The sequence below is a fragment of the Anguilla anguilla genome, chromosome 6 (genome assembly GCF_013347855.1).
Source record: "Anguilla anguilla isolate fAngAng1 chromosome 6, fAngAng1.pri, whole genome shotgun sequence".
NCBI lineage: Eukaryota > Metazoa > Chordata > Actinopteri > Anguilliformes > Anguillidae > Anguilla > Anguilla anguilla.
Genome location: NC_049206.1, coordinates 30,976,524 through 31,120,227, shown reverse-complemented (window position 1 = coordinate 31,120,227; position 143,704 = coordinate 30,976,524). Strand labels below are relative to the sequence as shown.

At 39.9% G+C, this 143,704-nt stretch overlaps 3 protein-coding genes across 5 annotated transcripts in view; all 3 read left to right on the top strand.

Moving 5' to 3' along the window:
* Positions 1-20: 20 nt before the first annotated feature.
* On the top strand, positions 21-3,166 carry LOC118229846. The gene is made up of 2 exons (XM_035422309.1): positions 21-1,326; positions 2,409-3,166. The coding sequence occupies exons 1-2, from the start codon at positions 518-520 to the stop codon at positions 2,572-2,574; spliced, it is 975 nt and encodes a 324-aa protein (XP_035278200.1). The 5' UTR covers positions 21-517; the 3' UTR covers positions 2,575-3,166.
* Positions 3,167-25,378: 22,212 nt separating this feature from the next.
* Positions 25,379-98,282, top strand: greb1 (growth regulating estrogen receptor binding 1). The gene is made up of 32 exons (XM_035421377.1): positions 25,379-25,651; positions 28,438-28,548; positions 29,171-29,347; positions 30,216-30,395; positions 31,138-31,239; positions 31,787-31,936; positions 33,618-33,734; positions 34,247-34,432; positions 34,740-35,072; positions 35,386-35,514; positions 35,894-36,004; positions 50,198-50,395; positions 51,190-51,370; positions 51,865-52,054; positions 52,438-52,574; positions 53,185-53,524; positions 57,834-57,949; positions 58,962-59,161; positions 63,953-64,042; positions 64,720-65,261; positions 68,144-68,246; positions 68,737-68,892; positions 69,151-69,287; positions 80,968-81,129; positions 82,497-82,701; positions 83,403-83,565; positions 85,157-85,381; positions 87,379-87,514; positions 88,763-88,963; positions 90,468-90,606; positions 96,839-97,007; positions 97,283-98,282. Exons 1-31 carry the CDS (start codon positions 25,498-25,500, stop codon positions 97,000-97,002), a joined length of 5,535 nt encoding a protein of 1,844 aa, XP_035277268.1. The 5' UTR covers positions 25,379-25,497; the 3' UTR covers positions 97,003-97,007; positions 97,283-98,282.
* Positions 98,283-132,931: 34,649 nt separating this feature from the next.
* Positions 132,932-143,704, top strand: part of lpin1 (lipin 1) — a 115,132-nt gene continuing 104,359 nt past the window's right edge. For 2 of the 3 annotated variants that reach the window (XM_035422540.1, XM_035422536.1), the window contains exon 1: positions 132,932-133,099. In XM_035422540.1, the coding sequence (XP_035278431.1) occupies positions 133,031-133,099 (69 nt within the window). In that variant the 5' untranslated portion in view covers positions 132,932-133,030. The remainder of the gene's footprint in view (positions 133,100-143,704) is intronic. The other variant, XM_035422538.1, reaches the window with a different exon arrangement.

Sequence of the window (143,704 nt, the reverse complement as noted above, 5' to 3'; positions counted from 1 at the left end):
AGCAATCGGCATACACCCGGGTAATACGTTTAGTGACATTGTTTCGTGGGCCTCGCGATTAGAGGAACAGATACGGAAGAAGAGTTCAACTTTACATCCCATTGCTGCTGTTCGCTACAACTCTCTGAAGTGCGATAATTGTGGGAAAACGGGCCATAGCACGGATCGATGCAAAGGGAGGGACTATAGGAGAAGTAGGCGTAACACCCCCCCAAACAAAGAAGCAGATAAATGCTTTCGATGTGGAGAACAGGGACATCGAGCGCCACAATGTTTAGCTGCCCTACCTAAGGCGCACGCCTCCAGTGGAGAATACGCAACCTCAGACAAAGAAGCTGGGCCTATCGCGCACTGCTCCAATGACGATTACGCGCATTTGAACCGAGAACAACTTGTCGCCATGTTAAACAGTTTGAAAGCATAGGAATTACCGGCCTCCTTTTCAGTCAGTAGTATAGAAACTCAGGCTCATTGCAGACCGTATCTTAGTGCGTGGGTAGGAGGCCGGCCATGCGATATGCTAATTGATACTGGCGCTTCTGTTTCTATCACTGACCTACCGCTCCCTTGTACAAAGCATTCCATTGATCTTGCTGGCATTGGGGGTAATTCTGTCCGCGCATATAAATCCTTTCCAGTACTTGTGGAATCCAATAATGCTTATTGGACACAATCATTTTTCATTTGTAGGACTGCAGAAGGTACCATCCTCGGTTCTGACGGCATGAGATTACTGAAAGCTACTGTTGCATACTCGCCTATGGCTTTATCAGTTTGTGACGCTTCTCATAAACGCAAGACATTGCCATTAGCTGCTCTTTCCCATACTGCTATAGCATCTGTTGCAACACCTATTGTCCATTCCTGGGATTTGACTAACAAGTTCCAAGCTTTATGTGCAACATTCCCTGCATGCTGGTCTGTGCACAAACTGGATTGTGGAGCTGCACCATTACCACCACTTGAGACTCTGAAAGATAAACAAAAGGAGGGGGGGCAAGAATCGCAGACATATGAACCTGGACAATGGGTTATGATAAGAGCCCCTCATCCTAGATCTTTCCAACCTCGATGGCAAGGACCACACCAGGTCTTACTAACCTCTGAGACTGCTCTTCGAGTTACAAGCATCCCGGTCTGGATCCACCAATCCCGGACCAAACCATGCCCATCACCCGAAGACCTCAAAAAGCCTGAAGAACTCCCTGCCACGGACGACTGCAGCCTTCACGAATCAGGTGCAAACGTTCCAATTTTTTTCACATACTCAACCAAATTGAGCATTCAAGTTATGCTCCCATCCAACATGCTGAATTCATTTGTAATTATAATCACAGTTTTGAGCCATGGTGGAGTAAGTGCTGTGGACAATAACATTTACATGCAATTAGTTCACATGACAGCCAAACATGCAAATAAGACTGGCTGCTATGTCTGTGGATTAATACCACATTCTGTCGCACTTGGTGTTCCAATGATGTCCGTACCTATCGCCTCCAAGTATAACACTGCAGATAGCGATAGCAAAAGTGAACTTGTTACCAGACCTAAACATATATGTGATCCTGAACCCATTAACATTGCTCTGTCTCTTGGCCCATATCTGTGGTGCCTCAAACAAAATGGCTCTATTTATGTTGGAGAGACCCTGGACTGCAATACGGTTATTAACTACCATGATAAACCTGTACAAAACCACACAGCTATGGGAGTCTATTGGGTTTGTGGGAACAATGCCTATTCTGAGTTGCCTAATTCATGGTCTGGTATCTGCGCCTTAGGACATTTGGTCCCGGCCATGAGAATTACATCTATTCTACCGGACCGAGTCAGATATGAAAGATCAACTGACGTCTTTGGAACTCACCATCAGTCTGTTTGGAACAGAGCACTTGGTGCTCTCATTCCTACTTATGGGGTTATGTCCGCTCTAGATCAAATTGGCGACCTCTCCAAAGAGGTAGAGCTTTTGGCCAATAGCACGGCATTAGGTCTAGGCAAAATTTCAGAGGAATTGACAGCTGTCAGAGTGATGGCTCTACAGAACAGAGCTGCATTAGATTATATCCTCTCAGCTCAGGGTGGGACATGTAAAATAATTGGCATCGAATGCTGTTCCTATATTCCCGATAATCAGGATGACCTGAAACGTGTGATCTCAAAAATCAATAATGTTTCCCGGTCCGCACATGAAATATCACCTACAACACCTGGTTTTCTTGAATGGTTATCGAGCTATTTGGGTAACCTTGGCAAAATTGTAGTTGAATACATTTTTCTGATTATACTGGGATTAACTGTACTGGCATTGATAATTAAAGGTGTGAAATTAATTTTCGTACAGTTAATCTGTGGTAAAACTAATGAGCAAACCACACAAGTTGTTCACTATACAAAGACTCCGACAGCATACATAATATAGAACCAAGTTGTAATAACTTGGGAGTACTTGATAATGCCCTCACATGGTATTCTGTTTTCTTCCTCATATGCCGGAGAGGACACTCCCATGACACCATACCGGCGCCGAGGACACCACCCCTCCAAGACCATGTTGCTGCAAACCAGGAGTAAATTGCAAGAAATCCCACCAAGCCTTGAATCGAGCCTTCCCTACCAAACCAATGTCACTATCCATCCAGCCAGCAACAGAAGGACTTTTTTCTTTACAAGTTATGTTCTTGGAGTACATCTCGTTCGCCCGTAAGGGGGACGTGAGGGAATTTTGCCTGAAGTTTTCCTAACACAGGTTTTTGACAGGTTTTCGCCCTCACCCTGAACAATGACTAAATAAATGTAACTGTAAAATTGACTTAACCATGAGATTCATGTTGTGTCAAAAGGAGGGACTGTTAGGATACAGAAAGTTTGTGCTGTAGGAGACAGACAGATTTGTGTATTCCAAAACCTCACGTGCATGTGAGAGTCCGCCATTGTTTTACAAAGACAACCAATAAGACACAGTGGTAGAAATTGCAGCCTATAGGGCAACTCTGTATAACAAACAACCAATCAGAGTTCATGCTGTATTCTGCGCACAAATTTGAATATATGTAAATGTAACTGTATAAACTCCACAAACTCTAACAGTTGAATGGAACATTTTTGTGTGAATCCCTGTTGCTGGCTTTCTGTATAATAAATGCTTCCTGATTTTAAACACTAACTTCGGATCTGCTTCTACCTGGAACGACGGTCACTATTGTTCTTGGCAACATTTCTGGTTACCAACACCATCAAGGATATATGTCACCTTTGATGATGAAAAAGTCGGAAAAATGGCTCGAAATAAGAAACCATCTTCCAAACCTGGACTGGAAAAAGCCACACCAGTTGAGCCTGAAGAGGACAGAATAACAAACAGTGGTGGTGTCAGTTTGGTGTGAGAGACGTCAGTTTGCTCTGAAGTTAGCTTGGGCTTGCACTGTTCACAAAGTGCAAGGTTTAACAGTGGAGAAAGCTGTTGTCTCTCTCAAGAAAATGTTTAGCTCTGGACAAGCATATGTAGCACTGAGTCGTGTAACATCTCTTGAAGGACTCATCATCGAAGATTTTAAAGCCACTGCTATATATGCTAATGACACAATTCACACTTCAATACAAAACATGCCTGCATTCATTGAGCCACCACTTCAATCCTTCAATACAACTTACAGAATTTTTCTGCACAATGTTCAAGGACTTTCTGCTCATATCGAAGACAGATTTTGCAGCTGATGTCATTTGTGTGACAGAAACATGGCTAAAACAACAACATTCTACCCAAGACACTCATCTCAACACCTTTTCATTTCACAGCAAACCAAGGTGCCTTGCATATGATGACACTGAACATATCTTCATGGAACTGAAGAAACAGCAGCATGGTGGTGTTGGACTTTACTTTAAAAATGATGCAGACTGCAACATCACACATTTGCCATGTCTAAACATTGAATGTTTAACATTCAACATAAAGTCACTGCAAGCAAACGTTGCCATCCTCTACAGACCACCATCTTACAGTTTGGTTACTTTCAGAACAAAACTGTTGCATTTGATTCATCATCTAGACACATTCTTGGGAACCAAAATAATAATGGGCGACTTCAATGAAAATCTCTTCATTACACAAACTGTTCAAGATTTCATGCAGCAACATGGATACACCCAACTTGTTAAACAAGCAACTACTGAAAAGGCCACCTTAATCGACCATATCTATGTCAAAGATAACACAGCTTATCAAATTGATATTCAAATAATGCAAACATATTCAGTTTCCATAACTGTATTGTCATTGATGTTTTCCAGTAAATCAATACAAATTCCAGAAAACACATGCTGAATCAAATTATTGCCTCTCATGCAGCCTATGATACAAGACCAATGCCATTAGCTAACTGAAGCAAACAATGAACTCTTTCCGATACATTGATTTATTTGTCCCAGCCCATCGGTGAATAGGCCCTCCTCTCCGTGCACACTCAAAACGTGATCATGCACAGGAGGAAGGTTTGTTGTTGGCTTTTCCCCACAGACAACACAACTGGCCAAATTCCTGAATACAATCAATCCAGAGTTCACAAATGGTTAGTCTCATTAACACCTCTGCACACATTTTTCCCTAACTGATGCATTCAACTTAACTCTCATACGTTCCTCTACCTATGTTCTTAACAAAACACTGTCAATCTCCAAGACCCAACTCTTAAAATAAGTTATTAGCAAGCAGGTAAGGACCCTAGCTAGTAAGGATAGATATAACTTAACATTACAATACAGCTGGCTTGTCAAGGTTAGCAGGCTGTAAAATTTTCCCCTCCCGTGAAAACTGCCTGACTTGTTTACATTTTGGACATATGTGGCAAGTGACTACACCTATCCCTGTTTCAGTCACAGCACTTTCAACACAAGCAATATCGAAAGCGCTATCTAAAACTTTCTTCTAATCATGAAGACATTTTGGGATACATTTTGAAAATAGAAAACCAATATGCACCACAATTATATCAACAAATACCATCTCTGGGCAAACAACACTATATTCTGTAAATACATTGCACTACTTGACCCCATTTCCAGTATGAACATGATTTCTTGACGATGAACAGGGTAAGAGCATCACTTTGAAAAGCACAACGAATAATTACGCATTCTCTTTATATTACTGCACTTTCTGGTTTTCCTTTTTTCTTTCCTTTATCCTCAGGTGAAAACAGACCTCCGAAACCAGCTTCAAGGAACAACACCTGGCTGCCTACTTCAGCATCTCCATAAATGGACCCCATCCTGACGCCTTCCCATATGATAGTGCATTGGAATATTTTTCCACAAAGCCCCGTAAAATAAGATGTTGAAACAAACAGTGCACACTTTGCAACAGGTAGGCTGTGCAGCAGTCACTGTATATTTTCCCATTTATTTCACAAACTCTACCAATTGAGCACTCACTGTATATATGCTTTCCAGTTCTTTCACACAAATTAAAGCTATTATATAGACCACTGTATATATTTCCTTACTTGAACTGTATATATTCTGTTATTTCTTTCTCACAAAGTACTTCCCAATTCAAATATTTCCAGTGCCCCACCTTATATGGTATTATTTCATAACTCATTGTAAAAAGCGTGTGCCTCCCCCCCCAGCCAGCTACCGCTAAAAATACAATCTCATTCTGTGGAGAGGGGCATACAGGGGATGACCAATAATTGGATGGCCCATGTGCGTTATTTTGTATATTACATTTACATCTATTTTCCCTTTGCTCTTGCCATTTTACTTACGATTTTACTCTGTATTTTTTCTTTATTTATATTACAATTAAAGAAATATACTTAATCTTTTTGTGATCTCTTGTCTTTTTTCTTTGTGATTTTCCTTTTCATATGTTTCATTTCCATAGATTTTCACTTGGTGTTTTCTAATCTCTTGGCATTTTGTTCATGATTTTTATTTGTCTTTTCACATTTTTTTTGCATACATTTTTACTTGGTCTTTTTCTCATCACATGCCATTTTATTTGCGATTCCCAGTCTTTTCTGTGTCATTTTCCAAAACACTTTCAAATAATTACTTTTTTCCTATTGCTGGTTACATTAAATAATACATTTAAATATGCATTTTAGTGTTGTAACACTATAGTCCTATGCTTATTGATATGTTGAACAGGCTTCAAGTTAAAGGTTGTTAATAAACCAGGTTTTTAATGAATTGTGAATTCGAAAATGAGATCAACCCTTGTGGACATTACGTTTCTGATCTATTAAGGTAATTTCTGTATCGTTAGGTACCGAGTATTGAATCAGTATCGTTTCAGTATCAATTATCGTGATACTAAACCTGGTATCGGTATCAAAGTCAAAATTTTGGAATCGTGACAACACTAGTGTAACACCTTTTTCAGTTGCGGCATGGAATTACATGGAAATACAGCTGTAAATACACGCCGGGCCACATATGTGTTACAACATCCCATCTAAGTGTTACGACATAGTAAAGGCCTTCACGGGAAGCGGCCAGGACACATCTATGGCGACGCAACTAAGTCATCCGGCAGCGTCTCTTAGCACAAAATTGGCCATAACTCATTAATCTTTCATACAATCATCATGATATTCAGTAGATATGTTGGGTGAAGGCATATGATCACGGCGAAAAAGCCATTTTAAATTCGCTCCATAGTGGGCGCGACGGTGCCAATGCTTGGACCCATCCCAACGCCGCTTGCGGCTTTAATTATTCTTATTTTTCTCTGCTAAAAGTGTCTGAGGCTCAGCAACCATACGTCCTAGAGCAACCAAATTTGGCAGGTGGGTTCCTATCGCCCCCCACTACTCAGGCACAAAAAATCACCTATGTCGGCCAGATGGTGGCGCTATAACAAAGGGTCATATTTTTAAAGGCCATAACTGCCACACCGTAAGTCCAATCAACACAAAACTTAATCGACCGATGCATCTGAATGTGCTCTACAACTTTACTATTGGGACCACCTATGTCCGCCATATGGTTTGCCCGCCATTTGGCCGTTTTTATTAGGTGGGGTGTGGAAGAGCTGTGGCTCCAAATCTAAACGGTTACAACATCTAGTAAACTTCTTTACGGCAAGCGACATCCATGGCGACGCAAGTAATCCGACACCGTAGGGTCTAGTTTTTATCAGTGAGGGGACGGTCAGAACGTCGGGGAAGCAGTGGAAGACAGTGCCAGACATTATTTGAAGACAGTATCGGGTGAGTTCGTTTAGTCTTATTATGCTGAGAAATAGCTAAACCATTTTATTGATAGGTTCTGAGTTTCTGTGCAAACGCACGAAAACACGCTGGTATAATGAAACAATGACGGTAGCCTAATACATATATAGTCCGCTTCGTTCCGTTGCTACCATAAGATAACAGACTATCTTGTGTCTACAGCTGCAGTTTCTCGCTGCAATTTCTAACATTGAATATTCACAAAAGACGCAATTTATGCTGTACTCTGCCAATGTCTAAATAAATAATACGCTACGGTAAAGCTTTAAGAGGATGAATCATTACTTTTCTTTGACATGGATCCATTTGAAGACAATAACGGGTGAGTTCGTTTACTCTTTAAATCCGTCATTATGCTGAGAGAAATCGTATTCTCAATTTAATCTCTAAATTGACTGTAAGGTTAGGGTTGTAACTACTTAGCTGTTTCGTAGGTGACTTAGTTAATGCACTCGTCTTAACTATTGCTTGTATTTTTGCATAGACTGTTGTTGCTGTTCTTGTTTGTGTTAGTGTTAACCAGTTTAACCTACAGGGTCCAAGTTGAACTATGCGGTTGTTCCCTGCACTTGCAACGGTAGGCTACTGCCCTTTAGGGTTTTCGACACACTTGTTCCTGGTTATGGTTATACACTTTGTTGTACGTCGCTCTGGATAAGAGCGTCTGCTAAATGCCTGTAATGTAATGTAATGTGATATTCCGTAGCAACAAGATAAACCAGACATTATCCCTAAAATATGCCAATAGCAGTGAAAACGCTGCTCACTGAATAACGAAATAAACGAGATAAGGTTTTTTTTTTTAAATGATACCATGTCATTATACAGTCAATATCTGGGACTACGCATTTAATAAATATACAATCTTACCATCGGGGTTACGCGTAGAGACGTCCCTTTTGCGAATGAGTGGTCATATATTGTCTTGGACAATCCGTTTGTGAAATATAGGCGCAAATGTGACGCCTGCATCGGCTACCTTCAAAAATAGCTGTGCGTAATACCACACCTGTTGCTTACGGCGTTGTCGCCCTTTTTAGTACAATTTGGCTTGATTGACAACTCATTTATTCAGTAGGTGAGAGTATAAGCTTTCTAACGATGTATAACATGTCTGATTTTGCTTTTGGAATAGCGTTTTATAGGTCAGCGTAACCAAAATTTTTCTTATCTGCCAATGTCTAAATAAATAAATCGGTAGGCTACTTTGCGCGCAGCACGCAGATCGCGAGTTGATATTACGTCTTTCCATTTTTTCTCAAGGTCGTATGCATTCATTCATGTGTTATTATTCTATCTGTCTCTGTGGCGCTCTGAAATGTGCATTCTCTGCTAAGCTGAGCAATGGATTGGAATATGTGTCTGACGTAGTGTTGCAGGGTATACCAAAACTTCAGTACTTTCTCAGTACTTCAGTAGCAATAGGTGTTCCAATTTGGAAATATTTTATTATAGATAAATGCTGTATTGTTATTAAAATATGCTGTTTTTAAATCTATTTAAAGGTGAAAGACCTGTTTTAAAGATTATTTAGTTTACAACTGTTTAATCTTTGAAATATATTTAACATATTTTTCTATTGTTCAGTGTTGTAACACTATAGGCCTATGCATATTAATATGTTGCAGAGGCTTCAACTTAAAGGTTGTTAATGAACCAGGTTGTTAATAAACCATGCATTTGAAAATGAGGTCAACCCTTGTGGACATTACGTTTCTGATCTATTAAGGTAATTTCAGTATCGTTAGGTACCGAGTATCGAATTAGCATCGTTTAAGTTTCAAGTATCATTTCAGTATTGAGTATCATAATACTAAACCTGGTATCAGTATCAAAGTCAAAATTTTGGTATCGTGACAACACTAGTGTGACGCCTTTTTTAGTTGCGGCGCAGAAACACTGCAGCTGTGCGTACACGCCGGACCATCTAAGTGTTACGACATGCCATCTAAGTGTTACGACATAGTAAAGGCCTTGACGGGAAGCGGCCAGGACATATCCATGGCAACGTAACTAAGTCATCCGACTGCGTCTCTTAGCACAAAATTGGCCATAAGTCATCAATATTTTATACGATCATCATGATATTCAGTAGATATGTTGGGTGAAGGCATATGATCATGAGGACAAAGCCATTTTAAAATCGCTCCATAGGGGGCGCGATGGTGCCAAAGCTTGGACCCCTCCCAACGCCGCTTGCAGCTTTAATCTATACTTGTTTTTCAACTGAAATGTATTGACCGAACCAACAACACTGAACTTGAACATCTGTTATTCTGGGCTGATGCATTTATCAAACTTCTCAAAATGGGAATGCTGATATAAGTCGTGCCTTGTTAATCATGACGATTTGATAGATTAGGTCAAGGGGGGTCCTGGTCGTATTGCCACATTAGCCTTTCTACCTTGAGAAGTTTGACCTAGCGTTACCATCCTTGAACTGGAACTGATGGTGAACGCGAACAGATCTACCTTATGCTAACCATCCCTACTCTCAAGCTGTGTGGCTTCTCGATATTTTGCATAAAGGTGTGACAGGCTGCCCTGATGCTAACATCGTCAGTCATCCTGTCTCTGTTTGACACTGGTGAAAAATGAGGAAGACAACATAAAGATCTACATAGGTAACTGTTATCGAGCAACCGACCAACTAACGCTTACGCTAGGTAATAGACAGCAGGCACAGGTACTTCAAAAAAAATGTTGTTAGTACTAGCTTGCTAATGCTAACGCTAGGTTATAGACAGCAGGCACAGTTACTTTTTAAAAAATGTCGTTAGTACTTACCCTCATAGTCGTGGATATACAAGGAAGCATATAGCTTAAACCCTTTGTCCATTTTGCTCGTAGGAGCCGTGGATGTCGACTTGCATATCCGATGCACATCGGATATTCATTTTCGGCAGCTGCTGTAGGCATCTTGTGTAGAACAGCACCATGATCCCGTTTACTGGAAATGACCAGACCCGTTTAGCAAAACACGGAAGTACGTTGTACATAACCCCTATTACCTGTCTGTACTCTGCCTGTTTTTGGACCTGACCCTGCCTGCTGCCTTGTATCCCTGCCTGTTTTTTGACGTCTGCCTGTTTTTGGACCTGACCCTGCCTGCTGCCTTGTACCTCTGCCTGTTTGTTGACTTCCTGTATACCAAACCTCCGCCTGTTTCTCGTTTTGACTCTGCCTACATTTTGGAAAGACTTTTGCCCTGGTGTGTTGCGCCCTGAGACCTGAAAGTGAAATAAATCTCACTTAAGGTCGAACTCTGCTGGTCTGCGTTTGAGTCCTGCCTCACACCCTGACATAAGGAGCATTTACATGTATTTGCGATTACTTTCAAATGTATCTTTAAAAAATATTTAAAATACTGAATTTTCAAATACAAAGTATTTGATTTAATGGAATTATTTGAAAGTACTTTCACAACATAAGGCCAGTAGTGCAACATGTGCTATAACACCAAGCTTTTTAAAGACTTGAAGAGCACTGGATATGCGAGAACCTATCAACTATGAAAGTTCAGCATTTTGTCTAATTAGAAAACAGTATTTTGATGAGAACGTGTCAAGTGACTGCTGACAGCCCCAGTCCAATTGTACCGATTTCCATTGTTAACCCCTTCACGCAAGCCTCGTAGTGGTTTGCACACCAGTGTGACTAGATTGCTCAACTCAAGACATTCATCGCTCCTACAACAAAACTATGAAAATACAAATTCTGTGTTCTAGTTTTATTAGTAGATGATACACAACAACTATACTGAATATGATGTTTCGCAGCACCACCATAGTCATGCCGGTCATTAATTTAACAAGCACCCCCTTCAACTACACCCACCACCCATGACACATTTGACTATAGTGTCTATCTGGGCATTCATAAAAATATTCTTTCACCACTAAAAATTTGTATTTAATCATAGCAACAAGATAAACCCAACAGTAGCACCAATACAGCAATAAAAACACTGCTCACTGAATAACTAAGACATTTTTTTCTTTTATTAAACCATGTCATGCTACTGTCAATATCTGTGTAGGTGCAGTGGGTACAATTTACGGTATTAATCAGTCTCATAAAATTAATATTACCATATAATTTGGAATTTTATTAGCGGTTCAAATACCAATGGCTATTTCTATTACTAATTCAATTATTAAATGAATATTTCAATCTGACAATCTAGGTTCTGAAGGAAATGGTTCTTTTGATAGAATGTTGTGGCTTCAATCGATATCCAAGAAACATGAACCAGACAACTGTGTAAAATCAAACAATGTTTAATAAATGCAGTAAACAGAATTACGAAACACCACTGTAATACCATCTACGATCTAACACAATTATCTATTACTAATGATTATTGTCTCCGTGAAGTTGAATGAGGGAAAAACCATGGGGTGCGCTGGAGTATGTGCGGGTGTACGTGCACATGGGGAGAGAGAGAGAACAAAGGAGGTTACGGGTAGGGGGGTTTGGGAAATGGCGCCAGGCTTCTCTACGGGGAAGAAGAAGCCAAGCGATTTCTCAGACGCCATGGAGACACTACTTTGTTAGTATCAAACATGCATGCACAGAGGTTAAAATGAAAATAGTGTACAGCGCTTGCGCGTAGCCTCAATTAAGAGCTCTAAACTCACTATAATCACTAACCTACACAACACAGAAAATATGAAACAGTCACAAACGAAGTTACATTGCTCAGATTTATGACTAACAAAGAAAGACTAATCTGTGCCCAGATGTTACAGTCTTACTTGTAGTTCAGCATCATGAGATACTCACTGCACGCCATCTCTTTTGTGGGATTGTCCGCGGTCCAATTGACGGTTCAGGAAGCAACAACGTGTGGTCCAGGCGGGGTAGCTGGTCCGGGATCCGCGTCTCTGGACTTGCCCAGGGGAAATCTTGTGGGTACCTTTTCTTGCACTGAGAAGAACCGGTCGTTCTCAGCATGCCACTCCAAGCGTCACTCAAAAGTAACGCTCTCCAACGTAATGTCGAGAATTTGTGAGTTAACTCGAAGGTATGGATAACTAACGCCTAATGCTACAACTGTGATCAATAGTTGCGGATGCAAAAGGGTTATTGTTCCATAAACACAAAGAAATAAAATAAAATAAAATAAAGCTGCAGACTTCTTCTCTTTAGCTGCCGTCAGCTGTGATACCATGACCAGAGAGAGCGAGACAATGGTGAATCCTCGCTTTTATATCGGGGATTGCGTCCTTCCAGTTTTACAGTATTGGCTTACTGTATATTTGAAATTTGCGGTTGGGGGCGGAGTTAACTGTGTTACCCTTGTGGTGGCGCAAGGGTACTGTAGTCTTTTGGAGTGTTCCTTTGTAGTCCATGGTACCAACATCTGCGACTAAAATAGAACCTTAACATTGGTTTTATGCATAAGGATGTCCCTTTTGAGACTGAGTGGTGTCTATATTGTCTTGGACTATCCGTTTGTGAAATATACATGCATTTGTGATGCCTGGGTACCTTCCAAAATAGCTGTGCATAATACCACACATGCTGTTTATGGTGTTGTCATCCTTTGTAGTACAATCTGGCTTGACCAGCAATTATTCAGCCCAATAGGTGACAGAATAAGCTTTCTAACGATGTATAATATGTCTCATTTTGCTTTTGGAATAGCATTTTATAGCTCAGAGTAACCAGACAGCTTGTCTCATTATAGCTGCATTACACATTCAGTCTGTGGTAGCAGTAACAGACGAATGTAACCTGGCGAAATTTTATCAATGACTTTCGTCATTTCTTGAAAAATATTATTATTCTTGAGAAATTCTGAGCATGGCTAAGGCATATGTTTGCTGATAGACCTAGCTGATGTACTGTATTCTGGGCTAAGTTAGAACTAGGGGAACGACACCACTGATTCTGTCTCTGTCTCTATCCACTGGACACAGATAAGATTTCATTGTCCAAATGTAAGTGTTACTGCTGAAAATATTTTGGTTATGTAATTTATTTTTGAAATTGAGTATCTTTAAATAGGTTAGTGGTATGGTGGGCAAACAATATGGCGGACATAGGTGGTCCCAATAGAAAAGTTGTAGAGCATGTTCAGATGCATAGGTCGATTAAGTTTTGTGTTGATCTGATTTATGGTGTGGGAGTTATGGCCTTTTACGCATGACCCTTTGTTATAGCGCCACCACCTGGCCGACATAGGTGATTTGTCGTGCCTGAGTAGTGGGGGGCCATAGGAACCCACCTACCAAATTTGGTTGCCCTAGGACTTATGGTTGCTGAGCTTCAGACACTTTTAGCGGAGAAAAATAAAAAATAAAAAAAATAAAATAATAATAATCCTAACAGATACAATAGGGTTCCACCAGCATTGCTGCTTGGAGCCCTAGTTATAAGATGAATTTTCTAATAATAAATAAATAAATAATAAACAGAACAAAACAATAGAGTTCCTGCAGGACCCTTAATTAAAAATTTTAAAAATAATAATAAACAGAAAGGTAGCTAAATAAAAGATGATGCTACTACCTATAAAAGATGGGGAAACTAGTAACTTTGTAGCTAGCTACCTACCTAGAATAACTATTTTCCCCATCTTTTATTTCTCTGCCTTTTTGTCCAAACAATTCATCCTTAATTTGGCCAATAAATGAGGTCAAACTTTCCTTTTTGAAGGAGGAATAAGGCACAATTTAATTCTTCTATCATGAAAAACCTTGAATAGGACACTCAAAATAGCCTGCATCCCATCTAGACACAACCTTCTACAGGTCAGTGCTGTGATGAGATGAACAGAAAAATAAAGTTGAACTGTGCTCCCAGGCCAAGTCATCCGTGACGCACTCAACCATGTGATATATGGATGGACCAATTGCGGATAGGGGGAGGTCTGTGAACTGGCGGGCTGTTTGTGAACTGCTTAAGTTCATGCTGGGGGCTTGCACACACCATGCCATACAAACTCAAAACATTACATCTTTTTGTTTGTCTCTTGTTCGAAACAATGGTTCCAAACAAAAAAGTTCTGTTTCATTTTGAGTATACTGGCACCGTAAGTAGGCTGTACGCCAAACAATGTGAAAACTATTAGAGAAAGAACCACTGGCGAACATGTCGCCGAACACCATTGTCAGTACACTCAATTCAAACTCCATGTTCTTTGTTTCATGTCACTTCACATTGTTGGGGGCGCAGGAACTTGTTACGCAGATCTTCCAAATTGCTTTGCACAACTCAGAATCATTGACACCCAACTTAATGGAACTTTCATGCCAGGAATTTGAGCACATTTTGTTGTTAAAATCTCTGTGTGAGTTGTAGTATAGATGACAATATCCTTGCATGAGTTCGCCAACTCTTCATTAAAAGCTTAATTCACACTCTGCTACATTAAATGATGCAGTTGATGGTTGAAACGTTCACTGTGACAGTGGCATTCAAAAAATGCCACTGCCACATGAAAAGAATCATGTTTTCACCTTGAGAACTGTATTAATTGTGTTGAGTTGTAATGAGTGGAGCTTTCTATATAGAATGGCAGTGTTTTCTAGATGAAAACCTGAGGCTGCCTATGCATTATAAAGAGTAAAAAGTTTTAACAAATTCTGTGTGAGAAAAGGTGAATAGTGCTTATCAATTTGTTGAAAGAATCCATATTTTTACTATATTATTTTGGTAGTTAATGTAATTGTTTGGGATGTTTTGTGCATGTTAGTGTGTAAGTTATTGTGGAAAAATTGTAATTGTAAACTTGTCAGATTTAAAGGAAATATCTAAAAGCACTCTGTACTAAATAAAGCATGTCACAGGATCAGCTTCAAAATAGTGAACCAGCATTATTTATACAGCTGTCAGAGAACTAAAACTAAGGTAATTGGTTGGGACAAAAACCAGCACAGAGACTAACCCTTCAGGACTCAAGTTGTGCACCCTTGAAGTCAGGCCTTGAGTTTTTCAGGAACATGTGACCTGGGAAACATTTAAACTGCATTTGAATCCTTACTGTAAACTACAGTTTACAGTTTAGTGGTAAACAGTCAAAAATGCAACCAATTATAAAAATAATGCAAGAGGGGAGGTCTGTAAGGGGTATCAATCTTATCCAATGAGTGCAGATGTGGGTGCAAGGTTGTATTTTAAAGTAACTTCAAGCTGTCAAGCCCTTGGAGAGGGTTTATCAGATAATGAAAGCCAGTTGTTCATAATTTGGATGCATGTGCCTGTTCATGTGATTAGCTGAAGAAAACATAAGTATTGGGTCTTTACATATCTCAGTCAGTCATCATTGTCATCACTTTTATCAATTAACAAATGAATTACATGAGCTCCAAACAAGGTTAATATCACAAACTAAAGCTAAGATGAAAACTACGTATAAAAAACATAATTGTGAGCTGAAATAAAGGTGAAAACTTTTTATTTCTTAAAAATGAAAACTGAAATAAAACTAGTAAACCTGCTCTTAAAACTAAAACTCAGCTGTAATTGTAATCAAAATTGTAAATAATTTTAAATAAAACTGAGATTATTCAGATAAGTCTGTAACCAAATTTAAAATCACTAGCATATTTAGGTCTATAATTGTACATCATGACATCATGGGAAATGATCAGATTGAGGGCCTCACCAAAGACTTTAGGTCTTAACTTTGCAACACAGCCTCAAATATTTCCCTCAAAGCTGAAATACTGCTAGTTTTCATCATTTCCCTCTAATTGGGAACTGATTTAGACCTGGGAGACCAGGTGACTGGAATCTCTGGCCAGTGACATAAATCAGTCAAACTATCCGGCAGAAAAGAAAACCAGCTGTACTACTGGATTTGAGGGCCAAATTAGAGTATTACTGTCTGAAGGGGTAACTTTTGAAGGTGGTACTTGTAGTCCAACACTAAAACAATTGATTAAAATAATCAAGGTGTTGAACTAGTGGCTTCAGAAAGTACTGTAGTGATGTCTTTATGTAGGAGGATAAACATATAGAAATATGTATTTAAATACTGTATAGGAAGTGGTTTGTGGAGGGAAACAGTCAACACATGCACCTCTAAAAACAATCAACATATGGCACCTCTAAAAAATCCAGGCAGATTGCCTGCAAACTACAGGGTGATGTTGCATGTATTAGTTGGTAAGTTTCTGTATTTTCAGTTTACCTGGAAATATAAGCCTAAAGAATTGACATCTTCTGTTTATTTTATTATAACTTCTAGTAGTAAAACCTTTTTATATTTTTTATTTATTTAACTATTTATGCAGCATAATACATATTCTCCACTTCTGTTGCATTTCACTAATGCATTTATGATGCTCCTCAGCCAACCAAACCCATACTAAATCTGAAGTAGCATATCTAATTATGCCTCATGAAAATGAAGCTCTGATGCAGAAAGGTGAGCATGAAACTGAATTAAATCGCTATCCATGGTGAGAAATATACATGCACGGCATTACATTGCATTACATTACATTTATTTGGCAGACACTTTTATCCAAAGTGATGTACAATAAGTGCATACGGAAGGTCAATGGACCACTGCAAAACACAGGTCCGATAAGGTACAATACTCATTGTGTAACAGTTATCCATAGCCATGAACACTTTGAGTCCAGTTCACACACTAAGCATTGGCTAGGTCAGAAAGTTATGGTAAGCCAAACTAGGAGGTATGACAATTAGCTACAACATCAAGATAATGAAACAAGAGCAGCATAAGTGCTGGATGGAGATAAAAGTGTAACATGAAGTGCTACAGGAACAATTTAGAAAGATTCAAGTGATAAGAGCGATCCTAGATTGGGAGTGCCCTGCAGAGTAGTGATAGTTAGTTCAGGTACAGTCTGAAGGGATGCATCTTCAGACCACGGTGGAAGATGGACAACGAGCGAGTGGTTCATAGAAGAATGGGGAATTAATTCCACCACTGGGGAACTAGGGTGGACAAGCTCCGTGATAGGGACGAGCGAGAACCATTCACCCAGATGACAGGGAGAGCAAGTTGCGCTGCTGCAGCAGAGCGGAGTGGTCGAGCTGGCGTGTAGGATTGAATCATGTCCTGTAGGTAGGCGGGGGCTGTCCTGTTGGCTGCAGTGTATGCCAGGGTCAGGACTTTGAACCTGATCCTGGTGGCGACCGGTAGCCAGTGGAGTGACCTCAGCAGGGGAGTGACATGTGAGAACTTAGGAAGGTTGAAGTCGGGCAGCAGCATTTTTAATCATCTGTAGTAGCTGTATGGCACAGGCTGGCAGGCTTGCAAGGAGGGACTTGCAGTAACCTATAAGGGAGATCACCATAGCATGGACGAGTAGCTGGGTGGAGTACGTGGGAAAAATGTGGACCGTCGTTTCATTTTATTTAAATAAATTTGCAGAATTGTGTTGAATTGGAACTAATTTTGAGGCATTTTGGTGCTTCTCCAAATGTATGGCACATACAAACCACATACAAGTGGAGGTTTTTCATCATACATTTTGTTTTGTTTGTTTTCTTTACTTACATACACATACACACACACACACAGGCGCACAAAAGCACACATGCACATGTGTAACAGCTAATTTATAAACATGGCCAAGACGGCCAGCATCCCGTCCCTACCAGGGTAAATAGCAGGACTTGTTGCTCCCTGGGTAGATTGATGACCATGAAAAGAAAAGCTTTGGGGAAAAAGGGGCGTAATTGCAGAGGGTTCTGCCCTGTAACCCAGCTTAGCATCCCATGGATTGTTCTGGAAAAAAAAGTGTTACACACAAGCGGCCAAAACCAGACTTCGTTTTTGAAGCTCATTTCCTGGTGTTGTAGTTCCTGGTTGCTCACTAGCGCCACTACGGATGGCTCCAGTATAGGTGTTTTCATATCCGGTTTCCATGGAAGTCTACGGTACAAATGCGATCAAATACAAAGTCAATAATTTTTTCTCACAAGAACAAATAGTCATAATAGGTGTATTTTATTCGTCTTATGACTGTCCATGGGTCGATTTCATGATTTATTGCGTCATTTGGGCACAGTGCCAATATTTGTTCTGGACCAATGAGGTACAGCTTGCGTCACTTCCGGATTACTGCGGAGGACTGAGCTACAGTAGGGGCTACAATCTGTGGTCACTGGGGTGGGAGGTGGCGTCTCTTGGCCTTGACATTGCGGCTCCGACCACGGTCCACCTGTGCGAAGTCAGAAAATGCAGGCATCTCATTTTGTAGTGGTTTCATTATAGCGTGTGCTATTTACAGCTGCACTAGACGACCATAAAATAATCCTCCTCTGAAGTTTTGCGGTAGCCAAGTCATTTTTACTATTTCCTTTAGCCCACTTAACCAAATAATTAGTTGGCAGAAAGCGTAATCAGCTAACGCTTATTTTCTGTATGTGGTAGTCCAGTGACCTATGCTAAAACAGTTCGCAACTTCAGCTACCAAGCCATTTGACTAGCTAGCTAATTGCCCTAACCGGCAAATATTCCATCTGTCAAACGTGTATGACGGCTTGTCAGTCGTGTACATTCCGTAAATGTCTACCTGGGCTATGCTGCACGAATGTGACAAAGCTAGAAGCTAGCAAGAAAATAATAATAATTAGAAATTCAATGTACATTATTTTTGTCTTTATGCAACAGGTGGAAAACTTGCTCTTCAAAGTGCGTTGTCATATTTACACGCCTGTAGATCAGTTATTAAAATACTTGGTAGATTTGTTAATCACCACTGACAGTGTTAATTTTTATTCGGTAAAAAGTGACTTGCGAACGATCGGTCAGCTAGCGTCACCCAGCAAGTAAACACCACAAACGGCGATGGAGTAGTAGCAGTTAATGGCTCATTAACTGACTGTGGCGAAAACCTATGACGATAACTTGCTTGGTTAACAGCAGGTCTACCCGACAGTTATATGAAAATTAGCTTAGTCAAATCACCAGTAGTATACACATCTCTGATTGATTGACCATCAGTGCAGTCGATGTTCTTCCCCTGTAGTTCATATTGCTAATGCGTGAGCTAACCACGGATAGCTTACCTAGCTCACTGGCAAGCTGATATGCTAGCTAAGCATATTCGTTTTGCCGAGAAACATAAATTGAAGATAACTGAACATAATTGTATTATTAATGTCATACATATAACGTGATTACATGACACAGTACAGTCACGGATGGAAATTAAACTCCGTAAACATTATATTTTAAAACATAACGGCAGACAGTCAGCTAGCCTCAAGTTTGTTCTGCAATCGTTCGTTCAGGTTGATGGGCTTTTCCGCACCGGACTGTCAATCAAATTGTAAAAATCACAAGACCGCTTAACTCTATGGTTTTGGCTCCAAATCGAGAACATGGCCGCGCCCGCCATTGAGCTTCAAAACGTGTTTTACAGACCCACGGAGAGGCAATGGGTGACGTCACAGTAGCTTTGTCCATATTTTTTACAGTCTCTGGTTACACATCCCTGGGAGAGACAGTATGGTTGGACACAGGAAGTTGCTCTGTTGTGTACCAGAATATATATTTGTATTATATGAAGAGCACAGATGGAATCCATTTTGTATAATTTAAATAAATAAAATGCCTTTATGATTTAAAGATGACCACACCATGAAATAAAAGCATCATTGTGAAAGTAGATATGTTGCCATGAAATTAAAAAAAGTAGGGGGAAAAAAGAGCTGCTTAGAAGTGTATGATTGAAAAAGTACTATGATGAAATAAAAGTAGTCTTGAAAAAAGCCATTTTGAAATGAAACCTGTTATTTATGAAAGAAGAATATAAAATATAACAATGTTGATGTGAAAATGAAAACATATTTGTGATATTTTATAATAAAGAGTATTATTTAATTATCAAATTATTTCACAATGTATTGACTCATTTATATATTGCTACATTCATTCATGATTGTTCATATCATAAAGGCATATTTATTTATTTCATTTTGACAAAAATGGGATTCCATACACAGGTGGTAGGAAATAAAAAATAAATAAATAAACCTTTTCTGTGGAAGACTGTAGGTTTTATTGTTTCTCTCTAATTCTCTCTTGTGTGCTGTCTGTGTTCCCTGTTCTCAGACACCTACTGCGAAAAGAAGCACAATTATATAAGCCACATGGACACATACACAATTAAGCCCGAGCACGTGTCCACAAGCAGGTATAGCCCCAGATTGCACTGATTTCCTCTCCCAGACCATGACCTGCCACAGAAGGCCACTTCTAAAACAGCAATGTTTAACAATATTTGGGAGAGTAAGGTGCAGAGGCATGTACAGTGATTTAATAAACAATAGAAGGTTGGTATTATTTTATCCTTATTGAAGGCAGCAGAATATGAGACGCTAAATGATGGGTAAGAAATTTGATTGGCTTCAATTCGTTAAATTCTGCCTCTTGAACAAAGTAGTTTTTGTGGTTCTTACAACAGACATTATTCTCACAATCATGTACTACCTCTCATCTAATACCTCATTCTATTATGATTGTTCAAGAACTGTAAATGGCAACACTTTCAGTCTGAAAGTGTTGCCAGATCAAGTTACTAATATAAATTGCACTTTGTGTCCTTTTACAAGACAAATAGTTACGATTAAAAAAATACATGTTAAAACTTGCATAGGTACAATGAAAAAATGTTGTGGTATTGGACTTAAAAGTCTAATAACTCAGAAATATGTAATGAGCCCTGTGACTGTAATGCCTCCTGTTGTTATCAGGTTAGTACTCCCAAAACGAACTCAGTTGGATGTTCACATGCTGCCTTTCAAAATTCAAGCCGATTCTAGACAGTTCCCCTGTACTGCTTTCAAATTTGCTCTAGATAAGCATGGTTTGCGATGTGGATTATAAATGATCAATTTAGTGAACAAACAGGCTGCACTGTGTTGTGAACGCAGAGGAGGGGCCTGTATTTCCCATACTGGGTGAGAAAAAGTTTTCTGGAATGCCAGAGGTCAAAGGGCAGGAGCTTGAAGGCTGCAAAAGGTGCTGCAAAGAATGGGGTGTGGGTGTCTGGTCTCTCCTTTGTCTCTTCAGTGGCCAGGGAAGACCATGCCTGAGCACATCAAAGGGCTGCCTAAGCGGCCTTCTCCAGGCCTGGCCTTTGCCCTCCTCTCTGTAGTGGACTTTTGAGGGTGATGCAGAGGGGGGACACAATGCCTAGTAGTCGGCATTGATTTAGAATCTTCCTAACATCTGCAACACCACACAAGTGCGCGCACACACACACACACACACACACACACACATATACATATATACATATTTACATAAACAGTGTAGATTTTTTTTGCCCCCCTCTAAACCCTTTTCTCCCATTGTATGCTAAACAGGTAGTGACAGTTTCAGGCCTTTTTGAAAATTTGGAAGAAAACCCCAACATGCTGATTAGGTCCATTGTTGAATAAGGATAGAGAATTTGCATTTCAAAAGTAGGGGCACTGCTGCCTTAGACAGCAGGTAACTGAACTGAGAGAAGACCACTTCTCTTTTTATGGCTCACATAAACTGCTTTTGATGTGGATTTGCGTTACTAGGGTTTGCTTTTTTATCTTTTTTTGGAGGTTAAACATTTCTCACCATTTATGTTCATGACATTTTTGTCTTAAATAGTTGGCTCTGCAGTAATTTCGTTTTTTTTTTTTTTTTTGGTGGCTGTGGCACTACCACTCCTGTCTTGGCCATGTGAAATTCTAGAACATATGGAACAGCATTTTACTCATGCCACTCCTTTTGGTTGATGTTTGCATAGGCATCAAGGGAAGCATTTATCGCTGCCTTTCTCTATTTTACCCTGCCCTACCCCTGCATGGGCCAGCACCCAGCCTCTCAGCATTAGTATCTGGACAGGACTCACCATATTACTCCCTGTCTCCTCTGCTTTCAAAAATGAGTACTCATCTTTTACAAATATCTATATTATGGTGACCTCAATAGCTAAAATTGTTTAAATTGTTTCTAATTTAGAATTCATCATTTTTATCAGCAAGTTATTTTCATGAATTTTATCAGAATCATTAAAAATTACTTCCATTAATAAAGTTTTGCCATTAATCTCTTATTTTACCACAATGGTATCTATAACACAATGGTATCTATAAAATACTTTTACAATTTGTCATACCAAAATAGAATGGCATGCATTGTTAGATTTGATTTGATTGATTGATTGATTGATTGATTGATTTATTTATTTATTTATTTATTTATTTATTTATTTATTTATTTATTTATTTATTTATTTATTTGTTTGTTTGTTTGTTTGTTTGTTTGTTTGTTTGTTTGTTTGTGGGACATTCCTGACCAATATCAAAGACATTTGAATTTGAATTGTCTTGATCTATCTCCCCAATTCTGCCTGAGAGTGGGAAGGTGCAAGTTGAGGATCACTGAAGTAAACACCTTGGCAGAATAGATAGGCGGTGACTTCACTGTTTTTTGTTTTGCAGCAGAGAAATACACAAGAGAAATACTCATTAAAATCAATCAAAGCAAATTTGGTTACTCAGAGCAAATTCAGGGAACGATCAGTCCAGAGTCCTCTGCTTATGTTTTACTATATGAAGTTGTTTATTTGGATTAGGATTATTTGTCCTGTCCAGAGGCATCACCTTGATGTATGGAGAGGTGCAGTAAGATACTGTTAGTATCTATCATGTCCAGGTAACGGAAGTATTTTTTTTTGTTTTGTTTGTTTTTTGTTTTTTTTTTGCCTGGGTACTAAGAAGATCATTTAGGCCTTGATACTTGTGTCAATGCCGTTTTTCAAAGCAAACAGCCATGCACAAGTATCAAGGCCCTGCTAATATCCTCTCTTGGGTACAATCAGCCATTTCTTTCCTGGAAAGAGCATGTCAGTTATACATAGGTTTTTGCACAGGGAAACATTTCTATTTTTGAACCTCTATATCTGAATGCTTGTGCTCCATGGGTGTTCCAAGGATTTGCCACAATATTTGTTGTAGTATTGCATATTGGCCACTAGGCACAATATAACCGATAATGTAAAAATTCAGTTAAAAATTTGATTTTGAATAATAAGCTATTGTAATACCCAAAGTGGGATATTGTAACATAAAACATAGATTATGTGAATTATAGCCACATTTAGCACTTGATTTACTAAGACCTTTAGCATGTGCAAAATCTTTCAGCACACATAATACTAATAACACAACCAATGATTGGTGCAAAATAAATACCATGACCAGTCATTGGTTATGTTATTGGTTTTGTGTGTGTTAAAAGGTTTTGCACATCCTAAAGGTCTTAGTAAATCAGACCCTAAATAAACCGATTTTTAAGACAACAGAATAATACTTGCTTTCTTTATCTAATAGCAGTCTCAGATCAAATAATATTAAAACGTCCCACCAAACAGTGAAGAAATTTTGCAATCTAATATTTTTGCCTTCAGCTGAAATACCATTATGCATTCACTTGTGCTGAGATTACAAGAATAAAATACAAATGATATTTCCAAAAAAATCTATGGAATTTCTTTTGTCAACACCATATCTCTGGTGTATTTCTGCAACTATGCAGAAAAAGGTGCGAGTGACATTTTGGCTGGTTGTCCACTATCTATTTCCTTTTTTTCCAAATTATAAAAGAGAGTAATGTGTCTGTGTGGGTCGGCCTGCCCTAACACTTGCTGAGATTGTTTCTTAACTTGAAAATTAAACACTGGAAGAGTCTGTTGCTCTTGCTTGCGTTCCAACAAAACGTGAGTTTTTAACATCAAAAGAGAGGATGCCGGGGGACCAGAGAATGTTATGTCTCTGAACTGGGTATTTGTGCTGTTCAGTCCTGTGTTCATGCTCATCTGTGCTTTGTGTGGCAAAACTGAAGTCAACCAATCAATATATTTCCAAATGATCTGGGATGCTTAGCAACTCAAAAAGTTACAGGAGATTCCAAAAAATATCTTAGCCTATGTCAAGTAGTTTTAGAATTGATTGAACAGACTCAAACAGATTCAGAATCTTTTTACCAGTGAAGTTAACCGCATTACTGAATGTGCACCAGAGACTTAGATAGGGATTTTGGGTTGAACCCCCCAGAAATGCAGATGGGAAGCTTAAAATATGCAAGGTTGATTGTGAAGAGCAGAACCCCCCTCCCCCAAAAATAGGAATAGATGTGGAGAAAACTAGAACAGTCATTCACCAGACATTTTAGTCAATTCCATAGTTGGATAGGTTAAAATGGAGAAAATGTGTTCCCTTTTAAGAATGTTTTATTTATATTTTGGCATTTTATAAATGACATCTTTTCATTCAGATCAAATGAAGTATGTCTTGTTTACATGCCCTTGGTAATATTATGATCTTTTTAATGATTAAATGTGATACTCAAAATTAAATACCTAAAATATGTGACATAGGTGCTTAATATGCACAATTTTAAAGGTACGTTCAGGTACTAGTGTGCAAAATAGCACTGTATCGCACCCGGTAGTGGGCATTATTTAAAGGTCTAAAAAGTAGTAATTTCATTGAGAAAGGGGTTCACCACAGGCTCTTTTAGAAGAGACTAGTTTGGAAGCCCCCTGTACTACAATGCTTCCAGATGTATCTGCTAGAATGGAGCCACCTGCAGAAATGAAAGCACACTGTGAACAGCACCATACCCATGTGACTATTTACTGTGCTCCTGAATTAATTTTAGGAGAATGTAATTAATGAATTAATCACCTCATGATCTATGAGTAGGTTAGCAAAAAGTATTTTTAATACACAAACGTATGGTTGTTTTCTTAACTGTTATAAACATAACTAATATTCTCTGGAACAAATCCTCAGCCTTTGACAACATGTGTTAAAATTGTTTAAATTGTTTAAAAATGTTTAAAACTTTTAGGTTATGGTTATTCCTGTCCCCTCCTGTGTCTGAATTCAGTGGCAACCTGTGATATAACAGGAAGGCAGAGGACCAGACAGTCACAAAAGATCCCTTTATGACCGTTATCTGTTTTCATCCTCAGAGTTAGATTTCTGGTAGCTATAAAAAGGTCTCCTTTTGCTACTTCTCTGTTAAGTGCGATTACAAGAGACTTCCTGTCATTACCCAGTGGGGGTGGGGATGGGGGGACTGCCCACTCTTATGTCTCCTCCCTGGTTCCCTCCCTCCCTCTCTGTCTGTCTCATCTCCACAGAAAGACAGACTGTGACATGAAGAGGGCTCTCTTTCAATAGCTCTCCCACTCATGTTACTATTTGAAGACACTCAGTGCTTAGGAGTAATGGAGTGTTGAAAAAGTGCTTCTTATTTGTGTCTTAGAGAAAAATGGGAAACTCGTACGCAGGGCAACTGAAGACCACCCGTTTTGAGGAGGTTTTGCACAGCTCCATAGAGGCGTCCCTCCGCTCCAACAATGTGATCCCCAGACCCGTCTTTACCCAACTGTACCTGGAGGCTGAGAAATCCCCTTCTCAGGAAGGTAAGAGTTGTCCTGTTCAGTCATATTTATGCCTTCTAATAGTGCCCTGGGACAATTTAGTGTTCTTCTGATACCACAGTAATTTATGATGAGCATAAATAATACAGCCTAATGTTAGTTCATGTACTTCATGTTGCATTACAGTCACTTAGCAGATGCTCTTATCCAGGGCAATTTATATGTTAGTGTAACAGTCCAATGCAGTCTTTCAGAAGCTCTCTTTAATTTTTTTTTTTTTCTTGTAATGCATTTAGAATAGTGGCATGCATTTTTGGTTAAATATTAGTCATTAGTTAATTACTTCATTACTGAAAATATAAAAAACTGGAGAACACGGAATGTTAAACTCTATTCTTCTTCTTCTTATTATTATTATTATTGTTATTACTATTATTATCATTATAATAATAATTATTATTATTATCATCATATTAGCATTGCTTTACAGTTACAATAGCTATGTTAGTCATTTTGGCCTGAAGTAACAATAGTATTTTTTTCTCACTTGAACACCCAATGTATTTGCATTCACGCATCTTGGACAGAGCCACTCAGTACTGGAACAACCTGCCACTGAAATATCCAGTTGTACCAATCATCCCACTCTTACTGATAAACTTAAGACATTGCTGAAGCCAAATCACTAAATCAGTCCTGGAAACATGAGAAACTTTATCCATCTGTGAAACTTCTTAAATATATTTTCTAGTTATGTTTTCAAGTATAACTAAATTTTTGTACTGAAGGCTTGATGGTGCTGTATATTCATGTATAATACTCATTTTAACTGTTCCAACATGGCTAGGGACTATGGATGAAATAAGTTCACTAGCACATACAGTGGTATGCAAAAATTTCAGATTGTGTGTTTTGATTAACTAAGTTAAAAGGAAGCTAACCCAACCTCTGCGGGGTACAAATTACACAGGACATATTTCTGTAAATTTGAATGCACAGTTTTTATTGGGTCTGTTGGGTCTTGTTGCATGTACTGCATGTCTGAGATTCTCCCTACAGACTTTCAATAATATTTAAGTCTGGGGACTTTGAAGACCATTCCAAACCTTAATCTGTCATACCTTTAGTTTAGTTCATGGTTAATTTTGAGGTATGTTCTGGATCATTGCTTTGCTGAAATATCCAACCTCTTTTCAACTTCAATTTATAGGATTGTTGGTATTGCTTTCAACCCCTTCCTTCCGCCTGCACAATATTCCCTGTGCCACCGGCTGCCACACAATTCAAAAGTATAAAAGAACTACCCCCAGGCTTAAGGGTTGGCAATGATTTATTTTCTTCACATGCTTTCCCTGCTTTCCTCCAAAAATATATTTGTTTCTGGCGAAAGAGTTAAATTTTTGTTCATGAGTCCACAGCACTTTGTTCCAAAAGGTCTCTAGCTTATCTAAATGTTGTGTTACATACTTTAAATGTTGACTTTTGTGATGAGATTGCAGGAAAGGCTTCCTTCTGACAACTCTTCCACATTGATCATTTTTGCATAACCAGTGTTGCACAGGTGCACCACTACTCTGATCTCAGATAAACCTTTCTGCAGTGATATGAGGGTTGTGCTTTGCATGCTTGGCCAGTCTGTTAGTAGTTCTATTAGAGATTTTTCTTGGTGTTCAGGATCTTGCATTAACTTAAACAGTTTCCCTTAACTTCAATTTCTTAATTGTTCATCCGACAATAGGATTTTCCAAGCTGTAACTGTTTAGATATCTTCTTATAGCCTTGCCCTGATTTGTAACAGTCAATTATCTTTATTTTCAAGTCATCAGTCAGCTGCTTAGAGGAGACTGTGGTTCCTGAGAGTAAGCACAACACCCTGAGAAGTTTGAAGGGTCAGAATATAAATATATTAAGCATCATTATTGTCTTCACCTGGCATAATTTAAGGCCTAACAAGTCAATCAATTTTTGAGAGGTTAAAAAGCCTAAACTTTTGCACAAGCCACATTGACTATTTTATTGTTTTCAAATAGTTAAATTCAGTAAGTAAATAGTAACTGTGCATTAAAATTTTTCAGAAATATGTAATGTTTATCTGCTTGCCTGAATTTTCATTTGCCATGGAAATACATTTCAGCGTGATGGTTGAATAATTTGTGTGATGAGGCCAAAAGCATTAAAGTAGTCTTAGAAATTTAGAAATTGAGACAGTTGCAGTGGATTGTTGAACACTTAAATGCTTACTCTATCTGAATATTTCATGGTCCCATTTTATATTTCATTGTGACATTCTGCTTCGTATTTGCTGTCAGACAGTTTTGGCAGATATCACTGCCAGATTATATTTTCCAATATAATCACGGGCAATTATTACATGTTTCCTTGTTTTTGCCTTTCGTCAGGACATGCAACCTGCATTGTATGCTATCCAAGGCCACATTATTTCTTAAATTGGTCTGACTGGACTCTTTTGGGCAGATTATTTTATCTTTGTTCAGAATTATTAAACATTGAAATACCCAATTTTTATTAAAGGGTTGAACAATTATTAGTTAAGGATTAAATCCCAGGGTAAAATGCCTTCTCAAATAAGTCAAGCAGTTTAACAGCTTTGTGCAAGCTGTTTGTTCCTTATCCGGCAAAAAAAAGAGCAAATAATTGTAGCTGGGGAACAGGTTTTTGAAATTTTCAAATCTGTTTGTGTTGTTTTGTCAAATGTGTATTGTGTTGATTGAGTTAGCTTTGTCTGCCATTGCAGCTGTACACATGAAATCTGAAAGACTCTCGATTGTAAGACCAGGTGACATTAACTACAGCTTTGTTCCCCTCAGCTGGAAAAGCAGAAAAGGGGGAAGAGGAGGAGGAAGAAGGTGCTGAGTCCAACAGTCCACCCCCGCCCTACCACATGAAGCCTGCTCCAGAAGGCCGCTGTGCTACAGATGGTAAGATGACATACCTGGATAGGCCAGCTGTCATGACCTACAGCAAAGGATTCCCAAGAAAAGATACGGAGACCACTCAAGGTCCACGAAGACCTATGGCAGTTCTTAACAAAATAACCTTTTTTCATTTATTACTTATTTGATACGTTCAGATAAAATAAACCTGATTTTTTTTCTTGGTTGTATTCTGAGTAAATCAGGACATAATTTCATTGTACTAATTGGTTTATATAAATCCATTCTTTCAAATACTGGCATGAAAAACAGCCAATTCTTTGCAGCCTATAGGTGTTGGGTGAAAGTGTGACAGTGAAGCATTTAATATAATTAAAAAGGCCCTTTTTATAAAAGGCCATAAGGGAAGATAAAGCACACTAAAAATAATATGTTGTTTGAAGCTTATTCAGGTGTTTTTCTTGTCATTCCAAATTAGTAAGATTTCTGCTTAACAGCGAAGAAGTACACATACATTTTGGCTCAGGCCTTTCTCAGCATGTGATTTGAAAGGAAGCTTCAGATGTATTTTTATAGCAATTCATTGTAACTCAGTTGCACACACAGGTAGGTGTCCATTCCCTCCTGATGATGCTTGAATTTGTTGGTGGGGTGGCTTTTCCTTTAGGGTTCTGTCAGTCAGGAAAAGACCTACGTCTGGCTTTCATTGCTAGCAACTTACTGGAGGTCCCACCAGGGTTCCTGCTGGTGGGTGCTAGATCTCCCACTTTGCCAGATCACATCTTGGTGTGCTCGGTCGACCGCACCTTCCTTCCAGATGAGAGAGGTCGGAACGCACTTTTAGGTGAGAAAGGACCCGTCCCCGCTCTCATCTCCCATGGAATGTATGAATTAAATACAGCATAATTGAATGAAAAAAGAAAAATATTCTTGGAGCAGCCCTGGATGGATCTAATAATCATCACTCCAGAAAGCGAAGCTTGTGGAGAAGGCACTTGGCAGGCATCGGCAAAAAATGCAGAAGGATCTGGGTCAGGGCACCCTAACCTGGCTCCCACTGACCCAAGTCTATCATGCAGACATATTTAATTTGGCAATTTGGTTTCTATAGCCTATTTATCTGCCAGAGCCGTTGTTCATGATGTCATCCGGTGGCCATGGAAACGGGGCCTTGGAAGAGTTTTTCAAAGAAACACTAATGTGACACTCCGAGTGGGCAGGGCTTAATTTAGCTTTTTTTCCCCTAATAAATAGTGATATCCTAAATGACATGCAGTATCTTATTAGACTACAGAAGAGCAAAACTTACAACTGAGGTAGCAAAAATTTCACAGGCTTTGATGTAAAATCCTACTGTGGTACTGTTGTTCAATGATGCTATTGTATTTTTCAGATACTTTTCTGTTTCTACATCATTTCAGATTTGTCACATCGTTCACATTGCAGGCTTCCATGGTTTTTTGTCATTCCAGTCTTGTCTCATACGTGGGAAAAAACTTTTAAAATCTAAGAAAAAATATATATACAAATATGCATATCCAGACATATGCTGAGATGCGCCCATGAACTTAAAACAAAAATAAATATTAAAACCAGAAACAAGGACAGGAGGACAATATTTTCATATCAGGGCAGTGAAAAATATTTTTGCCTATCCACCCCAATCTTTGTTTTCTGTCTATTACCAAGCCCATCTCTCTCTGGATGCTCAGGGTTCTCTGGAAACTGTGTGGGTTGTGGGGAGAAGGGATTTCGCTACTTCACTGAGTTCTGCAACCACATCAACCTGAAGCTCACCACACAGCCCAAGAAGCAGAAGCACTTACAATATTACCTCTACAGAAATGCTCAGGGGATGCTGGTCAGGGGGCCCCTCATCTGCTGGAGAGGAGGTAACGCATCACCCATTCACCTAAAACTGAGTACCCACCTGTAACGCAGAAAGGGCCAAAAATAGAATGTGAGCCTTGATCGGCCTTGACTTCACTTAAGGAGCTTAATGATAGTGGCTTGTTATCCTAAGCTGCTACTGCAAACATAAACATAGCTGGTGTTGTTGAATTAAGAGAGATGAGAAAATGGAAATGCATATTTATTTTCAGGCTGTATAATCTACTGTGACAGTGGTAGATGAGTGTATTAGTAGATTAATTTGTTAAACACCCCGTACTTAGGGAATAACCTGGCTACAATACTTCTACCTGTTATTAATGAATGATATTTTCATATTTAATGAGTTTTGCAAATATTGTTTGCCCAATAATATAATTTGCTGATTGTAGTTTTTAATGTTTAAACAAAAATAGCAATGCGATATTGTTTCTTGACATAGGGAATCACCATTTCAAATCCTGAATAATAGCCAGCCAGTCATAATTAGTCTCTTAGCGTGCTTTAAAATATGAACTAATAAAAGTTCACATTATTTTGAAATATGATAAGTTATTGAATCCAAATGACCTTCTCCCTCTTCTTCTGGGGTTTGCACATGTGTATGTGTTTCTGTGTTTCTGACGTGAACAACTCAAGTACCACTGCCAGGAGTTGCACTGAAAAAGGAACAGAGAGAAAAAAACCTCAATTTTTCCTTGGCAAAGAACATTGAACCCTTTTCCATTAATTTGTGAATTACAGACAGCAGATCAAAACCAAGTGCCTCTAGCCCTGGTGTGGGTCACTTGTCTTCAGATCCTCCCCTGCCCCTGGAGCCAACATCAGCCACAGGCCAGTACACAGGTACACCATGCTAGGGTTTCAACTGTGACTGTGACCAAAATAAGGCCTGGATTCAATAAAGATGTCACTGCTACAGTGCAAAATATAACTACATAGGTCATCTCGCTCCTTGTATATCACAGCAGGGAACCAACCAAAATGAATATATAACATGATGCTGTAATTGTCTTTCGAATGTGAAAATACTGTGTAATTGCAACAAATATATGTTTTCTCTGTATTTCTGAAGCTGTGCTCAAATATTATCTTAAGTGTGTCAAATTTAAAAATTGGATTCTGGTTAGTTTAATCTGAACTTCAGCCTCTGCTACATTTTTTGAATCAATTCTCTATCTTTGGAGATAAGAGGAGCTGTTACACATGGTTTGGCATGGGGGTCTGTATATTTTCTTTGTCATGGGTTAAGTAATATATGTGAAACTGATGTAGTATTTATTAGAAATGGGTAGGTACATTATTCTTAAGACGAGGATTAACATTTGAAATGATGATTTTCCGCTTTAAGTCATGTTGGATATTTTTTAAAATGCACCTTTCTCTTTGGTAGCAGGCATCTCTACAGATTCATTGGCTTCCTCTTATGCACAAGGTGCCTCCCCTGCCTCCATGACCAATGGCAGGGACCACCCCATGCCCCAGCAGCCCTCACACCAGTCTGGCCTGATGTCACAGGGCCTGTGCCGGCCCTCTATCACAGGTACCCCTGCCACATAGGGAGGGTTAAAACGCACTGAAAAGTCTGTTGTTTAAAAAACACTAAATGCTTCCCAAATAAGTATATTTATAAGTGTAGTACAGTAAACATAGTAGAGCCACAGGTTGCTCTGCAGATGACACAGAGGGACCACAAACAAACAAAAAGGTGTCAACAATGCCTATTAAATATATGCATGCAACAACATAACTCAAATGCATGTATTTGAAGTTCTGCCCATCCCCCTATCTTTTCCACTCTCAGGACAAGCACAGCCTCGGGGGGTTGGTTAAAACCAGAGAAGTACTAATTTAACGCCTTTTCTAGAGTTGTTGCTCCGACTGTAGAGCCATCCATCCACACACACATACACACACTCACACACAAACAACTTCACACTTCACTATAGAGACTCCCCCTCCACCCCGTTAACGGTTCCAGGAAGAGCCCCCCTGCATTGTCTGGATTTTTTACTGTCCTCTCTTGTTAAAAGCCTTTCGTCCTTTCATTTTACAGCACTAAAGCATTCCCATTGGCCCCCTTTCCTTTTTCAGAATGCATCAATAAACCACAGCTGTAAGCCCCCCTCTGTGTTCTTGTGGAATTGGAGGCTTCCTTCCTGAAATGTTTTAGCTCCTAATTTTCATTTGTTCTCTCTTTTTTTTTTTGGCTTTTGCATGCAAACAGGATTTTTTTGTTTGTGTCAGTTGCATATTGTAATATACACTACAATGGCTGTATGCGGGTACAGGGTTATGTGTGGTTTGGGTAAGTGTGTGTGTTGTGTGTGTGTGTGTGTGCTTGTGCATGAATGTATGCATGTCTGTGTGTGGTGAGTGTGTGTGTGTGACTTTTATAATGTGTACTGTTCTCAAACATTATTAATTGATTGTATTTGTTACATATGGTATGGAAATTTGTATAAACTTTAAGGCACCATAACAACACAGGACCACCCAAAAAAAGACATAAAAGCTGGTCATCAGAGCCTGCCTGACCACAGAGCCTTCAAATAAGACAACCTCTTCTGCAGCAGTCAATGACACAAAAACAGGTAGGGGTTGTTCATTCAGTATGGGTACATTAAGAAAGGTCCAGGCCAGTGTCTGTTTGCTTATAACATTATGGTTCAGTTAGCCTATTCAGTTTGAAACTCTGATGTGAGTTTGCCCAGCTTCTGGGAATGTGCTTTGCTAAGAAATGAATGGTCAGTTACAACCATGTTCTTGTTTATGTGGGGCTCCATTTAGAAGTACAAGTAGAGCTATGAGCTATACCATGATTCTGGAAGTGTAGAACCAGCAAAATTACTGGAAACCAGCTTCACAAACGAATTTCCCTTTCCAGAACTGTATTTTTACAGTAAAATGTTTCTTTAAAAAATTACAGGAATTTACTGCTTTTTCAGAACACTGTCATTGTCATGTAGAATAATGGCAATAACTAATGGCAAGAATGTTATTTAAAATAACAGGATTTAAACTTTTTCCCCCCTTCATTACATGGTTTTCACTGGCAGCGTTGCTGCCAGGCTTTTCGCTGTTTTGTAAAGGATTTTAAAAAATGTATTATTTATTTTTTACAGTACAGGAAAAAACATAAAATAAGCTTTATAGTTAAAATGTCAGTGCAAAATTTGTTTTCCATACATTCAGAGCAACTGTGTTTTATGCTTTTCCAACAGATTTTGAGACCCAAACATGTGTTTCCCAGTGCTCCTCATTCCTGCCACAAGGGGTGTCTGTAACAGTGCCTGATCATCTACTTCATACCTGCAGACTCCAGCCTGTTATTTTTAAAGGTAACTACTGGCTATTTTTACCATACAATTTTTAAATACACTGTTTAACCAATTGAGGTGTACGATCAGGACATATGTGATTAGAATGTAAAATCTGAACCATGATTCATACTTCACCAGTAGGAATTAAGAAGTGATGAACTCCTACACATCACATCCAGTCACTCAGTTCTCTATACAACCCTGAAAGCTCCTTTTCCAGTCTGATTGTTCTCTTAGCGAGACTCTCTGTAACTCATTCAATTTTTGCGACTCAGTGTATGGAAGGAGTGTCAGAGTGGGGGGGAATATTGTCTACTCAAAGTGGGTGAATAAGAAGAAGAGTCCTGTAAATTCTGTTAAGCTTGAATGATCCACCAATGAAGCATAAACATAAGGCTGAAATGGCTGTCACTGCTACAGTAGGTGTTGTTCCCCAGACGTCAAGACTGTCTTGAGATATCTTTAGGTCTCAGCGTCCAGTCTCTGGTGACCATTCTCAATGTAACTCTTGTGCACGCGTTGCCTCTCAGGCCATGGCAGTTTGCCGCCCTTGTGTGGGAACGTGGGTGAGGTGAGGGTGAGCTCCCTGCTGCAGTCTTGCTACAAGAGCTACCAGGCTCTGCCTCGTGTGTATGAACAGTACAGAGCTTCCCCCATCCAGCCCCTCTCCACAGAGATGCAGATCCTGCTGACCGTCTACTACCTGGTGCAGCTTGGTGAGTCACAGATTTCAGTTCATATATGTAGTTTACAAAAACAAAATATGAGGAATACCTTTTAATCTGTATTTCATATATTATGACTAATTAGATTTTTTTGTATGTACCTTCATTTATACTGCACAAAATGTTAGTGGTGTAGATACGATAAATTTTAACACATCAAAATACATTCTTCTATTTTATATAATCTGAAACCTTGTAGGACACAATTGTAGGACCTATCTATGCTTCAGATAGGTCCTACTGTCACCTGACCTCTTATGGAGCTCTGATTTGGGCTACTATCTCTGCTCCTCATCAGGCTCAGATCAGGTTCCACTGATTGATGACCTGGAGCAGATCTTTGTGCGTTCCTGGCGTGAGGCAAACCTTCCGGAGATCCGGCAGTGTCAGCAGCCCCTCCCCCCTGGCCCCACCCAGCCAGTCAGCCCCACCCAGCTGCCCTGGCTTGCCAAACTGGCCACCAGCTCCTCTGGGGACAGTGTTTTGATTCTGGATGCGCCTGTCTCATTAGCCGAAGGGCTGAATGAGACCTTCCGTAGTCTGATGGAAGGGAAGCTGGCCCGCACTAACTATGTGGTCATCATCTGCACATTCAAAGGTGGCAACACTGAGTCCTGTGTTGTGGTGACTGGTGAGTACAGGCATATGTGTGTGTGTATGTGTGTGTGTACGTGTGCATACGTGCATGCATGTGTGTTGCATGCTACAGTTGAGCACAAGGTGCAAAGTTTGTTTGCTTAAAATGTTATTTGTCGGCTGCGATGGGTTTAATTATGCTCTTCTATTTTTGTAAACCACATCCAGGTGAGTCGTTATTACACAGGAAGTCTTTCAGTATTAAGGAGCAGTTTGTTTGTTTTTTTTGATCAGTAATGCCACCTTGTGAACATTCTGCATTGTGAATAATGAGTGATTGGATCTGTGGCTGCTTTGTTCTTTCAAAGGACGTTGCCAGGCCCGGGCTTTGGCTGAGAGCATGCTCACCCCAGGTGACTGTGCTAATGAGATCAGTTACGAGCTGGCAGCTGGGAAGACAGGAGAGCTGGGGGCTCTCCTCCGATCTTTGGGTCCAGGTAATATGTAGTAGACATTTTCAAGTGTCAGACGGAAGTTAATAATGATAATCATGGGTTACATTTATATACATCTCTACAGAAAATGGGGGAAGCTCACATTAACCACCACAAATGTGTAGCAAAATTCAAAATCAAATTTCAGTAAATCAAAATTCCTGGTATAGGAATGTTGGACCAGAACATTTCAACAGAAATCAGTTGGACAATGGAAGGGAGGTTTGAGCCAATTAAAACTGGGGATGCATAGGTAGGCAAAGAGAATTTGGAATTTTTGCAAGATGCTGGAGAAAATTCCTACTTTTGAGATAAGTGCCATAGGATTTTTTCAGTTGTATGGAATTTTAAGGCAAAAAGTAAAACGCTTTGCTTTTGTTAGATGGTGACATGGATGCCTTACTGGAGAAATTCAGGTCAGAAAAGAATGTCCGTTTGCCACTGTCCAGCAGCCTGGAGCCCTCACAAGAGAACACCAAAGCTACTTGTTCTGGTAAGATGCACACAGGGCTTCAGCCCATATTACATTCTACTAAACACCTTCCAGGTTCATAAAAACCAATGCCAGTGAATTCAGATCTCTACTGGTTTATAGCAATGGGAGCGCCAACTAGCCAAATATTAATACTTTGTAAAAGTCAAATGTACATTGTGAGTTTTTTTCTTTTTGATTCTTTCATCAGTCCTAAAGCATAAATAAGCATATCCCTTATCCCCAAGGAACAAAATTAAACTACAGGTGCAAGGTCACTTTTTTATGATTAATACTGTTGGTAACCAGAAATGTTGCCAAGAACAATAGTGACCGTCGTTCCAGGTAGAAGCAGATCCGAAGTTAGTGTTTAAAAATCAGGAAGCATTTATTATACAGAAAGCCAGCAACAGGGATTCACACAAAAATGTTCAATTCAACTGTTAGAGTTTGTGGAGTTTATACAGTTACATTTACATATATTCAAATTTGTGCGCAGAATACAGCATGAACTCTGATTGGTTGTTTGTTATACAGAGTTGCCCTATAGGCTGCAATTTCTACCACTGTGTCTTATTGGTTGTCTTTGTAAAACAATGGCGGACTCTCACATGCACGTGAGGTTTTGGAATACACAAATCTGTCTGTCTCCTACAGCACAAACTTTCTGTATCCTAACAGTCCCTCCTTTTGACACAACATGAATCTCATGGTTAAGTCAATTTTACAGTTACATTTATTTAGTCATTGTTCAGGGTGAGGGCGAAAACCTGTCAAAAACCTGTGTTAGGAAAACTTCAGGCAAAATTCCCTCACGTCCCCCTTACGGGCGAACGAGATGTACTCCAAGAACATAACTTGTAAAGAAAAAAGTCCTTCTGTTGCTGGCTGGATGGATAGTGACATTGGTTTGGTAGGGAAGGCTCGATTCAAGGCTTGGTGGGATTTCTTGCAATTTACTCCTGGTTTGCAGCAACATGGTCTTGGAGGGGTGGTGTCCTCGGCGCCGGTATGGTGTCATGGGAGTGTCCTCTCCGGCATATGAGGAAGAAAACAGAATACCATGTGAGGGCATTATCAAGTACTCCCAAGTTATTACAACTTGGTTCTATATTATGTATGCTGTCGGAGTCTTTGTATAGTGAACAACTTGTGTGGTTTGCTCATTAGTTTTACCACAGATTAACTGTACGAAAATTAATTTCACACCTTTAATTATCAATGTCAGTACAGTTAATCCCAGTATAATCAGAAAAATGTATTCAACTACAATTTTGCCAAGGTCACCCAAATAGCTCGATAACCATTCAAGAAAACCAGGTGTTGTAGGTGATATTTCATGTGCGGACCGGGAAACATTATTGATTTTTGAGATCACACGTTTCAGGTCATCCTGATTATCGGGAATATAGGAACAGCATTCGATGCCAATTATTTTACATGTCCCACCCTGAGCTGAGAGGATATAATCTAATGCAGCTCTGTTCTGTAGAGCCATCACTCTGACAGCTGTCAATTCCTCTGAAATTTTGCCTAGACCTAATGCCGTGCTATTGGCCAAAAGCTCTACCTCTTTGGAGAGGTCGCCAATTTGATCTAGAGCGGACATAACCCCATAAGTAGGAATGAGAGCACCAAGTGCTCTGTTCCAAACAGACTGATGGTGAGTTCCAAAGACGTCAGTTGATCTTTCATATCTGACTCGGTCCGGTAGAATAGATGTAATTCTCATGGCCGGGACCAAATGTCCTAAGGCGCAGATACCAGACCATGAATTAGGCAACTCAGAATAGGCATTGTTCCCACAAACCCAATAGACTCCCATAGCTGTGTGGTTTTGTACAGGTTTATCATGGTAGTTAATAACCGTATTGCAGTCCAGGGTCTCTCCAACATAAATAGAGCCATTTTGTTTGAGGCACCACAGATATGGGCCAAGAGACAGAGCAATGTTAATGGGTTCAGGATCACATATATGTTTAGGTCTGGTAACAAGTTCACTTTTGCTATCGCTATCTGCAGTGTTATACTTGGAGGCGATAGGTACGGACATCATTGGAACACCAAGTGCGACAGAATGTGGTATTAATCCACAGACATAGCAGCCAGTCTTATTTGCATGTTTGGCTGTCATGTGAACTAATTGCATGTAAATGTTATTGTCCACAGCACTTACTCCACCATGGCTCAAAACTGTGATTATAATTACAAATGAATTCAGCATGTTGGATGGGAGCATAACTTGAATGCTCAATTTGGTTGAGTATGTGAAAAAATTGGAACGTTTGCACCTGATTCGTGAAGGCTGCAGTCGTCCGTGGCAGGGAGTTCTTCAGGCTTTTTGAGGTCTTCGGGTGATGGGCATGGTTTGGTCCGGGATTGGTGGATCCAGACCGGGATGCCTGTAACTCGAAGAGCAGTCTCAGAGGTTAGTAAGACCTGGTGTGGTCCTTGCCATCGAGGTTGGAAAGATCTAGGATGAGGGGCTCTTATCATAACCCATTGTCCAGGTTCATATGTCTGCGATTCTTGCCCCCCCTCCTTTTGTTTATCTTTCAGAGTCTGTAATGACAAAGCCTGGGAGGTTAGGTTTTTCACCGCTTCATTCAAGTTTTGGCAATACTTCAGCAATGCATCTCCCACTATAAGAGAGTCTTCTGACCCCTTACAAAGGCCAGGGGCTAGTGACATGGCTCTGCCAGTCACTAGTTCGTAGGGAGACAGTTCAGTTACTGCATTAGGGGTTGCTCTCATCGCCATGAGTGCAGCTGGGAGGCCTTGGACCCAGCTTCCCCCCTTCGACAGCAACACCTTGGTCAGCTTTTCTTTCAGTGTTCGATTTGTTCTTTCGACCAGACCTGAACTTTGAGGATGGTAAGGGCAGTGGAATTTTTGTTTGATTCCCAGGTACGAACATACCTGTTTCATTACTTTACCGGTGAAGTGGGTCCCTTGGTCTGAGTCTATGTAGCAGGGAAGGCCCCAGCGTGGGCAGAATTCAGATGCGATTATTTTTGCCGTGGTTGCGGCATTTGCACAGGCTACAGGGTAAACTTCTACCCAGCGTGTGAAGTGGTCTATGAGAACGAGACAGTGTTCTTTTCCATGGCTCTTTGGAAGAGGGCCAATGAAATCCATCTGGATTTGCTGAAAGGGTCCAGTAGGCCGTGGCTGGTGTTTCATCATTACTTTTATTTTTGGACCTTGATTGCTTTTTGCACAAATGATGCAACGCCTAACGAAATCTTTCATTACCTTGGTCATTTTGGGAGACCACCAATGAAGTGACATGTTGTGCCGCATTGTTCTTTCTCCATTGTGTGCAATGCCATGGTATACTTCACAAAGCAATGAAAGGATGCTCTGAGGGGCAACAACTTTCCCGTCCTGTGTGTGCCAAATGTTGTCATCATTAAGAGTGCATGCATTTTCAATCCACGTCCATTTTTCAGCTCTTGTACAGGCATCCTGTAGTTTAGCTATGTCAATGTTAGTTGGACCCGACATGTCAATAGCTGCAATTTTGTAAGTAGGCAGGGAGTCATTTAAAGCTGCTGCTTTGGCAGCTTCATCTGCCCAGTGGTTACCCAAGCTGATTGCATCTTGTCCTTTAGTGTGCGCTTTCACTTTTACAACTGCTAGTTTGTTTGGTAGTTTAGAGGCAGTTATGAGATTCTGAACAACCCCCCCATTTTTTATCGGGGTACCTGATGAAGTCAGGAAACCCCGAGATGACCAGTTAACCATAAAGTCATGGACAACACCAAATGCATACCTGGAATCAGTGTATATAGTAAGTCGTTTCCCAGAACCCAACTCACAGGCATGAGTGAGGGCAACAAGTTCAGCCACCTGTGCTGAATCTGAACTTGGAAGGTGGCCTGATGCCATTACCTGACCAGCAATGTCAACAACTGCATATCCTGTAACTGGGTGGGCCCCATTGTAAAAACGAGATCCATCAACAAAAAGTGAGAAATCATTGTCAGAAAGAGGTGTTTCAGAGATGTCTGAATTGGATGGGTGATCTGGAGACAATGGGCACTCATGTGGCTCCCCGTCTCCCTCGACAGGTAAGAGAGTGGCTGGGTTCACAGCTGGGGAGTGGATGAGTGTGATAAGCGGAGCTAACAAGATGGCTTCCCATCTAGTCCACCTGGCTGCTGAAACACGAGAGAAACGGCCTTGGGTTAGTATGTTATGCACAGCATGAGAGACATTGACAGAGAGTGGAGCTCCTGAGACTAGTGCAGCGGAGACCGTTACTGCTGTGGCGGCAGCCTGCACTTCCTGTAAGCAAGGGGAAAGACCAGAAGCGACAGAATCCAGGCGAGAAGAATAGTAAGCAACGGGGCGTTGTATGCCTCCATGGGGCTGAGTAAGAATGGCTGTCATGTGGCCTTGTTTCACAGCTGACCATAGAAAGAACGGGAGGTCAGAACAAGGGAAACCTAAAGCAGGGGCAGAAGTGAGAGCAGATTTGAGAGTGCTGAATGCATCTTCACACTCGGTTGTCCAATCAACGGTCTCCAATGGGCGATGGGAGCCCTTCAAAAGAGCATTGATTGGTGTTGCAATAACAGAAAAGTCAGGTATGTGGTTCCTGCAGAAGTTAAAAAGTCCCAGAATCTTACGAACATCACGGACAGTGCGGGGACGCGGAGCAGTGGCAATAGCAGTTCTCCGGTCAACAGTGAGTTGCTTCGAGCCCTGGGATATGGTAAAGCCCAAATACTGGACAGCGTCTTGTGCGATTTGGGCCTTCTTTGGACTTGCTTTCATATTGTATTTTTCCAAAGCTTTGAGTAAAGCTTCCAGAGCCTGGAAATGAGAGACAGGGTCAGAAGAAGCCAAGAGAATATCATCAACATATTGGAGGCACTGTGTTCCTTCATACTGAGACCATGAAACTGTTGCTAGAATCTTGGCCATTGCGCGATGGAAAAGCGTAGGGCTGTTATGAAAGCCCTGAGGCATGCGTTTCCATGTGTATTGCGTGTTCTGGTGTGTGAAGGCAAACCAAGCTCTTGAGTTTTCAGCAACAGGCAGGGCCCAGAATCCATTGGCAATGTCTATCACAGAAAATATACAGTGACTAGGTTTGATATCAGCAAGCAGCGTGTTTGGGTCAGAAACAATTGGAGCAAGTTTGTCTGCAGCAGCATTAACCGTTCTGTAATCAATTGTCAGGCGCCATGAGCCATCTGGTTTTTGCACAGGCCAGACAGGAGAATTACAGGGTGAGACACATGGCTCAATGACCTCCTGTGAAGGCAAGGACTGAATGATTGAGCCAACTGCTTGAGCAGCTTCTGGTTTAATCGGGTATTGTTTCACAGGTGAGGGCATAGTCCCTGTTACCTCAAGTGGTGGTAATGGTGCAGCTCCACAATCCAGTTTGTGCACAGACCAGCATGCAGGGAATGTTGCACATAAAGCTTGGAACTTGTTAGTCAAATCCCAGGAATGGACAATAGGTGTTGCAACAGATGCTATAGCAGTATGGGAAAGAGCAGCTAATGGCAATGTCTTGCGTTTATGAGAAGCGTCACAAACTGATAAAGCCATAGGCGAGTATGCAACAGTAGCTTTCAGTAATCTCATGCCGTCAGAACCGAGGATGGTACCTTCTGCAGTCCTACAAATGAAAAATGATTGTGTCCAATAAGCATTATTGGATTCCACAAGTACTGGAAAGGATTTATATGCGCGGACAGAATTACCCCCAATGCCAGCAAGATCAATGGAATGCTTTGTACAAGGGAGCGGTAGGTCAGTGATAGAAACAGAAGCGCCAGTATCAATTAGCATATCGCATGGCCGGCCTCCTACCCACGCACTAAGATACGGTCTGCAATGAGCCTGAGTTTCTATACTACTGACTGAAAAGGAGGCCGGTAATTCCTATGCTTTCAAACTGTTTAACATGGCGACAAGTTGTTCTCGGTTCAAATGCGCGTAATCGTCATTGGAGCAGTGCGCGATAGGCCCAGCTTCTTTGTCTGAGGTTGCGTATTCTCCACTGGAGGCGTGCGCCTTAGGTAGGGCAGCTAAACATTGTGGCGCTCGATGTCCCTGTTCTCCACATCGAAAGCATTTATCTGCTTCTTTGTTTGGGGGGGTGTTACGCCTACTTCTCCTATAGTCCCTCCCTTTGCATCGATCCGTGCTATGGCCCGTTTTCCCACAATTATCGCACTTCAGAGAGTTGTAGCGAACAGCAGCAATGGGATGTAAAGTTGAACTCTTCTTCCGTATCTGTTCCTCTAATCGCGAGGCCCACGAAACAATGTCACTAAACGTATTACCCGGGTGTATGCCGATTGCTAGTACCTTCTGAATATGCGGGGCAGCCTCTGCCAGTAATTGTTGCGTAAAAACAGCCATGTCTCTATTTGGATTAGGGAAGCCACAATGCGTTTCAAATGCTTCATACTTCCGATCGGCGTATTCAGCAAAGGGCAAGCTATTTTGTACTACTGCCGTGAAACAATGCCATTTTGGCGCACCTTTACCTAAAGCAGTCTTTACAGCCTCGCAGAAACCGGTAATCGCGTTTTGTAATTCATTATGATTCGCCCAGGGGCCAGATGCCCATGGTTCCTGTCGGAGATCAGCTGGTTCAATTTTCTTCCAGCTTGAAACTGGACATCTTGCACGCACAACTGAAAACATGTCTAGAGGGTGTAGAGACATGCTACGCTGTAGCTCATTTAGTTGTCGCCAAAACGGTAAATTGTCGTCTTGCGCATTAAGATTCGGCAAATCCTTTAATAAAGCTCTCATTTCGATCAGGCTTAAAGGAACGTGATCAACATGCAGTCGTTGTTCATTTCCTCTACCGCGAATTTTAGTAACCATAGGTGCCATGGGCACCGTTTTATTCTCCTTTTCAAAATACAGTGGGTCAGTTATAGTGTGATAATTTAAATCTGGGTACAAAGATGGAACACCTTTTATTTCAGTCGGAATGCACGCAAGCGCTGTGCTCTGGTCAGAGCTGTTGCCTTTGTTCTCAAGAGATTCTATCTTCTTACGCAGACCAGCTAATTTCGTATCTTGTGCTTGTAGCCGATTATACATTTCGTCACACTTCTCTATGAGCCTCATATGCTCCGTAATTAGTACAATGGTACCGTAAGCCGTCCTATTCTTTTTTTGTTTCCCCCACCATTCTAAGGAATCCGGCGTGGATCCTTCGGGGTCCCAGCCATTTTTACTCATCGCCTTTGCTTGCTTTACATACTTTTGCTGCAGATATGTGGTTATACTCCCGTTTGCATTCTCCTTGTTTGGGGCCATTTTTGCTCGCAAATTATACTTTGTTTTTTTTTTTTAATACTTATCTTTATTGAATTTTAACTTTTACATATTAAACATCTTTTCTAACATGAATTCCCTTGAACATGACCCCCGCCCACCTCCCTCCCTCAGCCACCTATGAATTCTGACATCGTTTTGAAAATAAAAACAAAATACTAATTGACAGACAAAATAGCTAATTGTAACTTGGTTACAAGTCTACATCTATTTTCATATGCCTCATACATAATCAACCCTCATTTAATAGAAAATAAACATAAATAAATTTAAAAAAACAAAAATTATATGTATATAAATGAATAAAGTGGGATAAAAAAAAAAAAAGTATAATAAAAATAATAATGATAATTATAATACAAATAAAAAAGGGGTGGTTGGTCTTACTTCGTAGGTTGCATCCTAGGTGATGGTTTCAGGTCTTGATTCTAAAAAGTTGAGAAATGAGTCCCATATCTTGTGAAAGGTGTCAGTTTTCCGTTTAATTGCATATGTGAGCCTTTCAATAGCTATGCAGGCTGAAAGTTCGGCAATCCATGAATTCACCGATGGACAATGAACACTTTTCCATTGTCTAGCAATAAGACGCTTCGTATGTATTAGACAGAGGTTCACCAGCTTACTTTCATGAGTTCTAAGTGATAAAGTTTCTGGAATAAGGCCCAGGATACAGATCTCTGGGCATATTGGGATTTTTTTGTCTATAATATTGGAGATTATGTTAATTATCCTTCTCCAAAATTCTTGTATATGTTCACATTTCCAAATACAGTGGTACAAGGTACCTCTTTCGGTTCCACATTTTATACAGGTGTCTGGGATATTGGGGTTGAATTTGTTAAGTTTTTCAGGAGTTATATAGGTTCTCATAAGCCAATTATATTGAATCAATTTAAATCTGCTATTAATGGATATTGTTTGTGCCAGGGAGCATGTTTTTTCCCATTCCAGTTCTGTAATATCTGATTTAAGGTCATCTATCCATGCTAATCTTTTATAATTTGAGGACTCTTTAGATGCGTTTACCATTTTTTTATATATCATAGAGATCTTTCCCTTACTATAAGGGTCTGATGTTGCCATTTCTTCTAAAATATTTAAAGGAGGACATTGATAGGATTGCATTCTGGAATGAATAAAACTACGAATCTGAAAATATTTAAACAAATGGGTTTGAGGGATCCCAAATTTTCTTTTAAGAGTTTCAAAAGACATAAGAACATTATCTTCATAAAGGTCTGAGATCTTTTGCAATCCCAGCTGCGCCCATTGCTTGAATCCAGGATCAGATTTACCCGGTTTAAATAATGAATTGCCCCAAATAGGAGTAAATTGTGATATTCCCAGTTGTTCTCCAAACATCTCCTGTGATTCATACCAAACTCTAATTGTGGTTTTTAGAAATGGATTAATTGTTTGCTGCTTAAGCCTTTTCAAAGAATCTGAATAGAGATACCTGTCCAAAGTAAGTCCCCTGGCATTTTCCCTCTCTATCTGAACCCAAGGTAAGTTGGAGGGTTCAGAGAACCAGAAGAAGGCCGATCTAAGCTGGGCTGCCCTAAAGTACCATAAGAGATTAAGTAGCTGGAGACCCCCCCTGTCATATGGTAGATATAGTAGTGTTAAGCGTAATCTTGATCGCCTTTTGTTCCATATGAAATTGGTGAATGTTTTCCTTAAGCCGCAGAAAAAGCCTGGCGGGGGTGTAAGAGGGATTGATTGGAATAAATATAAAAATTTTGGGAGAATATTCATTTTGATAATGTTAATTCTACCAATTATTGTCAAGGGAAGGGACATCCACCTATCCAAATTATCATTCACTTCAGCAATAATGGGATCATAGTTGCATGGGATTATATTTTTAATCAGAGGTGTAATAGTAATCCCTAAGTATTGAAACCCGTCCTTAGCTACTGAAAAAGGATGTTGGATTATTGGGTTATTTCTTTCTTGTTTATTAAGGAAAAGTATTGATGATTTAGACTGATTGACCTTGTAACCTGAAAATTTTCCAAATTGTTGGATGAAATCAACTAGGGCTGGTATTGAATTCTTCAGGTCTGAAAGATATAATAATATATCATCAGCAAATAACGAAATCTTATGTTCTTGGTTTAAGCTATGAATGCCCTTTATCTCTTTATTGTTTCTAATTGAAATTGCCAGGGGTTCAAGAGTCATCACAAATAACAAAGGGGATAGTGGACAACCCTGGCGCGTGCCCCTTGACAAACCAAAGGGTTCTGAGGTCATATTATTTGTAATAACTTCAGCTAATGGTTCACAGTACAGTAGTTTAATCCACCGACAAAATTTAGGGCCACATCTGTAACGACACAGTACATCAAATAAATAAGGCCATTCGACTCTGTCGAATGCCTTTTCTGCATCCAAAGACAGAATGCAAGTATCCTTTTCATCCCGCTTTTCATGTATAATATTTAGTACTCGCCGTATATTATGAAAGGCTTGTCTATTTTTCACAAATCCATTCTGATCATTGTTAATGAGTATTGGCAGGTGTTCCTCTAATCTTAATGCCAAAACCTTTGCCAGAATTTTCGCATCAGTGTTAATTAATGAAATTGGCCTGTAGGATTCACATTTGATTGGCGGTTTATCTGGTTTGGGTATAAGTGTAATCAATGCTTTTCTTAGTGACGGAGGAAGTAAGTCATTTTCCAATGATTCTTCAAACATGTTCAAAAGGGGTTGTATCAATTTTTCTTTGAAGGCTTTAAATATATCTATTGGTAGACCATCTGGTCCAGCGGTTTTCCCATTTTTCATAGTCACTATGGCCTTCAGCACTTCTTCTGCCGACATTGACGAATCTAATTGCTCTCTGGCTTCATCGGAGAGAGTAGGGATTTGAATATTATCTAAAAAAACAGTTTGATGACTGGTATCCCCATTGGCTTCTGAACTGTATAGAGATTGAAAGAAATTAGCAAAGGTTCTATTAATTTCCATTGGATCTGCAGATATAGTCCCTGAGACTGTTAGGATGTTATTAATGGCCCTGCTCGACTGTAATTTCTTAATTTGCCAAGCCAATAGTTTGCCAGATTTTTCCCCCTGTTCATAAAATGTTTGTTTTAGGAGGATCAAGTTATTTTCAGCTTTTGAAAGCGATAGTTCATTGTACTGCGCTCGTAGGAGAAGTAGTTCCTGCTGGTGTAGTTCTGTATTTACATTATCTTCATATGTTTCTTTCTCAAGATTCTTAATCTCATCCTCAAGTAATTTTAATTTTAAGTTGGCTTTGTTAGTAATAGAGCTTGTGTAACTAATCATTTGTCCTCTTAGGTAGGCTTTAAAGGCTTCCCATCTAATAGAGGCAGTTGTTTCATTTGTATTTGTATTAAAAAATTCATCAATGCTGGCACCAACAAATTTCATGAATTTTGTATCATGTAACCATTTTGGATGCAGTCTCCATCTATAAGGACCTTTAATGATTTTGGGCATAGCATATGTCAACTTAACTGGACCATGATCTGAGATCACAATAGATTCATAAGTAACATCATGTATTTGCGAAAATAAACTGTTTGAGACCAAGAAATAGTCTATACGTGAATATGACTTGGTTGATGGTGAGAAACAGGAATATTCTAATTTTTTGGGGTATTTCCTCCTCCATGGGTCACATAAGTCTAAATCTTGCATAAAATTAAGCAAAGTCTTCCTACATTGAGTATGAGTGTTATCCGTACCCTTAAGTCTGTCAAGTTCTGTTGAAAGGGTTGTATTAAAGTCTCCTCCGATAAGAAAATAACCTGGCATCTGAGACAAAAGTAAAAATAACTCTTCAAAAAATTTAGGGTTATCAGTATTTGGTCCATACAGATTTACAAGATTTATGGTCACATCAGTCATCGAACCTTGCAGAATTAAGTATCTGCCTGCCCCATCCTGTGTAACCTTTGACACTTTAAATGGGATTGACTTGTGTATTAAAGTTATAACCCCCCTTGAATTAGATGCATATGATGCTGAATAGACCTGACCGGGCCACCTTTTTCGTATTTTCAGTATGTCATTAGATAGTAGGTGGGTTTCTTGTAAGAATACAATAGAAGCTTTAAGTTGTTTAAGTCTATGCATAACCTGTTTCAATTTAGTTATTTTGCCTAACCCTCGTACATTCCATGATATGTATGTTATCTGGGTTTCACTCGTCATTTACAATCATTGAATGTTCACTAAAGCGTAAGACCATACCCAAAGCTAACGTAAACAGAAGAAAATAAACATCCATAAATGATAAAATTAACATTTTCTCATAGCGTGGCCCCCAAATGCCGTTAACCCGAACATTACGGCGCTTCCCCCTTAACGTAGAAGATACATCCATGGCATTGACTGATCCTACCAAGAGGAGCAATCCCAATGCAAACATACAAACTTGTTGATTAATTATCACAGCTGCTTCCTTCCTACAAACAGCTCTATTAATTAAATGTTGATAACCAACTCACCCGCATCGTATCTTAACCAACATTACCGTCGTTAACTAAAATAAAACATCGCTGCACCGTATTGGTAGATTAGGATTAAAATGAAAATAACTATCAAGCGTTTTTATAACACAGTGTTATTACATAAAATTAGAGCTTCCTTAAATGTTATCTAACAGAGATTCTTTCCAGTCTTTCAACTTATCTTTGTTAAATGGCTTCCTCTCGTCCACCGGTTTCGTTACGTTTACCAATGAGTCTCTCCACTTCTTCTGAAGTGTTGCATATCGTCATCCGCCCCTCGCATCTGATGGACAGTTTTCCTGGGTAAATGAACCTGTATTCCATGTTCAGTGCCTGTAGACGTTTTTTCACACCGTCAAACTGCCTCCGTTGTTTGCGCACCTCCATAGAAAAGTCCGGAAAAAACATCACTTTGTGTTGTTGGTACATCACCGTTTTCTTCTCTCTGGCGGCATCCATCACTCTTTGCCGGTCCCGAAAGTTCAAAAACTTCATAATCAAGACCCGGGGAAATCGCTGTTCAGTGGTCGGCAGCCTGCCAATTCGGTGTGCTCGTTCAATAACCACTGGGCCCGGTAGTGAATCTCCAAACACCTCGTGTAGCCAACCTTCCAAAAATTTGACAGTGTCTGCCCCTTCTGCCTTCTCGGGAAGGTTTACTAGACGTATGTTATTCCTCCTGTGTCGATTTTCCAAGTCGTCCAGCCTGGCAGTGAGCGTTTTCACCTGCGTTTCCAGAGTCTGCACCGAGTTCTGCATACCCTCGACACTGTCCTCCGTGTTGCTAATTCGGTGCTCGGCTTCAGATAGCCTGCCCGCAAAATCCCTAATTTCAGTCTTTATGTCTCGGATGGCGGTCAGAACTCCGTCAATTTTCGACGAGAATTCGCGTTTCATTTCCGAAATCGCCTTCAGCAGTTCGTTTTCTTCGTTAGTTTTAGCCTCTGCTTCTGCCCGTGTAAATGGCGGCGACACGCTAGCTTCTTCAGGCTTTTCGCCTTGTCTGTCTGGAAGTTTTTTCATTGCTGTTTTCCGGTTAGCCATTTAAGAGGATTTTTAATGTCTCGATCTCTGTATATCTGGTTAACGGTATTTATGATTAAGTTGGTGAGTAATAGTTATAGTTTCAACAGGATTTGAGCTGTTTGTCAAGAGAGGCCCTACACGCACGTCCTATCTGCTTGCCGCCATGTTGGATCCCCGAATTATACTTTGTTGGTAATAAGTTACGTCTCTCTGTATAAACGCACGTTACTGGCTAATAGGTTACTAAAGACAACCAACACGAAACAATAAAGACTAAGAGGCCAATATTAAACGTAAAATTCAATAATGTCCACAAAACTTGTCGGGAGTGCGACACACACGCTCTCTCACAACCTGAAACAGAGACAGACTACCCACGTGAAAGAAACTCCGTCTCTCAACCCTGGGCCCGGGGCGTCACTGACTGACTCTCCCTTAAACGAACAAACAAAGATGCGGCTTTGCGCTTCTTAGGTATCTTCGACCTAATACCCAGTAGTGAAAATTAATCACTTCTGTGCTGTGGGCGACACACTCGCTTACCACGGCCACGCAACCACGTGTAGAATTTAGCCTGGATTCACACTTTCCATAGGCAGGGGTGACTCACAAACACCCGGTCACAATAGGCTTAATACACAGGCCTATATCACAGTCAGCAGCACTGGTAACACATCATCAGCACTGATATTTATAACAAACAATTGTGTAACGTTACACAGACGTTATACCAAAAGACACAGTTTTTAAGCACAAACAACTGATCGCTTCTACACCGGTCAAGATATACGTTATCGTACCACTAGGTGGAGCGTTCCAGACTTCCGCAGTTTTGCCGTCCAATTCGCCAAGCCAATGGTAGTAAAACCCGTTTACTCACTTTTTTGGTCAGGAAAACAACGAAGTTCCGGAAGACGAATCCACCCTGCTCGCAGCGCCAAATTGTTGGTAACCAGAAATGTTGCCAAGAACAATAGTGACCGTCGTTCCAGGTAGAAGCAGATCCGAAGTTAGTGTTTAAAAATCAGGAAGCATTTATTATACAGAAAGCCAGCAACAGGGATTCACACAAAAATGTTCAATTCAACTGTTAGAGTTTGTGGAGTTTATACAGTTACATTTACATATATTCAAATTTGTGCGCAGAATACAGCATGAACTCTGATTGGTTGTTTGTTATACAGAGTTGCCCTATAGGCTGCAATTTCTACCACTGTGTCTTATTGGTTGTCTTTGTAAAACAATGGCGGACTCTCACATGCACGTGAGATTTTGGAATACACAAATCTGTCTGTCTCCTACAGCACAAACTTTCTGTATCCTAACAATACTAATACTAGATGAATCAAACGGCTGTATATGTCATGTTTCAACCCAGAGTTCCTGACAGCATGGCATGACATCCGGCCTGTCCAACTGGCAGTAGCCAGGAAGCTGCTGTCCCATGTGTGTGCCATCGCTGACTCCAGCACCCAGAACCTGGACCTAGGCTCCTTTGACAAGGTGGAGTTCCGCATCTTTACCCCACCTTCTGAGGCCACATTTCAGCAGATCGTCTTGCACCTATGGAACTCAGGTTGGCTCTTCTCAACTCCACCAATCACAAACATCTGTGGTGACATGTTTACTATGGCAACAGAGGCCTGAATTCAATCCACATATGTCCTTACCGGTAACTCACAACTAATTATAATTGTTGTTTTTTAATTCTTCACAAAATGTTTGGCAGACAGTAAAATTGTGATAGTGATTCAAAGCACAATTTATAAAAAGTTGGGGAGTATTGATTAAACCAAGGCCAGTGCCACATGACATGGGAGATTTCATACTCCACTGTACCTCATATGTGTCATACGTAGGATTAATTGTCCATATACAGTCCTGCCTCACATAGGTTCATACAGCATCTCATCACTTTTTAAGAAGGGGGCTACACTAATAAAGCATAGTAAACCGGAATACAGCACAGACAACTTTGCTTTTTTAATTTCTCATTTTTTTCACTGTTTTTATAAAATGAGTTAATGTTAATATAACATTGGTAGACTGTTTAGCAAAAAAAAAATACATTGTCAATTTAGCTAGCTAGCTGGTGCATAGTAATATTGTCTGGTAGTTTTTTAAACTGTGCTAAAAGAATGTACTCTGATATGTTAATAAAGAATGCCTGCCATTTATACCTTTCTTGTTACATGCTTCTACATGTGCTGTGTTTCTATGAATATGGAATAGGATGGATGCAACTCTTAGAAACAGGTGCCGCTGTATTTTGTGTGTTGCAGCACTGTAAAAAACCTCAGTCTTCTTTATTACCACACAATGCTGTCGTGGCCCCTGGTGTTCATCATCTCTAATGGTGCTGTGTTGCAGGCATACTGAGGGAGCTGTGTCTGGATAAAGAATGCCTGTCTCAGAAAGAGGCTGAGCAGTTTGTAGTTAAGCTGGACCCAAATGCCCAGGGAAAAATCAACGAGTTCATTCAAAGTTCTAAGAGGAACCCCTACACTCTGTTCATCCTGGTTCATGACCATGCCCATTGGGATATTAACAGGTGGGGGGACCACTAAGGTGCACATGGAAGAAACTGGCAGTTAACTTTGACAGGGATTGCACTATTGAGGAGGACACTAAGGCCTGGATTCAATCAACACCTGCTCTTATCTTTGACTTAGAAATAATAACGATTTAACAATTTAAGTGCAGTAATAAAAAAATGTAACTGCAAAAACCAACCCCCCCCCCCCAAAAAAAAACATTTCTTTCTATATGTAAGTCAAAGGTAAGAACAAATATCCAGGCCCAAGTGTCTTTTTTCAATTTCTGACATGCTATCATTTTACAACCTGTTACGACCTTACATTCACTGGAGTGATGTATACTTTTAATTGGTTTTACATTAAATACCATGCATTCTTTACAAAGGAAATTGCTCTTTAAACTAACGCTAACTGGGATTGAAGGGAAGAGTCATTTGACCACAGTACATTATTATTATGCCATAGGTGGTGCTGCTCATTTAAGTCATTGCTTTTGTCCCTCTTTAAGGTCCACCAGGGCATTCCATGGGGGGAAACCCAGTACTGGGGTGGTGGACAGTCTGCTGAACTGCACAGAGGTTCAGGATGCCCCAAACATCCTCACACTCCATGTCACCTCGTGTCCCTATGCTCTCCAGACACAGTGCACCCGCATCAGCCCCTACAATGAGATCCACTGGCCATCTGCATCCAACCTTGTAAGTGTAGTCACTGCTGTTGAAAGGTTCTTAATTGGATATAAATGGGGTTGGTTATTCAATGATTAAGATGTAACCATAATTCTGAGACTAGTTAGATTGTAATTTGTTAATAATTAATCAGTAAATCCTAACCTATGAAAATTATGTTTTTGGATGAAATGTAGTTAGCACAAAAACAGCAAAGCACAAAAAATAATTTACCATTGAAATGTTATGTTTCTTAGTTTAACTAGTGAAATTTAAGAGGGAAGCAAGAAGTTATTATGTGGAGTCCTGCTAGGTGGAAATGACAAACTAAGTGAGTAGTTGTCTGTTTACTTTGTGTAGCTGTGTGTTTGCCTGTGAACCTGTGTGTCTCTTGTCTTTCTGCTTATGTACAGGACGTGGATATGTACCACGAGAAGACCAAATACTTTGGGGTGTCAGAGTTTTTGGAATCAATGCACTTAGGGAACGGGCAACCCCTACTTCGATATGATGGCTCCTTCGAGAGCATGGCTACAGCATTAGGGGAGAGGTGACCTGATCTCTCCATTACTCCATTTCTCCATTTCTGGTCTGGTACCAACAGATTGAGTTAATGCTGTGTATTTCCTTAATTGCTACAGGAAAAAAGCTGTCAACTGAATGTACATATGTAACTAACATTGATCATACTCCACTCAATGACTCCAATGCACCACACTTGGGGTTGTTAGTACCAAGTTTGCCAAGTCGCTTTAACATTCAACATTTTAAAAATGTTATTGAAAATATGGAAGTTTTGAAAATATTGTCTTATTATTTTGTAAAATTTCTAACACTTCCTTAAAAGATTTTTGCCTTCCCTAGAAGTGATGCTACAATAATACTTACATACTATATATGTATATCTGTTATTGCTCTTGAAGGGATTTGGCTTTGCACACAACCCACCGAAGCAGCTCAACAAGCCAATTAAATAAAAAGCTATAATATACAACAACTGTATTAACACTGTTCCATTACGTACCCAAAATGTGTAGATAAACCTTTTTTTTAAAAGAGAACTTATTTGACTGACTGAGGATTTGGGGATGAACTGTAGGATAGCTGTACTGATTCAGAATGTTAGAATCATGACCCTCCCCTCTTTGCACTTGGACCAGGTTCCCCAGGTTGCACAGTGCGGTGATCCGGACCTACATCCTCATACGGCACTACACACTGGCACTGATGGCAGTGTCAGGTCAGACCCAGCTGCAGAAGTACACATCAGCTGAAACACTGGAGATTGTGCGGGGTTTAGTAACCTCAGCTCGCTGCTGCCCCAGTCGTCATGGTCACATGGTGCTGATCCGTGTGCCTTCCCCTTCATTGGCTTCCATGGCCTATCAGCGCCTGCGGCAGGCCAGGGAGAGCACAGGGCTGCAGGACCTCTTTGAGATTGTCCTGGGCGACCCCGGATCTGCCCTGTCTGTGGGCGAGCCCTTCCTCAGCCAACTCAAGGTTAATTTCTTTCACTTTGTAATTTACCACTGTGATGAGTGAACAGGCAGCCACCATCTTCTGTCAGTGTGCAAGGGGAATCACAAAAAGTGTTGGTACGACAAGTATAATTACAGGTATAATTTCAATTTATCCTAGGATTAACAAACCTTTTCTATAATGTTTATAATCAGAACAGAACCTGTATAAGACATCTCTATATAAATAGATAATCTATCTAGTAGTACTTTATTCGTCAGCAGCCATTCCACTGTGTACTCTGTTCCAGCTGAATGACAAAAGCTAAGTGCGTTTGTGCTTCATTAGTACTTAGATGGAAGTTGGAAGTTGGGGGAGATGTTCCCTGTGGTTAAATAAACAACGGTTGGGACACTGCTGTAGGAGGCGTGTTCTTTTAGATGAGGCAATAAAACTGAGAGCCTGACTGTAATCATTAAAGCTCCCATGCCACTTATCGTAAAGAGTAGAGTGTCCCCTGGTATTCTAAATTCTTAATGCTGACTCTCTCAACCCGTCACCTAATCATCCCCTAGTCTATTTGGCTAAAAATGGTTCTCTCCACCTGAGCTGATGTGCATTGAGTATTCTGGTGCAAAATGGCTGCCATGCGTCACCCAGGTGGGTGCTACACATTGGTGATGGGGAGTTTTCTCCTCATCACTGTGTAAGGCAATGTAGTATAATAGGAAAGGAACTAGTCTTGTAACCCAAAGGTTCACAGGTTTGATTCCTGGGTAACCGTTGTAAGGTACTTAACCAACGTTGCTTCAGTACATATAAATGGATGCGATGTAAAAGTAGTGTAAGTTGTTCTGGATAAGAGCATCTGCTAAAAAAAGTGCTTTCAGTGTGAGAAAAGTAAATTATAATGCCTTCTTATAATAATAATAATAATACCTCAGATTTATATAGCGCTTTTCTAGGTACTCAAAGTCGCTTTACATGGGGAAACACAAAGAAAGAGAAATAAAACTTTATTTGGTGAAAGAATAAAATAAATTGTGTCTAAAAGTAAAAACAGCAAGAACACCACGGGGTGGGTTGTTAGCTGGGGTAAGCAAGTCTGAAGAGATGGGTTTTGAGGGCGATTTTGAAGGATGGGAGGGTGGGGGCATTTTTGATGTGGTTAGGGAGTGCGTTCCACAGGGAGGGGGCAGCACCTGAAAAGGCCCTATCACCCCAAGTTCGGCGCATGGTCCTGTGGGTTTGCAGGAGGTTGGCATCACCAGACCTGAGGGATCGGGAGGGGACATGATAGTGGAGGAGGTTGGAGAGGTAGGGGTGAGCTAAGTTGTTCAGGGCCTTGTAGGTGGTGAGGAGTATTTTGAAGTCAATTCTTTGTTGGACCGGGAGCCAGTGAAGGTCTTGGAGGACTGGTGAGATGTGGTCTCTGGAGCGGGTACTGGTGAGCAAGCGGGCAGCGGAGTTTTGTACATATTGGAGTTTATTGAGGACTTTAATGGTGATGCCATGGAGGATTCTGTTGCAGTAGTCGAAGCTGGATATAATAAATGCGTGAATGAGTGTTTCAGCAGCGGAAAAAGACAGAGAGGGCCGGAGGCCGGCAATATTCCTTAGGTGGAAAAAGTTTACGTGGGGGAGGAATGAGAGGGTGGGGTTGACGATGATTCCAGTTGCGGACGTATGTGGAGGGGGTGACAGTGGAGCCGTCGATATTAAGTGAGAAATCCTGGGTGGAGCAGATGAGGGAGTTGGGGCCAATGATAATTTCTGATTTATTGCAGTTAAGTTTGAGAAAGTTCTTTTGCATCCATGTTTTTACGTCTGTGAGGCAGGTGGTGAGGGTGGAATGGGTGGCTGCAGTGATGGTCTTGGTGGAGAGGTAGAGCTGTGTGTCGTCGGCGTAGCAGTGAAACTGGAGGCCATGGTGGCAGAGAATCTGTCCGAGTGGTAGAATGTAGAGGATGAAGAGGAGGGGACCAAGCATCGAACCTTGGGGGACACCATGGGTGACTAAGGTAGTGAAGGATTTGCAGTTGTTGATGGAGATGAATTGATGTCGGTCGGAGAGGTATGATTTCAGCCAGGAAAGGGCAGTGCCGGTTATGCCAAGGGAGGACTGGAGATGTGTGATGAAGATGGAGTGGTTGATGATGTCGAAGGCAGAGCTGAGGTTGAGGAGGATGAGGATGGAGAGGAAACCGAAGTCAGCAGAGAGGGGAATGTCGTTGGTGACCTTTAATAGAGCAGTTCCTGTACTGTGTATGGAGCGGAAGCCGGATTGGAAGGATTCGTAGAGATTATTGGAATCCAGGTGTGATTTCAGTTGGGAAGAAACAGCTCATTCTAGGATTTTAGAGAGGAAGGGGAGGTTGGAGATGGGCCGGTAGTTATTGGGGGTGTTGGGGTCAAGTCCGGGTTTTTTTAGTATGGGGGTGACAGCAGAAAGTTTTAGGGCAGGGGGAGGAAGCCAGTGGAAAAGGAGGAGTTTATGACTTTTGTGATGAGAGGAGAGAGTGAGGGGAGACAGGCTATAATTAGGGTGGAGGGGATTAGGTCCAGAATGCAGGTAGAGGTCTTCAGCCAGTGATTATGGAGGATAGGTCAGATCCGGTGATTTCAGTGAAGGAGGTGAGTGGGTGATTGGAGAGTAGAGGGGAGGCAGGTTCAGGACCAGGAATGGTGGTGGAGGAGGAGGATGCCAGTTGGGTGTGTATTGTGTCAATTTTCGATTGAAAAAACTATAAAAATGAGTCACATTTGCTGATGGTGAAGAAGGTGGAGATGGTGTCCATAGGCTTGAGGAGTTTGCTTATGGTGGAGAAAAGTGACTTAGGGTTGTTGGATTGGATGACGGAAGAGTAGTGGGAAGTGTGTGCACTGTTGAGGGCGTCTTTATATTGCTGCTGGTGTAGTTTGTATGCATCTGAGTGGACAGTGCTTTTGGCAAGCCATTCCAGCTGGCAGCCCTTAGATTTGAACGGACAGAGTGAAGAAGATTTTTGGAGGAGCTACAGGAGTACTCCTGTAAACAGCGCATAGCTGGTTGCTAGTTGCTAGCTACTAGCTGCTAGCTGCCTGAGTGGCAGCTAGCTAGCTGACAGCTATCTGTAGAGGAAGCGGTCCCAGCTAACAAGGGCTAACCGCGCCGGGACAGCTGTGGGGCTGTCCGGGTAATACCTCACACTAGCAGTGGTAGAGCTAGGCAGAGCCAGGAGGATCCAGTTGCGTGGCCCGCTGACAGCAGGGAGCTGACTACTGGTTGCTTGTTGCCGGCTAGCTTGAAGGCTGCCAGCTAACCAGCTAGCTTGAGAGAGCGGTCCCAGCCAACAAGGGCTAACCGCACCGGGACAGTTGGATGATTGTCCGGGTTCTCAGTAGCGGTCGTAGTGCTGAGCGATGGTAGATGGGAGGATCAGTAGTGCCTACAGGTAAGTACGCATCCGTCAAAAAGTAATGATCCGGTTGAGGCCAGATGAAAATGCGAGAAACGTTGTGAAGTAAAACTAGCAATAGGTTAGAATCAGGTTAAAATCAAACAGGAACGCTTGCTGGAGCGCAAGAAAAGTAATCTAAACTCAGATGAAGAAGCGGAGAACAAACAGCGCCAGCGTCCTCTCACATCCGGGAGCCATGTGAAAGATTCTTAGGGATATCACATTTTTGTATTCCTGAGAGTAACACTGATGGTCTCCACTATTGTACAGCCCACTGGATAAGAGTGTCTTCTAGGTGTTCATAATGTAATGAATTGTCATATTTAAAATATAAAAACATTAAATAACCATTTTTATAGTTCCAATTTATAGTTTCAAATGACCCCATATTAGCCTCCGCAAATTTTTATGAAACAAGCAAGATAGGCTTTATTAACTGTTAATTTGAAATTTAATTTCAAATTAATGGGATATTAGGCTCTTAAAAATGCATTTTTCACAAAATTCCAGATGGTAGAAAATCCTATATATAACACTACAACAAACAAGTCAAGTCTGCAATTTCAGATAACCTCCAGATGATACTATATTTGTATAGTACCATCTACAGTAAGTAGACTTTAGGGGTAGGCCTGTATATAAATGAGAACTTTCATGAATGTACATTATGCAGTAAAATGTTCCGTATTAAATATTGGACTCATATGTACTCTGTTAGAGTTGAATTAACACTGGACATTTTACCATGTGCATTGTCAGGTACAGTGGAAAAAATAATAACAAGTTACAGTGGAAAAATTACCAAACTTCCTGGAATTTTATGCATAATAATGATTAAAAATACATATTTTTAAAATAACAAAATTCTGTTTTGTCATGTTAAAAGTTGTTATATTTTATGATTGCCCCAGGTGTGGTTAAAGATCCAGAATGCTGACTGGTCGCCACATACCTACCTGGAGCTGGAGGCCCTGCCCTGTATTGTCATTTTCACTGGACTGGACCCACAGGGAGAGTCACTGCCCAGGTCAGGCAGCCCCTTTTACCAGAGTGAATGGTGATATAAAAAAAATAATTTGCCTTATTTTCAGGCTATATGTTTTCACTGTTATATTGTTGTATTGTTTTTTTATTGTTATATACAATTGTGTATTGTTTTTTAATCTGTACCAAATACAGCTTGATTCACTTCCATCAGCAAGTTCATCAGCAATAGAATTTTTGGAAATCTTAATCAAGAAGGCTTACAGCATGACTTTTATCTGTGTAACATAGCAGGAGTTTTCAGTGTCCCTGAGCCTGAACTTACCCTTTACTACTTGACTATTCCAGTTTATCTCTTTGGCTAATAAACAGTTTTTCATTAGAGTAAAAGCTATGGATAACCTCTTTTGACTTGATTTATTTTCTCCCAACTGTTACAAAAGATATCTTTTCTGCCATGCTAGCTACTGACGCTAAAAAACCACTGGGCTGATTTACTTAACACAGGTCTTCTCTAGCACCCCTTATTGTTGAACCCCTGTTCCAAATTTTTAATCTGACAATTCTATCAGGAACAATGTCTATGGTGTGGAAGGAAAACAGCCCATGGACTCCCACTTTATAAGAATGGTGACTGCTGACCCCTGTGACCTATGTATCTACTGCCCTCTAAGCTCTAAGCTTTCCTGCCTTCCTAAAATTGTAATGTGCCTGATCAATTATCAACTTCCTGATTGCCAGATTTATTTATACTAGATATTTGAGCATGTCAGACACTGTCAAAGAAGCAAATTTGTTTTTTGAAATTGACCTGGTAATTTAGTGCATCTTTGCTTTTCTGATAGGGCAGCAAACATATCAATATACATGTCTGCGTGATGGAACTTTGACTGGTCTATCTCCCTAACCCCAGATACACCATTCGATAAAATACAGCAATCTCACCAGCTTGCCCACTAAATCTTAATAATACCATACTGTGAAATGAAAATGAAGGTGTCTCAGCATGTTGAGAATTGACTCAATGAGATCGGTTCTCTTCCTGGTACCCTAAGGTCTTTGAAGTACTGCGACCTGCGTTTGAGCAGCCCCTCCAACCTACTGCGCACAGACCTAGAGCAGGAGCTGGGGTTGGCCTGCTATCTGGTGGCGGCTGAGCCTCGTAATAATCAAGCAGCCATCAGTGACCTTTCTGAGAGTGACCCTGAGAAGCTGAGCAGCACTGACAATGAAGATGAGGAAGTGGTGGCAGACAGTGAGTTTTTGTTTACTCAGCTTTTTGCTTTGTGAATTTAAAAACATAATTTAATTTAGAAAACCTATACTGGTACATACAGTAAAGCTAACAAGTATCTCTTGTATAATTATTGTTGATATTGATTATTGTTACAGTTTTACAGCACCGTCATGCTGATGGGTGGTCATGTCAAGAAGGAATGCATTCGTGTATCTGCCCCTACTAAGCGCTGAGGGGTACCCAAATCCCAAAGTGCCTGTTATACATTCATGGGCATGTACACCACTATGAGCCAAAAATAATGGTACTTGGAATGAATTAGAGGCCAAATTAAATCATCAAAAAATGCTAGCTCCAAATGTTATTCAATATGCATTTTTAATGTTTTGAGTTTAGTTTTGTCATGATTCAATAAAATTGAAATGAAGTTTCTCAAAAGTGGGAAATGCAACACGCTGAAGACATATTACATATGTATATACACTTAAGATATAAACAGTATATTGTTTTGGCTCTGTACTTCAGCTCATTGGATTTGAATTATAGCCCTTTTAAACATAGTCTCCCCATTTGGACAACTGGCTGCTCAGCTGTTTCTTGGCCTGCTGTTTCATCATTAATTCATGTACAAGACAGCTAAAAAAAGATCTAGAGTTGATTGCATGTTTGGAATTTGCATTTGGAGTTTCTGTTTTCTCTCAACATGTGGACCAAAGCAGTATCAAAGTAAACAAAGCAGGCCATTATGAGGTGGCAAAATCAGAATAAATCAATCATATACATAGACAAAATATTAGTTGTATCAAAATAAACTGTTTGGTACGTTGTTAAGAAGCAAAAACACATTGAGCTGTGTACTAGCTCTTCGACCCCTTCCCGTCTGTGTGACCAAAAGCAACAGTCCCGACTGTAAGCAGTAGCAACGTTTAAGAACAAATACATGAAAGAACTGGGTCCGCAATGAGTTACGCAGTTGCTGGAGCCCTACTACTCTCCCTGACACAAATGTCTCCATATTGCAATGACAAACACTTGCCTGCATAAAATTGAAAGCAATTGGCTTACCGCTTCACCCAGCTCTTTGATTGCATTATATATAATGTGAACAAAAGAGTATGTTTTCACTATGCATATCCCAATGGATTCTGTACCAATACAACAATGCAGTCATTAGAAATGGTCCCATACTGCTAAACAGTGTGCCCTTTTAATAAAATAGCCCACAGATTATACTGTTATAATCAGCCTTTTGTTGATTACAAATGATTTGGTAACTTGCATCACCTACCTTGCAAACTAACTGTAACCCTACATTTGTAAATGACACAAATACATGTGCAGATATATTTATTTTTAAATGCAGGTAAATATTGCAAAAACATCTGTGATCCCCTTAGCGCACATGCCAAATCTGGCTAATCCTTGCCCATCTACAGTATGAAATGTTTTCTTGTATGGGTATGGGACGACATGTAAACAATATTCAACCGTTCACCACGTTTTGGCAGTGTTCCAGTTGAGGTCACATCCGGTGCGTTAAACACACTACTTAGCTACTTAGCAAAACAACGAACACTTATGTTACAGTGTGAAATATCCTCATTCTAATATACAACTAACCTATTTAATGACACTCAATTTCAAAAATAACGTATATAGCCGAAGTATTTTTATCTTTAACACTTACATTTAGACAACAAAATCTTATGTGGGTTCAATAGATAGAGACAGAGACAGAATTAATGCTGTCGCTCCCTAGTTTTCATTTAGCACAGAAAACAGTATATCAGCTGGGTCTATCAGCAAACATATGCCTTAGTCATGCTCAGAATTTCTCAAGAATAATAATATTTTCCAAGAAATGTTAAAAGTTATTGATAAAAATTTTGCCAGGTGCAGTGTCTTTTACTGCTACCAAAGACTGAATGCTTAATGCAGCGATAATCAGACAAAACTCTCGGTTATGCTGAGCTATAAAACGCTATGAGTGGTGATTACGCACAGCTATTTTGGAAAGTACCCAGGTATCACAAATGAGCGTATATTTCACAAACAGATTGTCCAAGACAATATATGACCACTCTGTCTCGAAAAGGACATCTCTATGTGTAAAACCAATGGTAAGGCTGTATATTTATTCAATATTTAGTCCAAGATATTGACTGTAGAATGACATGGTATAATTTTTGAAAACTTTGTCCTGTTTATTTTGTTATTCAGTGAGCAGCGTTTTCACTGCTGTATTAACATAGGGCTATTATTGGGTTTATCTTGTTGCTAGGACGAAAAAACGATTTTTGAGCCCAGATAGACAATATTGTCCATTATGTCATGGGTGGGGGGTGTAGTTGCAGATGAGACTGCAGGGAGGGGGTGCTTGTTTAGTGAATGACCAGAGCGACAATGGTGGCACTGCAAAACTCCGTATCGGCATAGTTGTCATGTATCGTCTACTAATGAAACTAAAACAAAGCTTTTCTGTTTTCAACTCATACTTTGGTTGCAGGAGCAATGAATGTCTGAGTTGAACAATCTAGGCATGCTGGCGTGCCGACCACTTGGTGGTGTGCGACCACTTGGTGGTGTTTAACAACAGTGTATACTATTGTAGAAATTCACCTACAAATGACAGTAGGTGACTTATTTCTGAGCAGTTTTTCTCTAAACCAGTTCGAGAATGAGCTTGCATGCCCGAGATGGGTTCTCTCTTCAGACACTGCATACTAAATCATCAAAGTGTAAGCATCAGGCACACTTGCTGGAGCGCAAGCGCAACAGATTGGTATCTTCTTCCGTTTGTTAAATTTGCTTGTCTACTGGGGGCGACATAGCTCAGGAGGTAAGAGCTGTTGTCTGGCAGTCAGAGGGTTTCCGGTTCGATCCAACGCCCTGGGCATGTCGAAGTGTCACTGAGCAAGACACCAAACCCCTAATTGCTCCCAACGAGCTGATTGGTACCTTGCATGGCAGCCGTTGGTGTGTGAGTGTGTGTGAATGGGTGAATGAGAGGCATCAATTGTAAAGCGCTTTGGATAAAAGCGCTATATAAATGCAGTCCATTTACCATTTACTGAAAATTTGAAAGACTCTAATGACCGAGATTAACTGATTGTGCTGAACCTACTGAATGACTCGAATGAACAAGATGAACTGATAGGGCTGAACCTACTGAACAACTCAAATGAATGAAATGAACTGGTTGTGCTAAACCTACTGAAAGACTCAAATGAACGAAATGTACCGGAAGATCCAATTGATACAAAAGATCCAATTGATCTTGAAAAGTAGCCTACTGAGAGAGGAAGGATTCGCCGAGTGTATTATAGCATATTAATGCCTGCTGCAAGCAGCAGCTAGACTGACAGAAACAGGAAAGAAAAGAATTTTGAAAAATGTCACTGATGTTTATTATGATGTTAATGACAATGTTGATGATCATTTGAACTGTTTAAACAGTGTTATGCAAGCATCTCCCCCTAATCCCCCCCTATTTCTCCACAAAACCAAATGGATGCAGCGAAGCAGGCTATTATTTTGCTTGTCCTTAGAAACAGTATTCTCCTTGAATATATAATAGGAACAGATCGTAGAAATTAAATTTGGCTCATTTGCAATTGATATTAAACAATTACATGACATATTTGACTATAAAATATGGATCAAATCGGAGCTGAAAATATAATAAAGGTAGCCTACAGCAAGATCAACAAATGAGAAATTACAGTCAAGAAAAGGAATAATATTAACAAAAAATAAGAATAATGAAAATAAATATATTAATAGGAAAATAGATCAACTAAAGATACAAAGCCCCTCTGGGACTTCAGTTGGTTACACCAACAAATGTAGGCTACATAGCCTATATATTTTATATACTGAGTAATTCATTGCAAATTGGCATCCAGCTTGGGCCTGATGAAGTAAATAAGAAGTAGGCTATATTTGGCGAAGTGCATGCTTTTTTAATGGTTAAACCTGAGAAATTACTCAAATGACTTGAAAACTCAAAAGTTTGATTTATTTTGATGTACTGAGCCCAATGTACTGATTCATTTTAAAGAACTGAACTTTAAAACTAACTAAGGGAGGGAGGAATAACAAGAAAAAATATAAATCATCTTTAGTATAAATGTTAAAAATGCCTTTATTAAAGGATTTTTTTTAGCCTTGCAGTGGTCCTGTGTTTACAATTGATTAAGTCTCCTCCTCCACTTCAACCCCACCCATTCACTCTAAGTACCCCACATAGCTGGATAGCTAGAGGTAATGTTAGTACCATGAAATGAGCAACCGTGAGTGACAGAAAGAAGTCAGATTTGATTATATAGCTTCACTAATTCTATTATGATGAATGCAATAGTGGCTTTATCATTGAGAGTTTGATTGTTAAATGTTCAGTCCCTCATGAAAGTCTTTATCTTCACAAGCTGGAGGTAATGTTACTTACAGGTCCAACAGAAAACATGCCAACTCCACATGGGTTTTCATTCCCTTTGACAAACTTCAGCTGACACTACTAAGGAAAAGAAATTCCAAGTTAAACTCTAACTCCTGAACGAGCCTCACTGTATCGTTATTGTTTCCACTGAAATCTGATCTCAAATCACCATATCTGTAGCCACACCCACGCCTCCCCACACAGAAAAGAGTGCCACGCCCAGAAACGTACCAAACACATTTTAGAATAACAAATACTGGTAAAGTCTACCCTTTGATGTCATGTGCATTGTTTCATTTCAAATCCAATGTGCTGGAATAAGCTTGTGGATGAGACTGAGATAAAGCATGTTGTTGTGTGTGTCATAACAGTTCCATGCATTGTGAAGAGAAGTCCAGTACAGCGACAGAGATCTCTCTCCCATGAATCAGCTGCCTCCTCTCTGTCCTCAAAAACCTCAAGTAAGATGTGAGATGTTACGAATGGAGCTAATGCCAAGTCTTTTTTTGACTTTTTCATACTGCTGTACCTAGTCAAGTCGAACTGGGGTTTCCTCCAAAACCAGGGGTTTCACAAATCATCTTACCATCAATACTTGCATTATTAAACCCATCTGTGCATCAGATATGGTGCTGGCCCCAGTTTGTCTGGGCTGGGAATGGTGCTATGCTTTAGGTGACCTAAATAGTGACATTAATGTTTAATGCTTATGCATGCTTTAACTGGTGACTAGTACATAACTTAGCTAATGTTATTATAATTCAACCTGTCTTTCCTATAGCAACCCCAGCCACATAGCTGTCTGACCATGTTTTGCACAATTTAATTCATTGCAACATGGTCATTGTTTTTTTGTGACAAACCACTAAGAAAACAAGATTCTACTCATCATTGATTGCTGTTTACCCAGCAAATAGGACCAGGGTGCAGTACCTAAAAAAAATCCAAGTGACCTATTTTAATTTTAAGCTGTGCTAAATTATGTCTGCTATTGTAATATTTTCTATCTAAGCTCCTGAAAAAATGTATGTGCACATGCCTGTCAAATTACAAATTCACCTGATTTCAAGACAGGCTTAATAAGAATTTGGGGATAGTAATGTTAACAGCTATTGATCCTCTCCCCTCTTCTTCACAGCAGTGAATGGAGACCCCCCCATCCTGGAACAGCCCGGCCCCCCTCCACCCCCTCCAGACAGCAGCACCATGAACATGCACGGGCACTGCCCTACCCAGGACCACAGGGGGTCTGAAGAGGATAATAGCGCCTCCTGTGGCATGCACAAGAGTGGCATCCCAGGCACGTCAAAGCCCCCTTCCTCCAGCTCCTCCTTTTCCAGCCGGAACTCTGAAGCATCGGGTGCAGGTAAACCCTGCTCTTGGGCTCGCGGTCGCCAGCAGCCACCAGCGGTGTTCCTGCCCAAGGCTGTGTATGACATGGTGGTCTCAGCTGATGCAGGTGGCCTGCCCAGGTATGCCCACCTCCTGCCGCATGCGGGTGTGGAGTGGGTCGGCCCCTTCCGCCCACAGCTCAGAAGGGTCATGACTGCCACGGAGCAGTCCCTCTATTACCGCCAGTGGACCGTGCCCCGCCCTCAGCACATGGACAGCTCCAACCAGGCTGTTGGCCACTCCGATGGATTCCACCCTCGCAGGCTTTTGCTCAGCGGACCCCCGCAGGTGGGCTGCTCCCCCAAAAACACTACCCTGGCAGCACCCTGGAAAGTGACTTACTTTCCTACTACTTTCAAATTACTGTGAGAGAAGGCACAGCATTACCAAAAACATGGATAGACAAAGGTCTCATTTCACAACTTTATTGTCAAAGTATACAGTGAGCTCCGTAATGCTTGGGAAACATTAATTTTTTTATTTGACTCTATACTCTGCAATTTTAAATTTGTAATCAAACAATTCACGTGTAGTTAAAGTACATATTCACAAAGTGCTTTTATTTAAGGGTAAGGGTATTTTTATACACTTTGGTTTGGTTTTATCATTTATTAATTGCAGCACTTTTTGCAGGTGGTGCAGTGGGTAGCACTGTTGCCTCACTGCAAGAAGGTTGTGGGTTAAAATCTCGGCTTGGGGCCTTTCTGTGTGGAGTTTGCATGTTCTCCGTCTGTCTGCGTGGGTTTCCTCCGGGTACTCTGGTTTCCTCCCACAGTCCAAAGACATGCAGGTAGGCCGATTGGAGACCCTAAAATTTCCCAAAGGTATGAGTGTGTGAGTGGTGTGTGTGCCCTGCAATAGATTGGCCAGTCCAGGGTGTATTCCTGCCTCGCCCTCTCTCCAATGCACGCTGGGATAGGCTCCAGCATCCCCCACAGCCATGCACAGAATAACCGGGTATAGATAATGGATGGATGTTCAGTACTTTGTCACATATCCTTTCCATGCAATGAGTGCTTGAAGCCTGTGATACATAGACATCACCAGGTGATTATCCTCTCTGGTGATGCTCTGCCAGGCTTATACTGGACCAATCTTCAGCTCCTGCTTGCTAGTTGCCTGAAGTAAATCTTCAGCTCATGAAACACATTCAGATTCAGATTGGGTGAATGACTTAGTCAGTCAAGAATTTTTCAGTTTTTGGCTTTGAAAAACTCCTTTGTTGCTTTTGCAGTAATTTTGGGATCATTGTCTTGCTGTAGGATGAAGTGCTGTCCAATGAGTGTTGTCCCACTATGTTTCATAGATCAGAGGGGGTGCTTTGGATCTTTGGAAGTTCCTTTAGGCCTCCACACTTTGCTCTTGCCATCACTCTAATAAAATTCAGTTTTGGTCTCATCTGTCCACAGGACCTTTTCCAGAACTCCGCAAGCTCTTTTAGGTAATTCTTAGAAAACTGTAACCTGGCCATCCTTCCTTGCAGCTAACTAGTGGTTTCCATCTTGTACTGTAGCCTCTGTAGTTCAGTTCAATAAGTCTTCCATGGACAGTGGTCACTGACACATCCACACCTACCTCCCGAAGATTGTTTCTAATCTGATGGACAGGTGATTATGGGTTTTTCTTCATTATGGTGAGACGTCTTTGGTCATCAACTGTCTTCCTTGGAGAAGCAGGCCCTTTGTGATGACTGAGCTCCCCAGGACTCTCTTTCTTTTTAATGATGTTCTAAACAGTTGATTTTTAAGAAGGTTTGGTATGTCTCAGCCTCATAATGGCTTCCTTGACTTTTATTGGCACAAATCTGGTGATCAAGTTGACAAACACCAATAAAAGACTGCAAAAGCAATCAAAAGCCTAGATTCAAGACTAGATCCTGTTCTAGTTCTCTCATACCTGCAATTGAACACACCTGACTAATCAGAAAGACATGTGAAGCCATTTGTCCCAAAAATTATGGTGCTCTGAAATGGAGGGGATGTATAACATGTTCTGCAATTTTTACATGGTAAAACCAAAATGTATAAAAAATACCCTTTAATAAAAATCTGAAAATCTGGATTTTAACTGCATGTGAATTTGTTTGATTACAAATCTAAATTTGTGGAATGCAGAGCCAAATCAAGAAAAAAACGTGTTTTTGCCCCAAACATTATGGAGCTTACTGTACATTATAGACCAGCTAAAGATATTGCTAGTCAGGTCATCCTGTTAAGGTACAATTTCATACAATGTGTGTATGGGCCTCACAGTCTGGTATCAAATGTGGACTGTGGCAGTGCAGACTGTGGCTGGTAGTCCCACAGGTCGATGTATAACTGGCTATAGATTACTATGGGGGAGGGAGTGTTTCACTGTTCACCAGTGACCCCTGCTGGTCAGTAGGGTGCCCAGAGTCTGCTTGCTCAAGCTGTGCAGCTGTGTCTTCCGATTCACACCTGTCCAAGCTGAACTTCTGTAATGTGGTCTGAAAAGAAACAGCAGTTTGACATCATATGTTTTCTGTGCTGTGCCCTCCGGAATTTATAGGGAGCTTATAAAACTAGTGAATATGTTTGGACATTCCAAATTTGGCAGAAAATTAGACAGGGGTTGGAAGTGAGTGAAAACTTTTTTACTTGTGAATTTTAACTAGTTTCTTCCTAAAATCACGACTGCCATATTTGTGCACAATCCTTTATGAAGGTGTGTTGACTCTGCTTGGTATCCAGGGATGTTTTATGGCACATGCACCCCTGAAGTATTAAATTACTGTTTAAAAAATGTCTCACAACACAACTCACAGCGTGGCGACATAGCTCAGGAGGTAAGAGCGGTTGTCTGGAAGTTGGAGGGTTGCCGGTTGCCGGTCCCCTGCCCTGGGCATGTCGAAGTGTCCCTGAGCAAGACACCTCACCCCTAATTGCTCCCAATGAGTTGATTGGTACCTTGCATGGCAGCCTTTCACCATTGGTGTGTGTGTGAATTGGTGAATGAGAGGCATCAATTGTAAAGCGCTTTGGATAAAAGCGCCATATAAATGCAGTCCATTTACCATTTACAAGACCAATGAAATTTTTTATATAAAAAAGTCATAAAATCAACAGGAATTTATGGGAATTATGGGAATGCATTGACAATCATTTCATAATGCACTTCACACACATTTATGCATGTTCTTTAAATCGCAGGTTGGGAAGACAGGGGCTTACTTACAGTTTCTGGGAATTTTATCAAGGATGCTTATTCGATTAATGGAAGTTGATGTCTATGATGAAGAAGAGATCAACTTAAGTGAGTAGTTGGTATATGATGCCTCTCTTACTCATTTCCTGTTGTACCTACAATTATATAAATATTTCCTGCCAAGTCAACCAACCAGTCAGAACATTGTCTTTTCTTAAAAAGCATGCAAATATATAATGGGACTTGTTATTTACCTAAAGACTAGAAAGTATCCTAGCTATAAATACTCTCTCTGTGTCTCTGCTTCATTTCCATCACCTAGCAAGCTGTTCCAAGCATTGGCAACTGTAAAAAAAATACTTCCTCATATCAGAGATGAATTTGCATTTAACTAATTTCCACTAGCCCTATTTGTTCTGTCGACAGCCTGAAAAGTTCCATTTGTATTTTCATTTATGGCAAGAATCAGTTGAATTTTTCTTTATTTGAACTTTTTCAAGTGTTCTCATGTGTTTCTTATGGCGTGGTGCCCAGAACTACACACAGTATTTAGAAAATATCCTTAAGTGTTATCTTTTTTCTTTAAAATATTTTCCAGGTGTACAGCTGGGCTTGGCTCAGTATCATCAGATGGATGCAGCTTGGCCGAACATAGAGGTGTTCAGAACCATGCATTTCGACTACACTGTCCATGACCCCAAACATGAACACATAAGCCCTGTGCATTCACCAAACTTCACTCCCACTGGGAAAGGTTGGCATTTTTGTTCATTTGTTGTTGATTTGTGAGTCCAAATGATGAAAGAAGATGGTATAGATGTAAATGTATTAAAATCATTGAAAACATAGCTGGACAGTTTGTGCAACTTTGAAGCTGAATTTCAAAAGAAAGTAATGGATAACATTTCATAAAAAGATAATTATCTATATAGAAACATTTATGTGGAAATTATCACTTTTTAGAATCTGCCCTGGGCTCAATGTTTCCCATTGCACTGTTCATATCTCACAGGAAACCCCAGACAGAAAGATGAGGTATACCTACGCAGACACACCACCAGGATAAAGCTGTCCAAATATGCCGCCTACAATACTTACCATCACTGTGAACAGTGCCACCAGTACATGGGCTCCAGCCCAAGATACCAGGTGAGGACACTTAAATACAAGCAGGCTTATGTAAACATGCACACATTAAAGCACACATTGGGGCACACACATGTAAGCACACTAATCAGAGCTCATACATATAGGCACTGATCAGAGTGCAGTGGTTTATTGAGGGTTTCATTTGACACATTTGCCTATATGGCAGAGGTTCTGGGAAATACTTGCAGGGTTCTGACAGTAGAGGGCAGCATATTGTAATTTTCCCTCATTCGGTCAGCTTCCATCATTCTGCATTGAGAAATTGTAGTTGAAGTCACGCCTTGGTGCATTTTGGTGATTCACCATCTTTAGCTCTGTGATTTAGCTCTGTGATTTAGAGATATCATTCGTATTAGAGAAAAATAAATCCCCAGCTAATATTGGGCTGGTATTGACTGGCATACTTTAGGATAGTGGTCAGTGTTGCTGTCATTCAAACTTTTTTATTGATCCAGTAACTCTCTTGCCATATTATAACATTCTGCAATGTAAAACTAGTGTAAGAGGGAGGTCAAACCAGTTCTGGCGATTTTTACATATTTCAACAACTTATTTTTCATGTTTAATGTCATAAATGCTATGTAATTTTATTTTTTAAAACCTGTTTGTAAAACTAAAATATTTTATACCACACTGCAGATAAGATCTTGTGGAAGATCAACATGTAAAAATCTCTCTTTTCAAACTAGGTTTTTAAGTATACGAATGTATGAATAAATAATTATCGATTAATATCTAAAACATTTCACAGTGAGTTTTTCTTGTCATAAAACATGTAATAATGCCTTCAATGTAATTACATTTTTTATAATGACCGCACTGATTATGGTGCAGTATTACGTGCAGGCACAAATTCTAGTAAACAGTCAAATTAGCATAATATTTTCTGACTTCAAAAGTGAAAAAAGTATCATCAGATGATGTTGTTCAACTGTCAGGGCACTTTTGAAACAATATAATAACTTTATCTACTCTAATTTTGTTTATTTCCTCATTAAATGATTTGTTAATGTGAGCCCAGATGCCAATTTTGTGTGTGGAATGCTCATTGTGATTACATCGCAGGCAGAATGTTTGATTAAAAATGGCAATCCAGTTAGATTTCCTTTTTAAAACCAAAAGTTTCAGACCGTCAGGGCAGTCAAGCATACCGTACACTACCCAGGCTACTTCAACAGAGCAGTCAGTTTCAAGATTTAGTTTGTGGTTGCAGCAGTAGCACGCTAACACTAATTCTTCTGCAGATACAGAGATATTTGGCTTTAAATGAAAGCAGCACTGAACTTTTTTTTTACCAAAGAGAGATGACTGGTCAGTAACGTTAATCCAGTTACTGGACAGTAACATTAGTTAATTAAAAAACCTGTGTGGAGCAGGGTGAATGGAGATCTCCAAATTAAATTTAGTTAAGATCATTTCACTTGCTTTTGGAGCAAATAGAATTTAAAAATTGTTTCTTTGAGTTTTTACACAAATGTTTAAAGGGAACCCCGCCTGTTAAGACTTGTAGGTCTTAATATGGTGTAAATGACTTCAATTATATAAATATGTCATAAAAACCACATGAAAGATTTTAGTTATTTAGTTAGTTTATATTTAAAATCCTTCAACTTGTAGTCGCCGTTGTTATTACTGTCGCAATGCACTCTGGGCAGTGACGTCAAATGGTTGCACAGGTCTCGGTCCATTGCTCTTGCCCATAGAGCGGCATTGAAAATATCTTCAGTTCAGCCTTTTCAATTCAAGCCAGAGCAGGTCATTACTCAGCAGGGAATCATAGACCTCATCATATAAATCAAAATGATGAAGATCGGAGGCCAGAGGAGACGAGAGTAGGGCATAAGAGATGGTGTCTATGTATCAACTGCTCGCCTATGCCAACAGAGATGGAAAAGTTGTCTGTTGTAAAGAGCTCTACATTCTAGCAGTAGGCTCTGAAGTGCAAAACACAAAAACAAAAAGAAAACGCAAAAACAAAAACTTTCGGCCCTGAGGTGCAGATGCAACATAGAAAAACAAAAAGGAGTGGTCCTGAGGTGCAGACGCAACATACAAAAACCAAAACGTGCAGCCCTGAAGTGCAAAACCCAAATACAAAAAGAAAATGCAAAAACAAAAAGGAGCAGCCCTGAGATGCAAAACACAAACATACAAAAATTAGCAGCCCTGACGTGCAGATGCAATATACAAAAACAAAAACTAGTAGCCCAGAAGTGCAAAACAGAAACATACAACAACAAGCAGCCCTGAGGTGCAGATGCAACATACAAAAACAAAAACTAGTTTTGTTTTTGTATGTTGCATCTGCACCTCAGGGCTGCTTGTTGTTGTATGTTTCTGTTTTGCACCTCAGGGCTACTAGTTTTTGTTTTTGTATGTTGAGCCACGCTTCCACCGCAGGAACTTTCCCCAGGAACTAGGAACCTTTTGAGGTACTCAGTGCGTTTCCACCGCAGGGTCTAAATTAAGTTCCTGGGACTTTATTTTACCCCAAAAAAAGTCCCTGCTTGGGGGGTAATACTTTCCAAAAGTACTGGAACTTTTGGGGTGGGGCGCAAGCGCTGAATATTTCTGATTGGTCGACTGATTGGTCGACAGTGTTTTAGTTCAACCGCCATTTTTAAAAGTCTACAGCCGCAAACCGATTTATTTTCATAATAATAACTTGAATTCAAACTTGTATGTTATGCGGCGCAGTAGCCTACTTTTGGTTATAGCCAGCCAACATCTTGGAACAGATGAGAAATTAAGATTGAGGATTATAACATGTGTGCTCTTCTGTTCTTTTCTTGCTTTAGTATTCGTTTTATAAAATGTTAAGCATTCGTGCTGGGACAGCATATTACGTACCAAAACATTCAAACGGTTTAATTCAGTTGGTGAATATTTTCTTCCGGATTTTCTTTGTTAGCCCGTTATAATTGACTCAAAACGTTTGATACAGTTACGTGAGGTATGCGGTAGTTCTGCGTAATTTACATTGGTGATACAGTAAAAGCAAACTGGAAATCACCTTCCGCACTTTTTGTCAGGGTGAAATAACAGGTTAATTCTAGTAATCGTCCCTTTTGATTTTTTAGACTGCCATAATTTTACTCTGCGAAGTCGATAAAAATCAATAAATACTAAAGTAACCATATATAGTCATTGTTGGTAACCCGTTGTATAAGTGGAATAAACCCCTCCGTGCTGTCCTGGTTATTAGAACATAATGTAGGCTACTTCGGTGGTAGTATGGGGTTACAGAAGAAATCATACGACAGATAGACCGACGACGACGCCGCTTTTTCATACATCAGTGGACTAATTTGCCTAATCTTCGCGGGTCTTTAGACCACGGTGGAAACGCAGACAACAATGGGCTGAAGGAACCTTTTAGTTCCTTGAAAAGTAGTTCCTGGGACTACAAGTTCCGGGTACTTTGGGTGGAACTCCAGGGCTGAAAGTTTTGTTTTTGCATTTTCTATTTGTATTTCTGTTTTGCACTTCAGGACTGCATGTTTTTGTTTTTGTATGTTGCATCTGCACCTCAGGACCACTCCTTTTTGTTTTTGTATGTTGCATCTGTACCTCAGGGCCGAAAGTTTTTGTTTTTGCGTTTTCTTTTTTTTTGTGTGTTTTGCACTTCAGAGCCACCGTACAGTAGCCATTCAAAGATCATATCAAACTATTGTTTTTGGTGAAACTGAAACGTGTACACCATCCCCATTAATTTAATTGACGTAATGTTATTATTGATACGTGTCATATATATGAGCTTAATACCTCCTTTAAATGCATAATCCCTAATGATAATATGTGCTGATAAGATATTTAGCTATTGAATCCATCCTATTCACAGATATCCCATGCATCACATCACACACAAATTCTGAGGCATTTTATTGATATTTTTCACTATTAATAACTGCAACTGCTGAGCAAAATAACTGAATTAACCTCCAGTGCAACCACTTTATGTCATCTACCCAAAGTACATTGTATATAAAATAATGCCAATTGGTCCATTGGTCAAAATTTCCATTAAAGGCTGGGGTTTTTTAACAAATAACTTTGGTGTGGTTTTTACAACATATTTCCATAGTTGAGGGCATTTACAACATATTAAGCCCTACAAGTCTTAACAGGCGGGGTTCCCTTTAACACTAGAAAGGCCAATTTCCATCCAACTTAACCAAATCAATTTCTGCACCCAATGCAACCGAAATTTAATAAATTTAACAAAACAATATTTTGCTATTCAATAACTATTTTCTATAAATAAAGCACACAATTGAATCAATTCCAACAGCTGTATTTCACAATTATAGCAGTTTTGGTATAGCCTATAGGCTAAGGGAGACATCTATCAAGGCACACTGAAAAAAAAGCGAAAATGTACAAAACAGGACAAAACACAAAATGTAAAAAAAATTGAAATATAAATTGCAGTATGTTTTTTAAAGTAATTTCTTCAGGCATAATGAGCAGGGACCACACACAAATCAGTTACATTTCAGCAGTTGCATTGTAGTCTATTCAGTTTCAGATTAAGCTTCAAGTGAAAAACTGAAAATATGTCCGAGGCGTCATCTCCGCTGAGCTTTAAATCATTTCTATTACTACAATGCCTACATTGATTCATCCCCACTCTAAGGTCTTTATCAACTTCAATACACAATTGCAATGAATTAATTTTGTGCAAAACAATTTGAGCAATTCATATCAAAGCGTCATTCAGTTGCTTAATAGCGTGCCAGAGGTAACAGCTACACAGCTACACATTTGCACCTGGCTGTTATTATTAATAATAATAATAAATTTAATTCAATCGTTGATGTGAAAGGTACATTTTGACTTCAAACAGATTATGTTCAAAGGAACAACTTCTCTTCAGGCTCACTTGTTGCTATAGGTGGGGTCAGCTGTGCCCCATTACCTTAAATCAGTTGTGTCTTTTTATTTACTTTATTGTCATTTTAAAATTATTAACTTGAACTTCCTCAGATTGACCCAAATGTTAAACCCCTTTTACATTTTGGCCTATAATTCTAAAACCGTTCGGCCTCAAATGAAAATTCTTTTTTTCCAGAGATTCCTTGGTTCAAGGCACAATAGATGGTCCAAGCATTTTGATTTGCACCTGACTAGAGTTTTCACAATTTTGAATTTTTTTCAAAACCTTTAAACAGCATCTCCTCGTAGATCGTTTGACGCTTGGAACAAGTCTTGCTAAACAGACCTTCTGGTCGAAGCGCGTTAAAAGTTATTCAAGAACAGCTGATTGGACAAACAAAATGGCTGTTACTAGCCAATTAAATTTGTGGGCATAGCAATTTCACATAAGAACCTATAACTCCTGAACGCAATGTCAGATTGTAATGAAACCTGACCTCTAATGAAATGTGATCTCTATATGATTTGGTGATAGGTTGCACGAGTTGGTCATTCTTAGTCTATAGGTGGTACTATTATAGACTAATTTGGAAAATAAAAATGCTCATAACTCCTAATCAAATTGGCTAATTAAGTTAAATTTGTTCATGCTGAGTCTTTGTCCTATAAAATCTTAAATGGACAAGTTGACATTGTGAAAATTCTGCCTGACATCAGCCAAAATTTTAATCCGTTTGTGCAGATGTCAAATCTGGCCAATCCTTGCCCATTTAGGGGGCACCCTATTTAAAGCTTTATAACTCCAGGTGTGTGCATCAGAGAGACTTGAAAAATGGCTTAGTTTAAGCAGGACATTTGTACCATTTACAACACTAGATTAGTTTATATTTATAATTCCGGTGGAAATAAAGTGCCACAAATGCAATTATCAAAAATGCAAAAATTAAGTTTTTTTTTTTAGTTTGTAATGAAATAGTGAGAATACCTTTAATACTCCTGACCCTTACCAACACGCTCAGGGAGATAACAACTTCCCCTTTCCTGAACTCCTAAGTTGCTTGGTAAATGAATAAGTACAAAGCTTTTCTGCAACTTGGTAACAAATACAATGTGCCAATAAAGCATGAGTTATATTGAGCCCTGGAGAAAACACTCTTGGTGGCTCAAAACCAAACATGGCAATTGCATCCAATATGACTGAGGATCTGTATTACTTCTTTGGCATGTATGTCACATATTTAAAAATCAATGCATTTATCATGGCTTATTACATCATCCACTCCATAGTACCTTAGAGATACTGTTTTGAATGACATCTATACAAATACCATAATAAAAACATTTACCTACCATTGATTTTTTAAACCTTACCTTAAATGGAACATTCAATTTGATGACAAAAATGCGTAAATACCTTTAGGAGTGAGGCCTAGACTCATTCAAACCATATACAATAGCTGGCACATGAAACCCAAACAAAAAAAAAACAACAAAAGAAAAACACATTCCCCTATCCCCGTTGCAGGCCTGCTTCAGACTGTAAACACGCATGATGAACCTGTCTATTGTGGTGGATCAAAAGAACCAAATACTGGACATACAGGATGTGCTTTTTTATTCTAAAGTTAAATTGATAAAAAGGTTATATACAGCAGAGCTCATTGCTATCCTATTTGCATTGCAGTGGATTGAGTAAGTCAAGCCTGTTGGTGATTTGCTCTGATTCCAGTGCGGCTTTAATAAATATTCAAATATGCAATGTAGACAAGTTATTGTTGAAATATTGTGAAATATTAACCAAATTGTGTAAAGAATTATCCGGTTTGGAAGCAGTATTAACCTCTTATGGGTACCAGCTCATGTAGGGGTAGAGGGGAATGAAGTGGTGGATAAATCTGATAAGAGGGCTCTTACCTTGGAATCAGTTGATGTCCCATTTATCAAAGCAGAGGTTAAATTATATATATGGCTCCAAGTTTGGAAGCTGTGGCAGGAGATGTGGAATAAGGATTCAAAAGGAAGACATCTTAATCAAATTCAAAAAGAGGTGGGGAATGGGAGTCCTATTGGCAGGAAAGGAAAAAGAATACCTGATAAGCAGGATGAGAAAAAGCTGAATGCCACAGTGCTACAGACAAGGAAACATCAGACTGGAGAATGTGAACATTGCCATCAGCAAAAAGAAACTGTAGAACATGTAATGTTCATATGTCCTCAATATTCAGCAGAATGTCAGAGATTGCAAGAAGAACTGGGTCGCTTTGGAATTGGGGGAATGGACTTTGATTGGTTTTTCCTATCAGGAAATGTTGTATACAGTCATGTATTCATGTTTTCGGAATAAACTGGTCTAATCCAAAGCATTAAAAATTAGGTTTCATACTCAATTTCAACAGTAGGTGGCGATAATGCTCCGGCATGGTAGTAATTCACCATAAAAAGAGGAAGAAGAAAGCACAATGAACGTCCTTCTGCTTCCGTGCAGAAAATTGTAGGAAGTGCAGTTTTTCCTCCTCGTGAGTCTGGAGCTGTCCCACACAAGTTGACAGACAAAACTCCACTATTGGACTGAACTAAATGCTTGGCTAGAAATTAAGCTACCAATTAGCGGTAATTGATGCATGGAATGAACACAAACCGAGTACTTTCCTTCGATGCTGGAGGACCTGCTAACGTGCTGTCTCGGATCTTGGTGTTCCACTCATAGCTGGCTGACAACATTGAATGTAGAAAAATATTGACAAAGTCACTGTGACATCACCCATCAGCTCTCCATGGGCTTGGTGAAAAGGGTTTTGAAGCCCGAGAAGTATAGTTCATGGGCATCACCATGTTGTACAAATTGGAGCCAGAGACTGCGCAGTAGGGATTTGAAGTCCAAGTTGTCCACTAAACACATGAGATACAGTGACTCGGTTGTGACGAAAACTGTCCCTGATTTGTCCACAAAATATTACCAGCTTGTCCAAATAGCACAATAACTTAACAAATCGATGTAAGGGGAGACATTAGACAAAGAAAAAACACCGATCGCGACTACAATTACTTGTGGAAAAAAAATGATTGACTTTGTAGTGGCGCTAGTGAGCAATGTCTCTCAAAAGGCCAAGGAAGTGAGCTTAAAAAACGCAGCACAGTTTTGGCCGCTTGGCTGACACTCCTACTGTCTCCTGAAAACAAGCTGTGATACCCAGCCCAAGGATACATACTGTAGTTTATCTGTGAAATCACACTTTTGTTCTCTGGTAAGTAGTTGGTTAGCCGCAATGCTAATCTAGCTAGGCAATGATACACTTGCGTACAGTTAGCAGCTGTAGGTAATCACCCTAACTAGCAGGTACAAATGCATATCGGAATGCACTCACACTTACTTTGTGCACACTCTCTGTCGACCATTGATCCTATGACTCCTCAGTACTACTGAAACTAAATTATAAGTCCACTGCAGATGACATGGCTATAATAATACTGGAACTGGTGTACACTTTAGCTGCTTCAGAGATAGCAGGCGATGTCTAGCCTCTCTCTCTCTCTCTCTCTCTCTCTCTCTCTGGCATAGAAAAAAGTATGACTCACTTCTGGGAGCCTGGGTTAAAATGACTCTTCCCATTTTATACTTTACATAATACCCATGCACTTCCCAATGACAATACTAATAAGGGAGAATGGCAGACTCCATTTCCAATTATTTTCTAAAAAACTTAAAGCCTTATAGAGGTAGGTTAACTTGTACCACCCACATGGAAACATTGCACACAAACTAGGAAACTGATACATTTTCCCAGAAACGAATGCATGAGGGATAAAAGTGAACTGTTAGCCTTAAGAGCATGTAGAATTGTTGCACTGCGTGCAGGCATACAACCACTACAGAAGCGGAAGCGCTCATGCATATTAGTAAAAGTGCAGCTATGTAGTCTGTAGTGCAAAGACTACTTACGAAGGCCTTGGATTTTCCATCAAATCAAGTATGATTAATTAATAAGTAATGTCAGTTATAAGTAAATGAAAACTAGCAGTATCTGTAATGTTTTTGTTCCTTTTATTTAATTGCAATTTCACTGAGCATTGATTGTTAGTGTTATAGTAAAAGGCCTTTATAGGGGTATTTACCCAGGATTACATAAAACAGGTGAAAGTATGAATTTCCTGGATCATAAACTCCTTGCCCACAAGTGTGCATAATTTGAGAGTGATATGCAGAACTACTAAAGATCTATGAATCAAAAGGTAAGCAGTGTACCCTGGTGTCCCCTAGTGTCCCCAAAGCTATCCAAAATGTCTAAATTGTGCATTGCTGGAAATCACTGCATAATCATGTATTTCACTACAAATCAACTGTTTTGACTCAGGCAATGCACTTTTGCAACATTTTCAAGTGGGAATTACTATATTTCCATCAGTAGGGGGGTCTAAGATATCTAGGGGCCCAAAAACATCCAAATCTCTCCAAAAATAAATAAAATGCTTTTTGTCAATTGTAAAGCATGTTTTCCTCTTATGATGGTTTAAGATGAAACATTGATATCACATTGAAAAATAATGCAAAAACATTGTGATACACTGCGGTACACATACCTAAATGTGTGATCATTCAGTCTTATATGTTTTTGCATGGGGATGGGATGACATTAAAACAATAAGCCGATGTTCCGGCTTCACGTCAAATTAGTGCATGAAACATAACAGGACTGAGCCACCTACAGAATGCTTAGGCTACAGTGTGAAATGTCCTCATTAGAAAGTAGCACTAACCTATTGACAGACACTCAATTTCAAATACTGTATATAACCAAAATATTTTGAACAGTAATATTTACATATCAAGGATGAAATCTTATCTGTGTTCATAGGCATCCTCCTCCTCCAGAGAATCAATGCTGTCGCTTTCCTCTTCTGAGTTCAGCGTACGCCAGAAAACAATATCAGCTAGGCGAACATATGGCATAGCCATGCTAAGAAGTTCTCAAGAATAATATTTTCCAAAAAATAATGGAAAACAATGATTACATCGGGTACATGATTTTTGCTGCCAATGCAGAGGCTAAATTCGCAATGCACCGTTGAGACAAAACTAGTTGTTACACTGAAATATAAATTGCTATTCCAGAAGTCAAGTTAGACATGTTAGACATCGTTGGACAGCTACTGGTTAAAATAATTGTCAATCAAGCCAGAATGCACTAAAAAGGGCAACAACGCCATAAACAGCACGTGTGATTTTACTCTCAGCTATCTCGGAAAGTACCCAGGCATCACAAATGAGTGTATATTTCACAAAAGGATTGTCCAAGACAATATATGACCACTCAGCCTTGAAAGGGAAATCTCTATGTGTAAAATCAATGGTAAGGTTGTATATTTATTCTATATTTAGTCACAGATATTGAAAGTAGAATGACCTGGTCTAATTACACAAGAATTCATCTTGTTTATTTTGCTATTCAGAGAGCAGCATTGTATTTGGGCTATTATTGGCTTTATCTTGTTGCTATGATGGAATACAAGATTTTGGTGGTATAAGAATATTTTTATGAACTCCCAAATAAACGCTGTTGTCCAATGCATCACACCCTGGGGGGATATAGTTGCAGATGAGACTGCAGGCATTGGGTGCTTGTTAAATAGACCACCTACGTGACATTAGTGGCTCCATAAAAACTCCATATTTAACATAGTTGTCCTGTAATAATAACTAACTAATAATAACTAATATGGATAGAATAAAGAGCTTGCTGTCTCCACTTATAGCTTGATTGTAGGAGCACGGAATGTTTGAGTTGAGCAATCTCATGATGCCGGTGTCCTGGCCACTAGGTGGCTTGCATGAAGGGGTTAAGCAGTCAATAGACACACTTTCTGGCTATCTACCAGCATGAAATTTGGCATGCATGTACTTCCTGGAATTCTGTGCCAGTCCAATGTGGGCAATAGGGGGCACCACAGCAATGTTTCACACTTCACAAATGTAAAGATTGTTATTTCCCAACCTGTTCAACATACCGACATAAACTTCATATTACTCTATGTGTCTTGGCCTGAGCAAAAAATATACCTCAATGAACCATTACACCCAGTCTTCTGTTTTTACGCCATTTTGAATATTTTTTAAAAACATCTCCTCCTATATTGTTTGACTTATCAACATGGAACTTACATCAGTTTGTTCATGAGAGGGTCCTCTAAAAAGGTTATATTAAGAAAGTTGATACTCCAAAACACATGGCTGCAGTAAGACAATAAAAATGGATGTGGGCATAGCATATCACAGAAATTCTTAGCAACTCCCAAATTATGAAATTTGGCAGCTGTATTGGCACTCACATCCACTCACAACCCTAAAATATTAGCCCAATTGAATCAAATGGTGATGCTATAGGACAAAACATTTTTTTATTCAGAAATCATTTTATCTTTTAGACCATTAAACATGTTGTAGTCATCAATCTTCTCATCTGGAACATATATCTGTACCATATTTTCCACCATCATCTTGAAATGCCACAATTTTAGAAGTCCTATTTGCCATCTTCCTCTGTCCCTAGTTTTGTCCTAACCATACAGTAATAACAGTATACCTCCCTTTGGCCATTGTGCGATTTTGGCACTCATCAGCCAATTTTAGTGGCATAATATTGGCTTCGTATGCTATAACTTATTATTCTAGAACTAGAATTATTATTATTATTAGTCTACGTGCAGTGAAGTTTAATGTGGGAGTGCTCTGTTTTTATCTCTGTGTTTAGCTGTGCAAGTCCATGAGCAGATATTTATTGTGGTTGTTGTGTTATACACCTATGTTTAGTTGTACGAGTCTACACTCCATACCTTCACCTTCTCCCACCTGCTACTGGGAGAAGAAATCCAGCTGTACTTTATCATCCCCAAGTCCAAGGAGCACCACTTTTCCTTCAGCCAACCCGGAGGACAACTGGAGAGTATGAGACTGCCTCTGTGGTCTGACCAGGTACAACTGTATTTAGTATACCATCTCACAGTATTAATTTACAAACTACAGCTTGCTTAAATGGCCATTCCGATTGTGAGATTCTGATTCCTACAACCTGCACAAAGAAAAAGTGTAATGAACTAAGAAATTCTTCCAGCAAAAGTGGTCTTATCACTGTTCAAAAATTAATCTGCAAGCTGTTCAGCATATTACTTCAAATGCACATTGTATTTTAGCTGAAAAAAGTTTACAACAATGTAGCATTTCAGCAATTTTGTTTCATTGTATTTCAGTATTGAATTATTTCAGGTGCAGGTGGTATGAGTGGAATAAACCATTCTAGGGACCTTATTTATAAAAATGTTCTGGGATTTAATTACAGAAGTAAACTTAGATCATTTCAAGTAGTGCTTACATTTGATTTATTAAAATAACTGGGACTCAAGTAAGTTGCTTACATTGATTTAAAGTGGTCTGTCTGAGTCTTGTGCTCACTGCTTTACCATTACCCCTTCTTGTGGATTTGGCCAATAACAACCATTTTCGTCTAAGGCTGCATTTCTTGCATTCTCCATACCTGAAATTGATTATAATTATGTTATACTTAAAGCGTGAACACAGCCCACTTTAGAGATTTACGTGCAGCCTTTAAACATGCAGTATCTCTGCACAGCCACCAGGTAATTAACTTAGGTATAGCATAAACTTTACATAGAGATGCAATCATATCCACGCCAAAGCATGATTTTATAAAAAGAAACTACTTAGTCAATGTTTTCTGCAGAAGCCACTATTTAAGATACAATTTTGATTGTGAGACAATTTTATAAATGAAGCCTCAAGTTGTGTATTTGTGTGACAACAAACCATGGACTGTCTGCTTTGCTTTGCAACATCACACCATCCTGTCCTGGTCTATTATGCACAACTGCAAAGCCCATTGCAGTTTTTTCTTATACATCAGCACCTTTCCAGCCTTGCTCCCAAGGATGCCACCACACTACCATGAACTGATTATAAAACTGGGTAATATGACCTTGCCCCATAAACAGTTGAATTTGATTTTATTTGTATAGTGCGTTTAACAGAGACACTGTCACATAGACACTTTATAGGAAACTGTCTACACCCATTAGCTTAAATGACATCATTGTTTAACCATTCCACCATGAATTGATTATATAACCATGGCCACATTTTAAATCCATGCCACCAGATACTCATTGCATGGCCATCATGATTATTTGTAAATAGAATGTTATTTCCATTCTATAACCACATCACTACATGCATACATAAGTCAATGTGCAGTTGGTGTAAGGAGACAGGAATCCATCTCAAATCTGGAAAGAACAAATTCATTTATTTTCTCTTTAATTTCTTAGGATCCAAACTGCATCAAAAGCCCCATCTTCACCCCGACGACAGGAAGGCATGAGCATGGCCTCTTCAATCTGTACCACGCCATGGATGGCGCCACACACCTTCACATCCTGGTCATCAAGGAGTACGAGATGGCTGTATACAAGAAATACTGGCCCAACCACATAATGCTGGTTTTGCCCACTGTTTTCAATGGAGCCGGCATTGGTACATGGCTCTTTTTCTCCAATGCTCACTGGGGTTGTGTGTACTGTCCTGGTATGTTTCTCCTGGAGGGACAGTTTCATTCAAGAGACTTGTAAACATACATACTACATACATACATAATCGACACATACACACACTATACAGTATAATCAAAATGGTGGAGACAAATTGAATAAAATCAGCTACACCATCTGTTTATTATAATGCAGTTTTAGGTATGGCATGTACAGTGCAAATAGTGCTCCAAACAGAAGATCAACAAACAAATAAGCAATGCCTATAGCTGCCTGCAATCAATGTGGTATGAAGAAATGAATTCACACATGTTATTTTGCTTTGTTATGTTGTGGCTTGCCTCTGTGGTTTGTGGTGGTTTGTGCACTCTAAAGTTTGCAACATTCTACGACAGTATTTAAGCAATATTTTCTCCAGTTTGACGGGTGAGCTGCTGGGGTGCTTAGGTATAACATTTGGTGCAACCAGAAGCAGTAAGTTGCATATTTAAGAATCACTGTAGTTCACAATTGGCTCATCTGCAGCTATAGTAACAGTGCTCTGCAACTAGATGTTCAATACAGCATGTTTTCCATTTACAAGACAATTAGCAACATTTTTCTCATCTTCAATGCAGCCCTAAACTTATAATCCCTATACTGTTTATTTTATTACCCTCCTTTGATTCCTCTATAATCCACTCATAGGTGCGGCACACTTCTTGATCAAAGAGCTCTCCTATCACAACCTAGAGCTGGAGCGCAGCCGGCAGGTAGAACAAGGCAGCCAGTCACAGGACGTGTGGCCCTTTGTTGTCTTAGCCGAGGACTCCTGTGTCATGTGGAATGCCATTGACTTGGACACTCGAAGGTGGGATACCTCTTCTCAGAAATTTTACTTTGGGCTGATTTCATTTTATATTCTGTAGTATAAGTTATGAGCCACAGCTTCTCAAGTTATAAACTTCAACTGCAAAATAAAAAAGGGAAAATGGGTTATGTTACAGTGAACCAGATTCAACCAGGATTGGCACATACACCTGTTTAAGAAATCAGCCAGAATAATTGGTTACTACAAAAACAAACATGCACACAGGACTGTTGTTGTGCACCCCTGGTTTAAACACTTAATATCCAACTAAATAAGTCTGTTTTATATTAGCCCTCAACCAAAGACACAGAAATTAGGGTTCTGCAGGTGCAGTAGCACCCTTGGAAAAGGGACCCGTGCTTTGGGGTTTTGGGAACAAAAAAAGCAACAACTTTCCCAAAAAAAATATATGCCCAAATGTAATTTGCAAAGAATTGTTTATTTTATCAATAACAAAGTCTATTGCTCTGCTATTATCAATATACTTTATTCATTAATTGAGGATGCAAACACATGAAGTTCTGTAGAGGGACATTTTCATTTACAGTAGATGTACTTGACGCCTCTTTCTGTGATGTTGCGACTGAACAACACATTGAAAATGTGTGACATGATTTTGAGCATTACTAAAATGTATATACAGTAATGTACATTATTTTAACATAAGATAAAAATCTGCCTAATGTGTATCTGTAGTTTGAAAATGCGTAGGCTACTCTGAGACGTGTTTTTGGATTGCTTCTGCTGCATCTTGGTTTCAACCTGGGATTTAATATGTAGTAGCCTAATACTAGGAGGGGGGTTGGGAATTACTCAAACTGGATTACAAACCCATAGCTTGCTAACTAACCTAGAATAGATAAATAGCGAACTGAGTGTAGCTTTTCACTATGTCATATCTGCACTCAAAAAAATTAATCGTTGGACAGTGCCTGTGCCTTCCCATTACTAACTCATGTCCTCAAATTAGTAATCCATCCCACTAATCATTTAATTTGTTTCCACAAGTTTAAGTAATTCTCTAAAATGAATAATTGGTTAAATGTTAGGGTGGTGATGGGTTTAATCAATTAGTAATTTGAGGGAATGATTCATATTGTGAGGGAACAAATTAAGTTAGATGAGGGCATGAATTAATAATTTTAGGAAACAAATTGGTAATTTGAAGTCAACTAATAGTAATTTCAGGGAATGGATTGTTAGTTCCAAGGAATGTTTTTTCATATTATGACACCCTCGAGCCTGTGATACCATATTGGTTGAAAGTTAAGTTGTGCAATGTAATTGTGTTGTCTGAAACTGAAACACTGTATCACTTCACCAGGTAGCTCAGTTGAGTACTAAATTACATAGGCTACATCAGAAAATAATCCGCCCCCACAACCCTGAAAATTAGTCTTATTTCTCATTTCACAATTGGATTGTATTGAAATGGATTAACATTATTAAAATGCATGCCCTGAAAATATGGTCTACAGTATCAGAAGTGGATGTGTGGTGCACTAGATACATTTTTTATTAAATCAGAAATTGGCTTCCCCCCCACCCCCAACACTGATCATAATTTTTCTGCAATGGTTCTCCTGGCCAGTGGTGGTGCTGCAATGGTGGAGAGGAACGTGTCTCTGAAGCAGGTGCTGCAGCACATGGAGTCATCCCCAGATGTGACGCAGTATGGGCTGTGTGGGCTCAGGAAGTGGTCCAGCCAGGGCTACGGGCCTGGTCGAAGCATGGAATCCTTCACACGCGGACACCTGCACGACTTCATGCTGTTGAACGTAGACCTCACACAGGACGTACAGTACAACCAGAACAGGTTAACCAAGGGCTTCATTACAGCATCAGCTCACACCTTCAGTTACATTACTTGTAAATCAATCAGGAAAATATTTCTTTTCGGAGCTGCTCATTAAGTGTATTAAATTTATGCATTCTTCTGTAAATTGTTCAATTGTCCTATTTTTACAGTTCTATATAATTATAAAATATATATTTCCTTTTTTGGAAATACACTGCTTGCATGTGTGTGTATATATATAGTGCTATCCATAAGTATCTGGAAAGTGACACAATTTCTGTTGTTTTGGCCCTGTATTCCAGCACATTAGAATTTACAATAAAACACATTTGTAATTTTATAGTGAATATGAGGTTAAATTGCAGACTGTCAGCTATAATGAGGGTATTTACACCCATATCAGGTGAACCAGGCTGCAATTCCTACATGGTTCATCTGATCTGGATGTAAAAAAAAACATTTATAATAAAACATACAGGACCAGACTTACTAATCCTCTTGCAACTATATTCAGCCACAGACATGGCGCATATCTGCCTCATAAATATGCAAGTTAAACAGGCAGACGGGGCTGGAAGTGCAGTATTTGTGTCATTAATGCATATTCTCTCCTTAATGCATATGCATTTAAGGGAGGCTCGTGCAAGTAATGGGCGGACATATTGTAAGTGTGGCTGATTGTGTATTGGAAAAGTAATAGCTTATATAATAAATATAATAGCTTTTTAAATTATTAAAAAACATGAGATCTATTGGCTAATTATTAAATTAACCAATAGATCTCATGTGCAGCTGTGGGAAATGATTGAAATAACATTTGCAACTGTTGGGACAGTAACAAGTGCTTGAAGTTTCAATAACATCAGTGGGCATTTGCTGGTGCATTTGATTGCTTAGGTCTAGCTTGACTACTTCCTTTGTCACAGAAAGATTATGATTTATGCCTTTAACAGAACATTGTTAGAAACAGACCATGCTCAAATTGCATTACAAAAATAATTTTTAAAAACAGTGTTACCGTATATTTGTTTTTATTTCTTTAAAGTTAGTTTTGGTACATGTTGTAGCATACATTACGAGGCTGTCGGTCCTTTTAAGATGGAGCGGCTGTTATCACTGACAATGTTATCATAGCAAACAGGAGAATTAGCACATCAACACCGATAACAGGGGCCATCAATCATTTGATTGCAACAACTGACTATTGGCTATGTTAAGGCTGACAGTACCATCCAAAACTGCCAAAAAATCACAGAAAGCATTCAAAATGGGGGAAAGTCATAGAACTGCCAAAAAAGAGGGGGTCCCATTCGCTGATTGCATAATTATCTGTAGCCTTAGTAAATAATATGTTAATTTCACACAGACTGCGAATGCACCAACATATCCTCGTCTGGCCGCAATTCTGGCCCAGACTTAAACCAGATCAAAAAATGTGTGGTTTGATTTGAAGAGGGCAGTCCACAAGTGATGATCAAAGAATCTGAAGGATCTTAAAAGGCTATGTACCAAAGGTGCCCTTAAAAAGTTCACTGACCACTACAAAACACTATAGAAGACAACTCAATACTTTTATTCTTGCAAACGGAGGGTGGACAAAGTTCTGAAAATTGTCAGAAAATCTGAGGGGAATATTTTGAGTTTTTTGGAAATGTACTCTATAATTTCATAAGTGTTATTTTGTGTACTTCCATTCAGAAATGATTAAAGTGGAATATTGTCCACATTTTATTAATGTTAAAATATTAGTTCAGTCTTTTTATTTATTTTTGTTCGTTCATCAAGATGTGAAAAAATTTTAGGGGCCACGCAATGGTCTCCTCCTCTATTATATGGACTGGCAAATTGTTTCTTACAATGACAAATCTGTGTAAAGATCACTTCCTGATACCAGTTAGGAATTTTCCTTTAGCTAATTTCCTCCCAGGACTCCTTATTCTACTGACAGAGATTAAGCTAAAAAACCTTCTGTTGCTCCTGAATTCATTCTTCTTCTCTTTTCCTCTGGGTGTTAGGTTCACATGTGATGACGTGGATTTCAACCTCCGTGTGCACAGTGCTGGGCTGCTAATCTGCCGCTTCAACAGGTTCAGTGTCATGAAGAAGCAAATAATCTCTGGGGGACATCACTCTTTCATCATCAAAACCAAGGTCAGTAACCAGCGATATTGAGCTACAATCCCCCATCCTATCTGAGCTAGCTGAAGAGGACAAGATTCAGAAATCATGCAGCTTTGAGTTTTGAGTTACCATTCATAACTTTCATAATTGAATACAAATATATAATATGTGCACATAGAAGATAAAATAAATAAAGCTTTATTTTTATGATACTGATTTCTTTTTGTTTACAATTGTTTATTGGGATTTCACGCAAACAATGCAGGGATTAACATTACAATACATAGTATGCATTTCACAGAATAGTATCAAACAGGCCATAAAAAGAAATACTACATTCATAATTATTATCCTCTCTCTTACAGCTTCTAAATATGGAGTCAAGCTCTTAACCTTGGAATTTAACAGATCTCTCCATAAGGATAATAGAGTGAAGATAAGATAACCAATTCCTTACATATGGAATATCATACATGTGATGTTGAAGATGACACTGATTTTTGTTTTCACAGTATCTTCCAGCCCTTGAGAATCAATGTTCTTTAATTATTTATACGGTGTATTTGTATTTATAATTCATTCATTAATGTTTTTTTCTTTCAAAACCTTTTCTAGTTTCATTGTAAAGGAAAAGGAGTCAGTTGAATGAATAACAATTTATATGCAGCTAAGGGAAATGAATTGCATGGGGTTGTCTCTTTAAACTTAACATGATCACAAACAGAAAAGGTGACATTTGCCTAAACCAGTGCTGTAGCATACCCTGTTCCTGGAGATCTATCATCCAGTAGGTTTTAATTTCAACTCTTAATTTCATTGTGATTCTACTAATTAGCAGCTCAATGAGATCCCTAGCTGTTGAATGAGCTGCACTTTGTTAGGGCTGGAGTGAAAACCTACAGGATGGTAGGGTGAGAACCTACAGTATCTCCATGAATGGGGTTGGGCAGCCCTGGCCTATACTTTAGGTTCTTATGCCCTAACTTAGGCAGTTGAAAGTGCCATTTTGGTAGTTCCCAACACAACGAGGTTGTTCAAATTAGTCCTCAAAATCCCTCTTAATGAAGGGAAAGCTAGTGGTGACTTCCTGACTAAGGAAATATCCCAGAAACCACAGCAAACATCCTATAAACCACAATCCACATTTGTATTGCAGCTTAATTGACTTGCCAGGCTGTGGAACTCCTGGAATGAAGACCAGCAAAACTACTGGCAGGGATACAGTATCCCTGTTGTAAGGAATCAATGTGATAGCTGTGGTTTCTTCTGTAATTTCAGGTGACAGATGTGCCGACCACAGTCCCTGCCTCCCAGTATGTCTGTGCCCCTGATAGCAAGCACTCATTCCTGGCTGCGCCAGCCCAATTGCTGTTGGAGAGGTATCTGCAGCACAGCAGCCAAACTCTGTTCCCCCTCGCGGCCCGAAATTCCAGCCACCCCGTACTCTCTGTTGACTGTTACCTCAACCTGGGCCCACAGGTACTCTACTCCAGGGCTTCTCAAACTCTATCATGGGCCCCTCATTTACACCGGAGGTTGCAGCCAGTCTCATTATCTACTAAGGTTATTGAAAACACGTTTCCACTGCTAATATTTTTCTTGATACTGTTATGACCACAATTCTGGTTTGGCTCATTGCCATTTTATTTGTCTTTGAATCTGTCATTTTCTACTAATAGTTTCATTTCAGTGACCAGGTGTCCAAAACCCCACTGATTCCATCTGCCAGTCTATTATTCAGTTAATGGGAAAATGTAGCCTTTTTATAATGGTACCATTTGTCATATTGTGTTGAGTACTGAAACCCAGGACCACTATGGCACCAGTTCCCAAACAACTGGTACCTACCTGACCAAAACGTAGAGTTTCAGTGCCACACGCCTTCACGAGCTAATGTAACACCCGCACTGTTGTCTTTGTCAGCAACCGCAGGTACCATTAACTAACATTAAACTCAGTCAAAATGCAAAAAGTGAAACGGTAAAAATTGAAAGTATAATTATAATTTAAATATTCAAATAAAACAATTAAACTGTTCAATGTCCTTGATATCTGCAATAAAAAAAATGCATGAACAATACAGGAACACTTATTTGTGCAGTGTCACTAATTACTATCTTTTCATTTATTTTGTATAATAAACAAATAAAAATTTGAAATTAACTCAGCACATAATAAGTACATTGATACAACCAAAGGAAATCAATAATTGTGCAGGAATGGCAGTAGAACCTGGAGATACACTCCATTTCCAAAAGTATGTGGACACCCCTTAATTGATCGTTTTGGCTATTTCAGCTACACCCATTGCTAACAGGTGCATAAACTGTAAGTGCTGCACAAAGCAAGGTTTATAAAGAAATAGTTTGCTGAGTTTGGTGGGGAAGAACTTGACTGGCCTGCACAGAGCCCTGACCTCTAGCTCATCAAACACCTTTTTGCGATGAATTGGAATGCCGACTGCGAGCCAGGCCTAATGCCCAATTATCAGTACCCAACCTCACTAATGCTCCTGTGGCTGAATGGAAGCAAATCCATGCAGCCATGTTCCAAAATCTACTGGAAAGCCCTCCCAGAACAGTGGAGACTGTTACAGCAGCAAAGCAGGGTCCAACTTCATATTAATGCCCATGGTTTTGGAATGAGATGTCCAGCAAGTACATATGGGTGTGATGTTCAGGTCCACATACTTTTGAAAATGTAGTGTATGAATGTATTAAGAATGGAGGCCATACATAAGCCTTAACATTGAAAGTGATGTCAATACAACAATTTAAATGATATTAATACTTTATTGATAGTAATTATCACTTAACATTATTGTCATCATATTTTTGAAATGGCTATAAACCTTAGTTTAAAAAGTAACTGTGTAGCCCTTTTATTGTTGAAATGCTACTTTTTAATGTTTTTAATGTAATTGTTGTAAATTTGCTTCTTGTGGAGTGGCATAGTGTGGTGATGGTCCATGCATGTGCTTCAGGTGGTGGTGTGCTATGTCAGCTCCCGCCCTCACTCCATCAACATCAGCACCGCTGAGCTGCTCTTCAGTGGACTCCTGCTCTACTTCTGTGACACCTTCGTCACTGCCAGTTTCCTTAAGAAGTTCCACTTCCTCAAAGGTAAGCAGCTTCCCTGCAATCAAGTAGTATTTTAAATGGTCTTCTTGGTTTTTTTTTAAATTGTGAGAATGTGTGCTCCTGATCTTGCCTATGTTTACAAAGAATAACAATGCAATTTCTTTTTTAATACAATTTTGACCTGGTGTCCACACTCATGTTCATATGAGTGTGGACACCAGATAATAACCATGTTCATACTCAGATAATATGTTACTGTAACATTGTGAAAAAATTCAATTATGTAATGTGTATATGTATATGTGTCCATTCAAAGAAACTAAAATAATTGTCCAAGGTAGTGTCATAAGGCACAGTAGAGTAGCTGTGTGCACATACAGGATAAAAGTACATGTGAAGGTTGAAAGAAAATGGATATCTGCACACTGGATTGCAGCTCCCAATACTTTATGTCAAATTCCTCATTTAGACCATTGGGGGACATGATATTGGGGAAATAGATCCAGAAGGTTTCACGTTTGAGAAGCCTTTTTTCAAGATCACCTCCCCTATGAGGCTTCTCCACTTTTTCCATGTGTCCCTTATTCTGACATGATTCACAAATTGCTCCAATTAGATAATAATAAATAATAATAATACATTTTATTTATCAGGCGCCTTTCTGAACACTCAAGGTCACCTTACATTATATTAAAATGATAGAAGAATGACAAGACACTACAGATACATACATGATATTAAAAACAGTCTGAAAAAAAATATTAATAATAATAATAATAATAATAATAATAAAATAAAATAAAATAATAGTAATAAAATAAATAAAAGTGCCATGGGGGAGTGGATAGCTATGTCCTGTTCAGGCAAAAGCTAGCGTGAAGAGGTGAGTTTTTAAATGTTTCTTAAAAGTGGCGAGAGTCTCAGCATTACGGATGTGGGGAGGGAGTGTGTTCCAGAGTTTGGGTGCTGCACAGGAGAAAGCCTGATCACCAAGGGTGGAGTGGCGAGATGTGGGGACAGTTAGAAGTCTTGCAGAGGAGGAGCGAAGTGAGTGAGTGGGTGTGTGGTCCAGGAGAAGATCAGTGAGATAGGCCAGAGCTAAACCATGAAGTGCACTGTAGGTTAGCAGGAGGGGACTTTGAATTGTATTCAAAATTTTACTGGCAGCCAATGAAGTTTGTACAGGATTGGAGAGATGTGATCGTATGTTTTAGTGTGGGTCAGTATTCGTGCTGCAGCATTTTGAACTAACTGAAGTTTGCCTATTGATCTGATTGGGATGCCAGTGAGAATAGTTACAATAATCCAGCCGAGATGTTACAAAGGCATGGATTAGAGTTTCTGTTGTCGAGTAGGACAGGGTGGGCCTGAGTTTTGATATGTTTCGGAGATGGAAAAAGGCAGATCTGGTGATGTGTTTTACATGAGGTTCAAATGAGAGAGTGGAGTCAAAAATGACACCAAGGCTTTTCACATGAGTGGAAAGTGGGATGGGGAAACCGTCAATAGTAATGGAAAAGTTTTGGATAGTGTGGATTTAGACCCTATAAGCATTACTTCAGATTTGTCACCGTTCAGTTTGAGGAAATTACGGGTCATCCAGATTCTAATGTCCTGCAAACAGTTGATGAGAGATGGAGGAGGAAGTGCAGAGGAGGGTTTGGAACTTATATAAAGCTGTGTGTCATCAGCGTAGCAGTAAAAACTAACACCATGACGACGCATGATCTGACCCAGTGGTTGCAGATAAATAATAAAGAGGAGAGGACCCAGAACCGAACCCTGTGGAACATCCTTAGTGACAGAAGCAAAGTCAGATCTGTGATTCTTTATGGATATGTATTGCTGCCTATCAGAGAGGTATGAATTCAGCCAGGAACGTGCAAGATGGGTGATACCAAGATTAGCCAAGCGTTCAAGCAAAATTGTGTGACAGACTGTGTCAAAAGCAGCACTCAAATCCAGTAGCACTAAGATGTTTAAGAGGTTGTTGTCAGCTGCACGGAGAAGATCATTGATAACTTTCACCAAGGCAGTCTCTGTGCTATGTTTTGTGCGAAAACCAGATTGAAAAGGTTCAAGTAACTGATTGGTGGAAAGATGGTCCTGAAGCTGAATGGCAACTATTCGCTCCAGTGTTTTGGCTAAAAAGGGCAAATTTGAAATGGGTCTGAAATTGTGAAGGTTTTCAGGGTCAGCTCCTGTTTTTTTACGAATAGGTGTGACTGCTGCCACCTTCAAGCTACTAGGTACAGTGCCAGAGGTAAGAGAGGAGTTGATAATAGCCAGCAACAGGGGAAGGAGGGCATGGAGGCAAGATTTGACTAGATAATACGTATGTCAAAAAAATCTGATTTAGGTGTAAATGTGTAAACGTTTGTTTTCTTGCAATGTAGCTAAAGTATAAGATCTCAATTGTACGTAGGTTTTACTATGACATATATCTAGATCCAAACTGATTCACATCTGGAGGCTGTCAGGTCAGATTCCAGATATCAGATTTGAATATAAATGTTACAACATACATCTTGTCCTGTTGCCAAAATTCTTCTGACATGAAAAAGCATTCTAGAGTAGCAGGACACCCCATTACAAAGCTGATCCTCAGGTCTGATGGAATGTAGAATGCAGAAGTTGGATAAAATGTCATCTTGATCTCAATGTATGGATGAAATATACGGGACATATACATTTTTTGAGCAGTTGCCCACATACAGTATTTCAGATATACAGAAAAGCAAGTTGACAGCTGCATAGGATATGAGTGTAAGCGAGCCCTAAGTATGATCAGGACCTGTTTTCTTTTTGAGAAGGTATAGTGGATGTTAAAATTGAGAAAAATTTCAATTATGTAATGTGTATATGTATATGTGTCCATTCAAAGAAACTAAAATAATTGTCCAAGAAAAGCACTAGATAGAAAGATACATGAGCTGGTTAAGCTTGCAAAGGTAGTGTCATAAGGCACAGTAGAGTAGCTGTGTGCACATACAGGATAAAAGTACATGTGAAGGTTGAAAGAAAATGGATATCTGCACACTGGATTACAGCTCCCAATACTTTATTGACTTAAAAAAAAAGAAAAAAAAGCAAGGCAACGTTTCAACCCAACAGGGTCCTTACTTAGGTCTAACAATGCATCCCTTTCTGCTTTGGACAAATTATTGTACACTTTGTATTCCTTTTTATTTTTTAATAGACCTTTCACATCATTTTCCACTAAACGACAATATGTGTCAAGTGAAGCATTTCGGTTCTTAGGTGGAATAAAAGTAGACCTCTTCTTAAAGGGAATACAGGTGGGACCAATGGGGGTAGGGGTGGCGGGGGTGGCTGGTGGGGGGGCAGGTTCTGTAGAGTGATTAAAGCTGCGTTTCCACCAAAAGTACCCAGAACTTTTAACCCAGGAACTACTTTTCAAGGAACTAAAAGGTTCCTTCAGCCCATTGTTGTCTGCGTTTCCACCGCGGTCTAAAGTCCCGCGAAGATTAGGCAAATTAGCCCACTGACGTATGAAAAAGCGACGTTGTCGTCTGTCCATCTGTCCTATGATTTCTTCTGTAACCCCATACTACCACCGAAGTAGCCTACATTATTTTCTAATAACCGGAACAGCCCGGAGGGGTTTATTCCACTTAAATACAACGGGTTACCAACAATGACTGTATATGGTTACTTTTGTATTTATTGATTTTTATCGATTTAATCACCTGGAATTGAAATATTCTTCTGCAGCCGTTTGGGCATATTTTACCGTTGTCAAGCAAAACTGTCATTGGTAGTTGAACTTGGACCGTTGTTATGCAACAAATACGATATAACAGGCCAATAGTCAGATTGTAACTGTTTTATATATCCTCTCAAACACATTCATTATGTTTTTATGCGAACATTCACTTTCATGTCTTGACATCCGAGGCAACAGAATGCATTCACATTTCCAATATAACTGGCAACAACAACAGAAAACATGCACACGTTGTAAACAATTTGTTGTTTGATTACTTTCTCATCGTCAATTCCATATAGGCTAATCGCAAAATGACAAGAATAGAATGAAAACTCGGACTTGCGTGAAAATTTAAATTAGCAGTGGTACAGCCACCGTTTGCTTTCCATCGAAGTTACTGCCAGCCGAGCAGTGAAGTGTGCCCTCCAGATGCGAACCATGCACCATAAATTAGTCCATAGTCTTCCTGGTCTTTTTGTGGAATTGAAGAATGGCAGAGTAAAATTACAGCAGTCTGAAAAAGCTAACGGGACGATTACTAGAATTAACCTTATTTTACCCTGACAAAAAGTGCAGAAGGTGATTTCCAGTTTGCTTTTACTGTATCACCAATGTGAATTACGCAGAACTACCGCATACCTCACATAACTGTATCAAACGTTTTGAGTCAATGGGCTAACAAAGAAAATCCGGAAGAAAATATTCAGCAACCGAATTAATCCGTTTGAATGTTTTGGTACGTAATATGCTGTCCCAGCATGAATGCTTAGCATTTTATAAAACGAATACTAAAGCAAGAAAAGAACAGAAGAGCACACGTTATAATTCCAAGACGTTGGAAGGCTATAACCAAAAGTAGGCTACTGCGCCGCATAACATACAAGTTTGATTTGAAGTTATTATGAAAATAAATCGGTTTGCGGCTGCAGATTTTTAAACATGGTGGTTGAAATAAAACACTGCAAGTAGTCAACCAATCAGAAATTTTCAGCGCTTGCGCCCCACCCCAAAGGTTCCGGTACTTTTGGAAAGTACTACCCCCCGAGCAGGAACTTTTTTGGGGGTAAAATAAAGCCCCCGGAACTAAATATAGACCCTAGTTCCTGCGGTCGAAACGCACTGAGTTCCTCAAAAGGTTCCTAGTTCCGGGGTAAAGTTCCTGCGGTGGAAACGCGGCTTAAGTGTACTGGAGGGACAGTCTCTTGCGTTGGAGTGGAAAAACTCTCTGAGTTTTAAATTTCAGAAAAATTTTTGAAAGTCTATGATAGTCTCAAAGTCATCGGTGTGCGTGGTGGGCACAAAGCTCAGTCCTTTACTCAGTGCTGTTGTGCAGGCATCAGAAAGTATTTTATCAGAAAGGTTAATTACCATATCCTCCTGTTGCTCCGAGTGATGCAGGGTGACGCTGGCCTCTCCTGCATCGCTTATATTTGGGAGAGCCCTCTTCCATCGATTTTGTCTTCTTATTCTTGCGTGGGCGTGTCCTAAAAAAGACACACTACGTCCTAATTGGCTGCTCGTGTCAGAACCAGATTCAAAAGAGGAGGAGGATGGCCAGGTTCTGTAATATCTGTTCCGCTGTTGTCGTTGTCCATTGTCTCGCTGTGATATTCTTTGTGATTCTGGTTTTCCATCTTTCCAAAAATACACCTTATTCTGTTTGTAGCCTTCAGTGTCTTTTCAGTGCAAATTTGGCCTTTTTTAAGGTTTTGATTTAGCTAGAGCAGTCGGCTCAATAGCGTTCCAGATCTCTCTTGATTTCAGCCAGTTTCTTTTTGTCAGGAAGTTTTTTGGTTAGCGGAGTCTCTGTTAGTTTCACCTCTTTGTGTGTCCATTCCATTTGTTCCTTAATTTCATTTGTGACGAGGGCCATCAGATCAAAGGAACACTTGTTTAATATTTCACACCATCGTTTACAAAAGGCAGGATTATCTAAGCTCAATGCAGGTGCTTCTGTAGTCTGAGACCACAAGGAATAATTTTCTTTCGAGGTCTGGAGCTTCCACCTCGTCAAAAATGGAATCCTTCAGCATAATGCGTGTACAGTCATCCTCGCTGAATTCAAAGGTCCCACTTTGGCTTGTGAGGAGGCGGGCTTCTGTCATATTGCCAACGATAGTCAAACACGGGAGTCAAAAGGAGTGCTACACAAAATAAGGTAAGAAGCACAGTAGAGTAGCTGTGTGCACATCCAACCAGTATTTGGCCAGGTGCAGGATAAAAGTACATGTCAAGGTTGAAAGAAAATGGATATCCGCACACTGGATTACAGCTCCCAATACTTTATTAACTAAAAAAAAAAAGCAAGGCAACGTTTCAACCCAACAGGGTCTTCATCAGGCAAAAGTGTCATAAGGCACAACAGGGTCTGCTGGTTTTGTTCTTAGCCAGCACTTAATTGATCAATTAAAGCATCTGATTGCACAGTTAACTTACATCACCTGGTTTCTTGGGTCTCAAATGGTTGCAATGTCTAAGTCCATGGTCGGGATGTAAAAGTGGCAGGTTTGTGAGCCCCCTCTATGTATTCTTGCCCTGGCATAGGTGCCACACTGTGCGTGATCTGCCCAGATCGCAGCACGCTGCGTCAGACTGTGGTGCGGCTGGAGCTGGAGGATGAGTGGAGGCTACGCCTCCGAGATGAGTTCCAGACTGCCAATGCCAAGGAGGACCGCCCACTCTTCTTCCTCACAGGAAAACACATTTGAACAAGGTGGGGGTGGATGGGAATGGCAGTATATGGATAGTATCTTTATTCTGTGTTTTTCTTGCAGGTGCACAAGGCATGTTAAACACATTTCAAGATAGAATGACAGTCTGACAAAAAACATTGTAAAAAAAGATTGCACAAATAGAAAAACATAGTGATAAAAATATACTAAAGAATAAATGACTAAAAGAATAAAACAAAAATAACGAGCTTAAACACAGAAAATCTAAAATGAAAAACTAAGATAACATAATATTGCTGCTCTTCTGTTACCACAGTTTCCAGATTCTATTGGCAAACCAGATGGCCAGCCCATGCTTTCCTTCTATCCTCCCTACCTTATCACAACAGGAGTTTCCAGTTGGTAAAAGGAGTTTCCTGTACTACAGCACAAGGCATCCATTGCAACAGTATTGTACTTGGTATGCTTCTTCATGCATTTTCATATGATGCATCAAATTTCTACGCTTTAGCTTTTAACTGTAGGGAGACATATCTTTCCCTGTTGAGCTGGTGAGTGTATAGAATGTGTTTTTACTTTCCACTTGTGTGGACCTGACTGTTGGAAAATATGTATTCCCAAAAGATACTCTAAAATGGTGGATACTCTAGAACTGATTGGCAATCCCCATTGTGCCATGTTAATTAAATGGATGATAATGGATAATGATTAAAAGTGCAACAGAAGATCACTGCACTGTGGCATGAAAAATTGAAGAAACATAAATAACTTATTTTAACTTTACTCTAATGAACCTACTGACATTGCACAAATTACTTGATCCAGCTCATGCTGTGGGGCTACCAAAGTGTAATCAATAATGCCTTGGTTAAGGTTTTTTACCACACATACAACAAGCCATTTTTTATGTAGGTAGTACCTTTCAAAGTAATTCAGTGCATAAAGTTGTGTGCATTTTTGGGAGTACTGTATCTGACACCTGTATATATGCATATCTTTAAATCAGAATTTTATCAGGATTCTTTTTTATTTAACAGTGACTATTATAAAAATGTTTTATGTATATCTTTGAATTAACAACACCAAAGAAAAACTTGTGTATAAGTAGATATCTGAGTTTTAAAAATGTATTCTTTTGTACCATGTAAAAAGGCATAATTGTGTGAAATATACTGTCTGGTTATGTTTTTGTTCATTCTTTTTATATTTACAGCCCTGTTAATTATAGGAATGCAAGACCAATTTTTTTAATACAATTTAAGAATGATGTTCTGTTTATGTAAAGTATATGTAAATATAAAGTATGTTTACATGAACTTCCAAGCTGGTGGCTTGTATTTGTGATGACTTGGCCATAATCTACATTTTAGTTGCAAACACATTAATGAGCCGCCAGCTTTGCGTTAAGAAGGAACTAAAGTTGAAATCACTACATGGAAATCCATCCATCCTTTATTTATACCCGCTTATCCTGGGCAGTGTTGTGGGGGGGTGCTGGAACCTATACTAGCCATGCACTGGGTGAGAAGCAGGAATACACCCTGGACAGGCCCCCAATCTATTGTAGGGCAGACTCACCATTCACCATTCACGCAGGGCACATGCACACTCATCATTCACTCATACCTGTGGGCCATTTAGAGTCTCCAATTAGCTGACCTGCATGTCTTTAGACTGTGGGAGAACACTAGAGTACTCGGAGGAAACCCACATGAACACGGGGAGAACATGCAAACTCCACACAGAGAGGCCCAGGACCTTCTTGCTGTGAGGAACAAGGTGCCAGCCACTGTACCACCATGCTGCCTGCTAAATGGAAATAAAATCAAACAAAACATGAAGAAAGTTAAAAAAATAAAAAAGGGTAAATAGCCATTGACTAGATCAGTGTATGTAACTAGCCTCTGGGAATATACCATCACCAATTAGTCTCAGCAGCAGGAGTACAGAAGCCGACGGTTCCTTGCCTCCCAAGCAGCATGCAAAAATAAGTGCAGTATTGTGGGCTGTAAAACAATAAAACAGTGCAGTGACAGTTGCGTAGAAAAAACAGAACATGGAAACACAAACAACATCAAGACTGAAGACAGAGGGACAGAGTGACGTGGTGCACCAGGGTGAACGAACCAGGCTCTCAGTGTCAACCAATTGTCGGTATGGCAGATATGCCATCCCACCAAGTTACGCCTTGGCGGGGCGGCATGCCCCATACCTATAAAAACACTTCCATTTAAAAATATGACAAACACTTTAATTTATTTGCCATTCATGGTAAAGGAAAAATGACAGAATCCAGGCCTATGTGTTTCTTTCAGCTAGAATGTATGCCTGTTTGTATGTATTTATGTGTGTACATGTCTCTCATAACCTACATTTATATGCATTACTATTAATACTTACTCATAATACAGTACAAAAATAAGTGATATCTGATGAAAAACAAATTTTCAACATAGGAAAATGCCAAGTTACTCACACATACACAGCATAATCTATACGTCAGTCAAAGTTAATTCTAAATGGCTAAATCTAGGGTTGGCATTAAAAGTATTGATCAAAATTATGCCAAGTTACAAGAAACAATATTGGCTATTTTATTTCACAAAAAATTAAACAAGCTGTATTCCAATGCTACCCAATGTTTCCTAAATGTTTCATTGAACTTGGCCCTGTGTGTATAAGCATAAAATACATGAATGGGGCAAGCATATGTGTATAGGTTTGTAAGAGTCAACGTTTTATCTGTCAACATTTTATCTGTCTGACAATGTCTTATCTGCCCCCCCCCCCCCCTCCCCGTTTCATAAATAATTGTACGTTTTTTGCAGTTCTGTTTGTAAATGTGAATATTACATGCTGCTGCTGGACATGTCCTCATGGGGATAATGAGGTATTCTATATATGTGTGTATGCATTTATTTTAAGTCCCAAATATACAAGAACGTGTACATTTTGTAAAATAAAACTGACAACCAAGTATACACATATCCTTTCTGGAGGAATATGCTTTCTATTCACCAGAAGTTTCATTCCTTAAATGTCTTGCATGAGGACATTTTTGTTATTTGACACTTTCATGTCAGACAAAGTTTGAATGACCACATTGGGCCTCATTCACCAACCATTTTTAAGAAGAATTTTCTTCTTAAAACCCACTTACGTAGTTTTCACGAAGATTCTGAAATTCACCAATGTTTTCTTATTTGGGATTTGTTCTTAGGTAAGAATAATATCTACGCACACTCAAGAGCACACTTACGCACATTTGAGTGCTGACATGTTTGTGCAAAATAATTGGTTATTGCGTTTTCTTCAATTCTACAGTTGTATAATATTATAGGATTTAAATTACAATAATATTTTTATCATTATATTTTTTAATAATTATTTTCTTTATTTTACAAAGTGTTAAGGTGCCAGGTTCCGCCTCAGAGGGTGGTTGCCTCAGCAGGAGTTCATCTGTAAATAAATGATAAAAATTAAACCGTTGTAGTGACCTTTTATTTTTGGGAGTTTCATTTATACAATGTTTGGTCTATACTGCAGAAGCACTTTGGTAACACTTTTTAATCACCAGAGGTGGGTAACCCGGCTTCAAAGAGTAAAAAGACTGACCATGTATTTGCTCCACCACCATGCACTAAACCAGCTGATTCTAATTAGCATAACTCTTCAGCATGATAGGAGAACTAATTATTGTAATCAGCTGGTTTAGTGCATGGTGGTGGAGCAAATACATGGTCAGTCTTTTTACTCTTTGAAGCCGGGTTACCCACCTCTGCTAATCACATAGACACTTGAAGAAGAGAACACTTATTCAGAGGTGTCACTAGGGGGGTGCGGACCGCACTGGGTGAAACCATCAAAGGGGGGTGAGGAGAAGCGCTTTGTCATTTGAATGCATAACACGCAATTGCTTGCGCCCACTCCCACAAGCATTTTTTTTTTGCCTCAGATTTGACATCAAACCATTTTTTTTACTTCTTCAGTTGTGCACCCTTCTCTGGATACAGCGTTCACTGAACGAGTAATAGCACCCCATGCATCTTTTTTGTGTTATTTTATATCCACTACTGACGCTACTATATAACCTTCCCAAATTCTCCCACGTCACTCCTCTGCTGCGATCACTCCACTGGCTACCGGTCGCTGCCAGGATCCGGTTTAAAGCACTGACCCTTGCCTACACTGCTTCCAACAGGACAGCCCCCATCTACTTGCAGGACATGACTCGATTTTATGTGCCTACTCGATCACTCCGGTCTGCGGCAGCAGGGCGCCTTGTAACCCCTCCCACCCGCCCAAAGGGATCACAGAGCTTCTCCACCCTAGCTCCCCAGTGGTGGAACGAACTCCCCGTCCCCCTCCGAACCTCCCCCTCACTACCCATCTTCTGCGTGGCCTGAAGACTCATCTCTTCAGACTATACCTAGACTAACCACCACCATGCTGTATATTTCACTCTAAATCTCCCCCCCCCCCCCTCTTTTCATGACACTTGTTACATGTTGCCCCATCCCAGCACTTTTTGGTAATTTGTATTTGTCCTAATACTGTAGCTTATTCTTCTGCCTAGTTGGCTTTGCAGAGGTTAGGTCTGAATAGTGCTCACTGTGTGAACTAAACTGTGTTCTTGGCTAGAAATAGCTGTACAAAATAAGTATTGTACCTTACTGAACCTGTGTTTAGCAGTTGTCTATGACCATGAAATGCACTTTTGTACGTCGCTTTGGATAGAAGTGTCTGCCAAATAAATGTAATGTAATGTAATGTTTGCTGTTCACTTCATGCAGCAGTACCTCCACTTTAGAACTACTGGAGTTTTTCTTACATTTGGAGTCCGGTGCTTTACCATCTTTAGATTTTCGTTTGGGCATTCTTGACTTCTCTCTCAACTTTTCTTTTCAATTTCTGTGTGTGATTTCTGTGTGTGCACGGCCCAGCAGTATCATGCCCTTTCATGGGGATTGGCGGGGCGTTTACCTATGCTAATTAGGAAGATATTAGTGAATGAGGCCCATTGTCTTCAGATGGTAAGATTACTTAAAACAATTTCGGAAACATTGGGTAGCATCGCTTTGGACAATTGCATGTGGACAACTTTTCAAACATATGGTGTAATCATTTTGTGTGAGTGAGTGGTGTGTGCCCTCTGATAGATTGGCGGCCTGTCTAGGGTGTATTCCTGTCTCTCACACAATGGACACTGGGATAGGCTCCAGCACCCACCGCGACCCTGACCAGGATAAGCGGATATAGATAATGGATGGATGGATGGATGGATGGACAGCTGAATTACAGACTGTTTCCACTACAAATTACTGGCATTCCACACTTTCATGTGACACGTACAGTTTGAATGACCACGTTCTCTTCATTCATGAAAAAACACAGGGCCTAGTTACATAAATAATTTCGGAAAACACAGGGTGGCATTTCTTTGGAATAGAGCTTGTTTCTGTGAGCTAAGATAACCAATATTGTTTGTTGTAACTTGACCTCATTTTGATGTCAGTATTTTTAATGGCCGGACTATAAAGTTTTAATTAATGGTTTATTGACAGTGATTTGTATGTGTGAGTGGCTCGGCATTTTTGTACATTGAAAACGTATTTTTGTTGACATATTTCTTTTTGTGCTGTTTGTTGTGAAAAACAGATAATAATAATAATGCAAATAAATGTATGAACCGCAAGATAATTAAATCAGGCTGCAGACAATAACTGTTAGTTGGGGTTTGCCCAACTTACAATAGCTTAAGCCGCGTTTGCACCGCAGGAACTTTACCCCGGAACTAGGAACCTTTTGAGGAACTCAGTGCGGTTCGACCGCAGGAACTAGGGTCTAAATTAAGGGGACTTTATTTTACCCCCAAAAAAGTCCCTGCTCGGGGGGTAGTACTTTCCAAAAGTACAAGAACTTTTGGGGTGGGGCGCAAGAGCTGAAAATTTCTGATTGGTCGACTAGGCTACTCGCAGTGTTTAATTTCAACTGCCATTTTTTTAAATCTGCAGCCGCAAACCGGTTTATTTTCATAATAACTTGAAATCAAACTTGTATGTTATGCGGCGCAGTAGCCTACTTTTGGCTATAGCCTGCCAACGTCTTGGATACTTGGCTTTAGTATTCGTTTTATAAAATGTTAAGCATTCGTGCTGGGACAGCATATTACGTACCAAAATATTAAAACGGTTTAATTCGGTTGCTGAATATTTTCTTCTGGATTTTCTTTGTTAGCCCATTGTAATTGACTCAAAAGGTTTGATACAGTTATGTGAGGTATGCGGTAGTTCTGCGTAATTTACATTGGTGATACAGTAAAAGCAAACTGGAAATCACCTTCCGCACTTTTTGTCAGGGTAAAATAGCAGGTTAATTCTAGTAATCGTCCCTTTTGCTTTTTCAGACTGCCATAATTTTACTCTGCCATTCTTCAATAACACAAAAAGACCAGGAAGACTATGGACTATGGTGCATGGTTCGCATCTGGAGGCACACTTCGCTGCTCGGCTAGCAGTAACTTTGAAGGAAAGCAAACGGTGGCTGTACCACTGCTAATTAAGATTTTCACGCAAGTCCGAGTTTTCGTTCTATTCTTGTCATTTTGCGATTAGCCTATATGGAATTGACGATGAGAAAGTAATCAATTCAACAGCAAATTGTTTACGACGTGTGCATGTTTTCTGCTGCTGTTGCCAGTTATTTGTGGAATGTGAATGCATTCTGTCGCCTCAAATGTCAAGACATGAAAGTGAATGTTCGCATAAAAACATAATGAATGTGTTTGAGAGGATATATAAAACAGTTACAATCTGACCAATCTATATCCTATTTCCTATATCCTATTTGTTGCATAACAACGGTCCAAGTCCAACTACCAATGAGAGTTTTGCTTGACAACGATAAAATATTCCCAAACGGCCGCAGAAGAATATTTCAATTTCAGGTGATTAAATCGATAAAAATCAATAAATACACAAGTAACCATATAGAGTCATTGTTGGTAACCCGTTGTATATAAGTGGAATAAACCCCTCCGGGCTGTCCCGGTTATTAGAAAATAATGTAGGCTACTTCGATGGTAGTATGGGGTTACAGAAGAAATCATAGGACCGACGACAACGTCGCTTTTTCATACGTCAGTGGGCTAATTTGCCTAATCTTCGCGGGACTTTAGACCGCGGTGGAAACGCAGACAACAATGGGCTGAAGGAATCTTTTAGTTCCTTGAAAAGTAGTTCCTGGTACTAAAATTCCGGGTACTTTTGGTGGAAACGCGGCTTCAATGATGACAAAGGAAATGATAACTGCCATAAATATATTTTTTGCCTGATATTACCACCTTGAGTGACCATTTTTCTTTAAATGCTTGAAGAGAAGTAATCATTCCTCAACTAATTGCTCATATTTCTGTTGTTAACAAATAGGGTAGCCATAGGGTAGTCTAGTTTTCAACAGGAATGTCTGGTTTTCAAATTATTTGCGTCCAGTTTGTGGAATGGAATTGATGGAAGAAATTTACTGCTAGTTCGTATGATTTTGTGTGTCTGTGACTCCTAATCCTCCCCACCCCAGTTCAACACTTCAATTTTTTAGCCAACGTCAATGTTAAAAATTGCTAGCAGCTACGTAGCTGGTTTACAGTAGTAAACTTTAAATTATAGTTTACGTCACTGGCTAGCTGGCTATTGTTTGGTATTTTTCATTTTAATTATAAGTTAACTGCACTGAATGTTGCTAGCTAATTGGGGAGAACTGGGATGCAAGAAACACTTTTCATTTTTATCCCGTTTACTCGAAAGTTAATAGAGATAGAGATGCCATTATTCATGACAAACAACTTGTATGTGTCCTTCACTAATAGCAACTGGAATTTTGTTTCTAGCATAAACGAGTCGGATATATATCAGCCGCAAACAGGATGAGTGCAATGTTTCTTTCGTCCCTGCTGCGGGGGACGGAAGAAACTGAATCAGGTCGAAAGAAACAACTGACGAAAAGTGTGCATTAGCGGTCTTATCTCTGTGTTGTTGTTTTTTATTCCTCATTCCTTTCAGCAAGTGTACTGTTACACACAATGTCATGTTAATGTTGAGTCAATAAACAATGTTACAAGTATAAAATCCATGAAATTCAACCATGCGTCAAGCGCATAATGACACATAAGCAATACAATTTTGCCATGCAACGTTAATCGGTCTGAAATGGATGAGTTCATAGCAACTAACCTTAATCAACAGCTAATAGACACCATTTATTGGTGCTTAACTGCAATAGAAGTCGTTAATATCTGTTAACATGACTAATTTAATTTAAATAATAATTTAAAATCACCCAATCAGGTGCGCATCACCCAATCAGGTGCACAAGAGGGGAGACAGGCAAAGTGTGTTCAAACGGTCATTTTATTTTACAGAGCAACTGGCTTTCCCCCCCAACGATTAAAGTGCAAACAGCAGGACAGAACAACAAATTAGTTTTAAAAAAACGAATTTTGACCACAGAACTACTGGCTCTTTTTCCCCTAACGATGGGGACATTTTAAAAAAAGAAAACAGTCAATAGGCTACAACATTGACGTTGAATTTATTATTATTTTTTGTTATGTGTCTCCCTCCAGTAGTTGTGGCCCTAAACGACCACATAGAGTGTTTATGCCAGCGGCCGGCCCTGATTATAAACTGCGGTGGGGCAAAAGAAACACTGAGGGGGTCGAAAGAAACAAAGTGTTTCTTTCGTCCCACCCCTCCCTCGCTTGCTTTCAACTTGACTAGCAGCCAATACTTGCTAGCATGAAACTCGAAACCTATGCTGTCATTTAGTCCACAGTTGTGTTAAGTAAATTATGCTGTAGGAGAATTTTGAGACTCCCCATGATTGTGATGAAGTCACATGTTAAAGTTTTTTTTGTTAAAGGGTATTCCTGTCAATGTTGATCAGACTGTTTCCTCCAAACTCTCAATGCTTCATGATAAAAATTATATACACTCATATATCACATGTATAACTATATACTAATATAATCAATATGTAATCCAATAACTCTATATCAGTAGTTGCAGCAAAGCTTATGGAAACGCAAGAAACCACAGTATCCACTGTAGAAAAAAGGCAAACGCAGAAGGCTTAAAAAAACCATACTTACTCAGCAGAAAATTAGTGCCAACTAGATATGCTAGAAAACTAATACTTTACAGTGATCCATGTGTAACCTGAATAAAGTAAAAAAGGTACAGGAGGCTATAACTCTGTGAACTTGTATGTATAATGGAAAAATACAGAAAGCAATGACGTGTATGCATAGTGAAAAAGTACAGAGTAAGGGAAAATTGGAAAAATACAGACAGCAATGACGTGGTGTATGCGTAAGTGGGAAAGTACAAAGTAAGGGAAAATTGGGGTACCTGTCCACTGATGAAGATTAATTAAGAACATCAATAGACTAATTAAAGACATCAATAGAACTAAAAATCAGTTTTGGGGCACCTGTCCACTATGATAAGAATAATTACTGATACATTAAGAACATCATAAGGACCGAAAATCATCTTTATGCCAAAAAGGTCAAGTTGACCCACGAACAGGAAAGTGAAACTCCTTACTGTGCCAGAAAAGACCAGATGGCTGATATTTTTAGAAATGTGTTAAAGGGGGGCTGTGGGCACAAATTGTGTATAAAATGTATGCAAAACTGACAATCGAGGTTCAATTCTGCTGAATTGATCCGGCTTTGTGCACCTGTGCAATAAAGTCTAAACTTTCTGAAGAGCTTGCTGCTGTTGTGTCTTTTCCCTCCTGAAATTGTTTTCTACAGATTGGCGATTGGCGTGGCGTTTCCTAGACACGACATTTGGGGGCTCGTCCGGGATACGAAAAAGGTACCATCCTTTCGTAAAACCAACCCGGACACTAACACCGAAAATTGAGTGAAAGAAAAGCAGCGAGCTCTTCAGAAACGTGCGCTACGAACCGTGAGTGAATTGAGTGTGGTATAAGAACAGGACAATATATGTTTTTTGTTTGTTGCAAAATGTGCTGAAACTAGGATAAGTGTTTAAATGCATTGTGGCTGCTGAAGGTTTTCGCTGTTGCTGTTGTTTGTTGCAAAATGTGCTGGAATAGTGTTTAAATGCATTGTGGCTGCTGAAGGTTTTCACTGTTGCTGTTGTTTTAAAAAGAGGTGCCAGAGACTTGGGAGGAGAGAAACCCAAAAAAGGCCACCTGCAAGAGCTCTGGTAAAAGCGTGTTTGGGAAAAACACTGTCCTCTGAGGTATAAAGTAAGAAAAAAGTATTGTTGGTAAGGTAAAATATTGTTCAACTGTGTTTATGCTTAGATTAGATGCTTGTGCTTGCGCGGAACTAACGTTGTATTGAGGAAAAAATTGTGATTTATGTGTAGGTGCAACTATAAAGGAAAATAAGTAAAGAAACGTGAAGTGTGTAGAAAGTAGAAAATAAGTGAAGAAAATAAAGGTTAAATATATAATAAATTTTTAAATAGGAAAATAAAATAAAAGTATAAAGTAAACATAAAATAATGGAAAAAGGAGAGAGAACGCCGGTTGAAATAATCACAGGAAAATATCCTAATTGTAAAAAGGAGATAGAACATATATCAGGAAAATGGAAAAAAAGGACTAAAAGAATGGCGACAAAATGGCCTAAAGAGGGCACGTTTGATGTAGAAATATGCGATCAGATGGGAGGGGTAATAGCAAATTATAGAACAGGAGACAAGTCAGAAAAAAGAAAGCGAAAAAGAGAACAGGAAAAAAGAATTTTAGGATGGTTTAGGTCCGCTTCCCTAGAAAAATATGTAGGAATGAGTGGGGGTCGCAGTGAAGAAATGACCCCCCCTCCGTATACCCCGCAGTCCTCAGGACATGCGGAAATAAAAGAGAAGGGCGTGTACCCAATAGGCCCGGTAACATCTGCAGTAACAGTGTGTCCAGTAGTAAAAATACAGGTTCAGATACAAGGGTGGGTAGAACATGAGGAAAGTGAGGAACAGCTCGGGATAGAGAGAGCGCGGCTTGAGGAAGAAAAGGGAAAAATAGAAAAAAGGGTAACAGAGCTAAGGAGAGAATACAAGGAAGTGGAGGAGTTAGAAGAGCTGTTAAAAGAAAAATATAACCAGTATGATGAATACCATAGCCGGTTAATAAAAAAGGCAAAGGAGATAAGAGACACTGAGAAAAAACAGCAAACGTCTAAAATATGCCAAAAGCCTGAACAGGTGGGGCCAAAAAGGGACGGGGAAACACCTAAAAAATGCAAAACTGCGGGGTGGGGAAATTTTAGATGGGAAAAGCTCCCGTATAACAAGTGGGAAGAGCTGAAGAAAAAAATTACCAAGAGAACAGATTCCCGAGATAAACATAAGACAAGTTTAACAAAAGGCACTACAAGTAAAAAGCAAATCCCCCAAGCAGAGTATAAATTAGAAAACAATGAAGGGGAGGAGTTCTCCCCAGCAGAAAAAAGTGAGGCGAGCGACAATGAGGTATGCCAAGCAAGTAATAGCGAGGCAGAAGAGTCAGACGGGGGAGAGGGGCCTGCACAGGTGGGAGGAGATTTAGCTGGGCGATATCAAAACACAAGAGAAAGGCCGCCAACCCGGCGTAACCCAGCAGCAGAAGGATATAGCCATAATGCTAGTAAACCCAATACTATAGCACCATTGTTGATTAAGGAAGAGGGTGTACCCCGATACATTCCCTGGTCCACCCAAGATATGCATAATGTAATAACCAATCTCCCTGATTTGCAGAATGGAGCAAGCCACTGGATCAGGGTGCTGGAGGAGGAGACGACAGGCCGGATCCTGGCTGTGGGGGACCTGAAGGCTCTCCTGGGAAAGGTTGTGGGGATGGAAACAATGCTGGACATATTTGAGCAGGCTGGCTTTGACAGAAACCATGCGCAGTCTCCAGCAGTGGACGGTGGGCCGTTTGATAACGTGCGTGGGGTTGTTTGGACTGCTCTGTGAGCCCTGTATCCCGCACGACTGGACATGGCGGCCTTAACGGGACCGCCGTTAAAAGACAATGAACCACCGGCGACATACATCCACATGCAGTTGCGCAGGTGGAGATTGTTAACTAAAAGGGACGTACGGGCAGATCCCATAATGACCACCCTCTTCCGCAAAGCCATCCAGGAGGGGATGTCACCGGAAGTGGGGCGCCACCTCGATGAGGTGGTGGGACTGAACACCATGACACACAGAGAGTTTGTGGATCACGTGGTGCACGCTGTGGACAGGCAGCGGAAAGAAGGGAAAAAGCTGGAAGATCAAACAAAAGACATTCAAAGGAAGCTACTGCAGTTGCAGCTGGAGGAGCTGAGAGCCAAAGAAAAAAAGGCGAGAGAAATAACGGAGCTGAGAGCCAAAGAAAAAGAGGCGGAAAAAGTGGCATCTGTGAAAATACAGTATATGGACAATGAATTCTTTAACTTCGAAGCCACCCCCCCGCCTGAACCATGGAGCAGCCGGATGGTGCCCCGGCCGACGGTGGTCTACGACTTCTCCGGCATCCCTCACCCAGTGGCCATGCAAGGTAATATGAAAGGGGGGGGCACCCAACCGGGTGGGTATCAAAGGGGGGGAGGGACAGGGAATGGTGGTCAAAATAATCAGTGGAAAGGGCAGCTGAATCAGAATAACAACATGCAGAATAGAAATTGGAACCAGCAGAGTTTTCCTAATCAACAGAGACAGGGCCCCATATTTTTCTATGGATGTGGTCAGGAGGGGCACATAAAAAGATGGTGTCCAAACACCCAAGGGATGTACCCAGGTAACCAGGGGACCTGGGTACCTAATCAGCCTCAGCAATCGCAGGGTTACTCCAACTTGGCCCCACCTCCCCAGGCTAGGCCCCCATATCAGAGTATGGAACCTGTAAATTACCAAGGTGCCCAATAGGGGTGCCCAGAGAACCCAGGCAGAGTAGGGCAGCATGTAATGATAACAAACGGGCCAGAACAAGAGCCTATAATAAACGTACAAATCGGAGGAAAAATTGTTGCTATGATGATAGATACTGGAGCAACATGTAGGCTACATGCATTAAGAAAGAATATGCTTTACATCTGCCACTGTCGGGAGAAGTTATTCAAACAGTAGGGTTCTCTGGGAAAACAATGTTAAGCCCGACCACAAAACCGGCATTAATAAAAATAGGCGCAAAAGAAACAAAATTAGAGGCCGTAATAGGGGATATTAAGACACAAGTAAAAGACCAAGTGTGGTACCGTGGGAAGAGAAATCTCAAAAGTGTGGTGTTGCAATATGTTGATGACTTATTACTATGTGCAGATACAAAAGAACAGTACATAAGGGGGGCAAAAGGGGGGACACAAGGTGTCCAGGAAGAAGCTGCAGCTCTGCTCTCAGAAGACGGGGAGAGCGGAGGAACTGCGGGCGCTGACACCAGCCCAGGGAGCAACAGCACCAACAGTGCCCCTGCGGGTCCAGTGCGAGAATCGCAGGCCGGCTTTCCAGTGGAGTGACGCGCAGACCGCGTACTCTGGATTGGAAGATATACCAGGAACCTACCACCTATGAGGACTGCAGCAACACATCGTGCTACGAATCAACGTGTTAAGAAATTGTGTATAATAACTTTGTTGGGTCATTTAGAATAATATATACAGCTTTGATATGTATAATCAATTTTTTGCGACTAGAGAGAGTGTTGGAGGAACCATGGGAACAACGTTACATTGAGGAATCTGATACATTTGGATGCTGCTATGGCAGCAGGGGATGCGCAGGCACCCAACATAATATACAGGGGTGGTGCACACCCGACACTGTCTGACGCTGAGAATAAGAACACAGCGAGGGGTGTTTTTCGGGGCCATGAGGTTTGACCCCGAAAGGGGGGAATGTAGGAGAATTTTGAGACTCCCCATGATTGTGATGAAGTCACATGTTAAAGTTTTTTTTGTTAAAGGGTATTCCTGTCAATGTTGATCAGACTGTTTCCTCCAAACTCTCAATGCTTCATGATAAAAATTATATACACTCATATATCACATGTATAACTATATACTAATATAATCAATATGTAATCCAATAACTCTATATCAGTAGTTGCAGCAAAGCTTATGGAAACGCAAGAAACCACAGTATCCACTGTAGAAAAAAGGCAAACGCAGAAGGCTTAAAAAAACCATACTTACTCAGCAGAAAATTAGTGCCAACTAGATATGCTAGAAAACTAATACTTTACAGTGATCCATGTGTAACCTGAATAAAGTAAAAAAGGTACAGGAGGCTATAACTCTGTGAACTTGTATGTATAATGGAAAAATACAGAAAGCAATGACGTGTATGCATAGTGAAAAAGTACAGAGTAAGGGAAAATTGGAAAAATACAGACAGCAATGACGTGGTGTATGCGTAAGTGGGAAAGTACAAAGTAAGGGAAAATTGGGGTACCTGTCCACTGATGAAGATTAATTAAGAACATCAATAGACTAATTAAAGACATCAATAGAACTAAAAATCAGTTTTGGGGCACCTGTCCACTATGATAAGAATAATTACTGATACATTAAGAACATCATAAGGACCGAAAATCATCTTTATGCCAAAAAGGTCAAGTTGACCCACGGACAGGAAAGTGAAACTCCTTACTGTGCCAGAAAAGACCAGATGGCTGATATTTTTAGAAATGTGTTAAAGGGGGGCTGTGGGCACAAATTGTGTATAAAATGTATGCAAAACTGACAATCGAGGTTCAATTCTGCTGAATTGATCCGGCTTTGTGCACCTGTGCAATAAAGTCTAAACTTTCTGAAGAGCTTGCTGCTGTTGTGTCTTTTCCCTCCTGAAATTGTTTTCTACAGATTGGCGATTGGCGTGGAACTCTGTCGTTTCCTAGACACGACATTCCTAATGTAGGAGAATTTTCAGACTCCCCATGAGTGTGATGACGTCACATGTTAAAGTTTTTTTGTTAAAGGGTATTCCTGTCAATGTTGATCAGACTGTTTCCTCCAAACTCTCAATGCTTCATGATAAAAATTATATACACTCATATATCACATGTATAACTATATACTAATATAATCAATATGTAATCCAATAACTCTATATCAGTAGTTGCAGCAAAGCTTATGGAAACGCAAGAAACCACAGTATCCACTGTAGAAAAAAGGCAAACGCAGAAGGCTTAAAAAAACCATACTTACTCAGCAGAAAATTAGTGCCAAATAGATATGCTAGAAAACTAATACTTTACAGTGACCCATGTGTAAACTGAATCAAGTAAAAAAGGTACAGGAGGCTATAACTCTGTGAACTTGTATGTGTAATGGAAAAATACAGAAAGCAATGACGTGTATGCATAGTGAAAAAGTACAGAGTAAGGGAAAATTGGAAAAATACAGACAGCAATGACGTGGTGTATGCGTAAGTGGGAAAGTACAAAGTAAGGGAAAATTGGGGTACCTGTCCACTGATGAAGATTAATTAAGAACATCAATAGACTAATTAAAGACATCAATAGAACTAAAAATCAGTTTTGGGGCACCTGTCCACTATGATAAGATTAATTATTGATACATTAAGAACATCATAAGGACCTAAAATCATCTTTATGCCAAAAAGGTCAAGTTGACCCACGAACAGGAAAGTGAAACTCCTTACTGTGCCAGAAAAGACCAGATGGCTGATATTTTTAGAAATGTGTTAAAGGGGGGTTGTGGGCACAAATTGTGTATAAAATGTATGTAAAACTGACAATCGAGGTTCAATTCCCCTGAATTGTGCAACACCTGTGCAATAAAGTCTAAACTTTCTGAAGAGCTTGCTGCTGTTGTGTCTTTTCCCTCCTGAAATTGTTTTCTACAGATTGGCGATTGGCGTGGAACTCTGTCGTTTCCTAGACACGACATTTGGGGGCTCGTCCGGGATACGAAAAAGGTACCATCCTTTCGTAAAACCAACCCGGACACTAACACCGAAAATTGAGTGAAAGAAAAGCAGCGAGCTCTTCAGAAACGTGCGCAACGAACCGTGAGTGATTGAGTGCGGTATAAGAACAGGACAATATATGTTTGTGTGTTGCAAAATGTGCTGAAACTAGGATAAGTGTTTAAATGCATTGTGGCTGCTGAAGGTTTTCGCTGTTGCTGTTGTTTGTTGCAAAATGTGCTGGTTTTCACTGTTGCTGTTGTTTTGTTGCAAAATGTGCTGTAACTAGGAATAATATTTGAATATATTTTTGCTGCTGAAGGTTTACACTGTTGCTGTTGTTTTAAAAAAAGAGGTGCCAGAGACTTGGGAGGAGAGAAACCCAAGAAAGGCCACCTGCAATAGCTCTGGTAAACGCGTGTTTAGGAAAAACACTGTCCTCTGAGGTATAAAGTAAGAAAAAAGTATTTTTGGTAAGGTAAAATATTGTTCAACTGTGTTTATGCTTAGATTAGATGCTTGTGCTTGCGCGGAACTAACGTTGTATTGAGGAAAAAATTGTGATTTATGTGTAGGTGCAACTATAAAGGAAAATAAGTAAAGAAACGTGAAGTGTGTAGAAAGTATAAAAAAGGGGAAAATAAAGGTTAAATATATAATAAAATCTTCAAATAGGGAAATAGGATAAAAGTATTAAAATAACCATAAAATAATGGAAAAAGGAGAGAAAACGCCGGTTGAAATAATCACGGGAAAATATCCTGAATGTAAAAAGGAGATAGAACATATATCAGGAAAATGGAAAAAAAGAACTAAAAGAATGGTGACAAAATGGCCTAAAGAGGGTACGTTTGATAGAGAAATATGTGATCAGATGGGAGGGGTAATAGCAAATTATAGAACAGGAGACAAGTCAGAAAAAAGAAAGCGAAAAAGAGAACAGGAAAAAAGAATTTTAGGATGGTTTAGGTCCGCTACCCTAGAAAAATATGTAGGAATGAGTGGGGGTCGCAGTGAAGAAATGACCCCCCCTCCGTATACCCCGCAGTCATCAGGACATGCGGAAATAAAAGAGAAAAGCGTGTATCCAATAGGCCCGGTAACATCTGCAGTAACAGTGTGTCCAGTAGTAAAAATACAGGTTCAGATACAAGGGTGGGTAGAACATGAGGAAAGTGAGGAACAGCTCGGGATAGAGAGAGCGCGGCTTGAGGAAGAAAAGGGAAAAATAGAAAAAAGGGTAACAGAGCTAAGGAGAGAATACAAGGAAGTGGAGGAGTTAGAAGAGCTGTTAAAAGAAAAATATAACCAGTATGATGAATACCATAGCCGGTTAATAAAAAAGGCAAAGGAGATAAGAGACACTGAGAAAAAACAGCAAACGTCTAAAATATGCCAAAAGCCTGAACAGGTGGGGCCAAAAAGGGACGGGGAAACACATAAAAAATGCAAAACTGCGGGGTGGGGAAATTTTAGATGGGAAAAGCTCCCGTATAACAAGTGGGAAGAGCTGAAGAAAAAAATTACCAAGAGAACAGATTACCGAGATAAACATAAGACAAGTTTAACAAAAGGCACTACAAGTAAAAAGCAAATCCCCCAAGCAGAGTATAAATTAGAAAACAATGAAGGGGAGGAGTTCTCCCCAGCAGAAAAAAGTGAGGCGAGCGACAATGAGGTATGCCAAGCAAGTAATAGCGAGGCAGAAGAGTCAGACGGGGGAGAGGGGCCTGCACAGGTGGGAGGAGATTTAGCTGGGCGATATCAAAACACAAGAGAAAGGCCGCCAACCCGGCGTAACCCAGCAGCAGAAGGATATAGCCATAATGCTAGTAAACCCAATACTATAGCACCATTGTTGATTAAGGAAGAGGGTACATGCATTAAGAAAGAATATGCTTTACATCTGCCGCTGTCGGGAGAAGTTATTGAAACAGTAGGGTTCTCTGGGAAAACAATGTTAAGCCCGGCATTAATAAAAATAGGCGCAAAAGAAGCAAAATTAGAGGCCGTAATAGGGGATATTAAGACACAAGTAAAAGACCAAGTGTGGTACCGTGAGAAGAGAAATCTCAAAAGTGTGGTGTTGCAATATGTTGATGACTTATTACTATGTGCAGATACAAAAGAACAGTACATAAGGGGGGCAAAAGGGGGGACACAAGGTGTCCAGGAAGAAGCTGCAGCTCTGCTCTCAGAAGACGGGGAGAGCGGAGGGACTGCGGGCGCTGACACCAGCCCAGGGAGCAACAGCACCAACAGTGCCCCTGCGGGTCCAGTGCGAGAATCGCAGGCCGGCTTTCCAGTGGAGTGACGCGCAGACCGCGTACTCTGGATTGGAAGATATACCAGGAACCTACCACCTATGAGGACTGCAGCAACACATCGTGCTACGAATCAACGTGTTAAGAAATTGTGTATAATAACTTTGTTGGGTCATTTAGAATAATATATACAGCTTTGATATGTATAATCAATTTTTTGCGACTAGAGAGAGTGTTGGAGGAACCATGGGAACAACGTTACATTGAGGAATCTGATACATTTGGATGCTGCTATGGCAGCAGGGGATGCGCAGGCACCCAACATAATATACATGGGGTGGTGCACACCCGACACTGACTGACGCTGAGAATAAGAATACAGCGAGGGGTGTTTTTCGGGGCCATGAGGTTTGACCCCGAAAGGGGGGAATGTAGGAGAATTTTCAGACTCCCCATGAGTGTGATGACGTCACATGTTAAAGTTTTTTTGTTAAAGGGTATTCCTGTCAATGTTGATCAGACTGTTTCCTCCAAACTCTCAATGCTTCATGATAAAAATTATATACACTCATATATCACATGTATAACTATATACTAATATAATCAATATGTAATCCAATAACTCTATATCAGTAGTTGCAGCAAAGCTTATGGAAACACAAGAAACCACAGTATCCACTGTAGAAAAAAGGCAAACGCAGAAGGCTTAAAAAAACCATACTTACTCAGCAGAAAATTAGTGCCAAATAGATATGCTAGAAAACTAATACTTTACAGTGACCCATGTGTAAACTGAATCAAGTAAAAAAGGTACAGGAGGCTTTGTGCACCTGTGCAATAAAGTCTAAACTTTCTGAAGAGCTTGCTGCTGTTGTGTCTTTTCCCTCCTGAAATTGTTTTCTACAGATTGGCGATTGGCGTGGAACTCTGTCATTTCCTAGACACGACAATGCATGTTTGGAAAATTAAAGACATTAAAGACACTTGTACAACCGAAAAACACTTCCGGTTTCGATATTTTACTTACAGCGGTCAAAAATAACTTTGTTTTATAACTCGACAAAAAAGTGACAGACATGACTGTTTTTTTCTGGAGCAAATGGGTTACGCAGTTTGCACATACTGACGTAGTTAAGTCATTCGGGCTCCCGTAGTTTTCATGGAAATCGATGTGTTTCTTTTGTCCCGTTTCTTTCGTCCCGGTTCTCCCCTACTCTGCTGTAATGAACATCTGAAGAATGTAGCTACTAGTTAAGCAGGTAGCCAGTTAGCCATCCAGCTAATGTTCATGATTTTATTGATATTATGCCAGTGATGGCTAGCTAGCTGAACAAAGTTAGCAAGCTAGCTAGCCATACAGCTGATTTAACAAAGATGTGTAGGTAAGTAGCCAGCCAGCTGTATGAATGAAAGAAACGTGGCTATGTAGCTGGCTACACTGTTTTTTTTTTCCGGGTAATGGTAGTCTAGCGGATTACAAATTCAGTCCAAGGTTTTATAGCTTACCTTTTAGTCATGTAGCTTGCTATCTGAGTCATGAAACGTTATTACGTGGGGTTTGCATGTAAAATGATAGAGAATGTATTTAAATTAAATATAAATGGGTTTCCCACAAATATTATATAACATTTTTTTATTTTTTGGGCAATTATTAGTAGGGAACAAGCAAGCTAGCTATCCTTCCACAAAGTTTAGACAAAGTCATTTTTCCGGTGTAGTAGAGTGTTCTGCAATTTAATTTTTATTGGCAGATGCAGCTAAATGTCCACTGGGGAGAATTATTGATTGTGGGACTAGAGCATTTCTGATGATGTAATCTGCAGAAAAAAGAAGAAGGAGAAAACATAAAATCACCGAAGTCTGGGGCTTTATTGTGGGGTTGTGTGAGTTTGTTTGTGAATTTTGTCTGTTTACATGAGGTCACAAGGTACTGAACTTAATGTTCTAAAAGGTTGTGGTCATTAGAGCCCAACCGATATATCGGTGTGGCCGATATGTCGGCCATTATTTGACTTTTTTGACGACACCGGGATCGGCAGTTATGCTGCCGATGTGTCCCGATTTTTTAATAAGTATAATAAACAAAAAAACAATGATTATTTATCTGTACTTGTCTGTTCGAACGTTGTAATTGCTATTTACTAGACTTATCCAGTAGAGGGAGCTCTAATACAAGTGTGAACTGCAGCGGCTGAAGCGCTACTTCTCTAATAAGACGTTTGTCACTCGTGCCTCATCCAATATTCTCCACTGCAAGACTTGTCTGCACAGATTCGATTGCTGCAATAAAGGTATGCATATTTAGTGAAAGTTTTTCATTAAATGCGTTTATACGACCACTATGTTTATCAATCCTCATTATCAAGCGAGCGAGCTAGCTAACATATTTGGTTCACTTTAGCAAGCTAGCTGGCTAGCAAGCCTTTATGAAGTGGCAGTGAGCACATAAGCAGCGTAGGATCTACATTTCCAGAGGACATCGCTGTATTCTCAAATAAATAACCAGCCAAAATAAACTGGTGATTGAATCCATCACACATTTGTTTTTTTTATCTGAGATAATGATATTAGCTACTATATGATGCTGTGTCAATATCCAACGCGTTATTGCAAGCGAGTGTGTCACGCGTCATCGTAGCAAGCTAACCAGACAGTGAAAACGCCGATAAAATACTTTTAACATGGATCATTTTAAGCCATGTTATCTAGCTTTGTCGTGATAACATGAGGGAAGGATTGCTGTTGGAGAAGTGAATCAATCAACAGTTAGCGCGGGTAACCTGCACGAAAGCACATTGTAGTTTTTTTTCACGTATTTCATCCAGTCAATTTAATTTCATCTAACGTTACACTTGATTCACTCTGTAGCTCCGCTAGATAATGTCTTACTCTTTGAAATCATGTAGTAGAAATAAAATAAGAAAATATAATTCATTTAACTTACTGAGAATATATAATAAGAAATAATGAGGCTGTGTCAAAAGCTAATGCGTTATTGCGAGCGAGTGTGTCATCTAGTCACACGTCAGAGCGCATTTTATTTTCACCACCGAATTCTTATGGATAGGGAAGCTCGCTAGATAGTCTTACTCTTTGAGATCATGTAGTAGGAATAAAATAAGAAAATATAATTAATGTACTGAGAATAGATACTAAGAAATAATAATAGCAAATCAATAACAACAATAATAATAATATTCATAAAAATAAATGTTTGAAACTGGAAAACTGATTTTTTTTTTAATTAATTTTTTATAGATGGCTGGAAAAGAAAGGAGTAAAAGCAAGGTGTGGAGTTATTTTGATTTCGCACACTTAAAGATGGTGTTAATATATATATTTAATTTAATATCATCTTTTACTTTTTTATCTAAAAAGTTCTTTGTGTGTTTATTTTTATTTTTATTTGTTTGCTTATAAGTTAAATGTTCTTAAATATAGAAACTTTAAGAAAATATACGTTTTTCAAATTGACTGGAAAATGTTGCACTTTTTGACAAAATATCGGTCAAAACATTGGTAATCGGTTGATCAAACTCTTGATGATGTATAGGTATGGGGCATGCCACCCCACCAAGCCGTATCTTGGCGAGATGGCAGATGCCATCCCAATATGGGCAAAAGGTCAGCTGACAGGGACTTGGAATTTCACTAGCAGGTGATCCTGCTAGTGGCCCCTTCCTCCCAGCCAACATGCAACTTAATAGCTGACAGAAGGTTTTTGCCAACCTTCATCCATTACTTGGCAAAACAATAAACTGATCTGGAGTCAGTGCTAGCATGCATAATCTATTTATGCCACAGAGAAGTTAGAAAGGAGGAATTCACTCACAATCACATGAAGTCCAGTCTTGAACAGCATTTTTCTAAAGCATGTAAAAATGTGTAATAAAAGAGAAGATTCCAGTTTCAATACAAGCTGAACAGTATGTCTCACCACAAAACAGCATACATCTACACAATAAACCACATGTTGCTATTCTATTTTGCTTTATTATCCTGGTTGCTGTTTCACCCCCAATTCATATAGTATGAGCCCCATTCCTGCTTTCAGTTAATGTGTGTATTTGAACAGACAGGATTGGCAGTAACTACCTGGATAGGACAAACATTGGTTTGCATTACATGATACAACACTTCTAACAGCTCCCTGCTCAGATAATATCCCTCCTACTACTACTCTTTGTGTTCTACCCTGTTGCCAGTTCCAAACTCACTCTGAAATACGTCCTCTAATTCCTACTTCATTTTACTAACAATTATCTCATGTGGTACCTTATCAAAAGCCTTTTGGAAATCCAAGTAGATAATATGATCATTGCTATAATCAAAACACTTGGTACCTTCTTCAAAAAATACCAGAATGTTTGTCAGACATGACCTGCCTTCATGAAAACCATGCTGGCTATCCCTTGGGATGTTGCTATTTTCAAGAAATACTTCCAACTTGTCTCTAATGATAGATTCCAGTATTTTACATATTATGCAAGTTAAACTTACAGTAGTAGTTTCCTGTAGTTTCCTGGATCAGTATGGTCCCCTTTCTTTTATATTGGTATTATTTTACCACGCTCCCAGTCCTCAGGTATTTCTCCAGTTTCTAAGGACTGTCTAAAAATACCTGCCAGTGGTTTAAAAATGATCTCAGCTAACTCTTTGAGTACTCTTGGGTATATTTCATCAGGACCTGCTGCCTTGTTTGTATTTAGTTTAAGTAATTAATGCAGTACTTCTTTATCCTCTATTTCAATATCTGAGACTTTCTGAGTATTGAATATGCCTTCCAGTCTATTAATAACTGCTTCTCTAGTAAAACTCTCAACAAAATAACTATTTAAGGCATCAGCAATATCTTTATTCTTGGAAAGCAATGCTCCTTCATTTCTGATGCACCTGATATCCTCTTTGACTTTCCTTTTCCTACTACAGTATTGAAATAAACGTATAGGATTACTTTTTGCATCTGTGGCAATTTGCCTTTCAAAGAGACTCTTGGCTTCCCATAGTTCCTTTTTAACCTTTTTAATATTACGATATTCTGCCCTATAACTCTGTGCTGTCATTTTTATATATCTTATACAGTTTTTTTTCTCAAACTCTCCTGTATGGCTTTGTTCATCCACTGATGGGAGCGCTTCTTCAACGTACTTTTCCTTAGCTTTGGAATAAATTTACTTTGCACCTCAAGAATATCCCTTTTGAACCTACCCCACTATTCATTCACAGTCTTGCAGTTAAGAAGTTTCACCCAGTCAATGTGTTGAAATTAGCTCGTCTAAACTTAAAAATTCTGGCCATAGAGGAGGCCTTGTTAATTTGCCATAATACATCAAATCTAACTGCAGAATGATCGTTAGTCCCAAGTAGCTCAGACACCGGAAAAAACAGTACGCCGCTCACACACAAGTGAGTTGAAGAGCGAGCCTGTTGCGTTAGTTCCGCCTACCCTCTCTGGCGGACCAACCAATGATGGGTGATGAAAAACGTGTCACTAATAATAATAATAATAATAATAATAAAAATAATAGTATAAATTAATATAAAAATAGGCTCAATCACCATTGTGTTACCCAATGCAGCAATAGATAGTGACTTAAAAGACATTTATTTTAATGAAAATCTTCGAGATTATTACTTTAATAACATGAAGAATGACCAGGTGTGAAATCAATTGGGTTATAATCAACTAATCAAGTGTGATCATCCTGCGACCCTCACACAAATAGGTGTGTATCAGACACAAGCAGGCAAGCAAGAGCAGCCAAACTCAGTTTGGCAACTTAGTTATCATTACTGAACTCAAACCATGTTCGTGATGAGATGCAATTATCGGTTTCAATTCTTAGTCAAATTTAAGGATAAATGTTGATTCAGTCCCAGCCACGGTCCTATTCTGCCACAAACCAAAAAAGGAAGACAGAACATGTAAACTTTCTAGGACAAAGCCATATGGAGGATAGAAGGAATACCGACCTGACAAGCATTAATGATCTTTCATCCATAACTCGCTCTATGAATTCTAATTGCCAACTAAAGTATTTGGTTTTTTTTGACTGCTATTGCTTTTTTACAAAAGAAACACAACTCAACTAAGTGCTGAAAAAAATTCTATAGATTTATTGGGCTTACAATGCACAAAGTGAAAATCATGTTGCTTATTACATGTTTTCCCCCCAAATACTTGTTAATATACATGTTAAATGATAGCATAACTAATTCTGATGCTTTGTTAAACAGTTAGTCAATCCACTGGTCTGACTTTAACTCCATTGAGCTGGAACTCCTGTTGCCACATGCCAGAAGTTGAACGCAGAGATTTATACCTTTCTTTCGTTTACCACATCCCCTGCAGGGCACGATAAATTGGCCTACTCATCTTTCTTTTCTGAAACCCTGGAGGGTGCACCCCATTAGTTCCCTAACATAGAAAAATCTAGTAAGTTACATTTTGTTTAAGATAAATTAAACATGGTAGCCTAACATGTACAGCAACATTTGTACAGCTGAATAAAAGAAAAAATCCTGATCTATTGTGTCAAATTATTGTCTGAAATCACCATTACTTGATAAATGACCTTGTTTATAGAAATGTATAAAAGCAATGCACCATATAGGTATGGGGCATGCCCTGCCTAAGCATAACTTGGTGGACAGCATATCAGCCATCCCAATATCACAAATTGAGGTCATGCTGTTATACTGTATTGCACTGTATATCAGTATGGCTGTGATTATCTTTGAATCAGCCATGTTGATATACAGTATAACAGCACTCCCTCTTATGTGATATTGCTTAAATATATTATGCTACTTTACTAATTTACTTTAACATGGCACTGAAAAGGGCAAACTGATTGGACTGACAATGAATTGATTAATTAGATTAACTCATGTTACTATGTTTAATTTAGCTTAAACAAAATGTAATTTACTCATTTGTCTATGTCAGGGAGCTTATGGGGTGGCTCTTATCATTGATGTTGGTGATCATGCCAGGTATTATGCCAGCCTGCTCCGGAAATAACCAACAAACATTGCTACTAACGTGTGAAGAGCAAGAGTCTATCATCATTGGAAAAACCCACCCGCCAAATTTGGTTTCTCTACGACTTATGGTTGCTGAGCCTCAGACACTTTTAGCGGAGAAAAATAAGAATAATAATAATAATAATTAAAGCCGCAAGCGGGGTTGGGAGGGGTCCAAGCATTGGCACCATCGCGCCCCCTATGGAGCGATTTTAACATGGCTTTTTCCTCATGATAATATACCTTCACGCAACATATCTACTGAATATCATGATGATTGTATAAAATATTGATGACTTATGGCCAATTTTGTGCTAAGAGAGGCTGTCGGATGACTTAGTTGCGTCACCATGGATGTGTCCTGGCCACTTGCCGTAAAGGCCTTTACTATGTCATAACACTTAGATGGCATGTCGTAACACTTAGATGGCCGGGCATGTATGTACAGCTGCAGTGTTTCTGCGTCGCAACTAAAAAAGGCGTCACACTAGTGTTGTCACGATACCAAAATTTTGACTTTGATACTGATACCAGGTTTAGTATCACGATACTCAATACTGAAATGATACTTGAAACTTATAACAATGCTGATTCGATACTCGGTACCTAACAATACTGAAATTACCTGAATAGATCAGAAACGTAATGTCTACAAGGGTTGACCTCATTTTCAAATTCATGGTTTATTAACAACCTTTAAGTTGAAGCCTCTTCAACATATTAATAAGCATAGGCCTATAGTGTTACAACACTAAACAATAGAAAAATATATTAAATATATTTCAAAAATTAAACAGTTGTAAACTAAATTAAAGCCGCAAGCGGAGTTAGGAGGGATCCAAGCATTGGCACTATCGCGCCTCCTATGGAGCGATTTTAAAATGGCTTTGTCCTCATGATCATATACCTTCACCCAACATATCTACTGAATATCATGATGAGCAATGGATTGAAATATGTGTCTGACGTAGTAAAATATTGATGAGTTATGGCCAAATGTGTGCTAAGACATGCTGTCTGATGACTTAGTTGCGTCACCATGGATGTGTCCTGGCCGCTTCCCGTAAAGGCCTTTACTCTGTCGTAACACTTAGATGGCATGTCGTAACACTTAGATGGCCCGGTGTGTATGTACACCTGCAGTGTTTCTGCGCCGCAACTAAAAAAGGCGTCACACTAGTGTTGTCACAATACCAAAATTTTGACTTTGATACTGATACCAGGTTTAGTATCACGATACTCAATACTGAAATGATACTTGAAACTTAAACGATGCTGATTCGATACTCAGTACCTAACGATACTGAAATGACCTTAATAGATCAGAGACGTAATGTCCACAAGGGTTGACCTCATTTTTGAATTCATGGTTAATTAAAGTTCAATCTCGAAGATTTGCGTTTCGTTCTCTTTGGCGGTACCAATGGCGAGAAGCGGTAATTGCAGGTGTGTTTTTGGACCTCACTTCCCATAGATCCAATCGGATCCAACCAGTGTCGCCTGTGTGACGTCAGTCAGTTGGCACGCCAACTATAACACTTACTATTTACTGAATAAAATGAATAAAAAACAGTTGTTACAAAAGTAACGTTATGTACATACTCATTCGATGTCTTTACACTGCCGAGCCGGGTTAAAATGCCATAGCAAACCTGGGGTAGAATTAGTGATGATCAGTTTCCACAGACGTTCTTTATCCACCTTTTGCCCGGTATGAACATCTTTACACTGCAGAGAAGAATTCGCGGGATTTGCTGTGGCTCGTGCAATTATGTATCTCGTGCACAATAAGCAATCTTTTTGGTGAATGATTCTTGTGTGGTATTTTTGAAACAGCTGCCTTGCAAAATGTTACCCCTGGTGTTTCTGGTTTTGCTAGCTAAACTGTTCGAGAATAAAGCTGAGCTGGGTGTTAAAATAGCAATCAGAACAAGAAGAATAAAACAAAAACAAAGGAGATTTCATCAAAAAGGGCATAAAGGCTGAAGGAACATATGAGGAAGCGTAATAAAATAATAATGCTAATCTATACTGCCGTATTCTTTTATTTAGTTTTCTCCTGCGTGACGTCTTCAGAAATCAGACTCTGCTCCACATACCCCGGCTTTATTCCGATCATTATAATATATTGATGAACTCAATGTAAATAACGGTAACGTTAAGGCCAGTTCAGATCAATAATTCGCAGCGAGGCGAAATGGTTTTAGAATGTTGCAGAGAAAATTGCAGCGGTGTGAACTGGCTAGTAGCAGAGCCGTTGCCTGCCCTGAGGTTTTAAAAGACCGAACTTGTCAAATCGCCAAGTGCAGTTTTTTTGAAACAACTGCCTTGCAAAATGTTACCCCTGGTGTTTCTGGTTTTGCTAGCTAAACTGTTCGAGAATAAAGCTGAGCTGTTGCCTGCCCTGAGGTTTTAAGAGACCGAACTTGTCAAATCGCCAAGTGCAGTATTTTTGAAACAACTGCCTTGCAAAATGTTACCCCTGGTGTTTCTGGTTTTGCTAGCTAAACTGTTCGAGAATAAAGCTGAGCTGGGTGTTAAAATAGCAATCAGAACAAGAAGAATAAAACAAAAACAAAGGAGATTTCATCAAAAAGGGCATAAAGGCTGAAGGAACATATGAGGAAGCGTAATAAAATAATAATGCTAATCTATACTGCCGTATTCTTTTATTTAGTTTTCTCCTGCGTGACGTCTTCAGAAATCAGACTCTGCTCCACATACCCCGGCTTTATTCCGATCATTATAATATATTGATGAACTCAATGTAAATAACGGTAACGTTAAGGCCAGTTCAGATCAATAATTCGCAGCGAGGCGAAATGGTTTTAGAATGTTGCAGAGAAAATTGCAGCGGTGTGAACTGGCTAGTAGCAGAGCCGTTGCCTGCCCTGAGGTTTTAAAAGACCGAACTTGTCAAATCGCCAAGTGCAGTTTTAGAACGTTTACAATCAGACGTCTTGGAATTTTGCAAGTTGCATCCAGTCTCGTTGCGAATCATTGATCTGAACTGGCCTTTAGTTAGCTACACTGCAACGTTGCAACAAGGTAACATTGCATTCGAGAGACGGTTTGCGAGGTCGGTACCGGTTGGTAGCGTTAGCTAGTGTTTTTTCTAATTGTTAGCTGACATTAGATTGTGTTAATTACATTAGCTAGCTAGCTAACGCAACGTTACCTGATACGAGAGATGGATACTGTGCGCAACGTTGTCTAGACTAATGTTGTCTTTCTTGACATGGTTCGGTAGCTAGCGTTAGCTGTGCAAATAGCTATGTAATTTAGTAAAGTTACATTGTCATTAAATGTAATATGAAATCTACATCAACAAATAATATGATCTCTCATGTTACACAAAAACTTTTTAGGGTTCCATAACTCCCCCCACCCCCCCTTTCTCTGTTATTGTAACGCTAGCAGACACCGGAAAAAAACAGTACACCGCTCACACGCAAGTGAGTTGAAGAGCGAGCCTGTTGCGTTACTTCCGCCTACCCTCTCAGGCGGACCAACCACTGATGGGTGATGGAAAACGCGTCACTAACTATGCGCCGCTTGTGATTTTTTCTCGGGAATGTCGCCACAGACACCCAGTTCTTTAATCATAAATTATTATAATAATAATAATATAAATTAATATAATAATAGGCTCAATTACCATTGTGTTACCTAATTCGGCGATAGATAGTGACTTAACAGACATTTGTTTTAATGAAAATCTTCAAGATTATTACTTTAACAACCTGGTAAATTAACAACCTTTAAGTTGAAGCCTCTTCAACATATTAATAAGCATAGGCCGATAGTGTTACAACACTAAACAATAGAAAAATATATTAAATATATTTCAAAAATTAAACAGTTGTAAACTAAATAATCTTTAAAACAGGTCTTTCACCTTTAAATAGATTTAAAAACAGCATATTTTAATAACAATACAGCATCTATCTATAATCAAATATTTCCAAATTGGAACACCTATTGCTACTGAAGTGAACTGAGTCGAAGCTTGCGCTGTATCAAGGAGCTGAGTGCACCAGCGCAAGTCACCTCACTTGGCAACCTTAGTTGCTGCTGCCATCTAGCAAAGATTCTGACAAATTACACTTTTCATCCTCTAAATCAGTAATGACATTGAGAAAAAACGAAACAAAAGACGAAATATCAACTCGCGACCTGCGTGCTGCTCGCAGAGTAGCCTACCGTATTATTTATTTTGACACTGGCATATAAGAAAATTTTTGGTTACACTGACCGATAAAACGCTATTCCAAAAGCAAAATCAGACATGTTATACATTGTTAGGAAGCTTATACTCTCACCTACTGAATAAATGAACTGTCAATCAAGCCAAATAGTACTAAAAAGGGCGACAACGCCGTAAGCAACAGGTGTGGTATTACGCACAGCTATTTTTGAAGGTAGCCGACCCAGGCATCACAAATGCGCGTATATTTCACAAACGGATTGTCCAAGACAATATATGACCACTCAGTCGCAAAAGGGACATCTCTACGCGTAAAACCAATGGTAAGATTGTATATTTATTCAATGTTTAGTCCCAGATATTGACTGTAGAATGACATGGTATAATTTTAAAAAACTTTGTCTCGTTTATTTCGTTATTCAGTGAGCAGCGTTTTCACTGCTGTATTGGCATATTTTAGGGCTAATGTCGGGTTTATCTTGTTGCTACGGAATATTACATTACATTACAGGCATTTGGCAGACGCTCTTATCCAGAGCGACGTACAACAAAGTGTATAATCATAATCAGGAACAAGTGTGTCGAAAACCCTAGAGAGAAGTACCGTTCCAAGTGCAGGGAACAATCGCATAGTTCAACTTGGAACTTGTAGGTTAAACTGATTAACACTAACACAAACAAGAACAGCAACAACGTCTATGCAGTCTATGCAAAAATACAAGCAATAGTTAAGATGAGTGCATTAACTAAGTCACCTACGAAACAACTACCTAGTTACAACCCTAAACTTACAGTCAATTTAGAGATTAAATTGAGAATACGATTTCTCTCAGCATAATGACGGATTCAAAGACTAAACGAACTCACCCAATATTGTCTTCAAATGGATCCATGCCAAAGAAAAGTAATGATTCATCCTCTCAAAAAGCTTTTACTAACAAACTTTTAGTAGCAAAAAACAAAGTATCAACTCGCCACCCCTGCTACCTGTGCTCGGAGTACCGTATTATTTATTTAGACATTGGCAGACTACAGCATAAATTGCATCTTTTGTTTATATTCAATATTAGAAATTGCAGCGAGAAACTGCAGCTGTAGACACAAGATAGTTTGTTATGTTATGGTAGCAACGGAACAAAGCGGACAGTACATGTATTGCCATCATTGTTTCATTATACCAGCGTGTTTTCGCGCATGTGCACAGAAACTCAAAACCTACCAATAAAATGGTTTAGCTATTTCTCAGCATAATGACAGATTTAAAGACTAAACAAACTCACCTGATACTGTCTTCAAATGGATCCATGCCAAAGAAAAGTATTCATCCTCTCAAAAAGCTTTTACTAACAAACCTAGCCTAGCATGCACTCTGGCTGGCACTGTCTTCCATTGCTTCCCCGACGTTCAGACCCGACGTTCAGACCGTCCCCTCACTGATAAAAACTAGCCCCTACGGTGTCGGATTACTTGCGTCGCCATGGATGTCGCTTGCCGTAAAGAAGTTTACTAGATGTCGTAACACTTAGATTTGGAGCTCCAGCTCTTCCGCACCCCAACTAATAAAAAAGTCCAAATGGCGGGCAAACAATATGGCGGACATAGGTGCTCCCAATGGCAAAGTTGTAGAGCACATTCAGATGCATCGGTTGATGAAGTTTTGTGTTGAATTAACATATGGTGTGGGAGTTATGGCCTTTTACGCATAACCCTTTGTTATAGCGCCACCATCTGGCCGACATAGGTGATTTTTAGGGCCTGAGTAGTGGGGGGCCATAAATTTGGTTGCTCTAGGACTTATGGTTGCTAAGCCTCAGACACTTTTAGCGGAGACAAATATGAATAATAATCCTAACAAATACAATGGGGTTCCACCAGCTTTGCTGCTTGGACCCCTAATAATTATCCTAACAGATCCAATAGGGTTCCACCAGCTTCGCTGCTTGGACCCCTAATAATAATAATCCTAACAGATACAATAGGGTTCCACCAGCTTCACTGCTTGGACCCCTAATAATAATCCTAACAAATACAATAGGGTTCTACCAGCTTCGCTGCTTGGACCCCTAATAATTATCCTAACAGATCCAATAGGGTTCCACCAGCTTCGCTGCTTGGACCCCTAATAATAATAATCCTAACAGATACAATAGGGTTCCACCAGCTTCACTGCTTGGACCCCTAATAATAATCCTAACAAATACAATAGGGTTCTACCAGCTTCGCTGCTTGGACCCCTAATAATAATCCTAACAAATACAATAGGGTTCCACCAGCTTCACTGCTTGGACCCCTAATAATAATCCTTACAGATACAATAGGGTTCCACCAGCTTCGCTGCTTGGACCCCTAATAATAATAATCCTAACAGATACAATAGGGTTCCACCAACTTCGCTGCTTGGACCCCTAATAATCCTAACAGATACAATAGGGTTCCACCAGCATCACTACTTGGACCCCTAACAATAATCCTAACAGATACAATAGGGTTCCACTAGCTTCGCTGCTTGGACCCCTAATAATAATCCTAACAGTTACAATAGGGTTCTACCAGCTTCGCTGCTTGGACCCCTAAATATGTCAATTAAACTGACATTTGTAATTCACACGCAACACCATCATAGGATCACAGTCCTTTTTTGCAGGGGTGCCTCCAGGGATTTTTATCCCCATGAAAAACCTCTCATTGGTTTGGTTGATTGATGTTGAAGCTGTTACAGCATTTATGTTTATTGACACTTATCCACTATTTAGCCTATTGCATTTTAGTTGCTTTCACTGATTGAGCAGTGCACATGGAATGCGCAAAACAAGTTCTGTCAGGAAACTCAAAATTGCAGCCAACCAATCAGTTGGCCCCAATAACCGCATTATCCATAGAGCGTACACAGGAACTGGAGAGGGTAGGAGTGGGCAGTCAGTGAAACTTAGGAAGTATTGGGAAACGGTCTCTACTGCACATGATCACATGAACTGTTGAGATGTGGTGGCAAAAGATCTTGCTGCCCACTAAATTCAATGTAGAAATCCAAGGTGATTTAACAAAAAAAACAACCTCATTAGTCCATTTTCTGTGATCATGAATTTCATTATGTGCAGCAGTTTCTGAAACAATGGTTGTTTTGGTCCAGAAGTCTTGGGAAAATATTTGTTAAAATGTGCATATTTTATTGCATAATGAATATTCTTAAATCTGCTTTTCATATTAAACGTAACGGTCATCAATCAAGTTTCAAAGTACATCTGGGAAGTTTCATTTTGCCTTCAAAAGTCTGATATTCCCCATTCACTTTAATGGGGAGCTCAATGTTTTGCCCTCAACAACAAAAAGATCCAGTACAAGCTTACTTTCAGGGCTTCACAGCTTAGGTTGGCTGACGGTGTGCTCTCCTGTCTAGTTAAATATGCATGTCTATGGCATTATCACGTGTTTCCATAATCACCCAATTACATACACACAACACTTTTCTCTTACCCATCCAATCGCAGGCACACATCACACATCACCTTTTTAAACCAACAATCAGACCTCTCTACTGCTTGCCAGCGCTGCTTTGCATCTTTCACTGCTGCTGCTCAGAATTGTGTTTGGATCTGCTTCTAAATACTGGGGGGTTTACTGGTATTCCTCCTGTTTAGTAGGGGAGATGTTTAGTATTCCATGTTAGATAGGGTAGTGCTGGTGCATGCACTGCAATACCTGAAGCAGATCCATTCAGTGTCAAACCAAAAATATTAATGTAAATATTTTAATACATGACTTGTCCTGACTGATAAAAATGAATCTATTATTTTTAATAAAAAATGTTTTTGTTACCATGAGTTGTGACCAGTAAGCCTAATAAAAGCAAAAGCCGGATGGATGATTATGCCTGCTTGAAGACTTCTCTGCAGCTTTTAAGTGCAGAAGCGGAGCATTTTCCCCTGAATTTGCTACAGTATTAATATCACTTCCTAATGTTGTGCCCATTTATAGAAGCAACCGCTATAACACCGCACAAGAAGAGAAAACTGGTTTACCTTATCCAGCTGATTGATCTAACTTAATTGCCATGGCTTCAGGTTTCTGTATGTTGCCAATTTGCCCCTGAAAGGAGGAAAAGAGAATTAAATAATAGTCCATAATTAGTGCATGTATGACTGTGTTATTGACAGTGGTCTATAATCAGCTTTATTATTTTGAAAAATTATTAATGTAAAAGAAAACTCTGCTTTAGAAGCACCACAGTCTTTAATTGGAGATTCCAACATCAAGAATGTGTATATTGTATATTGTACTCTATATACTATGTACAGTATATGTTCATGGATGCTTATATGTTTTCATGTTACTAGTACATGTGTTTGTGTTTGCATTTTAGTGTATCTGTTAATATGTGCCTGCTAGTATGTTTGTGTGTTTGTTTTTGTGCGCAAGCTGTTTCTTTGTGTGTGTATGTAAGCGCACACATGCATGCTTGCTTTTACATCTCTGTGCCTGTTAAAAATGATTACTTAGAATTATTTGCCTTAAAGCAGGTTTTATTTTGTTCTTGGTAAATGTCCTCTCCTTATTCTCAACATTCATTTAAAATACATTGCAGAATAGTTCAGTCGCTAATTTTCCAAGCAAGAAAGGTGGAAAGAGATATGACTCTGTGTATGCTCAAAGCTAAAGCATACTGCTTTCTAGCTTGTTCTTCCTAAGCAGCATCCTACTACACAACTGTAACTGTCTGTCTTGAAAGGAAACATTTTTGAGAGTACATGTTCTGTTACCATCAGTCAGTTACTTTTTGTCAGAATAGACAATGACGAGTTAAAAACATATTCAAGATATACTAAGTAAAGTGAGCAATTCACCTTGCTCCCAAATGAACTAATAAGCTAAATTCATAGCAGGTAAAATTAGCTTCAATAACATAAGTCAATAACATAAGATAATACAAGTACAGTTTATTCATAATAATAATAATAATAATAATAATAATAATAGGGTTGGCAGGTATGCCATCCAGCCAAGTTGCGCCTATACAGCACCAAGATTTTGGCACTTTTCAGGGTTCCCTAATGTAAAACTAACCACAATGACCACAGACTCTTAAAAACATTCATTTCTGTACCTTCTGACCCCATTTCAACAGACAGAATTCACAAACAACTTCACACGTCCACACAATAAAGCCCCAAACAAAGAGGATTTTGCATTTTCTCCTTCTTTTTCCTGCCTGATTACATCATCACAAATGCTCCAAGCCCACAAATAACATGTCTCCCCATTGGGCATTTAAAGTACATCAGCCAATTAAAAACATGCAAAATGACATATATAGAATTACATATAATGCATCATTTAAAAGAGCAAAATTTTCATATTAATGTCTCCTTCACTAGTAGCTCACCGAGTAGCATGTCTGCCTCTGACACTTTTGGATAACTGACTAGGTTCGAGCCCCCCTTGGACTCATGAAAACCTCTCACTCATTACACTGTACCTAAAAATAAAACATTTAAACTATTGCTTTTGCATCTGTATAATCTTTGGATTTATATTTCTCAAATACAAATAAAATACACCCACACTTTAGACAGTTCCGCTTTTGGCATTTTAACCAAGTTTAACATTAGCTACCTTGCTAAAGACACGACAGACCAACTGTACAACCTTAGTACTGCAGATGGCTGTGAAATTAATAAGCACTTGAATAATAAAATACACCCACGCTTTAGAGAGTTTCACTTTCGGCATTTTGACCAAGTTTAATGTTAGCTACCTTGTTAACGACTCATTGGATGCACACGCAAAATGACATGTACAGTGCCTTCAGAAAGTTTTCAGACCCCTTCACTTTTTCCACGTTTTGTTACGTTACAGCCTTATTCTAAAATGGATTAAATTCATTTTTATTCTCATCAATCTACAGACAATACCCCATAATGACAAAGCGAAAGCAGGTTTTTAGAAATTTTAGCAAATTTATTAAAAATAAAAAACTGAATCATATACATAAGTATTCAGACCCTTTGCTATGCCATTTGCCACTCTGGCAAGCTAATTAACTGGTGAACACATAAATGACTACTTGAATAATCGGACTCACCCCCTAGTGCAGGGATCATTAACTCTGGCCCTCAAATCCAGCCCTGGTTTTATTTTCTCCCAGGTAATTAGTGCTACTGATTGGCCAGATTCACACCTGACTCCCAGGCAAAGGGAGGGTGGAAAACCAGCAGTTCTCGGCCCTTGAGGACCGTGAGTTGCTGATCACTGTCCTGCCCTAGTGCATGCCTAGGGGTGTGTTTGTTTCTGTGTGTGTGTATGTGTGTGTGTGTGTGTGCATGTATGTGTGTTTGTATCTGCATCTTGCAGGTGTAGCTTTGTGGAATGGCTTCTCTCACACAGATGCCTGAGGAGTCAGCAGCCCAGACTGGGCAGCCCTCAGCTCAAGACCCTCTCGAGTTTCTGCTTGGAATGCCTTTCCCAGAACTGCTCTGGTAAAATTAGTACCAAAATTCTACACACTCAGGATATAGTTCTCTACTTGGAGAACCTCAGAATCAATTGCCACAGTTACAGAGGATAAGTGAACAAGTGCCTGTGGAACAGCAGGAGTCACAAAGGAGCTCAAGAGCACTTTGATCACGGTCAACAATGGAATCATGATATCAATAGAACGCTTTGAGGAATTTTACAATGGTGGAAGCCCTGGTGATTCAACTTGGTCTTGGGTAATTAAACTGCTTTCTAGTTGGTTTTCTGGGCTAGTGGGGCTCAAAGAGGTGTTGTGGGGTGAGGTGGGGAGACTAGCATGGAGTTCAGGAATGCACAATAGCGAGCAGAGAGTGTGCAAATATGTGGCCATGGCTGGTGAGAAAGATTCCAACAGAAGCCTGAGACTAGAGGAAGGCTGATGAACATAGACATCAACAATTTATTGTGACAATTTAGCCATATGCTGATACTTTTAGACAAAAGTTACTTATAAAAAGTATATTTTTTTATGGCTGGAAAACACCTCAAAACTAGGCATAAGTAAAGCAACAGTAAAATAAGTTCAATCTGTATTCCTGTTTGAATTATACACTACTGTGCAAAAGTCTTAGGTACCCGTGAAACAAATGCTGTACAGCTAAGATGCTTTCAAAAATAACGAAATTAAAGGTTATAAATATCAAAAAAAATAATATAAAGAGCAGTAAATAGTTAAAAACTAAATAAAATCAATATTTTGTGTGACCATCCTTCGCCTTTAAAACTACATCAATTCTCTTAGGTACACTGTACACTGCAGTTTTATAAGAAAATCGGCTGGTAGGTTGTTCCAAGCATTTTGGAGAACTTGCCACAGTTCTTCTGCAGATGTTGGCTGTTTCGCTTGCTTCTGGCTCTCCAGGTAATCCCAGAGACCCTTGAACAAGTTTCTATCTGAAAAGTAGTCTATTACTTAAAATATTACTTTAAAATATAAAATATTTATTTAACAAAATACGAAAGTGTATCTGCAAAAATTCATTTTTTGGAAAATTCATGTTTGGAAATCTCAAATTTGCTCTTTTCTACTGACACACTAATGCAGAAAACAAAAAATAAACATCTAAGACCAAATATATACTATATTTTATATTTAAAAATCTAGGGTGCCTAAGACTTTTGCACAGTACTATATATATTTGAAATCGGGTGAACTAAAAGAATGTTTTTCACTTTATTGAGTAAATTAAAGTGTATTGCTCTTTAAGGAGTGAATGCTAAAAGATTAGTCATAACAGTATTAAAGACGGGTGTACTGCAGAGCATGATGTGGTGTCCGTTGTGTTGACTGGAAACACAGAAAATGGGGACAATGACTGCATATGCTAGGTGCATCAGGCTCTGGGAAGCCTCCCTGTATGAGAAGGACGAAACAGAGATACACACATGAAGCTGGCTAGCCATAGACAGCTGAGGTCAGGCAGTTTTGCTGTCCCTGCAAGATGATCCTGAGAGGGGTGGGACCAAGGTTCTAGGGCATGATGGGCCTCTCCAAGAACCCCAGGGGTTAAGCATTCTGAGAGATAAAAATACTGCAAGTATATATTAAAGGTATAGAGATAATAGCAATATTCTGGGCTCCTAAAAACTGCAGTACATAGGGGCCTGGGTTAACATTAATCTCAATATTTCCGTAATAACAAAATGTGTATTTAGGTGAGTAGGCCAGTCAAATAGTTTTTAATTACAAATTTTTGATCCTGTTGAATAACAGGGGTGGAGGGGAAGCCACATATCCTCTATAAATTAATTTAAAAATGTTTATCATTACATTAAATTAAGCCCATTTAGCAGACTTTCTTATCCATAAATGCTTATTTAAATGCTCCATTGTTTTCTTGTTGCATAATTAAAAATGTAGAAATGTAACTATCGTGTGGTTACTATTGTTTCTTTGACTTTGAAATATTTGGCAATATTTCACCAGTTCTTGTTAATTTTGAATTATAGAGGCGCGTGAAAGCCAGGCCCTATGTAGGCATTGTTCACAGGCAGTAAGTTAATGCATCGCTTGAATGTAGGCTCACTGTTGCCATCTTGGTGCCTTTTCACTAGATTTAGCAAATTTTCAGACCCTTCAGCAACTTAGATTAGATTAAATTACATTTATTTGGCAGACGCTGAGTTTATTTAACAAAAACGTCAATCTTGAGTCTTACAAACCTATCCACACATACAGTATGTTTGGCTGCCGCCTGTTCATCTGATGTATGCTTGTACAGACAGGGCCAAGTGACTTGAAACAATTTAGGAGACGCTGGGTAGCATTGCTTTGGACTACAGCTTCTTTAAGTTCTGTGAGGCAAGATAGCCTATATAGTTTTTGTAGTACAGTAACTTGGCATCATTTTGATATCAATATTTTTAATGGCAGGACTAGATTTAGCCAGTTTGAATGAATGACTTATAGACAGTGCTTTGTAAGTGTGAGTAACGTGGCATTTTTGTACATTGAAAACGTTTTTTTAATGATATCATTTCTTTTTGCACTGTGTTTGTAATGGGTAAGTGATAATAAGAAATCATATATAAATGTAGGCTATGACAGACATGTTGCACTCATAGAATGACGACACAAGTCTTCCGGTGCCACATATTTTAATGAAAAGAAGCAGTTCTTTTTCATTGCAAACAAAACATAATAGTTTTTACAGAGACACTCGGCTTAGCTTGCTAATATTCCAGTAAAAAAGCTTGCTACCAAGCACGTTGCAATACTGTTCTGTATCACACTCTTTTTCTTAACAGAGATGATTGAAGTCATGAAAAGTAATGAAGCCCCCTTTTTACAACACATAAATAAGCATTATAACATGGTTCGTGAAGAACCCATTGTAACATAGCTAACTAAATATGTGAACAACAATATAGCCTGCAGCTAGAACAGAAGGTAGTTATATTACTACCCAGTTTACAAATTATCTTACAACATTGTCATGTCTACGCTGGTAAAAGTCAACAGGAATTTGTACACATAAAACTATTGAAATTTGTGCTTCATATGGTGTTACCTGCAAATAAAACATAAAAGCTTTTAGCTGACCACATACGCAGACACTCGCTCTTAGCTCATTTAGCTTGTTGCTAATATTCCAGCAAAACCAAGCAAGACGTCCTGTGCCTGTGAATCTCACACTGAATGGCGGCCACTGCTATCTACTGGCATCAACTGGTATCGCACTGACTAACAGAGAAACATAATGATTCTTGCAGTAATATGTATCTCATAAAAAAAACTTTAGGTTACTATCTTTAGGTAACCCCGGTTTTCTGAAACATTGAATGGAGAGATCCACCTATGGGGAATGACGTCCGGTCATGACTCCTCAGAAGCATCCAATTGCACCAAGTCTGGCTCTGACAGACAGTAGCGCGTCCAATGCTACAGGAGGCACTGTCCTCCTGTAAGAGCATATAGGACGCTGCAGCGCTACTACTCTATCAGTGAACATACTCGCTTCTCATGCGCGGCAAGCAGGGCAGTCTTGGTGGGTCTCTCCACTTGATGTTTCAGAGAACCGGGGTTACGATAGTAACCTAAAATTCTCTTTCATCATCTTGTTTCGAGATCCACCTATGGGGAGATATGGACAACTCCCATATTGCCCTATGCTCACAGTTGAGAAACTGTCAGGCCAGCAAGGGCAGCCTCCCCCCTTGAGGGATGTCTGGCACATCCCATAAGGAAGTACTAAACACAAAGCAGGTGAGGGGAGATGCATGAGCTTCACACAGAGCTCACCCCCAGAACTGCGTGGGCTACCAGAGTCCTGGTGACGTCCAGGCGGTAGAACCTAGCAGGTATGTGGAGAGGCCCAGCCTGCAGAAGCCCAGCCTGCAGCTGAACAAATCTCCTGCAAGGAAACCCCACGGAATAGGGCCCACGATGCAGCTATGCCCCTCGTAGAATGAGCCCTCAGGCCCAAGGGGGGTGTTATCTCCTTTGAGTCATATGCCATAGCAATAGCTTCCACAAGCCAATGAGACAGCCGCTGCTTAGAGATGGCTTTCCCTTTGCAGGGCGGGCCCCAGGCGACAAAGAGCGGATCGCTCTTTCTGGAAGCCTTAGTCCTTGTTATATACGTGTGGAGAACACGCACAGGGCATAGTATATGCAGCCTTTGATCCTCTTGAGAGGAGTAAGGCAGTGGGTGAAAAGCAGCAAGCTCCAACACCGCACACGTGAAAGCTGGGAAGCTTTTAGGCATGAATGCTGGATTGGGGTTAAGAGAAACCCTGTCCATATTAGGGGATAACATTGCGTACAAGGGATGCACTGAAAGCGCATGGAGGTCACTGACTTGCTTAGCCGAAGCTAGAGCGAGCAGCAATGCTGTCTTGAGAAACAGCAACTTTAACTCTATCTCATTTATAGGCTTGAATGGCCGTAGAGACAGAGCCTCCAGCACCAGTGATAAATCCCAAGAAGGGATGTGCTTTTTAGCAACAGGCAGAGAACGGCGAGCCCCCTTCATAAACCTGCGAATGAGGGGGTGTTGCCCCACTGCATAGTCTTTGAAACCAACATGACAAGCAGTGATAGCTGCCAGGTAGACCTTAATGGTTGAAAAGGATTTCCCTTTATCCATAAGGTTCTGTAAAAAGCACAGCACGTCAGTAACAGAGCACTGGTAAGGCACTGACTGACGAGAGGCACACCATCCTTCAAATACCTGCCCCTTATTTTCATAAAGTGACCTGGTAGAGTGCGCTCTTGCGCATTGGATGGTAGCAGCCACACGAGAGGGGACCCCTAACGCAAAAAGGTTATACCTCTCACGGGCCAAGCCCAAAGAGCTATTCGCTCCGGGCGGGGGTGGTGTATTTCTCCGTTCACCTGAGACAGTAGGTCCGTGTGTAACGGGAGTGCGCATGGCTGTACATAAAGGAGAGGGATAATCTCTGCCAGCCCCGGTGATTTTGGTAACCTGGGTGTTATCAGGATCAGTGTCAAGCTCTGTTCTCTCACTCTGGCTAGAGTGGGAGAGATGAGAGCGAGGGGAGGAAACGCATAAAGGAGCACATCGGGCCATGGGTGGGCCAGTGCATCCACGCCGAGAGGCGTGTTCTCGTCCCGTAGCGAAAAATACATAGGACAGTGGGCATTTCCGTGTGAGGCAAAGAGATCTACGGCCGCACAACCAAATCTTTGCCACAGCATTTCCACAATCTGGGGATGCAACCGCCATTCCCCATAAAGTGGGTTTCCCCTTGACAACAGATCCGCGCCTGTGTTCAGAATGCCTGGGACATGGGTCACGCATATCGACAGAAAGTGACGGCTGCTCCAGACCAGCAGTCTGTGGCTAGACAGTGGAGCTGGAGGGAACGCATGCCACCTTGCCGATTGACAATGCAACCGCAGTCGTGTTGTTGGAGCGGATTAGCACATGATGACGGGGGAGAAAATATCTGAGAGCTATCCAAATGCTTAGTAGCTCCAGATAATTGATGTGAGCTGAGCATAGCTGGATCGGCCACTTCCCATTCACAATACATCCCTCCTGAGTGGCACCCCACCCAGAGAGTCTGTTGTCATGACTTTCCTCATGAGAACGAACCCGAGAGGGGTTTCCTGAGTGTAAAAGTCAGTGCTTTCCCAGTGATGCAGAGTTTGGTAGCACTTGCGTGTCACCAAGAGGCGGTGATGAAGATCGCCCACAGGGCTGAGGTGGAGGGATGAAATCCATTTCATAAAGCCCCTCATTCTTAATAGCCCCAGCAAGAGGACCTGAGAGGCTGAAGTCATCAGCCCTTGCAGCCTGAGGCATGTGCGATACTGTAATAATAATAATAATAATAATAATAATAAATTAATTTTATATAGCTCTTTTCATGAACTCAAAGACGCTTTACAATAAGTGGTACATACATACCACTCTGCCCTGGCCCAGTTGGGCATGGCGGTTCACAGCCAGAGGCTGTGGGGGATGCGTGGGATGCGGCAGCTGAGGCGTAGCTCTGCGGGGGAGGCAGAGTTAGAAGGCCTCATCCTTTTTCTTTTTACATCGCACCGCTGCTGCATGAGAGTCAGCGCAGGGCTGCAAAGAGGCTGGCCTGGCTCAACTGGGGCACCTGCGATGCGCCTCTTCTCACTGTCGGGCAGACCAGAGAGATTAAGCCACAGGGCCTGCTCACCAGCTACAGCCAGGGCCATGGAGCGACCACAGGCCTGGACACACTGGCGAGCATTGCGCAGAACCAGGTCGTTAATAGTGACAATCTCTTGCTACAGTATGGGGGAAAGGCTCCGCTTCTCGAGCTGTTTCCCCATCTCCTCAATTAGCTTGGCTTGGTAAACCGAGAGTAGAGAGGAGACATTGAGGGGAATAGCAAGGGCTGAGGACCTGTAGGAAGCCTGGTGAATGGAGGCTGTGAAGTGGTCCATCTTATTTGGTAGGGTGGGCTTTGGTGGCGCCAAAAGCCCCCCTTGCGTGGGGTTTAGGTGTCGAGCTATGGAGGGTCGACAGCCGGGGGTTCCCCCATGGCATGGGCGGCCATGTCTTTGATTCTAGGACAGGAAAGCAATGCTTGAAGTCAAGGGGGTCCTTCCAATGGTGCCTCAAGTGTTTAGCACAGGCAGGAAGGACTGGGAAAAGCTGTTTCTGAGGGCCCGGGGGAGGGCCTAGGAATTTCCTGTCGTAAACATCCTGCTCCTCATCGGCGGGGTTCTGGAGAGCTGGCGGAAGTTATTACATGCAACTGGTGCGTTGTTGTGCTCCGACTCAGGCACCTCTCCCTCCAGACTTGGTGCAATTGGATGCTTCTGAGGAGTCATGACCGGATGTCATTCCCCAGGTGGATCTCGAAAAGAGATGATGAAAGAGAACACTTTGTTTTATGTACAAAAATTCCAAGTTACTCACACATACAAAGTACTGTCTATAACTCATTCATTCAAACTGGCTAAATCTAGGCCTGTCATTAAAAGTATTAATATTAAAATGACGCCAAGTTAATGTACTACAAAAACTATATAGGCTATTTTGCCTCACCGAAATTAAAGAAGCTGTAGTCCAAAGCAATGCTACCCAATGTTTTTCTAAATTGTTTCAAGTCACTTGGCCCTGTGTGTATATAAGCATACAGTACATGGACATGCCAAACATATGTGTGGATGGGTTTGTGAGAGTCAAGATTGATTGAATACCCCTGAATATGTCAAATGTGTATGGGTATGTATGTATTTAGCTGGCCAGCCTGTCTGTTGCATGAATGATTGTATGTTTCTTGGTATAAATGTCTGTTCGTAAATGTGAATGTTACATGCTGCAAGGGAAATGTCCCCATGGGGATAATGAAGTATTGTATGTATGTATTTGCACAATCATTTAAATGGCTTGCATTTGAGGTATTTGACACTTTGATGTGACACAAAGTTTAAATGCCATTGTAAGATGGTAAGATGAAAAAACACAGGGCCAAGTGACTTGGAATAATTTAGAAAACATTGGGTAGCATTGCTTTGGAATACAGCTTCTTTAATTTCGGTGAGGCAAGAGAGCCTATATAGTTTGTAGTACAGTAACTTGGCGTCAATTTGATATCAATACTACAGTTTGAATGAATGAGTTATAGACAGTGTTTTGTATGTGTGAGTAATTTGGCATTTTTGTACGTTGAAAACCTGTTTTTTATTTCTTTTTGCAAAGAGTTTGTTATGAGAAAGTGAGAACAGTAATGCATATAAATGTAGACGATGAGAAGTATGTGTACACATACATACATGCAATCACGTATACAGCATACGCAGTGCCGGACGTAGACTGGTTTGATTGGGAGGCAGAGCAAGATTTTGGGGGGCCAAGTTGTGGACATGATTCATGATGAACAGCAGAGCGGAGCTGGGTGTAAAATGCAAAGTAACCCTTTATGAATTGGTTGTGGATTATGGCTATCCTTGCGTGAATTTCTACAGTCTGATGAACGTGTACTGTTAGCACTTTTGCTTTGCTATGTATGTAAAAAAATGGCTGTGACAAAGGGTGCGATGGCATAAGTATAAAAAGAAGCTTGCACCATTACAAAATGGGCAGAAATATCCCCAGTGTATGTACCCACTCACTGGCGGACTCGGGGGGGGGGGGGGGGGGGGGGCGACTGCCCCCCCTGGTGCCCCCATGGTTGAAAAAGCATCGCTAAAGTTCCCTCTAGAGTGGCGAAAATGAGAGGAAGTGCCCTATAGGCTGCCCTTCACATGGGGAAAAAAATGATTGAGTTCCCTCTTGGGTGCCCCTTCATGCAATAAATTATGATGATGTGCCCTCTAGAGCAAGAAAATTTGATAACGTGTCTTAATGAGTGCCCTTCTAGTGGAGAAAACATGATGCAGTGCCCTTACAATGGTCTAAACTTGATGTTTCCTATGGGTGCCCTTCCAATGGAAAAGGGTGCCGTTATAAAGTGCCCTCTATGCCGCCCCTACTTGACAGTGTCCCAAAGGGTGCCCTTTCCAGTAGAGAAAATGGGATGCAGTGCTGTACTAGGATGCAGGTGCCTTTCTGATGAAAAAAACTCATGAAGTGCCCTCTTAGATGCCCTTCCAAGTGAGAAAACACGATGCATCATAGCTTTTTGCGCGCTGGTGGGGCACCATGTCGTGCAGTAGGTGCCATTTTTATTTTCTCGCCCCTGCCCTTCAAACAGCCTGAGTCCGCCACTGTACTCACTCATCTGATGGCCATGCAACAAGCCTTCATTAACAAAATTATTAGCAAGCTCAAGAATTTGAGCTCCGTAGGTTGCAACTTGTGTACCCTTCTGTCCTGCTCTGTTTTCTGTTATTTTGTTCAGATGCCGTTTTAGTGTTTCTAAGGTTTATAAGGAATTTCGATAGGCTTAGCTGTTCACTGTTTTGCTTAGCTAGACAGGGGAGAATGGCAGCACATACATATGTCCCAACAATCTTTGCATATTAGAAAATAACAGTAGGCCTAGTAGGCTACAAGAAAAATGAGGAGAAATTATGAAATTGAGTAATTGAAAAAATATGTTGTTAGCTGAATTGACATGTAGGTGAAGTCTGACATGATCATGGACTATAGTGCAAAGAAAATTAAGTGACCATGAGTGAGATAGGTTTCCTTATTGAATGGTATATAAAACAGATGGTATTACTAGTTACATGTTAAATTAGTTGTTGAAGCAATGTGTGAAATAGTGCAGCGGAACTGTAGTATAAATGTACTTTTCTGACGTTCAGTACTAGTAGTTACAATTATGAATGAGTCATGTTTTAAAATGTAATGTTTTAATCGGGTGTTGTAGACAGTTCATACTTAGTAGTTGTTTGTATGTGGCAGACAGAGAACAGGGCAAGGTAACATGAATGTAGAAATGTGGCGTTTGCTGATAAGAACGTTTTCTACAGTAAAGAAATGTAGTTAGTAGAAACGCCACAGTGGTCAGCTGGTGTAACTTCTTAAGAAAATCAAGCATTTATCGTCATGGAATGCATATGGCTGGCCGTGAGTGACTTTTGGTAAACATGTGCATTGAAGATTGTGATATTTTGATAAGTGCAAAAGCAATAGTTCAAAAGCAATAGCCAATTATTAGTTAGTGTAAGAAAGTTTAAGTTTGCTAGTTTAAGATACAAAAAGATCTGACCCTGAGGGCGAGGTAGGAGTCAATCCTTCAACCTTGCGCTTTACAATCATTTACTTTTGCAGTGCGTCACCCTCAAGTAGCTGTCTAAATGTGTGAATTTTTTTGGTCAAATGTGTCCGTGGTTTTAAAGACGATGACAGGTCAGTAAGCACAGCTGAGCTCCGGTTGTATGCATATGGCCTGGCGATATGGAGGTTAACTGAACGTGTAGATGGTATGCCATAATGCAGTCTTTACGGTGGGTAAATGTGGTGCAAAAGCAAGAGTAGAGAAATAAAAGACAATTATTAGTGAGCAAATAAGCATGTATAAGAAATTTGGTTCAGGTGAGGCTTGAACCTGAGACTCAAGAATCTGTAGAATATGACATTTCCACTGAGCCACGAACTGACTAGCTGTAATGACTGGCAATTTTCTTGGGTAAAAAGATATGTCCATTTTGTGAGCGTATCTGATATTTTTATTGGTTGGTGTTGGTGAAGGATTGGCTTGTGTATATAAAATGACCAATGGGGAGAGATATTCTTTGTGGGCTGGGAGGCAGGAAAAAGAAGAAGAAAGAGAAAACGCAAAATCTCCTTAGTTTGGGGCTTTATTGTGTGGACATGTGAAGTTGTTTATGAATTCTGTCTGTTGTAATGGGGTCAGAATGTACATAAATTCATGCTTTTAAGGGCTGAGAGTTTGTGGCTGTTGCAGTTATTTTTGTGGGGAAACCTGAAAAGTACCAAACTCTCTGTGCTGTGTAGGTATGGGACATGCCCCGCCAAGGCGTAACTTGGCTGTATGGCATACCTCCCATCCCAATCTAGACTTCAGGTTACCCAGAAAAAAATTGCCAGCACTGCTTGGTGGGTCTGCAGTCTTTTCTGCACTCGCTATTGCTCTACAGCTCACATAACAGCAGCTGGTTAGTAAGTGCGGAGTGAAACTATAGTCGACTGTCCAACAGTAAGACTAAAGTTGAGGGTGTTCACATCCTTATAGTCCTAGTTTATAAGGATCAAAGTATTGAACCACTGGCTGCCGAATATGCTCAAACCATAATACTACCTCCACCATGTTTCACAGATGAGGGGGTTCTTTGGATCCTTTCTTTCTCCACACTTTCTTCTTGCCTGTTTCCATCACTTTGGTACAGGTTTATACTTAGTCCATAAGACTTCTGTTACAGAACTCTACAGTTTTTTTAA

Excerpts from the sequence above, each read along its gene's own strand:
- LOC118229846 (XM_035422309.1), top strand. The coding sequence starts at position 518 with ATGCTAATTGATACTGGCGCTTCTGTTTCTATCACTGACCTACCGCTC. Across the intron at positions 1,327-2,408 it reads ATGCTGAATTCATTTGTAAT|CATACATAATATAGAACCAA; the intron begins TATAATCACAGT and ends AGACTCCGACAG.
- greb1 (XM_035421377.1), top strand. The coding sequence starts at position 25,498 with ATGGGAAACTCGTACGCAGGGCAACTGAAGACCACCCGTTTTGAGGAG. Across the intron at positions 53,525-57,833 it reads CCTTCCTCAGCCAACTCAAG|GTGTGGTTAAAGATCCAGAA; the intron begins GTTAATTTCTTT and ends TGATTGCCCCAG. Across the intron at positions 64,043-64,719 it reads TCTGTCCTCAAAAACCTCAA|CAGTGAATGGAGACCCCCCC; the intron begins GTAAGATGTGAG and ends TCTTCTTCACAG.